Below are 144,179 nucleotides of genomic sequence, written 5' to 3'. Positions count from 1 at the left end.
AGCCATAGTTCTACTCAAAGAAATAGTCAGAGAACAGTTCTGACAAGCAGCCTGCCGAGCTTAAGAGAATAGCTGACATGGCCACATGCACGTCAGTGTAATGGGTTTCACAGGCTGTGTATTAATGCAAAAGATCCAGATATTCTTCCTCTACACAGCTCCTTGTTGTGCATAGTGAGAGAAACCACAGCAAGCCGCAAGCTTTCTTTCAGTGTGTTAAATCTGAAAAGTTTGTTTCAAATTCAGTGACAGTTTGAAAGCTTTTTAAACAAGCCAGAGTGCTTTTTAATTGCTGAGAAGTGCCTATTCTCAATGTGCAGAGCCTGGTAAAGAACTTGGACAAGAGAAGCATTATCATCTTAGCCAGTCAGAACAGAAGCTAGCTGACAAGTTATTTTTTATTATTGCAGATCAGATGATAAACATGCTTCATATATTGATTGTGGAAGCATAACATTTGCTGGAACACTACTAGAAATTGTAATACATCAGCCTTTAAGGCAGACGGGCAAATTTCAAATTGTTCATTAAAGTCAATTGCAAAACAAGTCTGGATTTTTAATGACTTTTTGGGCCAAATTATGTAAAGCCATTGATGTCAATGGGTTCCATCTGGGATGAACTTGGTCCATTTAGTCTTCATTTATGCCAAATTATTTTGTATCTTATATTTGCTAATTATTTAGCACTTCACATTTTACATTCATATTTACTTGGCATTTTATTAATCACTCAGGCCATATATTGTTTTAATAGCTTTTCAAGTGCATGGAAGCATGTAATCCTCCAAACCATTTTTTTTTCTTAAAGATCACAGCAATCTCATGATGCTTTTTATCCATATACACATTTCTTAAATAAAGGTGATTTACTGGCAAATCTCCTCAAGTAGCTACATTCTTGAAAGAACAAAATCCACAGTTTTACGACCTTTGAGGATTCTAATCTGCAAGCAGATTTACCACTTATATTTTTCATTAGTGCCTATCATAGAGCTACCTTCGGCTTTCCGTTAGGACAGGAAATTTAATATTTCTCCTTGTGAAATTTTCAGCATATTTCACCTGTGGGTTACAAATTCTTATATTTTTAAGGCCAGAAGGAAGAATGAAAATAATCTTTAATCTTTACAATAAAGTTTGTACCTTCAACCAACAGACGTTGGTCCAATAAAAGATATGACCTCACCTACCTTGTCTCTCTAATATCCTAGGACCACTTGCCTACAACACTGCAAACAATTATGATAATCTTGTCTGCGTAACACAGGCCACAGAATTCAATTACCATGTGATGGCTTATGTGAAGTGAGATGGAGATCTCAGTCAAGTTCCAGTTGGTCCAGGCCACATATCATCACCCCCACAATTGAAACCTACGTTGGCAGCCTCAGAGCTATCAAGAACTGACTGGGCATGGAGACTACAAAACTCTTGTATTGCTCACACCTCACAAATGTCCATATGAGAAGGAATAGGACTATTTTGAGACTGCAAGCAGTGTCTCCTCCAGAGTAATTTTGCCCAGTAACCCTAAAATAAATGATGAGGATGTAATTATCACAGCATTTAAATATTTATGTCCAACAATACTGGGCTTATTTTAGTTCATTTTATCTACAATAAGGCTAATATAAGATCTGGGGTGCTAAGAAGATTGTTTGTAAAGCACTTTGGAAATATTTAACAATAATGTTTAGCACTTAAACTGTGATTTGATTTACACACATTAAATAATCCTTGTATTACCGTTGGGATGTAGGTTGGTGGATATTGTTATCCCCACTTATACTGCTCAAACTCTGACAAATTATAATCCAAGAGCCAGTTTTCTAGGTAGGTGTTTTAAAACGAAGTATTTGAAAAACATTCCCAGAGTAAATAGAGCATATTGTGGTGTGTGAGAAAAATTTCATCTAGAAACAATTCTCTTTCTACCTAGCACTTGCTACAGTCTTTCCCTCCATCACACACAAATATTCAGTGACTCATTTCTTCAAAATACTAATGTGCAGACCAGTAAACTGAAAGACAGAGTGGCTCCCTGTGGGAATAAAGAAAGGTGAGAATAAACATTAATACAAAGGGAATGAGCCACCTATCATGCAGTGAATGTATCAGCCCACTAGGAAGAATGATTGTAACTAAAACTAAGATTATGGGACACTTATTATTAAGTGAAGGACTTGACCACCTTGAGGAAAGAATATGCCTGTGATGACTAAACAAATAACAGTTCAGAGCAAGTCAGTCCAGGCCACTGTGGGGAACCCTGGACACACCACCTGCCGTGGGCAGCGCACCCTGGCAGGTGGGGACACAGGTTGGAGGCTGCTTTTGGGCCCCTGGGCCCCCGGACCTCCAACCGAGCTTACTCCTGCACTGCTGCTGGCAAAGGCATTGCCTTAAGAGCTGGGCACCTGGCCAGAAGCCACTGCTCTCTCCACTCTGCCTTCAGAGTTGAGCAGCTGGAGAGCGGCAGCTGCTACAAGTTGGCTATGCTGAGGCTAAGGCAAATTTTAGAGTGGCAGTAACCCTCAGAACTACCCCCCTTCCTCCGCAGCGACACCTCTGCTCACTTCTGACCATCAACTACTGTTCCTGGCTCCAACTCTAGCCTGACTCTTGGCATCCGATCCTGCCTCCGATCTTCAGTTTTGATTCCTGGTTCTGACTCTGGCTCTACCCCTGGCTCTGGTATTTGGCAATTGACTCTGTTTTTGACCTGGACACCCACTCCACCCCCTGAACCTGAGTCCTGCTGTGACCACTAGGCCAGACTATCTACATCCCAATTCCTAACAAGCTGTCCAGACTGTTTGGGCCCCCTCCTTGCAGTGCTGGAATGGAGGACATGAGCCTGCCCCTACACAGTGGTCACCCTTAGCACTAGCGCCACAAGAACAAGTTAACCAACTCCAGAGCAAAAATCTAGCATTGCAGATGCATGTGACTCAACTGGTACAAGAGGTGAGGCCCCAGCGCAAACAACGTGCTCTCTCCCAGGGAGAAGTGGCTGTGCTCCTGGCTCACAGAAGACCTTCCTCCTCCAATCTAGTTCCTGCAGTCCCCCTACTCAAGGGCATAGGTGGCAACTACTGGAAGTTTAGGGGATTTTTGAATGAGTGCCATTTGCTCTTATTACAGAGTCCTCGCACATACCCCACAAGACCAGTTGAAGGTGGGACTGGTGGTGAGCCTACTTTCAAGAGAAGCGTTGGACTGGGCTTCACTGCTCTTAGAGCAGGGCAGCCCCATTTTGACCAACTAGGACTTCTTCTTACAAGACTTCTGTGCTCTCGTCGATGGCCTTCATAGAGTCCGTAGCACTTCAGTGGTGCTGCGGAAGCTTTGGCAAGGACAGGGATCTGCCACCTCATATGCCACTCACTTTTGACCCCTGGCAGCATAGACAAAATGGAATGAGGCAGTTCAATGACACCAGTTCTGGTGGGGCCTCGGTGAAGAGATGAAAGACAAGCTGGTCTGAGTCGAGATCCTCTCTTGATTGGCTACTTTCATTGACTTAGCTCTGTGCATTGATGCCTGACTGCAAGAGAGAAAGGAGGAGAAGAAGAGCGCAGATTCACCTGTGACGGGTTGGGTCACAGAAACCTCCTTGGGACTGCCACCTGATGTGCAGAGACTACCTCTGAGCCCATTTTCCATGGCAGCTTGGGACTTCAGTACCCTGTCTTGTTGAGCCAGACACGCTAGCCTGCTACACAAACAGACCCAGATCTGAATCACGTCCCCCAAAAGCTGCAGACTTAAATGAAAACGTATTAGAAAGTGCTCATGTCTCTAGTACCCAGATACCCAGCTTCCAATGGCATCCAAACCCCAAATAAATCCGTTTTACTCTGTATAAAGCTTATACAGGGTAAACTCATAAATTGTTCGCCCTCTATAACACTGATAGAGAGATATGCACAGCTGTTTGCTCCCCCAGGTATTTTTACTTGCTCTGAGTTAATTAATAAGCAAAAAGTAATTTTATTAAATATAAAAAGTAGGATGTAAGTGGTTCCAAGTAATAACAGATAAAGTAAATTACCAAGCAAAACAAAACAAAAACACAGAAGTTTAAGCCTGATACACTAGGAAACTAAATGCAGGTAAATCTCACCCTCGATGTTCCAATAAGCTTCTTTCACGGACTAGACTCCTTCCTAATCTGGGCCCAATCCTTTCCTCTGGTTCAGTCCTTGTTTCAGCTCAGGTGGTAGCTAGGGGATTTCTCATGACTGCACCCCCTTTGTTCTGTTCCACCCCCTTATATAGCTTTGGCACAAGGCTTTTAAATGGAAAAGTCCCAGGTTTAAGATGGATTCCAGTATCAGGTGACATGGTCACATGTCCTATTAGACCTCCAAGCCTTCATTCTTCCCAGCCTGACTCTCAGGAAGGCTTGCAAATAAACAGAGCCATCTACAGTCAATTGTCCTGGTTAATGGGAGCCATCAAGATTCCAAACCACCATTAATAGCCCACACTTTGCATAATTACAATAGGACCTCAGAGTTATGTTTTATATTTCTAGTTTCGGATACAAGAATGATACATTCATACAAATAGGATGACCACCCTCAGTAGATTATAAGCTTTATAATGATATCTTATAAGAGACCTTTTGCATGAAGCATATTCCAGTTACATTATATTCACACTCATTAGCATATTTTCATAACATCATATGGAGTGCAACATCACACCACCCCAACACCAACACATTGACTGGGTCCAGCAAATTCACAGACTCCAGAGGCATCTGCAGGAGGATAAAGAAGCCTACAAACAGTTCACAAACGGTCATGGTGCATGCCATGAGCCAGAAGGTCTGACTCACCATTAGACACCTCAGGACAAGCTGGCCTTCCCAGAAGTTAGACCATCAGTTCCTTGGTCCATTCCAAAGGAGCAAATAGGTCAGCCCACATTTAGGCTGCAACTTCCTCAGTCCCTCCACATCTGCCCAGTATTTTATGCCGCACTTCTCAAGCCCTACACTGAGAATCCCTTTCAAGATCAGTCTCAACAACCCCTCCCTCAGCCAAGTTTCAGGGCATAAGGAATATATAGTGCATGAATATATATGAATATTCACAAAATATTATATATATATATATATATATATATAGTGTGTGTGTCTATATGAAAATATAGTGGATCAGTAACAGGTTAAAAGATGGAAACAAAGGTCAGGAATAAAATGTCAGTTTTCAGAATGGTGATAGGAAAATAATGCCCCTCCCCCCCCCCCCCCCCCATGGTTCTGTACTGGGACCTGTGCTGTTCAACAAACTCATAAGTGACCTGGAAAAAGGGGGTGAACAGTGAGGTGTCTAAATTTGAAGACAATATAAAATTACTCAAGATAGTTAAGTCCAAAGCTGACTGCAAAGAGTTACAAAGGGATCTCACTAAATTGTGTAACTGGGCAGATGAAATTCAATGTAGATTTGTGCAAAGTAATGCACATTCGAAAACAATCCCCAACTATACATACAAAATGTTTGGGTCTAAATTAGCTGTTACTACTCAAGAAAGAGCTTGGAGTCATTATGGATAATTTTCTGAAAACATCTGCTCAGTGTGCACAGCAGTCAAAAAAACCTAAATATTAGGAACCATTAGAAAAGGGATAGACAACAAGACAGAAAATATCATAACGGCAACTTATAAATCTATGATATGCCCAAATCTTGAGTACCGTGTGCAGTTCTGGTCGCCCCATCTCAAAAAAGATATATTAGAATTGGAAGAAGTACAGAGAAGGGCAACAAAAATGATTAGAGAACAGCTTCCCCATGAAAGAGATTAAAAAAAGACTGGAACTGTTGAGCTTAGAAAAGAGACAACTAAAGGGGGATATGATAGAGATCTAGAAAATCATGAATGGCGTGGAGAAAAAGTATTATTTACCCCTTCACATAATACAAGAACCAAATTAAATTAATATGCAGCATGTTTAAAACTAACAAATGGAAGTACTTCTTCACACAATGCATAGTCAACCTGTGGAACTCATTGCCGGGGTATGTTGTGAAAGTCAAAAGTATAACTGAGTTAAAAAAAGAATTAGATAAGTTCATGGAGAATAGGTTCATCAATGGCTATCAGCCAAGATGGTAAGGGAAGCAACCCCATAAATCTGACTGCCAGCAGCTGGGACTGGACAACAGGGGTGGATCATTCAATAATTGCCCTGTTCTGTTCATTCCCTCTGAAGCATATGGCACTGGCCACTGTCAGAAAACTGGATATTAAGCTAGATGGACCATTGGTCTGAGCAAGTATGGCTATTCTTATGCAATCCTCTATTCCTGCCTGCGGTGAGGTTGTCTCCAATACCTCATGGACTGGGAAGGTTATGATCCCAAGGAACAATCCTGGGAGCCCATGACTCATGTCCATGCCCCACAAGCTAGTGAAAATGTGTCACCAGGATGATCCAAAGAAGCCAGGCCCAGCACTGCCCCAGAGGCAAACACACCTGAGGGAACATGGGTGTGGGTCTAGAACCCAGATCTGTGGGCACCCTGGATCTCGGACACACCTGCATTGACCCAAGGGAGATGAGCAAAGTAGCATCTTGCCAATTGTGGAAGATCATCCCCCACAGGAAGTCTTTTCAGAGCACCCAAGGTCTGCAGTCACCTGATTGGCGCAGCCTTGAAACTTAAGCCTGGATGGGCCATCTGAGTAACTGTACAGACTCCCTGCTGCTGCAGCAGACCCTGCTCTTGCCTGCCTTCTGCAACCTGCATCAAATCTGGTTCCTGACCTGCTCCTGGCTCTTGTTTCGCTCTTGCCCTCACTCCCAGCTCCCACCTTGCTCCTGCTCTGTGCCTGATCCTTGCCTCTCCTCTGGTTCCTGCTCATGTGCCTCATTCCTGACCATCGGCTACCCGGCCTGGCTCTGACCCCAGCCCTGACTTTTGATTCTGACTCAGGCTCAGTCCTTGGCTCTGGCATTTGTCATCTAGCCCTGGCTGAGGGTCTGATCCTCAGCTTTGATTTCTGGTTCTGACTCTGGCTCTACCCCTTTCTCTGGTATTTGGCAGCTGAGCCTGGTTCTGACCCCCCCACTTCCATTGCCTAATTCACCCCCTAGAAAAGACTCCTACTCTGACCATTTGGCAAGACTGCCTATATTCAGTTCCTACCATATTAGCATACTCAGCTCATCCGTTCTTTGGGGCAGGGAATGTTTTTCTTGTCTGTGCAGCACTTAGCACAGTTGGGCCCCGATTTCTGGTTAGGGCCTCTAGGGCACCACTATAATGCTGCTAACAAAACAGAATTAAAAAAACCATTGAGATTTTATGGATTATCTTGAATATTCTGTTTATTTCAAATGCCATGTTCATATGTCTGTGTCTGCTTTATCCAAACTCTAAAATAATTACAGTACTTCAGCTGGAGGAAAGACAAATATAGACACATGGTTCCCCAAGGACAGTTAGGATTTCTTTACATTACTGAGCTCTGTAATGAGCTGGCATTGTGAATATCAAGAACTCCACATGTGGTGATCATACACACTGCTTTTATGAATCTCTCTGCAGAGAAAAGCTCCCAGGTGAATGCTCAAGCTGTCAATCTCAAGTGCACATTGAAAGCTTCAGCAATCTGGCCTTCTCTAAGAACATCTGCTTTTCCTGTGCTAATATTTATCAGTCACACACAATGCAATTCACATTTCCAAAATTGAGACTAGTGAATTGGAACTGAGACATATCTATCTGTTCACTATGTTGTCTCTGAAATCCTAATAGTCATACAGAGGCTAAATCAAGCTGCTATTTACAATAGGATCTCTCTCAGCTCTTCACAGCAAAATTAACTCGAGTTATAATTCAAGTGTTGCCTCTAGTCCAACCATCCACAAACAAAAAATCTCTAGCTTGAGTGTGGTGGCACTTTAAACTCAAGCTAGCTGGCCTGTCAGAGGGAGAGCCTGCCTCCTGCAACAAATCTGGTTTCTGGTCTGCTCCTGGCTCTTCTTTTGCTCCTGCCCTCACTCCCAGCTCCCACCTTGCTTCTGCTCTGTGCCTGATCCTTGCCTCTCCTCTGGTTCCTGCTCATGTGCCTCATTCCTGACCATCGGCATTGAATGATGCACAAACTACTGCATGCTGTATGGATGTAGCTAGACTCTACTTGAATGCTGATAGTCTCTCCCCTCCTCCCCCCAGTGCCTTCTCAAAATTTCCTCAGGGCTTTTCTTTTTAATACCTACACACTTCCTGTTCCAGACTGGATGTTCCCTCCAAACAGTGCAAATAAACCCTGTTCAGTGTTCAGACCCCTGTAACACTTGCATAGCTCTCCTGCTGCACTTGTACACACAGGGCCAGCTCTGGCTTTTTTGCCACCCCAGGCAAAAAAGCCTCCCGCTGCCCCCTGCCCCCCGGCGGGGAGCACAGCAGGGGAGGGGGCCAAGCCCAGCCGCGGTCCCGCTCTCCCCGGCCGGCCGAAGCGCCAGGGGAGGGCGGCAAGCCCTCTGCGACTCCGCTCTCCCCGGAGGCCGAAGCGCTGGGAGGAGGGCAGAGAGCCCGGCCGGGGCCCCGCTCTCCCCTGCTGGCTGGAGCGCCGGGGGAGGGTGGCGAGCCCGCCGCGGCTCCACTCTCCCCAGCAGCCGGAGCGCAGGGGGAGGGCGGCCCCGCTCTTCCCAGCCGGCCGGAGCGCCGGGAGGAGGGCAGCGAGCCCGGCCGCAGCCCCGCTCTCCCCGGGTCAGCGCCGGCCCACTCCAGGTGCCGCCCCAAGCGGGCTGGTGCCTGGAGCCGGCCCTGTGTACACATCAGATGGCACCCAGGAGAGCATGCAGCTAGCTGGTCTGAGATGGACACCAAAGTTCTTGTGAAACTTGGGGTGAGGGCAGCAAGAGCTATGATTTCAGGTCCAGGACCAGAAATCAAAAGTCTGGTAAGGCTGATCTCCATGGAGGTAGCTGAGGAAGGGACCAACTGGACTGGACCTCAGTGCCAGGAGAAGATAAGTGGTCATCTGTGAAAAGTTTGGTTTAAGTGACTTGACTAGCATCACATAGGCACTCTGTTGCAGCAGGGATAGAATCTAATTCTCCAGGGCAACATTCAACTGCCTTAACCATGAGACTGACATTTCTCTTCCTGCTGTCTTCTGCTTTATTCAGTACACACCTTCAAACTTCTGCAACAAACCCGGCAGGGGTTCTATGGACAACAGTCCCATTTACTACACAACCCTGTTTCATAAGAACAGCCATACTGGGTCAGACCAAAGGTCCATCTAGCCCAGTAACCTGTCTTCCAACAGTGGCTAATGCCAGGTGCCCCAGAGGGAATGAACAGAACAGGTAATCATCAAGTGATCCATCCCCTGTCGCCCATTCCCAGCTTCTGGCAAACAGAGGCTAAGGACACCATTCCTGCCCATCCTGGCTAACAGCCATTGAAGTTCATCCCCCATGAACTTATCTAGTTCTTTTTTGAACGCTCTTATAGTCTTGGCCTTCACAACATCCCCTGGCAAGGATTTCCATAGGTTGACTGTGCGTTGTGTAAAAAAATACTTCCTTTTGTTTGTTTTAAATCTGCTGCCTATTAATTTCATTTGGTGACCCCTAATTCTTGTGTTATGTGAAGGAGTAAATAACACTTCATTTACTTTCTCCACACCAGTCCTGATTTTATAGACCTATCATATCCCCCCTTAGTAGTCCCTTTTCCAAGCTGAAAAGTGCCAGTCTTATTTATCTCTCCTCATATGGAAGCCGTTCCATACCCCTAATCATTTTTGTTGCCCTTTTCTGAACCTTTTCCAATATATCTTTTTTGAGATGGGGCAACCACATCTGCATGCAGTATTCAAGATGTGAGTGTACCATGGATTTATATAGAGGCAATATGGTATTTTCTGTCTTATTATCTATCCCTTTCTTAATGATTCTCAACATTCTGTTATCTTTTTTGACTGCCGCTGCACACTGAGTGGATGTTTTCAGAAAACTATCCACAATGACTCCAAGATCTCTTTCTTGAGTGGTAACAGCTAATTTAGACCCCATCATTTTATACCTATAGTTAGGATTATGTTTTCCAATGTGCATTACTTTGCATTTTATCTCCAGAACAGGTCCACCCTGTACACTGAATGAAGCAGGGGGTCCTCTAGGAAAAAATAGTATGTGATCATGTAATTAAAGACTGTATCATAATGCAATACACATAAGGGGGGGGGGCGAATTAAGGTTGCACAGCCAACTAAATACATACTCTCCTGGTATGAAATTTCTTTCATCTTCATTTTGTGTTAAACCCTTTAGGTGATTTTTGGTAAATATACAAGGCAATGGGCCAATTTGATAAAGAGGAGTCTATTTGGAGGTGGCTTAGTATTGTATGCTGTTACTAGAGCTGCTTGGGACTTTTCCGCCAGACTTTTCCTACAAAAAATGCACTTAAAAAAAAAAAAAAAAAAACACTTCTCCTAGGGAAAACTGAAATGACTGCTGCCCGGCTGCCTGCCTGGGAGACTCTTGTCAGTTTCTAGCCCCACAGCAAAAGAAGGAGAGGTAGGGATGCTGAACACTCTGGTTCTCTCTCTTTGGCAGCCAGGCTGGAAGAGAGGCAGGGAAGTGAAGAGCCAGGGTGTTCAGTTTCCTGGAAGGCTCTTGTCAGTTTCACTTTCTGCAGAAGATGGGCAGCCAGCAAATTCTATTTCAGTTCTCCCAAAATGGAATTTTTCTGGAAATCCCTATCCATGAAAAAAAAATTGCATTGGACTTTTTGTACTGATTCAGGATGAAATTTTATTGTAAAACCTGAAATTTTTCACAGGAAGGGATTTCAATTTCCCAGCCAGGTCTATTTGATATAAGCACTTTCTCCTTAAGCAGCATCTATCTAGCCAATTCTCATTTTTTACAGGAACACAGTAGTTGCTATTCTGAATCAGACCAGTAGTCCATCTAATCTGACAGAGGCCAGGACAAGATAATACAGAGTACGGTGTAAATAACAGCAAAATGGGCAACTGTGGACTAACCTGCTCTTTCTTCCTAATCTCAGGCAGTTGTGGGTTGATTCACGTGCTGACGTATGAGAGTTTATATGCCTCATACCTTTTAATTCAGTTATGTGTCTGTGGAGATATTTATTATCCATATAAATGTCTCATCTTTTTTTTTTTTCTTTAAATCCCGTTTATGAAGCTCTTAGCCTCAACAATATTTTGTGGAGAGGAGTTCCACAGGCTAATTAAATGATGTGTAAGTATTTCCTTTTATCAATATTGAATTTGTTGCCTTTCAGTTTTATTGACTGTCCTATAATGTACACAGTTCTTGTATTATGAGACACAGTAAACAAGAATGCTTGCTTAACCCTCCCTAAATCATTCATTATCTATCATTCCCTCTTCTCTCTCAAATACACAGTCCTAATCTTTTCAGTCTGTCCTCATATGGAGGTTCTCTCTTTCATTTGATCATTTTTCATCACCTTCCTTTTAACCCCCTTTATATCCTTTTGGAGATAGGGGATTGTGTTCATTTCTGGTCACCCTACACTATGATGTATGTTCGTTACTATGCAGTAGTCCATAATACGTACACTATGAAGTATGTCTCCTACCATCCAGTTCATGAAATAGCATTAACAACAACTACATCCATCCTCCGCCATCCCCGATATGGAAGTCAAGTGCAATGGCAGTAGCAGCTAGTGGAAATTAAAAGCAGCCTTGAATTACCTGGTTTTCAAAGACCCACACTCAAATGCTTTGGGCCCATAGTTGGAGAAAGAAAGCAAAAAGAAATCTATTTTAGGACCTTTTCTCTACATAGCAGCAGTGTACCCTTCACCCCTAACACTTTGGGGATTTGATTTTATATTGTGCCTAATTAGCTAGTAAGACAATAATTAAATCAGCTAGAATTTCACCATAGCACCCTTCCTAATTAACCCAGTGCTAAATAACTGACATTAATTTGTCAAATCTTAACAGTTACTTGAAAACAATCTCTGTGAAACAAATGGCAGGAGCAATGCTAGCATCTATTTTCGAAATTGGAAGAGACCCAACATCACAGTCCAAGCTTCATTTATGGTGTCATAACAGAAGAGTGAGAGCAAATGAAGAGCTCACTAGCATCAATTAAATTGTAATTTATTTGCAGTACAGTTGTTCATTAACATGTTGCAATTGTTGTGAAAGTCGTGTGTGTAAAATTCAGACTGGAGTTTTGATGCCCTCTCCAGCAAGAAAGTGGAAAATGTTTCTTAATTTAAAAAACTAGTGAGGCAGCTATAATGTGATCACATGGCACGCAAGTTTCCCACCCAGCTCTGCTATGGAACCTCAATACTGATCCGTGACACACAAAAAATTCCAGTCCTTGGTTTCTCTTGATCAGAGACTGACAAAATACCAACCTCTATGGTAATTTTCTAATGTGGACAAACATCTGTTCAAGACAAGGGGGCTGACCTCTGCTTTGTGTAGCCATTTAGGGCCTAAATCAGGAAGCACCTAAACACATGCTTTAGCCCATCCCTGTTCAGCTGACCACTCATGTGCATAATTAAATAGGGGTGGACTGTTCACACCTATGTAAACTGAGCACAAAGTGGGTATAAAATACTATTGCTCTGACTTGGGAGCATTTACACACACTTTACCCATTTAAATGACTACCCAAGGAAAAAATGCAGTGTTTTGCTCAATTAAAGACTGCAGGATTTGGCCTTAGCAACCTAAGCCAAGATATGAGTCCATGTCTCTAGGGATGAAAGGGTAATGCATTATCAATTATGTCGTTTAGGCTCAATTATGAGTAATATTAACTTACCCCCCTTGTTATATATTAGTATTCCAGCAGTGCCCCAATTTACTAAGGGCTGACCATACACAGCGAGATACAATCCCTACCCTTACAGTCTTTGAAAACAAGCAACAGACAAAGCATGGGAGAAATAGATACAGTCAAGGTATATTCAAGCTTTTTATATACTCTATGGATTATATGCATTATATACTTTGGGGGGAGGGTGCTTTCTCTTAAGCAAATATTCCTGACTCCTGCCAACCTGTCCATTATTAGTTGGATAAATTTCTTGTACAATATCTGTATGTATTTAATAGGGAAAAAAGAACAATTATTCTAATTCAAGTGACTTCAAACTCTTACCAAAAAAACAACAACTCAGCTCCTCGTCCATCTTCCCTGTATTACACACATGTAAATAGCAACAAGAAAGCAGAAGAAAAGATTGAAATCAAGATCCAAGTTGATTCATCACAAAGCTCCTTCAGAAAAACAGAACAGGTGCTTTTCCACAATATTAAGGCTGTACAAAACCCCTGGGTTTCAATGTAGCCAGCTGAGGAACGATAAATCAACTTGATTCCAGGCCGTTCCCAGTCTTCACCAGGGCTTTTTGTGGAGTGTTGGGTTCATACAGTCAAAACATGTACAAATACCAGATGAACCAGGAGCAAACTCAAGTGAAATTCACCACACTGTTTTCCCCACATGTGGATCTCTTACCTCCCAAAAGGAGTGTCATATGCACAACAGACTCCAAGACTCTTCTCTCCCTTTCTACATGGCATCCTGCCCCCAGCAGTTCCCAAGCCTGCTCCTTTAAGTGAATTCTGTTGGGAGCTAAGGACATGACTCCAACTCCTGAATCTTCACAGAAAGGCCAGCTAACCTGCTCCCTCCACACCAAGACCCATATCCTTGTGAGGAGATGTGTGCTGTTTCTTTACATCTGTAGTGGGAAGCTAGGCACATGGTGCTTGGGAACTTACAGTTCTAGGCAGAAGCTCTCCAGTGAAGCAGACCAAAATCTGATTTATGTTGGTGAGGCACTCAGGTTCTATGATGAAAGGGGTTATGTACAGATCTAGACTGTATACCTGCCAGCCTCTCCTAGCAAAAACACTGTAGATTTAAATTTTGCTAAATTTGCTTGGATTGGTGCAAATTTGCATACATTTAACTAGACTTTGTCTAGACTGGGGATTTGCCTGATTACAGCTATCAGGGTAGCAGTATCAGTGTAATCCTTAGTGTAGGCAGGCAAAGAGGCCATTATCCCAGGTTTTCAGGGAAGGGTAAAAACCAGTGCAAATAGCGGCATTGCCTGTCTACACTGAGGGTTGCACTGGTGCAGCAACACCAGTCTATACTCTATCCGCAGTCTAGACAGAAGCGCACAAAAAATACCCCATGAATTAATCTCCTCCCACACACCCCCAATTCCACACCCCCACATATACCCTTCCTCCAGTGCTAATATGCCCCTAAGGCTTCAGAACTAATTGTAACCCCATCACACAGTTCTCTGCTCACCACTGGGGCACTTCCTCATGGCTGCATCTGGGGAGTAGTTCTGCCTAGTCTGGTCCCGCCTTCTGTCTCTCGCTTGCGCTGCGTCCCCTCTCATGCTCCAGGAGTTACAGTGCTTCTTTGTGACTCAGGATGCTCCTTCTTCATGGCTTGGCCCTCTGGCCAGGTCATTGTAGTTTTCCCTTTCTGAGGTATCAAAGCCCATTGGGCAACCGTTTCAGGGAGTTTTCATCTCCAATGCCCAGACTGTGCCACTTCCCCAGTGACTGGTAGGGGAACCCAGACCCACCCATTATTCCACGTTCCAGCTCAAGGACCCTGAACCAGCGAGCAGCCAATGTCTGCACCATCCCAAACCTTGCTGCCCTTTCCCGAGCCTTTAAGGCTTCCACTCCACCATCCCACTGGGTAAACCCTTCTTTCAGGGCCAGCATCCCAGGGCTTCTCCTTTGTCCATGGGTTTCCTCCTTTCCCTCTCTAAGCACAGTAAAAGTGACAGCTGGCATTCACACTGCAGACTCCTTCTATCCTCACTTCCTGGCTTATATTAGCTTGGCCTGCTCCTGACCAGCCGGGCTCCATCCTCAATCAAGCCTATCAAGCTTAATTCTCCTTCAGGTGTGGCCTATCAGGTTATTTAATCCCTCCTGGGCCACATTAACCCTTTCTGGGATAATGTGGGGTGAACACCCCATCACAGCCCCCCACGCCCACCTCTTCAGATTCTGCTGTTGCCACTTCCTGCCCCTTTGCTTTGCTCAACTTCTTCCCTACCTGTTCTGCTCCTTCCCTCCCCTCTTTGCCCTGGTTGAGGGCAGCTGGGAGTCTGTCACCCCTCCCAGCACAAGGGGTGGAGGCTGGGCCAGGAAAGAGTTTTAGTCCTTCACCCCAGCTCTGGAAGGGGGCAGTTCTGGGAACCAGAGGGGAAGAGCCAGGAGCAGGAGGGCTAACTGCTTTAGGAGAGCTCCCAGCCCTTTGGGGAATGGGGAAAGTGCTGTCCGCTCCTTGTGATCAGCAAGGAAGAAGGCTTCAACATAATGAGCGGCTCTGATTGGCTGCCTTCCCCACGCCCCCACCTCCACAGCCAAACAGAAGAGATTTCTGTGTTGCCTGACAGGTTTCCCCCACTGAAGCAGAATAGTCAGAAAACCCATTGCCTATGGAGAAAACCGATAACATTGGCAAGGCTGAGATAGCTAATCCTGTTTCCCTTAGTCCAGCAGTTCTCAAACTGTGGGTTGGGACCCCAAAGTGGATCGCAACCTGGTTTTAATCAGGTTTAAACTTTAAACTAGCTTTAAACTAGCTGAGGCCCCAGGCTGAAGCCTGAGCCTCATGGCCCAGGGCCAAAGCCCAAGGGCTTTAGCCCTGGGTGGTGGGGCTCAGGTTACAGGACCCCCACCTGAGGCTGAAACCTTTGGGCTTCAGCTTCGCCCCCTCTCCCCCCCTCCCCCACTCGGGGCAGTGGGGCTCAAGCAGGCTCAGGCTTCAATCTCCTCTCCTGGGCTCATGTAATAATTTTCGTTGTCAGAAGGGGGTCGCGGTACAATGAAGTTTGAGAACCCTGGCCTTAGTCTAATAAAGTTCTTTATTCTGTGTGGTTCTCTACCACTGGCACAGGACAGAGTGTCAGAAGTTGTTTCATTTTAATCCAGCATAAATAAGAAGAAAAGAAAATGCCAATGTTCAACCCTCCCTATGACTTTCAATGAGACAAATCCATGGAATACAAGGAGCGCTTTACCAAATCCCAACCCACCACAAGGCTTAGCACAGACGGCAGCGGATTACAGGTGGGCTCTTTAATTTATACAATGAGGAAGGAAGCTGAAAACATTCATAAAATCACTTGCCTTCCTAAAGGATGGAGATCAGAATTTTAGCCACAATATCATAGTTATTCTTAAATTGGTTTAATCTTTAAAAGTAGTGTCATCCACAAACAGTTGTGTTTTGACCAAAGCATGAAGAGGTCCTGAGAAAATATGAAAAGCAATATAATGACCCTATTATGAACAAGCACAGCATTGTGCCTAGTTATTAGTAGACCTCAAAACACTTTATAAAGGAGCTAATTTTACAGCTGGGGAAACTGAGGCTCACAGTGGTGAAGCAGCTTGCTCCACGAAACCCGCCACACCCAGGAATATCACACAAGTCTGCTGAGTGCTAGTCCAGTGGGCTACCCACCAGGCCACAGTACCGCCCCACGTAAGGGATCATCTAAACGTAGAGATTTTAAACAAGGAACTTGCAGAAAAATTACAGTTAACATCTGAGCTAACTCTAGAATCAACAGCACACTTGGCACAGGAGTCTGAGCTAGTGAAAATGCAAGGCAGTTGACAAGAAAATAATGGATACATCTGTAGTGCCAACTCTTCTGATTGGATTGCAAGTCTCACAACATATGGTGTTTTTCCGAGGGCCTCAGCTCCTGGAGTCATGTGAGAATCTCAGCTTTCATGTTTTAAAAAGCAAGTTTTCTGCCCTTATGATCAGGCAGAAAAGCTTGAAAATGTGACTGCTACAGGCAGTATAAGCAGAAGGCAAATAAAAAGAACTCAAAATTAATTACTTTATAAAATCTCGTCATTTTCAAGGAAACCTTATGAATTTCAGGGAACTGACTCATGATCTTTGAGCACCTGGAGTGAAAGAGAAGCACCATAATCATTGCTTTTAAGAGCAATAGGTTCTTGGGGAGAAATGTGACAATTGTGACAAGGGAGAACACAGGATAGATGGGATCTGCCTAATCAGTAGATGAATATGCAGGAACAGCAAGTTAAAAAAAGCACTGTGAAAGCAAAGGAATGAGGGAAGTCACCCTAGGAAGAGTGAGTGATGTTCCTGGGAACTGTGTCCAAAGCATTCATGAACAGGCTTGCACTGGTAATCTCAAGGTGTGCGATGCAGCTGTTATTGTCACAAGCAGGACGTGGGTGGTCTGACCTAGTGCTCACAGCTGGAGTTGGGAGTCAGGCCAGGTCAGATGCCAGGAGGTCAGAGTCTGAGACAGGCCACAGGGCAGACTGAGAGTCAGATGTCAGGAGGCAGGCAAGGTCAGAAACTGGGACTGGACAACACGGGATGGATCACTCAATATATTGCCCTGATCTGTTTACTCTCTCTGAAGCATCTGGCACCTGCCACTGCCAGAAGACAGGATACTGAGCTAGGTGAACAATTGGTCTGACCCATTATGGCCGTTCTTATGAATCTTGATAATGTCAAGTACAAGAGCACAAGCCACTCATATTGTTAATAAGCCATGACTACCTAGACAAGGTTCCCTTTACAGTAGTGTAGTTGAGGGTGAAGTTGGGTAGTTTACCCGCTTCTCATTTGGGGGACATGGAGTTTACTTTAGGTTAGTTTATTCACTTTTTTTTTTTTTTTTACCACTACACCACTGACCCTTTAGGGTACACCTACACAGTAAGCACAGCCCACGGCAGTGAGCCTCCAAGTCTGTCTGGGTCAACAGACTTGTGCTTGCAGGGCTCATGCTATCAGGCTAAAAGTAGCTGTGGAGACATTTCAGCTTGGGCTGGAGCTCGGGCTCTGAGGCCTGGAGAAGGAGGCAGGTTTCAGAGCCCGAGCCACAACGTCTACATAGCTATTTTTGGTGTGGTAGTGCGAGCCCTGCTATCCTGAGCCTGTTGACGTGGGCTCAGAGACACGCTGTCATGGGCTATGTAGACATCCCTTAGATGCCAGACGTGGTTCATGCACCAAGGAAATTACTAGTATTGTTGCTACCATATTTAGGAGCCCTATAGGTCATCTAGAGTCTCAAAAAGCTCGGGATGATATGGAAGCACATGTGGATGGCATTTTGAGAGGCCTTTAGCTCCAGCTGGGTAAATAACAGATTTTTCAGTTCATTGGCAATTTCAAAAACTCAAAGACAAATTTAGTTTCTGGACAAACCAAAAACTAACCTTTTCAAAACATGTGGGGAATGTTAAAGTTGAAAAAATTGTTTCAGGTCAAACTAAACATTTTGCTTGCCCTGAAATGAAACATTTGATTTTCACCATTTTAAAATGTGTTTGAATTTTTAAAAATTAAATTAAAGGAAAATTTTCAATAAAATGTCATTTCAAACCAAACATTCAAAACATTTCATTTTGAAAATGTCAAGACAAAATGTTTTGATTTTTTCAGAATTTTTTTCATTTTTTAAAAATAAACAATTTGGTGAAACTGACACAAAGCCACAAAATGTTTCTGTGTTGCTGCATCTGCAGCTTTCACCCAAAAAAATGTGGTCAAAAAAATGTCTCCCTGCTCTACTGCCAGCCTCACCATAGAAATTAGAAATGACTGAAATGGCCACTAATCCTAACATACAAACACAAATAGTATGAAAGTTTACAAGATATGGTTAGGTCAGTTACTTAAGTGGAGTATCTGTGAAATTATGAAACCCCAAATGGGCTGATCTCACAATGAAACTCCAAACCATACAGACTTTTGCAAGGTTTAAGGTTTCATTATAAATATTTCATATTGCTATAATATTGCCAATTTATATAATACTTAAAACTGTAAAATTTCCATCCATTTTTCCATTTAGTACAATGGTTTTCAACCTATGGTTCACAGACCCCAGTGTGTCCACAGACTATGTCTACGATTTCCAAAGGAGTCTGCGCCTCCACTTGGAATTTTTTAGGGGTCCGCAAACAGTGCCGGATTAAGATATAAACTAACTAAGCTATAGCTTAGGGCCTTGCAATATGAGGGGCCTCTAAAAAAGAAAAAACTGACTCCTTGTCAAATTTTATCAAAATCAGTTGATAAATAAAGGAGATATGGGAAAAGAAGATTCTATATAGAGAGAGAAATTTTTGTTCAAATATAACAAAAATATTCATGTGGCTACAGAAATACCCTTACCCTACCCCTACCCTTCATTAATTGTTCATTATTGACAGGCAGGAGGCCAGGGTTGGGAAAAAAGCAATCATTACACTTGTAAAATTAGTATTTCTACGAGTAAGTCTGCTATCAGTCTCCTAAGGCAGCATTTTGTTGGCCTGCTGCTACTGGTAAAATTCTGACCGTTCCTTCATAACTTATTAAATAAATAGATAATCTCACTGCCAATAAAATTGGGAAAAATGTGAGGTCGGAGATGGCAGTGTCATGAAGCAGTCAGTCGTGCCAAGCTCATACTCCTGTGCTAGGAGTTCTTTCTTCTTTTGATCTGTACATGCGTACAATTGTGTATTTTAGTGTGCATGCCCCTTTCAGCTTCATGTGCTATCCATGCTGCATATGATTGAGTTTGCAAGTGATCGTCTTATGGACTTGGTCGAGTGGACCTTGAAGAAGATAAATTCGTGTTGGTTTCCCTCCGTCAGTTTCAGGAACCTTCACAGTAAATATCGGAAAGTGCTAACGAAAGGATAAATGAGGGTTCTGAGAGAAGTGAAGGAAGATATACATATGTATCAAAATATTCTGAGTACTTGGTGAGCAAGTTATTTCAAACAATGTGCATAAATGATTTCTAGGCTATTAAAACCTCTAATATTCATTTTATTTGCTTGAATATAGGCTAGTTTTTCTCACTTTCACAATGCCTGTCTAGAGATTACCAGTCTTTTTTCTGGTAAATTCTTTCTTTCCCTTTCCCACATATAGCTTGTTGTCACTCTGTGTGTCCGAGGTGTTTACTCGAGTTTAATTAGTGGTCCTGGGGGAGACAGAGGATAGAGAAGCGAATGCAAAGAGAGATGTCTGCCTAGAAAAAAGACTGGGATTTTCTGCTCGGCGGGTTTGGAGCACACAAGATAATATTTTATTACAGGTAGCATGCTATGTAAAAATTCTTATGTGGACTGATAATCACATATCATATGCATAATACATTATATTTTTATAGTATGGCAAAAGAAAAATTCCAACAATTCATTGTTTCATAGCGGAAATTGAATCAGAATAAACATATGTAAATATATTTTATATATAGTCTGGATAAACTTTGTATTTTCTTAACAAAATTAATCAAACGTTTTTTCATTTGTTCATATGTAAAGAAGGATAATTTTCCTTATTCATGGTGTAAAAAAAATTATATATCCTCTCTTGTTTTTCTGTGAGAACATAGACAAAATAGCACTAACTTTTGCAGAAATAACCTGGTAAAATAACACAGGTTTTTGACATATATGTATTTTAATAAAAATATTATTCATTGTTGTATAGATATATAAATATCAATATTTATAATATAAAATTATTATTTTTCTGGATTCAATAAAAACTTTCTGCTACTAATTTTAGTACCAATATTAGGTAATTCAGCATAACCTTTTATAAAAACAAAACAAATCAATTTATTGGAAAAATACAACCCACATATAATTTTCTGATGGTTTGCTTATTACCTGGGTGTAATTCATATCAATATAACTAATAGTTGAGCTTTAAGTTTGTAGGTTATCCACATCCTATATCCTCTATTGCCTCTTGTATCCTCTACTGCCATCTTATATCTCTAAGAATCTCATTGCATATTCAGACAAGTAATTCCACAGTTTAGATGCCCCAACAGAAAATAAAAATTTCCTGAGAACTCTTCTAGTAAATTGTATTATTTACTGTATTTTTTAATTTTGTATTTTTATATTGTATTTACTTCTACCTTACTTACATATGCAATTAGTTTGAAGAATGTGTCTAAAATTTATTTCTGTCATGATATCATCGTTATAGAGAGGGCTGCTGAAAATGAAGATTATTATTCTATTTTTACAACTTTACCTTTGTATACATGCAAATATAAATTCATTTTTACGATATGGGGCCTCTTACACTTGACATAGCTTAGGGCCTCAGAATATCATAATCCAGCCCTGTCTGCAAATGAAAAAATGTTGAAAACCACTGGTATAGTACTGTACATTAATAGACATGAATCTGGAATAAAATGGGTCTGCTTTGCCACTAGGTGGCACTCAAGATCCATAAATACTGAATAGGAGCAAAGGCAGATACACAGAAAATGCACCTTCTATAGAAAAATTAAAACAAAAACAAAAAGCATCCAGCCTCTTTTTGATTTTCAGTAAAACTTCACACATTTTCTGCATCATATTCACATTGTCACACATCCAAGACAACAAACTTAGATGACTGAAGACAATCTTTCTGGAAGAAAGCTTCCTTATCAGACTTAACTGAATGTGCAGTTGGGTAAGACAGATAGCACAAAAGATTTGCAGGAATCAATAATCTGCTATCTCCTGTCACTTGAGGTATGGTTGCCAAGTAGAAGCATTTAGGATAAGGCTGCAGTGGAGGCCTGAAATCCTTACACATACTCAGAGAACAATGTTTCAATTGGAAGAGTTATAATAGAAGACAATTATAACCTATTGTCTCTGGCAATAGCCATATGGGAATGAGGAGAAGACAGCTGATTGATTTCCCCCGGCCTCCACCCCCAACACTGAAATAATGTAGAGAGGAAAGGAGTTATTCAGTAATTTATCTATCTGTCTATGTATATCTGATGTGCAATTGTGGTATCTGCACATCACTTATACCAATTTATCCTTTAAAAATAGTTTTATGTTTGTCTCTGCTTAAGTTCAAAGGAGAAAAGCTTAATTTATGTTGCCTGAAAATATCAGTGAGGACAAGCCCTTAGAGAAAGGATTGGACAATTATATGGATAACAAGAATGTTCACCGAGGAGTCCGGTGGCACCTTAAAGACTAACAGATTTATTTGGGCATAAGCTTTCGTGGGTAAAAAAAACCCACTTCTTCAGATGCATGGAGTGAAAATTACAGATGCAGGCATAAATATACTCACACATGAAGAGAAGGGAGTTACCTTACAAGTGGAGAACCAGTGTTAACAAGGCCAATTCAGTCAGAATATTCAGTTATAGTACTAAGGATTATTTTTTCAAGTTTGGAAAGGATACAGACCCTCCGGCATCAGGGCATAAAACAACCTCCAATTTATGAGGTTAAGAAGAAATTTTCCCTGTAGCCCATGTTATTCCATAGCTGTCTGCTGCAGTTTGTTGCAGCCATTTTTGGCCACTGATAGAAACAATATGGTGAACTGATGGATCAATGGTCTGATCAAGCATGATAATTCCTATGGTGCTAAATGCAAACACCAAGCAAAATAATGCCTGTTATCTATGGCCACCGTGGGGGCTCCAAATTCTTGGCCATTGTAAATGGTGACCTCTTTATAAAGTGGCGGGGAGGGGAAGCATTCGGACAACTTTCACCTATCTGAAAAGTTAAAATAATAAAATTCTTTTTTCTTCACCTTAAAAGACAAACTCCTAATCTTGAAGCAATTTACTTCTCCAGCTCCCTTTGCAGGGTGATAGCAATACATTTCACATGCTTGACAAATATGTGGATGCTTAGTATGGCTACTGTGTGTTTCTATTCCGGAGTCTTAGGGTGACATTCTGCACTGCACAGCACAGAGCTTCCTCGCAGCCTAGAGGAAGGAAGGGTTAAAGTAGCTTAAAGCACCTTTGCATCCTCTTGATCCTGGAAAGGCCCCCAGCATAACCTAGACCTAGAGGCTTCTTTAAATTACAGAAACCTTCCTGAGCTGTCCTATGGGCTGTGGCACTGCCTAGAATTCCCTCAGCCTACATGCAGAGGCCTCAGCCGTGACACAGCCTGCCTGGCCCCAGCCCCAGGGCTTGAGAAGAGGTCCTCAGGAGCAAGCCTTAAGGCTGTCTTCCACAGTACTTGCACATGCAGAATTCTCTTCCAGCCAGATACAGGGCGTTAGGGCCCCTTTAGGCTGCTTAAGCCATTTTACATGGCTGTGGTGCACTTTACACACCTCATACTAAACCAGAGCAAGGCATGGAGCAGTACTGGGTCAGGAAGGCCTCGCCTCTAAGCATAAGCAGGGTATGCTCTAGATGGAGGGACAGTTTAAAAGGGCATTGGTAGTAGGGTGACCACCTTTTCAAAAGGCAAAAGTGGAACACGTGCAGGAACCCCGCTCCCCTTTGTGGCCCTGCCCCTGCTCCTCCTCTTCCCCCAAGGTCCCACCCCCTGCTCCTCCTCTTCCCCTGAGGCTCCACCCCCTGGCCAAGCCAGAAGCCGGAATCAGCCCATGGTAAAGACCTGCCCAGGGAGCCCAGGCCACTGTGGGGAACCTTGGACCCTCTACGTTCCCTGAGCGTGGGGACAGGGTGCCTGAGAACAGCCCCCAGCTGTGTCCCTGCCCCTGTACAAGAAACCAACAAGCTGATTATGGCAAAGTTAGAGGGAAATTGATATATTTTGCAAAAAATAATTGTTTTAATAAAGCATTATACTACCTCACAAGGCCAATTTGCTACCTTGACCACTTTACTAATTTGTTGTACCTCTTTTCCCCTTGGTTTGTCTGCTTTTTAGCTGGCAAGTTCTTCAGAGCAGACGCCAGGTCTTCCTTTATGTTTGGGAAGTAAAATTAAGTAATAACAGAAAAATAGGAACTGTCATACTGGTTCTGGCCCTAGAGCCATCTAGTCCAGTGTCTACTGACAGCAGTGGCTAATATCTGATGTTTCAAGGAAATGGGAAAAACTATCATGCACAGCCATTTGTGCTGAGCAGCACATGATGGAAAAATTCCTTTCTAATGCCCCCAAGGCCAGCTTACTCCCTGACGCATGATATTTGTTTACTCTTATCATTATCTTAGCCTGCATAGCTACAAATGTTATTAATGGTCATGCTATTATCCAATGCTTTTAAATGTTAAATTCCAGCAGATACAGTCTGCTCGATCCAGCCTTTTTACTCTAAGCCCCTGTCATCTGGAACTCCTTCCCTCAGACTCCCAGGAAGCTGTTCTCTCTTTATGTATTTTCAAGACAAAAGTTCAATATTTGGGGCTTTAAAGTATTTGGTGGCTTTCAAGAATTGCTTTGTTACTGTAGTTTTTCCTGGAAACCTCCCATGGGGGAATATTTGCAGGATAAGGAAGCGATAAATGGCTTAGCATAAAGATATGAAATAAGCAAAGTGACAAATGTAGAACTACAATTATTCTAACTCAAGTGAATAGAAAAATAAAAGGGGAAAAAAGTGAATAACTCTCCCTCCGTTGTCTTTCCTGTCCTTATCTGAAGCTGCTCATGAAGCCCAAGATTGTGACTTAGAGCAGAAACTTGGTCTGCCGGCCTACTCACTATCTAGCTTAGCTCAGACAGCCTGAATGGCCTATACTGTTGTAAATTACTAACCATCTCCACACTTCTCAGGAGGGAGGAAAAAGCAGGGAAGGAATTGTGACTCAGAGAGGCGTCTCTGAGTCCCAGTGCCTCCCAGATCTACTACAGGGGCTTGTACAGCTTATGAATCACTCTTTCTTCAGGGCTATGCTTAATATCACAACCATCCCATACTACATGGGGGTGGAGGTGTGGGAAGAGAGACTGCAGGCAGGAAGCTTCAGCTCTGCTTTATCTTTGAACTTATACATAAATGTATCTGGGGAAAATATCTTCATGGAATTCCATCAGAGGAATATTTGATCTGGTCTCAACCTGACCTGACTACAAAGCCAATTACATCTCAGAAAGCAGTTTACAGCAATTTCTAGCAGCCATTGGGTGGATGCTTTGTCTATCCCAAGTAGCAAACTGAGCCAGCTAGACACTAGAAAGTAAGGAGCGGAGTAGTAAAGGATGCTTAGAATGTTTAAAACACAATAGAATTGGCACACATGGCAAAAAACAGATGCTGGAACAAGTGTAGTGTACAGCTAACGAGATGCATGCGCTTTTCAAAACTAAATAAATGGAGGGGAAACTATTTAATTTGAGGGGAGACACTGGTCAATGTTCTGATTTCTTTGGATCGAACCAAATTTCCACATATTTATATTTACCTGAGGCTCACTTCTGGAGTGAGTTCACCTTCTCTTTTGTTGTTGTTTCTCTCAGTAATTTACCCTCTGACCAAAACACCTGCCCTAGAAGCACTTGCTGAAGCAATTCTGTTGGACTTAGTATGTAAGACACAATATGATGTGTACACAGAGACATTTCCTTCTCTCAGTCCCACCTGTCAACTGCGTTTTTTATAGAAAATGTGCCAGGAACTTGGGAAACTGCAGATCAGAATAATGATCAGGGACAACCCTAGTGAGCATCTCCAAAAAGAGGAAATCCCACAAATTATAAATGAAATGGTTTAACCGACACTTTTGCTTCATAATGCAGTGTGCTTACTCATTGCCTGAAGTTATATCTAAACCATGTATGGGGCAATATTTCCACAAGGAAGCTTCCAGTGACACAATCAAAGGTCCTTTCTCATTGAGTGAGGCTGCTGCATATGGTTACCTAGTTTCTCAAACCAATGCAGGACGGCCTTCTTAAAGTCACAGCTGTAGAGTGACCATGTACAAGCCCTGACTGGTCATAATGAATAATTCCTGGAATTATTCCTCCTCACCACTATTTTAAAGTCATCATTTAGATGGGAAATTGGATGACGGAGTAAGGAAAGGAGGTTTAATACTCAGTATGGCCAACCACAAATGTTCAAAAATTGTGAGTCAGATGCACCAAAAATCATGAGATTGGCTTTAAAATCATGATATTTTGTAAAAATAATAGATTTGGTGTTCTTTTTATTTGCCTTCAGTTTTTTGTGTCTTTTGGATGCACATTTTGAAGCTTTCCCCACAGCCACATGGGCTTGAAACTTAGAGATTTTATTTAAGAATGAAGTTTGAAATCATCACATATCCACTTGACTCCAGGAGTTGGGATTTAAGGAGAATAATAATTATCATGAGATTCATGACAAAATCATGAACGTTGGCAACACCGAATACTGATTCATGGCCTCCCTTAGTGTCGAGGGAAATTTACTTTTGTCAAAGGCATCACAGTACATCTATTAGTAAAAGGTTTTGTCTGAAATGGAATTTATTGAAAATAGCTGTCAGATGTTCATTTTAGCCAAGGGCTTTTTCCCTTCTATTGAGAATATGGCACACCTGTTTTTACCCACTGTGGATTGGTATTGAAGTATACTTTGATTGATTTTAGGACTGTGATCTTTTGGATTTATATCGGTCACTATAATAATCTAAAATTATGTTATTTATCTCTGCAGGATGTGAACATGTTTGGTCTTCAGCATTTTTAATTGTGAGTATTGGCCTGGCTGCTTTATCTCTAGTTATAAGCTGTGCTCACAATGACCCAGTTTTATCCCCATGTTCATATACCCTCATCCACAGATAGAGAAGATCTTCCTTGGCTATTTGGGTAAACAAGAGATTAGTCTCTGTCTTGATTTGATGAAGTTCTCGCTCAGTGTCCTCCGGATAATATATATCTGATTTAGTCTCCAGCTGAGCCATCTTATACTGTAAGGAAGGTATGGCTTCTGGAAATGAGGTTCAGGACCAGCCTTCCAACGGGATTAGTGAGGGCAACCAACCTAACTAGTTTTAAGAACACTGGTGCAAGTAGAAATCACTTCTTGCGGGTATGCTGCACTCATGGGAAGGACACAAAGGGGGGGGGCATGTGACCACCCCACGTGACCCCCCCAACACAACTTCTCCCCGCCCTGCCCGCCAGCCTCATCTCCTCCCCATGATCCACATCCATCCCACATTACCTGGAGAGGGGCTCTGTCCTCCGGCTGTGCCAGAGACTTCTGCTGTACAGACCCCAGGCAGGAGGATTCAGGAGCCGCAAGCTGCGTGGAAGGGCTGGGGGCCAGGCTGGAGGCGGTACAGCTGTGCCGGAGGAGCTGCTGGTGGGGACCACCCAGTGGCCCAATGTTCTGCTCCTTTTGCCACTGGGGTTCCCGGAAGATCAGGGCTCTCAGAAACCGCAGCGGTGAAAGGAGAAGAACGCCGGCAGCTTCTTTGGCACAGCTGCTGTACTGCCCCCAGCCCCGCCCCCTGCCCTTCCACAGAGCTGCATCTCCCTGTCTGTACAGCAGTCCTGCCGGAGGGCAGGGCTGGGGGTAGTACAGCCACACTGGAGGAGCTGCCGGCGTTCTGCTCCTTTCCCCGCTGGGAATCGCAGCAGGAAAAGGAACAGAAACTGACAGGTCCTCTGGCGGCTGTACCACTCCCGGTCCCGTGCCCCCAGCTCTGACCTCCAGTGGGGCTGTGTACAGACAGAGGAGACACAGCTCCGTGGAAGGGCTGAGGGTGGGGCTGGGAGTAGGCTCCTCCTCTGTCTTTCCAGGATGCCATACCAGCTATAAATATCTTCCTGGTACGGCGTACTGGACCATACCACAGTACTTGCACCATTGTTTAAGAAGGAGCTTGATCAATTTATGAATGGGATTATAGGATTGGATTGCCTGCAAGAGCAGGGGCCTGGACTCAATGGCCCAGAGGTCCTTTCCAGTATTATGTTCCTATGTTTCCCTCTTTTATTTTCTATTTCTGCTAAAAATCCAACAGAGATTCTCCTTATATATAAATCTTGAATGCCTCCCAGTGTATGAACTTATTCATATCCCAAATGGTTTGGAAACTACTTATCCTCAAATAAGGTCAAATCCATTAACTTTCCAGTGACAGATAGCAATTGTTTCTAGCCCTGATGGTTCATGAGATATCAGACTTAAATTCAAAATTATTCTGATTATGATTTTGTTTTACATTCACTTCGGTTCTGACCTGATTTTAGTAGCCACTACCTCAGGAACTGTGATAGCTAGGACCATTGTTGTACATCATCTACAGCCTTGTATGAATGAAGTTGGAATTAATATTTAAATCTAGGGCTTTGTGAGAACACTGGCTTCTAAAATCCTGAAAGAATGGAGGTTTGGGTGGCAAGTGAGAAATTAAATGATAATTGCAGAGCTACGGAATGGGCCATGTCATTCCAGAGAGGCCAGGTTAAAAGCATGGGTTCCATTCTCATGTATTGTTGTTTCTCAATATTTTGTGGTTATTAAATGATAATTAAGAAAACTTCTCACTATTTCAGAAAAGGTAAAGAAAAGTTACTGTTTGTCTCTTAGCCAATTCCTTCTTGTGGACAGCACAGGACTCGGTAGTCACAAGCAAGGAAAAGAGGCTGGCAGAACAACAGTGCAATGTGATAAAGGCCCACTCCATGGGAAAGTTTAGGAGAGTGAGCAAGCAAAGCCCCTCCAGCAGTGAACTTCAGAGAGTAATTCCTTACATGGTCCCCGTTTCAAAACCCTGAAATCCGCAACCTTAAATTAGTGTAATTTTAAACAAATTTTAACCGTAGTCCCCTGGGTTCTAAAAAGCTGCTAATGCCAATCTTTTATATCATGTTTTAGTTGCATTTTCCCTCTTGCCCTACATGTTGCCAATATGCCAACTTTTAAGTTTATTCCTAGAATTTTGTGAGGCCTTAGAATCCTCATTTATCCTTTCCAATAGATGATCCTACCAGGGAAAACATAATCCCAACTATACATATAAAATGATGAGGTCTAAATTAGCTGTTACCACTCAAGAAAGAGATCATTCAGCCACGAAGGAACTTATAAAGTCCATGCTCCCAGATGGAGCAGGGAGCACAGATAGAGCCCATTTGGCCTTAAGAACCTTCCTTCTACGATAACTTGGGTGTGAGGGAGAGAAAGTGTATACCATACCCCACACCCTCCCCCACCCCAACAACTTGCCGCTGGCAAGACCTTTTCTATTAAATGAGGATCCAGCTCCAACATCCCTTCAAACCCCCCATGGCAGTTCTGCAGGGTTTATATGGGCCAGGCACAAATACAGAGACTGGGGTGGTGGGAGGGGATCTCATTAACATAAGGTACGCATCCACCGAGCAGTTCTCTGGATCCTGACTAGGAAGTGGCAATGGAACCCATCCACCCCCTTCTCCACCTTGACCCAACCATCCTCAGGATCCTTCAGGGCAGGGCAGGTTGGGCTTATCTGGGGCTAACACAGCTTTTATTTCCACATGGGCCAGGATTTGGCCATGTATCCACACAGCACTACTGAAACGTGGCCTCCTCTGGTGTGAAGGATAGCGTTAAAAGCTACATGCAAGACAACAGAGATCACTCTTATACAGAACTATCCTGTAAAGACAGATGGCCCATCAAATCTGGCGCACCAAACACCAATGGCAGCTGGAGGGGAAATCTGGGTACTCCAGAACAAAAGTAGCCATGGGAACATTAACAACAAGGAGTCTGGTGGCACCTTAAAGACTAACAGATTTATTTGGGCATAAGCTTTCGTGAGTAAAAACCTCACTTCTTCGGATGCATAGAGTGAAAGTTACAGATGCAGGCATTATATACTGACACATGGAGAGCAGGGAGTTACTTCACAAGTGGAGAACCAGTGTTGACAGGGCCAATTCAATCAGGGTGGATGTAGTCCACTCCCAATAATAGATGAGGAGGTGTCAATTCCAGGAGACAAGTATCAGGGGGTAGCCGTGTTAGTCTGTATCTACAAAAACAACAAGGAGTCTGGTGGCACCTTAAAGACTAACAGATTTATTTGGGCATAAGCTTTCGTGAGTAAAAACCTCACTTCTTCGGATGCATAGAGTGAAAGTTACAGATGCCAATCTGTTTCCTCACTTCCTCACTTGTCTACAGCCAAGCCCTAAGATACAACCAAATTTGCTCCAACCCCTCAGACAGAGACAAACACCTACAAGATCTTTATCAAGCATTCGTAAAACTACAATACCCACCTGGGGAAGTGAGGAAACAGATTGACAGAGCAAGACGGGTACCCAGAAATCACCTACTGCAGGACAGGCCCAACAAGGACAATAACAGAACACCACTGGCCATCACATACAGCCCCCAGCTAAAACCTCTCCAGCGCATTATCCACGATCTACAACCTTTCCTGGAAAATGATCCCTCACTCTCACAGACCTTGGGAGGTAGGCCAGTCCTCGCTTACAGACAACCCCCCAACCTGAAGCAAATACTCACCAGCAACTACACACCACACCACAGAAACACCAACCCAGGAACCTATCCCTGTAGCAAACCTCGTTGCCTACTCTGTCCCCATATCTACTCTGGCAACAGCATCAGAGGACCCAACCACATCAGCCACACCATCAGGGGCTCATTCACCTGCACATCCACTAATGTCATATATGCCATCATGTGCCAGCAATGCCCCTCTGCCATGTATATTTGCCAAACCGGACAGTCCCTCCGCAAAAGAATAAATGGACACAAATCGGACATCAGGAATGGTAACATACATAAGCCAGTAAGTGAACACTTCAATCTCCCTGGTCATTCTATTACAGATTTAAAAGTCACTATCATTGAACAAAAAAACTTCAGAAACAGACTTCAAAGAGAAACAGCAGAACTAAAATTCAACACCATTAATCTGGGCTTGAATAGGGACTGGGAGTGGCTGGCTCACTACAGAAGCAGCTTTTCCTCTCCTGGAATTGACACCTCCTCATCTATTATTGGGAGTGGACTACATTCACCCTGATTGAATTGGCCCTGTCAACACTGGTTCTCCACTTGTGAAGTAACTCCCTGCTCTCCATGTGTCAGTATATAATGCCTGCATCTGTAACTTTCACTCTATGCATCCGAAGAAGTGAGGTTTTTACTCACGAAAGCTTATGCCCAAATAAATCTGTTAGTCTTTAAGGTGCCACCAGACTCCTTGTTGTTTTTGTAGATACAGACTAACACGGCTACCCCCTGATACATGGGAACATTAGTGTCTATAAAAAAACAGACAGGACCTCTATTTTTAAAGGTCTCGTCCAAAAGACCCACATACAATCAACTGCCTGGACCTCCACTTATTCACCCTGCTAGAATGTGAGCCTGTGTTTTCAAGGAGCCTGAACGTTTCAAACCAGAGAATTAGATTGCTAAACTTAATTATTTAATGTCTGAACATGTAATGTAAATCAATATGTAAGTGCTATTATTTATCTATTATAAAAAACCTCTCCAGATCTAAAAGATTGATATAAAATATGTCATAAGACATGGACATTTCTTGGGTAAATGACTTCATTATTTATTTTTAAATATGCAAGTATCCAATATTTTATTGTATTTTTAGATATTGTTAGTATTCAATATTATGTTTAAATAAGAAAGTTTATTCACATTGTTTGTTGAAAGTTCTACAATGCCTCTGAGCTACCGTTTTCCTGAGTCACAAATAAATATATTTCCTAGGTATTTCTTCCTTCCGCAACTCCTCATCCTTTCTCAAATGTAAACTAAATTATAATAGGACAACTAGTCAAGTGTCTTGAAATGTAGCTGCAGTGGATCAGTGGCATGTGGGAGAGACACCAAGTTCCTACTACATGTTCCAAGGAAAACTGGAGCCACTGCACAGAATTCACAGCCCAGTGATATGCCAAACCCGTGAAAAAGACACAGAAAATTGGGCTTGTGTTTGGCTTAATTGGCTTGTGAGTTGCTTATTGGCTAGTTTTTGGCTTGTAGCTTATTGGTTGTTTGGCTGGTAGCTTGTTGCTTCTTTCTTTTGATCGGCTCCTGGCAAGCAGGGGCAAGGGTGGGGGGGCAAGCAGAGGCAAGGGGCAAGCAGGGGCAAGCAGGGGAGAGAGTTCGGCTGCACAGCAGACACACCACAGTCCCAGACTGCACACCGGGGGGATCTAGTCACCTAGAGTGTTGAGGTTCTTAAGCATTGGCTTGTTTTGAAATGGGATTAGCTTGATTTTTGGCTTATTGTGAAAGTCAGGGTGCTTATTTACCACGTGAAAGTTGGCAACTGTGCCCAGTGGGAGAGGGAGCTATTGTGTATTTAGGTCACTTGCAGGCCCTCCAAATCAAGAAAGCTCAAGTTGACAAAGTTGTAATGCATGAGTTTTTCTAAATACTAATGCGCTATCACAAAAATGCAAGGGGTCTCAGCCTCAGAAATTTTCTTTTTAAGATTGAGCTGGGTCACTGAGGGGCACTGTCTTTTAATGAAGCTGCTGTGGCCTCCTATTGCTCCACTCGGCTCCACTTCGCCATCAACAGAGGCTCCATCACCACCCCACAATACCTAGCTCCAGTTACTGCCTCCCTACTGGTTGATTGCTTGGGAGCTGAGAGCCAATCAGGTTCTGACCAGGCCCACCCCACCCCCACCCCCAGCAGTGGCAGGGGCAGGGCACATGCCGGACAATGGGGAGGAAGTAACCAGAGCTGTCATGACAGAAAGGCAGCCAGGCCAAATTTGAGTGGCATTGCAACCTAGCACTTGGGCTCCTGCTCCCAGTTCCAGGGTCCACTCTGAGATTTCAGGAGTATGTGAGACGGGGTTCATATACGTGAGTCTCACAGCTCATGTGTGAGACTTGAGGTGTCTGCCAAATCCTGGGCTGTTCCAGAGCCCTGGCATAATTTAGATGGTGCTGGGGAGCTGTCTATATGACAGCAGTCTCTTGGGGCTGCACGGCGCAGTGCAGCACTGGTCAGCATCTCCACTGAGGTTATGCCCCCAAGATGGCCCTCTCACCCTCACAGTCCCACCTTGGTGCACCCCCTATGCCAGAGCTTGCCAAGGGGTTCTCAGAAGGCTGCCTTACAGGTGTCTTCCACAGTGTCTGCACCAGGGAGATCCTCTCACGGACAAACGAGACACCTTTGCCCACTCCAGCGTTTATACATGGCATAAAGGGCCCAGAGCCAACGTGAGGTGCTTACCAATGTGTTTGGGCTTTGTGTGGGCAATAAGCAAGGGCTGGGAGAGATGGAATTCATTTATCCCACTACCTGCAGGCAGGCCACAGAGCTGTAGAGCAATTCCTCCATACTCGTTACTCCAGCCCGTATGCTGGAGGAGTGACCCCTCTGCAAATCCTGCATAGGATTTTAGGATCAATGGATTTGCACGGGCAAATGTCCCATGCTGCACACTGGCCAACCATCCCTCCTCTCATATGCGCTTGCCCATTTGGGGCTGATGCATTGCTTTTGGAGCTTATATAGAGCCCCCTTCTGTGGTGCAGAGAGTTCTGAGGCCCCCTTTATGTGGATGGTCTGTCTGTACCACTCCCTCTTCCCTGCACACCCTACACAGGAATGCATACCCTCAGACATGGGTGAATTGTATTTTAGGAGCATCTGATCTTACATCTAATAAAACATGTTAGAGAAGGACCAGTTCAAACAAGGGGGGAAAGGTGACACAGAAAGAGACCACTACATAAAGGTTTTGTGTGGCTTCCTATATGGTTCAACTTCCTTTCCCACAATGGAAGTTGTGAAAGGAAAAGGAGAGAAAACAGAAGAACAGAAACTTTGCAAGTTTTAAAAAAAAAATCATAAAATATATATCTAAGCAAAATCAATAGACTTGCATTCCTTTTTCACTTGCACCCCCACCCCACAAAGTCCTAGAACTTAACCCCTGCAAAAATGTTTTTAGTTTTAAACTATTACATTGTCTTTTTCCAGATGAAAACATTGATATTTTAATTCAGACTTTATTTAAAAATGGATCACACTTTTTTTGTCATGCAAAGTGCTATATTTCACTCCTAATGGAAATAATTAAACTTGGTTAAATACGTGATGAAGTAAAGAGGAGATAAATAGCTGTACATCTCATCAGATCATACACTAAAATGCCCTGATCAGAAAACCTAATATTTTAAATAGAGATGCTATAAAAGCTGCAAAATAAACAATTCCATTCATTGTCATCCGTGGTCACTACCGATGGGACAGGCTTTAAGATTTATGATAGTAGCAGGTACTGCAATGACAGTCTGTGTGGTTCTCTATCTTCACGTTGTCCTTAAGGGTAATCTTTTAAAAAGAAACACACACAAAATTACAATTAATTACACTGCTAAAACAAAATTCTTCATGCAAAGTTTTTCTGAAGCCTTTCTTTTCTCAACTAGATACTGTACAAATGTCTTTTGAGATATAGGTATTGGAATGGCACCTGAATCATGCATAGTATTACACTGGTTTTCTATAGCTCAGAGCCACAAAGCCTGAAGGCAAGGTTTTCAAAAGCACTTAGTGATTTTGAGTGCCTAACTTGGCACATCTTAGAGGGGCCTGTGTTTCAGAAACTGTCAAGCATCCACGCTCTGAAATGTCAAGCCTCTTTACGATATCTGAAGGTGGCCCCCCAAGCATGGAGACATTCAGAACAACTAGTAATTTAAAAAAAAATCTTGGCCAAAGTATATTGGCTGAATGGGAGCAAGGATAATCTGGGTGAGCTAGAGCAGTGGTTTTCAATCAGGGGTACCACACCTCCATTCCTCCCTCGATGACCTTCAAACCACCTCCATGCTTGTCTATGTGGAGCTGGCACAGAAGTTGGCTATGCTGTGCTCAATGGGTGTGCAGTTCTGCTACATGCCCACTATCCAGCCATTGTGGACTCACTAGATTGGTGGCTTTACACAGACCCACACCTCTGGGTGAATTTAAGGCTGTTATATGGACATGGGTTACAAACAGGGGTAGGTGAAAAACAGCTTCATTGGAGGTATACTGGTACTATTTTTTACCCTACCTTAATAATCATTTCTTGTCCTGACTAGTCTCCCTGCTGCTCAGAAGGGTTCTTGCCAATTCAGGGAATAGACAAGGGAAAGCACATCAAACAGAGTCAAACACCAATTGAGTAGTATTTAGGGTAATACTGCATGTCAAGGGGAATTGCCAAAAAAAAATAACCTGGGGGAAGGGCAAAAATTCAGGGCCAGACCTTCAAAAGGTATAAATCATTGCAGTACTATAGAAATCAGTGGAGCGCAAACAATTTATTCACCGCAACTGAGGATCCGGCCCTCAGTGTTTATCTAATGTTTAACATGCTAATTTCTTTAAAAGAATAGAAATCAGATGCTCAGAACGTAAGCATCTAGGATTTTTTCCTCAAATGGTGGTTAAATGCCCAACGGCAGGAACATACTCTGCTCTATTCATTGACTTATGTTGTATCATAAAACAAGCTTAAATGGGTTTCGGTCTTGTCCTCACCTTTGTAAAGGCTTTTGCTACACAGCATGTTGCCTCTGATGTAATGTTCTTTGGAACCAGCATTGTCTTCTTTGATCTCATGGGAGTGGGATAAGCCCTGGAGAAACAACATCCTGTGCACTGGTAAATGGGAGCTCCTGGCTTTGAGAAGAACCTGTTCTCCCCTAGCTTGCATTCTGGACAACCTATCACAGATACATAAGTAACAGAAACTATAAACGAGCCACTGAAATGTTTCCCTATATACCATAGCCGATTTGAAGTTAGATTTTTATTTTCACTAACAGACAAAAAAAAAAAGCACAACATGGGTTACGCCGCTGGTCATCCCCGGTTATCATCTAACAACAGAAAGAAGGATTTTCTCTGTCGAGGGTTTGGAGCTCTGGAATACTCACAACTTGCAAGGCTACGTTCATGGCATCTTCCAAAATAAAACTCAAACATTTATTGCTCCCTTTCCATGTTTCTCATTAATTTTCTTTATGGGTGGGTTGTAAGTGAGCAGTGTACCCTGTCAGCCCTGGCCTCAGCATGGCCTTTACAGCAGGGTTTGTGAGCAAGCCTTGGAGGACAGCCTTACTGCTGTCTTCCACAGTGCCTATGCCAGTGACTCTTCTACGAGGCTCCTGAGTCAGGGCCTTTTTACATGGTGTCTGTCATTTGACACCGCATAAGGGCCAGAGCAGGGGTAAGGATCTCACCCTGGGTGCGTTAGTTAGCATGAGATCAACTGCACAGGACTCAGGGGGAGAGAAAAAATGACGATAAATTTAAAATACTCTAAAACTGACCTAAAATAGCTTTTCTATAAAATATAATGACTTTAAAATCCACTATCCCAGGATCTACGAGGGGTAGATGCATATGCTGTGTGTTAACATGAGAAGCCGTGGCTCTTTCCTTTCCTATGTTATAAAGCTGCCATTTGTAACCCTGAAGGGTCACAAGTAGACTTTCAACTTGCTCTGGTTCAGGAATTAATATTACCCACCAGCACCTGAGGGCAGTGTCATTTGGGGGAAATCCAACGTTTGGGAAAAATCCTGCATTTGGGGGAAGAAAAGAAAATATTTTTATGGCAGACTAGCTTAGGGAGTGTTTTTTTAATAATGATAGCAGCTTGAAGTTTCTTATAAGTTTGGAATGATAGAAATTGTCCTAGTAGAGAAGGATTAGTAGGTAGAGGGCAGGTGAAGTGGGCAAATGTGTGGGATGGATAGACTGGGTTGGTTTCACAAAATGAAAAACATGCTGGAGGGTACGTCCACGAAGATTATGTGTACCAGCATAGCCCCGTAGGGTTGACGTATCCTATATGGACAGAAGGGATGTAGGAACACACCTCATTAGCTATGGTGACCGGAAGCCCTCTTCCGTCAACATAGCTGTGTCTACACTGAGTATCATGCTGGCACAGCTACCTGTCAGGTGTGTAGTTTTTTCACACCCTTGACCCATGTGGCTATACTGATGTAACTTTTCAGTGTAGATCAGGCCCAAGTTGCAGCTGAACAAAGAGGATTTTCTGTTTGTAAAACTCTGAACTGAACAATGTGGTAAGAGATGTCTCAGTGTTAGATGCAATGTACATAGTGGCATTTAAATGAACATGTAATATATCACTACAGCATTATATTTTCATTTCATGTTCATATTACAGTCTAGCATACCAAGAAATGTATCTGACAGACAAGATTTATGACCACAGTATACAGTGAGTGGAAATTTAATTAATGTTTTTATTGATACACATGTGATGTTTGTATTGTTATTTCTGAATGTTAAAGGTAGCTTACCCTGCATGAGGAACTCTCCATCAGGAAAAGAATGAAGAATATGCAGAAATACGGACAACATGACTAGAGTGACCGCTGCGTACTTCCCATAGTAATCCATGATTCTTCTGCAAAGAACAGACAGAAACGAAGTCTTCAGCTAACATTCTTGCATTATTGTCATTGGAAACACCATCAGCTATAGAGATTATTTAGGATGATGATTAGAAACTGCAAATGTATTGTACTACTGTTCATTTTACAGCCTTACAACATCATCATCATCTTAACAATAATAGTTTCTCTCTTTGTATTTTTAATACATTTTTCTGGATGTCAACACAAATATAAAATATAAACGATATAACTGGCTAATATTTATGGTAGGTTCAGGGAAAACAGAGAAGCAAATATCTGTAGTCTGACCAGGATAAGGAACCTTGACAGGATTTTCAGTTAAAATAATTGCATAATTACCACATGAAATTTCAGGCTGAGAGTCCAATTCTCACCCCTACTCTGACCCCTTAGGGGCCAGAGCAGCATAAAGGGACCCTCAAAGCCTCATATCCATCTGGGATAGGTTTCCCTTGGTGCAGGCACCACAAAAGGCTGCCTCCTGAGCACCACAAACCCAGGCAGAGGTGAAACTCAGAGAGTGAGGCTGGGAGCAGAAGGGTGGCATGCCGGGGAAGTTGGAACAGTGTAGTAGGCAGAGATTCCAGGCAGCACAGCAGAGGGATGCTGCCATCAATCAGACAGTCCCCGGGGCTCTCAAAGTTATACCAGCAGCTTCTCTAGCCCCAAGACCAGCTCAGCATCAGAAGGGGGTAAAGGTAGTTTAAAGCTATTGTCACAGAGTGGGTGGCCCCTGCAGATGAAGCAGGTCTCGCTCCCTTATGCCAGAGCAGATGCTGTCAGTTTGGCCAATTAAGAGGATGGAGCAGCACCTAGGGCTAAAAAAGATCCGGGGGAGCCCTGTGGAAAGTCAGTCAGGAGACTGGAGGAGAAGATCTCTGGGGAAAGCTGCTGAGAGCAGAAAGCTCTCTGCAGGCCCTCCCTGGAAAGAGAGGGAAGTTATCAGCAAGCCAGTGGAGGAGCTAGCCTGAGTCAAAGCCAGTGCCAGAAGGCCAAAGAGGGCTAGGAAGCCAGAGGAGGGGCTATCCTGCTGACTCTCCTGACCCAGAGAGCCATGGAGAAGGCAGGAGAGGGCTGAAGGCAGACAGCGGCAGGGGCAGCTGCCTCCTGGCTCTCAGAGCTGGACAGCTGAAGCTGGAGGGCCAAAGGGGGCTGAAGATGTGGTGTGTTGAGTTGAAGTGTGGTGAGTTTTCCTGGGGCTCTATCTCTACTTGATGGATTGTCTGGACTATGGTTATGGGGCTTGGGTTATGGTTTATGTGCACAGGGCTTTCTTTTGTAATAAATGAACCCTACGAGGGCTACTTGTACTTGGAAAAACTGTTGGGACTATTTCTAGGGACTCTAAAGGAGAGAAACTGATGCAGGTGCGCCAGGTATGCTGCAGCCTGCCACAAGAGAGTGCTCCAAATGGGGCTGCCTTGAGACGGCCACCATAACTCCCCTCCGTCTGGGCTGTGAGCGCTTTCAGACACATGGCACAGAATCTCACCCCAAGTGCTTTTCTTATCTAGCCTGTGGTTTGTTTGGGTTTTTTAAAACTTTCACTGAGGAGGAAAATGAAGCCTCAATATTCTCTCTATCCTAACTTCAGGTGTGCCATGCTAATAAAGGTTACTCATTTTGGAACAAACAGAATCAGCAGGAAACTTTTTGACAAGTACTTTGGGGTTTCTTGCATCTTCCTCTGAAGCATCTGCTACTGGCCACTGTTGGAGACAATATTAGACTAGCTGGACCATGATTCTGATCCAGCATGGCAATTCCTATGACAAAATTCAGGCTGACTTTCTCTTGCAGAGTCCAATCTCAGAGTTGGGGTCATTTGACATGGAAGGGTCCTGCACACTTCTTCAAACATTAGGTGGCTAAAGATAAGTGTTAAAGTCTTGTGTTAATCTGCACTATACATATAGAATCTACAGTGTTGAACATTTCAGCTATTGTAAATCAGTTGGCCATTTTTCAACATACATAGCATCTTTAGCATGAGGTCTGCAAACTTTCTTCTCAAGCACTAAACTTCTTTACTGCTTGTCAACCAAAATGTGGCCATTCAGCCCAGCTAAATTTACTTTTGTTCCAGTCTATCTCAGAAAACAAGCTATAGCGGCAATTACCCATTTTAAAATAACTCTCCTAGAATGGATAGACCTAGACCTTTCCTTTTGAAGTGAATTGAAGTTATTTATATCCTGTGCTGAGATAATGGAGTCCATGGAGAAAAGCATTATATAAAGGAGAGCTAAGTACTACATTCTACAACTAATGCAATCTGGTCAGATAGTAAATAAAGGTAGTGCTCTTTTGGTCTACCAGGGCTCAACCAGGATTCAGTTTAAGGATTTTATTTCAGGTCTCTTTACAACTGTCAGAGGGGTAGCCGTGTTAGTCTGGATCTGTAAAAAGCAACAGAAAGTCCTGTGGCACCTTTAAGACTAACAGATGTATTGGAGCATAAGCTTTCGTGGGTGAATGCCCACTTCGTCGGCTGCAACGACGAAGTGGGCATTCACCCACGAAAGCTTATGCTCCAATACATCTGTTAGTCTTGAAGGTGCCACAGGACTCTCAGTTGCTCTTTATAACTGACACACCCAGTAGCTTATACCAATGAATCCTTCATTCCCATTGTAGACTCCCCTGTCAGGGGGTTCTGAATGACTCTTATATCCAAATTATTCCACTGTCATGTATTCACACTACAGCCCCAATCCTGCAGCTGGGTCCTCTAGAACAGATGCCTGCAGTTGCACACAGCTCCACTGACTTTTCTGGGCTGAGCTCAGGCACTGGAGTCTGTGCTAGCAGATCCAGTTGCAGAATCAGAGTCTAAGCCTGTGAGCTAAATACATACATAATTTTTAAAGAGAAAACCTCACTGTGCATAGGCAGTAAAAAAAAAATTCTAAATCAATTAACTTTTTGTACTTAAACTTTTTCTTTATCAACATTGCTACTAAATGATAATGATCCCCGACGCAGGGATCATACCAAAAACTATCTTTGGAACACTAAATTTTAGCTAAAGGGATCTTCTAAAAATACAGAGGCAATCAAAATAACACTAAAGCCAAAAATGAAGAAATTAAAGCCCTTAGACTTCTCATGCAGGTTACGTAAGCATCCCGTAACAGTCACAGAAGGCATGCATAGCCCTGATAGCAGAAAGGAAGTGGGGAAAGAGTAGAGGTAAATGACAAGTATCCTCCAGATAATGGCAATCCGAATCTAATGAAGGCACCAGAAAGGAACAAAAATTAAACAGACAATGTGCAAGGTGGAAATTAGCAGAGTGAAGTGAACTTTGAAGAGCAAATAGTCAAAGACATAAAAACAAATAACAAGAAATTAAAGTATAGCTGAAGCAGTGCTCAAAACCATGAAGTAAAAGATGTAAAAGCCAGTTTTATGAAATCAGCATTATAAAAAGAGGTAGGGTGAGATCTTCATCCCATTCTCACTCCTTTACACTGTTTAAAAGGGCCAGAGTATCCTAAAAGGGCTCGAAGTTCAGTATCTGGCTGGGTGAGGATTCCTCCTAGCACAAGCATAGCAGAAGAAACTGTAAGGCTGCTTCTTGCAAGCTCTGGCATAAGTGGTGTACCAGGGGTGAGAGGTGTAACAACCTGCCTGAAATTGGGAAGAAGCAGCACAGGCTGCAAGAAGGAAGAGTTTGGAGGAGGCGGCACCAGGAAGCCAATTTGTGCACATGGTTAGAATGCTAGACACAGCTGCAGCATTTCTGTAAATATTATTCGTAATACAGAGCCAGTTTAGTTTTAGAAACATGGAGTCCTCTCATGTTATTACCCAGCATGTGGCACATGAAACATGGTGGCAATGGCCAGTCTACTATAAAAGCATTCTGAGGCCAGAGGCAAATGTGAGCTGTCAATAAAAAAAACCCATGAAACAAGAGACATTATCATTTGCAGCTTATAGTAGTTGACGTACAGGAGTACCACCTGTACACTGTGGCTGGGCAGCAGGGCAGTGCAAACTGTGGATTTGATCACAGTACAACACCAGAATATCCTCACCATGAAAGAAGAAGGAGAACAGTCCCCCTGTCCAGCATTCTAACAGAGTATAAGGACATATTTCAAGGAGATGGACACCGAGGGCAAGCTGAAGTTAGAAATAGACTTGCCAATGCAGCCCGTGAGACTACCAAAATGTAGAATTGCATTAGCCTTGGTGGAGCCATTGAAGAAGAAACTGGCAAGTCTACAAAGAGCCACTGTTGTACCTGTTGAAACTAGTGCAGCATGGGTCAGCAGCCTAGTAATGGTGAGAGAACCTTTGGGTAAATGGAGGGTCTGCATTGATCCAAAAGCACTTAACAGAGCATTGAAAGGAAGTCAGTGCCCATCACCAGCCATGGAAGATGTACTCCCCAATTTAACTAGTGCGAAAGTGTTCCCTGTTTGATGTCAAGAATAGGCTCTGGCATATTGAGCCACATGAGCCTCCTGAAAACCTTTGCCACAGCTTTTGGCACGTATCACTGGCTACAAATGCCTACGGGCATCAGCCCAGCCCCAGAGTTGTTCCAGTGTAAATCGAACCAGACACAGAGGGACTCCCAGGTGTTAAGGCAGTAGCTGATGACATTTGGAGAGGTCAAGGAAGAGCCAATCCAGGACCATTATACCAAGCTGCAACAACTCCTATTCAGGTGCCAGGAGCAGGAAATTAGGCGGTATGTAGACAAGCTGAAGCTGAGGAGAACTGGGGTCTGCTACATCAGACATATGTTGATTTCCGTGGCATCCGGCCAGCCCCTGGAGAAGTGAGAGACATTAAGAAAATACCCAGACTGTTGGGATGATGCCAAATTGATGTGGCCATACTGAATGAATGGTGAGAGCATAACTTGATATGACTTAAATATGGCTGAACGGCTGCAGAGGATCCTGGGAGCAGGTTCCCTTTAAGCAGAAGCAGATTTGATGAAGAACTGGCAATGTGTGCATGTACAATCAATATTGAACCTATTGATTGGCAAATATGGGCCCATGCAAAAGTAAATATCACATGTATAAAGTTCCAGCATGGATCACAGTCGACCTGGTTGTAGTGACCTTACAGCAAGGACACCATGCAGAGAGCCAGAGTGAATGATTAATGAGTAAGTAAATGTGGGGTGATCTTCGTTCAGTACCACCTCAGAAGCCCCTTCTAAAATACTAATCAGGTTAAAAAAAGGAACCACATGCTCACTGGGCATGCTTTTAAAACATGTAACTCCTTTGAGGAAAGAGTGTAAGAATCAAAGTAAATTACTATGGTTGGGATTCCTTAATTAATGATTGAAAAAGCAACGCTGCTAGACAGAGTAGCCAAAACTCTACTCTGTGAGCTTGAGTAGGACTGTGAATCAGAGGGGTCTCAAGGCAACCAAGGCCTTGCCTCAAGGAAATCCGAGACAGACCAGAAGGCTGAGAAGAACAGACCAGGAGGAAAGAAGCCATCTATAAAATTGGTAACCACCTTCTCTGTTTGCCAAGCAGAAACTGTGTGAGACTAGCGCAGGGCCTGTTTGTGTATGTTTGTAAAAGAGAGACTCCTTAAGAGAAATGTATAGCTCTTAATGTCTATCATAGAAGTTATGTGCTTAACATAACCCTTTACCGCTTGTATAATTCCTTCTTAATGAACTGCTATGTATTGAAGATAATTACTGTGGACCTTTTTCACTGTGTCACGGAGTCCCCGGGCGTTGCTCTGGAACTGCTCCCCACAAAGCCAGTCAGGACTTTGGGGAGCCTCCTCTCCCCTGGAGCAGACTGTCTTCAGGGCAAGAAGCTCACACGGCTTCACCTTCCTGGGTCTCTCCTTGGAGCATTCAGCATATGCCTCTCCATGCGCTTCCCACAGAGAGTCCACCCAGGCAGGGTCCTGGGGAAGCCAGAGGGTCCAGCATGCACCCCCACTTCGCAGTCAGACGTGACTCTTAGCCAGCCAGTAAAACAGAGGTTTATTAGATGACAGGAACACAATCTAAACCAGAGTTTGTAGGTACAGAGAACAGGACCCCTCAGCTGGGTCCATTCTGGGGCCCAGTGAGGCAGACAACCCCATCTGCCCTCAGTTCCCATCCCCAGCCAGCTCCAAACTGAAACCCCCACTCCAGCCTCTCCTTTCTGGCCTTTGTCTCTTTCCTGGGCCAATAAAAGGGTCACCTGATCTCTTTGTTCACCTTTAACTATTCCCTTGCAGGGGGAAGGGCCCCAGCCATTTGTTGCCAGGATACAGAGTGTCAGCCATTTATGCACACTGGAGACTTAAGAAATGCATAGAGGAAACTGAGGCACCCACACAGTATTCAGAGGAAACATTAAGAACAGTCCCACTTTGTCACACACTGGTATGACAGTAATCTGCTCAACCAGGAGCCAGTAAAAATCCATTTCAGGGGTAGTAGCGCCCCCTGTTGTCAAAGAATGTAGTGGGAATCCACTAATTTACAGGGACAGCCAACTATCTTTCCAGATTCTGTGCACACATATCAGAAGCCTGTGAACCCTTGACCCAGTTCACACACAATGACAGAGCATGGGACAGGTCAGAGACCCAAGAACAGGCATTTGGAAGAGTACCGAAATCCTAAGCAAGGCACTAGCCCTAAGTACTATAGTTCTGTGGAGCAGCTAGAGCTACCATTTGAGGCCTCAGAGGGAAGCCTAGGAGCAGCACTGATGGTCTGCTGGCTTTGCATAGCATTTGCTAGTGGAGCCCTAACAGACACAAAAATGAGATATGCTCAGATAGCAAAGAAGCTAATGGCTTCTCTGGAATGGGATGATTCTATCAGTTCCCTTTTGGGCACAAGGTGGACATGCAGTCTAATCATAAGCCATTAGAAAGCAGCATAAAGAAGCCACTGCTGAGTGCACCCAAGTGACTACAACACATGTTATTGAGACTCCAGCGTTATGAGGTGAGGATAAGATACTGTCCAGAAAAGTCCCAATGGGAGAAAGATACATTGAGCAGAGCATACTGTGACAGACCCAGACCAGTGGGGTAAAGGAGTCTGGTAGAGGGCAAATATACTGGTCACTGGATGAGTAGTTTTCTGTTCCCTGAGTGACCAGAGCAGGGGCTGCACTAGAGAAATCAGGAACCTGCTAGAACCAGTTAAGGCAGGCAGACTAATTAGGACACCTGGAGCCAATTAAGAAGAAGCTGCTAGAATCAATTAAGGCAGGCTAATCAGGGCACCTGGGTTTTAAAAAGGAGCTCACTTCAATTTGTGGTGTGAGTGTGAGAAGCTGGGAGCAAGAGGTGCAAGGAGCTGAGAATGAGAGGGTGTGCTGCTGGAGGACTGAGGAGCACAAGCCTTATCAGACATCAGGAGGATGGTCCTCTGGTGAGAATAAGGAAGGTGTTTGGAGGAGGCAATGGGGAAGTAGCCCAGGGAGTTGTAGCTGTCATGCAGCTGTTACAGGTGGCCCTATAGACAGCTGCAGTCCACAGGGCCCTGGGCTGGAACCCGGAGTAGAGGGCAGGCCCAGATTCCCCCCAAACCTCCTAATTGACCTGGACTGTGGGTTATTCCAGAGGGGAAGGTCTCTGGGCTGTTCCCCAACCCACATGGTGAATCTGTGAGGCAAGAAAATCTGCCAATAAGCGCAGAACCCACCAAGATAGAGGAGGAACTTTGTCACAATACTTTCAAGAGTGCAATACAGATGGCTTTGTGGAATAGGAGATAGACTATCAACATGCTACCATACTGTCACACCTCTGGTGGCAGACTCCAGGCAATCCAACAAAGCACGAGACAGGATGGGATGCTACCAAAAGTAAAACAACTTATTCTCCAGGATTGGCCAGATTGCAAGAAACAAGGTGAGGGACAAGCTGTGTACACAAGATGGGGTTTTGCTTACAGGGGACCAAGCAGTAATCCCAGCAGATTTAAGAGCTGATATTATGAGATGGTTACACATGTCACACCTGGGTATAGAAACATGCCTGAGATGAGCCACTAAGTATATCTGCTGGTCAGGCATAAGTGCCTAGTTGAGATCTTTGCAGTGCACAGTGTGCAAAGGTGTGCTCAGAGTACAGTGATTGACAACAAGGAGATACTACAGCAGTGACAGCAACAGCCCTATATACCTTCGCACAGTGTGTATCATTGGCTCTGAGCAGAGACCCAGCAGCCTCTGCCTCCCCTCCCATCCATGCCCAAGACAGCAGTGGGCAGCCCTGTGGCAGGGGAGCCGCCGCCTGCATAGGGGGTAACAGGCTGCAGCACCTGCATTCCAGCCCAATCGGGCAGCCCCTGCTGGAGTCCTGGCCCTGCAGGCTGGGAAGGGAGGCCCAGATGAGGCAGCAATGGAGAGTGGGGGTTGCACCCAGATGCTGGGGCTTTCCATTGGGAGCGGGGGTGCTGGGAGCCCAAAGGGCTGCATGGTACCTCCCTCTGTACTCTCTGGGCTGCTCCCTGCCCTGGCACCGGGCATGGTGTGTCGCACCGGGCATGGTGTGTCCCACCGCTTCCTTTTCTAGGGCTGACTGCCTAGTGTGTGCTCTCTGGAATGGAATGATTCTATCATTCATTGGTCCAAAACCCCTTAACACAGGGATACGCAAACTATATCCTGTGGGCCATGTTTTAATTCGGCCCTTGAGCTCCGGCCAGGGAGCGGAGTCTGGGGCTTGCCCTGCTCCACACGTGCCATGGCTCCACGCAGCTCCCAGAAGCAGTGGCATGTCCTCTTTCCCCCCCCAGCTCCTACGTGTAGGGGAAGCCAGGGGACTTTGCACGCTGCCCCCGCCCCAAGGAATCGCGATCAATGGGAGCTGCAGGGGCGGCGCCCGCGGATGGGGCAGCGTGCAGAGCCGCCTGGCTATGCCTCCATGTAGGAGTTGGAGGAGGGCCATGCCACTGCTTCTGGGAGCTGCTTGAGGTAAGTGCCACCCGGAGCCTGCACCCCTGACCTCCTCCCATGCCCCAACTCCCTGCTCAAGCCCTGATCCCCCTCCTGTCCTCTGAACCCCTCAGTCCCAGCCCAGAGCACCCTCCTGCACCCCAATCCCCTCATCCCCCACCCCAGAACTTGCACCCCCAGCCGGAGCCCTCACCCCTCCCGCACCTCAACCCCAATTTTGTGAGTATTCATGGCCCATCATACAATTTCTGGAGGATGCTCTGGAAGGAACTGTAATCAAGAAGCTGAAGGCTCATGTTGCAAAGTATTGCATACCTGAGACAGGGTGATCAGACAATGGGCAACAGTACTGAATGCAGCAGGATTCAAACAATTCAGTGTCAAATGGGAGTGTGAGCACAAGACACCTTCCCTTGGGTCCCACAAAGAAACAGGAAGGCAGAGTAATCAGTAAAGACAGCCAAGAGATTGATGGCAAAGGCAAAACTGACAGGAAGGAATCCCTACTTGGCAATGTTGAAGCATTTCAATACACCCTCCCAGGGACTATATAGCATAGGGACTGATGGACTATAGAACTAAGACTCTGCTTTTCTTGAGGAGTTCTCTTGTTGCAGCCTAGTGAAGGAACGACAGACAGTACACAGAAGCAGTTAAAAGAATGCCAAACTAGGCAATCAGCTGGCTACACTGAAGGAGCCAAGGACCTGAGACCACTATGCACAAGTGAATGGGTCTGGGTTCAACCATCAAGTAGCGACACAAAGCAATTGCAAAAGGCAACAGTCCAAGCTGCAGTGGGACAAAGGTCATGTGTGGTATCATTTTGGCAGCCGGTTTCAAGCGGAGTGCCCCAAGGGTCGGTCCTGGGGCCGGTTTTGTTTAATAGCTTTATTAACGATCTGGAGGATGGTGTGGACTGCACTCTCAGCAAGTTTGCAAATGACACTAAACTAGGAGGCGTGGTAGATACACTAGAGGGTAGGGATCAAATACAGAGGGACCTAGACAAATTAGAGGATTGGGCCAAAAGAAACCTCATGAGGTTCAACAAGGACAAGTGCAGAGTCCTGCACTTAGGAGGGAAGAATCCCATGCACTGCTACAGTCTAGGGACCGAATGGCTAGGTAGCAGTTCTGCAGAAAAAGACCTAGGGGTCACAGTGGACGAGAAGCTGGATATGAGTCAACAGTGTGCTCTTGTTGCCAAGAAGGCTAATGGCATTTTAGGCTGTATAAGTAGGGGTATTGCCAGCAGATCGAGGAATGTGATCATTCCCCTTTGTTCGACATTGGTGAGGCCTCATCTGGAATACTGTGTCCAGTTTTGGGCCCCACACTACAAGAAGGATGTGGCAATATTGGAAAGAGTCCAGCAGAGGGCAACAAAAATGATTAGGAGGGGTCTGGAGCACATGACTTATGAGGAGAGGCTGAGGGAACTGGGATTGTTTAGTCTCCAGAAGAGAAGAATGAGGGGGGATTTGATAGCAGCCTTCCCCTACCTGAAGGGGAGTTCCAAGGAGGATGGAGCTCGGCTGGTCTCAGTGGTGGCAGATGACAGAACAAGGAGCAATGGTCTCAAGTTGCAGTGGGGGGGGGGGGGGTCCAGGTTGGATATTAGGAAACACTATTTCACTAGAAGGGTGGTGAAGCACTGGAATGCGTTACCTAGGGAGGTGGTGGAATCTCCTTCCTTGGAGGTTTTTAAGGCCCGGCTTGACAAAGCCCTGGCTGGGATTATTTAGTTGGGAATTGGTCCTGCTTTGAGCAGGGGGTTGGACTAGATAACCTCTTGAGGTCCCTTCCAACTCTGATATTCTATGATCTACAGGCTCAGGATAGCAGTGGAGATGAAACTGAAGACAACTGCAGATAGCCTTCACACCCAGACAGACAGGGCTAAGGCAGGAGCAGGAGGACATAGAACAACCCCCAACCTTTAGCTGACCTCACGTAGGATAGTCATCAGAAAAGTGGTTTATGAGTAAGGATAAGATTTTGTCATGGTTATTTTTAGTAAAAGTCACAGACAGGTCACAGGCAATGAACAAAAATTCATGGAAGCCATGACCTGTCTGTGACTTTTGCTGCTGCAGCTCCATGGTTTCCCCTGCCACCGTGCTGGCTGGGAGCTGCAGGGTTCTCTCACAAACACACACACTCCCTGAGAGGCTGTCCCGGGTTGCTGGAACCCTGAGGAGGGCTCCCTGAGGAGGCTGTCGCTTGTCGCTGAAAACCTGCAGGGGGACCCTGAGGAGGCTGTTGCCTGTCCCCTGTCGCTGGAACCCTGCCAGGGCCCCACTAGCTGCCAGCTCCAGTCCTGCAGCCCCAGGGGCTGAAGCAGCTTCTGTGACTTCCGTGACCTCCATGACATAAACGTAGCCTCTTATTTATGAGCAATATAGGAGACAAACTGGACACCATCCAACAGAATGAAGGCAGCAACAGGATGGAAGCAAGTCCCGTACCAACAGCAATAACACAATCAAGAAATGGGAGACTGGTTGGCGATCAGCACATTTGAAGGCGTATGAAGGCTAATAGGCCACAACAAGCAAGTGGTAAAGGCCAGGTGCCTATGGTGGGCTATGTACTAGTAATCTTTGGCAAATCAGCAAACACTGGTACAAAAGACACACAATAACAACAATTGTTAAAAAGAAAGATTTCACAACCAGCATGGGTTGCAGAAGGAAAGAGTTGGGAGAAGACACTAGGGAGCCAGTCTGCATGTACATGACTTGAATCATAGAATATCAGGGTTGGAAGGGACCTCATCTAGTCCAAGCCCCTTGTTCAAAGTAGGACAAATCCTCAGACAGTTTTTTTTTTTTTTTTTAAACCCAGTTCCCTAAATGGCCCCCTCAAGGATTGAGCTCACAACTGTGGGTTTAGCAGGCCCATGCTCAAACCACTGGGCTATCCCTCCCCTCACCATGATAACTGCAGTTGCAGCATCCCTTTGACTATTAAGGGAATTATTTTGTTTTAGAAACATGGTGGACTCCTCTCAGGTTATTACCCAGCATGCAGTACATGAAACAGGAGGGTGTGTTGGGAGTGGGGACTGTGCTCCGCTCCTTAATCTGAAGTGGTCTCTCTATGTATGCTTCTGCTTAGTGTCCTCAGTCTCACACTATTTGTCTAATTGCAGTTTCTTCAGCTTCATCCACCTCCACCATTGGATACCACAGAAGAATGCCCTGTAATAAGCTTGTATCAGCATACAGCCACCTGGCCAGAGGCTCATACCAGTATCTTGGTGCAGCTTTCAGTCAAGGAGAGTAAAACCCAGGACTTGAACTCCTCACAGAAGAACACTGAACTGTATGATGGTTGTCTCAGCAATTTCTGGATGATCATGGGATCAAGCAGACCAGACTGCAGCACAGGGAGAAGATAAAGGGGCTCAAGGTGAAGTATTGGAAAACCAAGGATAAGAATAAGAAATTCAATACTGCCCTGACAACCTGTCTGTTTAGTGATTAAATGGACCATTTTCTGAACAGTGGTGTAAGCATGGAGCCCTGTTTCTGCATGGACTCATTTATGGAGCTCAAACGGATGTATGCTCAGAACTTGGATGTCTGTGAAGACACACAAACACACCCTCAGAGAGGCGGGTGGACCGCAGCTTCAGAAAGATGTGCAGCCTCAAATCACAGGCTTTCCTTCCTGATCTGGACCATGAAGAGCAGAGGGGAGTGGAAGGTCTCCTCGCAGAAGAACAAGGGGATGACACAGCCCCCCAGTCAGGTAATGTGGGTGCAGCCATCTTTATTATGAAGGATATTACAAAATATTTGGGTGGGGTTTACTCTATAATCCTAGCTGCTGCTTCAGTTTGGGGCAATTGCTGTGCCATTATGCTCCTCCAACCCACACTGGCACCCCTTTCCTTCCCTTTGCCCTCTCCCCATCTATGCTGCTTAAAATGGCAGAGAAGGAAAAAATCTGCAAACTGTCAATTTACAATGACTGAATTCAGTAGCACTGTAGGCTGCCAGTTATTATGCCAGCCCCTTTCCCAAAACTAAATTTTTACGTTCCAATTCTCCCAAAAATTAGCTCACCATTTCTTTTCCTGATAACATATCAGAGTTCACTTGCAAGAGCTGAATAAAGTTCTGGGGCCAAGTTCTCTTCTCATTTGTATCAGTACAACCCTAAAAGGCAGAAGCCTCAGAACTGACCCAACATTTTAGGTTAATCGTCACCTATGAGAACGTTGAGTAAAAAGCGAATTTCTAGAAAAATATATCAACTTTTCCTCGTTCATAGCTAGCAATGGGGAAAAAATTACCTTATTTCAATGTGTTCAGTGCGGTCAGAGTAGTCGATGTAGAATCTGAAGGATGGTTTTAGTTTCTGTGTGGTGTCCCTGAAGCTTATATGTACCTTTCTGTCACTGTGGTAAGAAAAATTTTACCTTTCTTTTATACCATTAAAGTTAGATTGCACTCTTCCGCCTACATATAAGCCATAGGATCAACTGTGCATTCTGCCTAATGACTGAACATTACTTGATGTAATTACCATTACATCATTTTGATCTTATCTCAAACCCACTCTCACAGATCACTTTTTTTCATTATACAATGCAAGAAAGGTCAGCTTGTGGGCCCAACACTCAGTTCTGTTCACCATGTGATTTTTCTCGGGGACTCTTATATCTAGCCTCTTGCAGCTTGCTGCAGTTTTTAGTAAATACAATTCTTTCTAGAAAACAGAAGATTAGCTGAGATTTCCTACAGCTTTTTAAACTGTGCAGGGAATTACTTTTTAAAGGGCATAAATTATTTCCACATTTGTGATCTTATTTTACTAGAGAATAGTAAAAGAAAAAACAAGAAGGCCTGTACAAATGTTAAAAAGAATAATCTGTGTCTGAATTAAATGCCAGGGCATATGGAATTGTTGCCTGATTTTTTTAGGAGATTTCGGAGGAGTGATTAGTACTTTTCCAAAAGGGACAGTAGTTGGAGAACAGAAAGTTAGAACGGAGTCAGTATCATGCACAGGAGACAGGAAAGAAAACTCACTGTTGGCAGGAGCAAGCAGCTGCCAGTTTAAGATCGCTGGACGACTATAACTCAGACCGTGGTCGACTGTTGGATCGAATCAGGGAGTTGGAAAGTATTTGTGATAGGCTAAAGGTTACAGAATGAATGCATGGATGAACATATACAGGATTACCTATTCTGAGGATAATTTTTTTTTCTGATAAGATTGTTTCAATCTATATGTAATAATCTGTCAAAACATGTATTTTCAGTCCATTGAAACATGTCATGTCCTGCTATAATTTAAGAGACAACCCTGCAAACTCATTCAAAATTCCCATTGAAATTCATGGCAAATTTGAATAAGTAAATCTGCAGGATTAGGGGTAAAATTTTCAAAAGCATCTAAGTGACTTAAAAGTGTAAGTACTGTTTTCAGAAATGACTTAGGGCTAGATTTTTGAAGATATTTAGGCACCTAAAGATGCAGATAGGCACCTAATGGGATTTTAAAAGCACTTAGTTGCCTAACCTCCCACTGATGGGAGTTAAGCACCTATGCACTTTTGAAATCTCACTAGGGCTCAAATTGTTAACAGTATGTAGGTATTGTGAGGCCTTGAGTGCAGGGGACTGGACTAGATGACCTCCTGAGATCCCTTCCAGTCCTACACTCCTATGATTCTAAATAACTTAGACTGTGAAGTCCCATTTTCAAAAGTGACTTGGACACTTAAGAGTCTACTTTGCATTGAAAGTCATTGGGATTTAGGAGACTCATCAGTTAGGCAACTCAATGCTTTTTAAAATCCCACTAGGCACCTAAGTCACTTTCAAAAATAGGACTTCACCTTCTAAGTCACTTAGGCCTTGCAATGCTGAGTGGAGCAATGCCTACATACCGTTAAAAGTCTGAACCTAAGTGCCTATCTGCATTTTTACAGACTAAATACCTTAAAATCTGGGCCTCAGTGCCTGAGACACATTTGAAAATGGGACTTAGGTCCCTAAGTCACTTAGGCACTTTTGAAATTTTTATCCTACCTCTATAGTTTGATTCTTAAAATTCTAAATCTGTTGAGTAGCATGTGTCTGTTTTCATTATATTCATTTCCGGCCCCTCTCTCTCTCTCTCTCCTTTTTAATAACAAAAAACACTAATTTGAAACATACTGGTAAAAAAAATAGTTTTACAATTCCCATAAAAGATAGAAGTATAATAGTGTGTAATTTAAAGCAAAAGTAATGAAAACTGCTAAGGTTGTAGTATATGTGTGACGGAGCCCACGCTCCGTGATGACTTGTTACCATGATTGCACAATAGTCCCTCAGATGACTCAACCAGAAGCTCTATTGCAGTGGTTCTCAACCAGGGGTCTGCAGCTGGAACCCAGAGCCTGAGCCTTGGCACACACACCCACATCCCACCTCCCCACAGGGCTGAAGCCGGGAGCCATGGGGCTGAACCCCAGAGCATTGGTTGCCCCCTGCCCCCAGTGATAGAGCAGAGCAGTCCGGAGGCCAGCCCCACACCACCTCACTTCCTCCTCTCCCCGCCCCTTGGCCAGGTCGGAGGCAGGAAGCCGGAGGCGGGCAGTGCGGGCAGCTGCTGCTCTGGCTGGTGCCATGGAGCGGGCAGCCATGGTGTTCCGTCTCCTGCTGCTTGTGCCCAGGGTTGCAGCTGCTCCTCAGCTCATGCAGCCAGTAAGAGCCGTCCAGGCAAGGGGACATGGCTCTGTGGATGGCAGAGCCCTTGGGGAGCAGTGACCACAGGGGAACCCTCCTGGTGCACAGTCCCTAGCTATCTCCTCCCTGTACCCTGAGGGTTTTCAAATTTTTTGAGCTGAACCCCCACCACATACAACCCAGACAGGCTCGGTGGCCTGCTGAGGTGAGTCAGGTGATTAAGATTAAGTTAGATAAATTTATGGAGGGAATGGTTTAATGGTAAAACATAGTAGTCAAGGAAAACCAAACAATGGTAGGTAAATCGTATAATGGCTGACAGGGGTCAGGCTGGTGACTCTTGCCTATATGCTCGGGGTCTGACTGATCGCCATTTTTGGGGTCGGGAAGGAATTTTCCTCCAGGGCAGATTGGCCGAGCCTCTGGAGGTTTTTCGCCTTCCTCCGCAGCATGGGGCAGGGATCTCTAGCAGGAGGGTCTCTGCCGATTGAAGTCACCTAAAACAGGATTGGGGACTTCAACAGCAGAGTCCAGGGAAGGGGTAGGGACGGTTTTATGGCCTGCAGCATGCAGGGGGTCAGACTAGATGATCATAATGGTCCCTTCTGACCTTAAAGTCTATGAGTCTGAGGTGGTGGAGGTGGTGCTGCCTCCCTGGACCCCACCATGCGGAGCTGGCGCAAGCCCCCGCCAGCCCCTGCCCCCCCAAAATAGAAGTTCAAATTATGCCTATGCCTGAGGCCCCACCCCCGGCCCGGAGCCCCGAATCTCCCTCTTCCCCTGCTAGGCCCTGGAGTTTTTATAGCATGTTTGGGGGGAGCTCAGAAAGAAAAAGGTTGAGAACCCCTGCTCTATTGGACACCTAGCTTGAGTCTGAGTAAAGCTTTTCAAAAGACAGACAACTATCTCCACAGTCAGGGGAACACATATTGTCCGATGTATTCATTTTTTGACCTTTTTATACATTGTGTACTGTGGTGTCTAATCAAAGATAGATTGGATTAAAAGTTTTTTTTATTGAAGAATTCAAGGTAGACTGCTATAAATGCTACTTCCACTCCACAGAGAAACAGAGAGATGCCTAGGACCTGATTCTCCTTTCACTAGAATGAATCAGGAGTATTCTTTTGAAATCAACAGAATTACACTGGTATAAAAGATAGCAAAGAAAAAAAAACTACTTTTAATAACTATTTTTTGCTTTAGCAAATCCATATCTCCAACAGAAACATACTTGGCCAAATCCGGTCTGTTACATCAGTGAAAGTGAAAGCAGAATTTGACCCACTCTTTTGAAAATGTGACTTTTTTGTTTAATTTATTACACAGTGCAAATTTGAATCATTGAATGAGATTCTCATAACAAATTGCAAACTTCGGTCCTCTAATGAGCTTTTGTTGCACTCAGATAGTACCATGATAGGGGTTATATAAGTATCTAGATAGAAAGATATGTGAGCATTTGTACCATATTTTACCATCAAATATGCTTTGTAGAGCTAATGTTTTTTGCCATTTATGAGCAGAAAGAAGCCATATTCGGAGGTGGAGAAAGGGGAAGAATTGCTGGATCTTTAAATTCCTATTATTCGACAATCTTCCTCAATTAGATTTAGACTCTCATTAAGTTACAATTAACATTGTAGGTATTGCACCTCCAGCCTTGGCCCATACATTTCTTCCTTGTTCTGTGCGTGTTTGAATTCTCACTAGAGTCCACTCAAATTGTTCAGTTTTACTGATATATGTTCCATACACAATTCCCAGGAGTGGGAAGTATTTAAACCTCTCCCTTGCAGGAATAAGCTCTGTTTCCTTAAGACAACAGCTGAAATAGAGCCTATGTCTCCCCCATGACTGTAAAAACAGGAGGCATCCAGCTGAGCTTCTAGAGGACAGGGAGGAAGGGGAGAAGGACCACAGGCCCCTCCTCAGCCAGCCAGAAAGTGGGCAGGAGCAGAGGGATCAGCCAGACACAGTTCTTCCCTGCTATGTGTAGCCACCTACAAAGCAGAGAAATGAAGAGAACAGCTGAGTCCAATTTTATAAGGGCTATTGTTGGGTCTAATTGAGATAGCCTAATAGGGAAGGCTTTGTTCACCTGTGGGCTGTTTGGACTCTGCTTGCAGTTATAAAAGCCTTTCTTTAGGTGCTTAGGGAGAGCTAAAAGCCTGTGAGTGTATGGCTAAGGAAACAATAGTCCTTTGAAGTATTTCCTCCAGGAGCACTTTACTTCTGTTTTTTGTCTACAAAGGCATTCCCCAGAAGCATTTCCCTTGCAGGGATCTTATCTAGAGAGAGATTCACCAGAGGCTTTCTCCCTCCCAGCCACTTTGTAGAGGAATTTAATAACAATACAATATTTTGATGGGTTTGAAGGTGTAGTGTATATTTTCTGTGCTCTGTGATATATTTTTTTACACAGCACTGACTGGTCATAGCCTGGGGATTTACCCTCTACCATGCTGTAGAATCAGGCTATTAAAGGGGCTGTTTCTGCAGGGAAGTAGGGAAGATCAGCACTTGAGCAGTCATTTTCTAATGTGGTGAAGCTGGCTGTTTTCCCTCCTATGACATATCATGGCTTTTTGCTCCTTTGGAGGGGCTTCTCCCTCGTATCGCCTTCTGTCTGGCTTTCTTTAGGAAGGAGGGTACTGTTATTTTGCCCTACCCCTGCCAGCTGCTATCTCAGACCCCCAGTTTGTAGATCAGGCTGGGCTTAGGTATAAGATAATGTCCAGACACCTACAGTGAGGCAGCAGTGTGCATACCAGATGCAGAAACATAGGCACCTAGGGAACTTTTACAGTAGAAATTTAGGCACCGAGTGATCTTACATGCTTACAATGTTAGGCAACAGCCTAATGGGGGTTTTCTGGATCACAGGGGGGGCCTAAAACTGGGACTTAGGCACCTAAGTTCTCTTATGGATGTGGACCAGAGTGCATATCTTGTCTCCCCCTCCCCATAAGCAGTTATAGGGGTAGGCTGCTGCCTGATCCTGCCCCTTCCCACATCTCTCAGCTGGATGAAGGCCTCTTTCTCCTTTGCTGCTCAACAGAAATCTAGGACACCTCTCAGATATTGTCAGCAGGGGATGGGACTTAGAAGGGTCCCTAGCAGGGCCGGTGGAAGGATGTTTCGAGCCCTAGGCGAAATTTCCACCTAGTGCCCCCCCACCCTGTGGCAGCTCCCCCGCTCTACCCTGAGGCACCCCCCCTGCGGCACCTCCCCACCCCGAGGCACCCCCCCCGCCCCAGCTCACCCATGCCCCGCCTCCTCCCCGAGCACGCTGTGGCTGCTTCACTTCTCCCGCCTCCCAGGCTTGCGGCGCCAATCAGCTTAGGCACCGCAAGCCTGGGAGGCGGGAGAAGTGAAGCAGCCACGGCATGCTCGGGGAGGAGGCGGGGCTGGGGCGGGGAGTTCCCCTGCGTGCCACCTCCCCTTCCCCCGCTGCAGGTGGCCCTCCCCGCACTCCACTGCCCCAGCCCTCTCTGCCTAAATGCCAGCGGTGACTGGGGCGACCGAAGATCTGGCCACTGCGGTCGCTGCCAAAGAAAATGGCGCCCCCCAAATCCTAGCACCCTAGGTGACCGCCTAGGTTGCCTAAATGGTTGCACCAGCCCTGGTCCCCAAGGCGCTGAATCTACCTGCTACAGAAAATTAAACTCTTCTATTTAATAAAAAAAAAAGAGCAACCTGTTAAGCACATATTGGAATGTAACTATCTGACCATCATCACCCTTCTACAGCGCAAAGGCCAAGGAAATAAGGACAAGCATCCTTCAGTGATGTAGCTCTTGGAAGATTTGACTTTAGGGTAGATTTAAGTGATTCTTGTAGAATAAAAATCAACTCAAATTTCAGAATTTTCTCCAACTGCAGTCAAAATTAAGCCTTTAGTGTATGCATAGATTCAGAAAAGGACACACCCCTCTCCTAGTTACTCTATTCTTTCATAACCCTAAAACCAGACTCTCTTTCTTTCCTTGTGATCTCATAATATACCTTTGGTTTCCTTTCACATGTTCTTGTTTCCCTTTTCTCTAATAACCTCACATAGGTCCCACCACTCTGAAGATCCTGATGTAGGATCCAACAACTCTGGTAGTGTCTCTACCGGATTTTGATTCCCACTCCATTCATTTCTTGTGTGGTCTGGTGCACAATGCACTTCGGAGTGCCTCTATGACCACGGAACCTCCCAAATGTTAGAAGTTGCAATGGATGGACGTAGCCAGATTATCAGAATTGCTGAAGCCCGGTAGCAGTAAAAGGGCCTGTAGACTGGTTGAGCTTAGCCCATAGTATATTGGAGGGTCCCTGGGAGAAAGATGGGGATCCATGGAGAGGAAAGGAGCTGAGAATTCTTTTATGTTGCAGGTACAAAAACAGATGGGGCTTGTTTTGGGGAGCTCTGAGCAGAGATGAAAGAAATCCCCTTCAATAAGTTCACAAGGAGGAAGAGGACTCTGATGGAGAAAACAAAGATGTATTCTAAAATGGTTCCAAAATATCCAGATATTTGGATTATTTTCTGAGCCTCTCCACATTTTTCAGGTTTGATCTTCACCATTGCAGTTGTTATCCAGGTGGTAAACAAAGGAAGACAAACATGAAGTTGTATAACTGTTTATTTGCTTCACAGGGAGATCAATAGTGATTCAATGGGCACAGAGAAAACAATCGTACATGAAAAAATAGAAGACATAGATATGGAGTATTATAAAATGGATTAATAATCCATATTTGAATGAAATAGGTTGCAAAAATACTATATGATATTTCCCAGGTTTATTCAACTTATTGTCTAATATTCTCAGTGAAGCAACCACCTTGGGCCCATCCTACTCCCACTGAAATCAACACGAGTTTTGCCATTGATTTCAAAGGAAACTGGGTCAGGCCTTTTAAGATTAGCTATTAGGCCTCTCAAGCTTCAGCCAAACATTGATTTTTCAGAGAAAAGATGACTTTTAATACTTAGTGTGGGTAGAGAACTGACTGCTAAGCCATTTCTGTTTTAAAACCAAAGTGTAAAGGGAAAGAAAAACACCAGTTTGGATCTTAAGAAAAGGCACCTAAATACTACAGTTGTTGTCATATTAGAAATATGTACAATAATAATGATTATAGCAAAGGCACCATGCCAGCTAAATAATATAGCCCCTGAACTGCAATAAGGTTACCAGGTAACACCTACAAAAAAAATAATCAGAATTCAGCTCTTCAACTAGCAACTTTCCAAGGTCAAAGTGTGCAATCATGAGACAATTTATGGCACTTATTTGGATGTGTGTGTGTGTGTGAGAGAGAGAGAGAGTGAGCTTGCAGCACCATACCGCAAGTCCCTCTCCTGGCCAGGGGGGAAGGGGTGAAAGCTGTGCAGACCCCAGCACTGGTCCTGCTCTGCTGGCTCCAGCTGCCTTGGGCAGGCAGCCCCAGCCTCTTGCTGTAAGTGGTTGCCATGGGAGTGGGGTGGAGATAAGCAGTACAGTACTTGCTTTTATTTATGTATTTTTGTCTCTGCTGCTTCCTGATCAGTTACTTCCAATTTCACATAGTGTCTGGTTGACCAGTCAATCCGTAACTCTGGTGTTCGTATCTTTGAGGTTCTACTGTAGATAATGATTGCTAAAGTGTCACAAAACAAAACATCTCACATTAACATGTTTCAGTTTGACCTCCATAGTTTTAATTATCAGGTTTCAATTTGACTTCAATATTTTTAATCAATAAAGGTAATCAAACTTCATACTACATGTCTGATTCACCTCCAGAGGTCAGGAAGAACTGTTTCCCCTGTGTACTGCATTGCTCAGTTAATTGGCTGTGTATAGTATAGGACATTTTAGAATTCTTCTGAAACATCAAGTACTCATCATTAGACAAAGGCAGGATACCAGACTAGATGGACTATTGATCTAATTAGGTATGTCAATGTCTATATTTCTGTGCTCTCTTCCTTTCTAATCCTTCAGGAAACAGATAGGGGTTTGTTTTTAACCATGTTGTAATATTTGTAACATAAAAATGTCTAACAGAAAATACATGCATCTAGTGTGAACATATCCCGGTGAGTTTTAACTTTACATCTGATAAATAATTATGTACACTGTACAACATAAGATATTTAATTTCATATATTCATTTCTACTGCCAATTCAGTTAAAACAGAGGCCTGAATAATGCAAAGATGTTCTGTTTCTGTAGGAAACAATATCTGCAACTCTAACAGATATGCAAATAAAGAAACAATTGTTGATACAATTAGGCATAAACTGTCTCCAGTCTAAATGTCAATAACTTTAAAATGCAGTTATTGTATATATTTACCCTCTTGTTTTAGCAGAGCTTTCTGCTGCGAGTTGTTTTCAGATTTCAGATAACTGAATTTCTAGTTTTAACAGATGAAAATGGAGAATGTACTAAAGTACCTTAAATAATAAATAAATTGTGACATAAGCAACCTCTGTTAATGATAGTAGAGGAACACAGAAGACAATCACTAGGAATCACAAAATGTATACTGAAGAAAATAGCTTATTTGTTACTTTAATAAAACAGTGTTTTTATTAAGACTGCACTTAGCTGCCCCACCATCACCTAGAAAAGCATCTGTGTCAGGTCTCCCTCTGCACATTCAGCTGAAATGTTAATTGTATTGCAGTCGCACTTAAGAGCCCCAACATGGGCCAGGTGCTGTACAAACACAGAACAAAAAGAGGGTTCCTGCCCCCAAAATCTTACAAGCTAACAAAATGTTCTCTTTCCCATTATTCCTTCAACTGGCAGAGCATTGTTCTGCACTCTTAAGCAGTTGCCCTGTTCTATCCTACATATGGGTAAGGTCTGGATCTCTTTCTAAAAGATATGCTGTAGCTCAAACAGAAATTACAGGCTGATGTTTTATGGCCTGTGTTATGCAGGAGGTCAGTCACTATGATCATAATGATCCTTTCTGACAGATGAATCTAAGTGATCATTCTATATACCTTACGACTCCACAGTGGTATTGTGAGGCTTAATTTAATTATTGTTGTTAATACTTGCAAAGTAAGTTGAGATCCATGGAGGAGAAGTACTATAGATGTTCAAAGTATTACATTTCTGATTAGTGATGAATCACTAGAAAAGTGGACTAGTTCGTGATGATTAATTCCTGATTGGAAAGTACGGTGTGCCAATGTTATCTATCTCCAAAAAGTACTTTTCTAAAATAAAAATGTTATATATTTACATAATCACATTTCATCATGAACGATCACAAAGTGCTACCGAAGCTGGATATGCAGGATTCATTTCACATCTCACTAAAATGCAGTCACCTCAAGGATGCAAAACAGCTGCTTTTCTCTGCCACCAACATTGTGCAGCTGTTCTTAAGAATATATACAACTTAAACTATATGAAATAAGTAGACTGTAAATGCCCAAGTTGGATTTATTGTATTTTATTTTATTGGGAGAATATTTTATTGGTACTAAGACCCCTGACAGTAAAAAAAAAAAGCTATGGCACTCAATTTCCCATCCAGACCATCTGTTTATAGATATGGCTGTGCAATAGGGTGTAACAACCATGAAAGGGCTGCCAGCCTGTCACATGACTCCGAGGGAACAGATTGAAGGAAGGGGTATGTGTTCTTTCTAGGACTGTAAGAGGCAAAGGGAAATGTCTCTGGGGATGTCAGCCTGCTTTGCTCTGGGAATCACTTTGTTTTCCGTTACTGCATGAGTTTGTGTGTGTTTGAATAATAAATTGTGCCCTGAATCAAAGGCCTGAAATAGATTCAGGCTTGGCATTTGTTCTTTCCTGGGCTGGTTTATAGGCTGCCTGACCATTTAAGCCTTTCAGCACAATGGTAAGAAAGATGAAATCCCATTCTTTGCTAAATTAATCTTTCTGCAAGACAATTGTAATTTGATTCCGTTGTATGTGTTATTGTTTTGGTAACTAATAAAGGTCCAGATTCTTCCTGATCCTCCCACAGGTGCATGGAGGAGGAAGACACAAAGCATCTTCTACAGACAGCAAAGCAGCTGAGGCATACTGGAGAATTGGGTCCTTAATTTTCAATTAACTTCTTGATTTAGCATGCTATTGAGATGAACACTGTGTGAATGGGACTAGGGAGATGGAGAGAGCTCAGTCCCTGTATCCCACTGTCTATGTTTTAAATCTAACTGTAGCCAATATCATTGTAACACCGCTCACTTGCCTCTTTAACGCCAGTCTCCTTATGGAAGGGCCTGGTTCAATGGCTCCAGAATGGCCTGACCCATCTACTTTTCACCAGGGTGGACTCCACCCCCATCCCCTCCTCTTCCCCCTGAGGTCCCAGCCAGGCCAGCGTGAAGCCCAGCCGGCGAGCCAAAGCAGCTGTGGGAAGCCGCGGCAGACCCTCCACCTGCCCGAGGGGCTGAGAGCAGCCCCCGGCTTGTGTCCCTGCCCTCTGGGCTCCCCGCCTGGCTGAGGGCAGATGGAGGTGGAGGGTCCGTAACCTGGGCGGAGAAGTCCTGGGGGTGGGGACACAGGCCAGAGGCAGCTCTCCTCAGGCCGCCGCACTGCGGGCAGGTGGAGGGTCTGCCGCTGCTCCCCACAGCTACCAGCCCAGCTCTTATTATAGCTGGGCTACAACTGTGAAGCCTCCACCCCCCTCACCAGAACTGGGTAGGGGAGAGCTGCAGGGGCATCTGTGGGGAGCCTGGGTTCCTCCACCTGCCCTAGATGGGGGGTCTAGGACTTGGGTAGGGGGCTGCTTTTGCCCCCCACCCCACCCTGAGTGGGGGGGTGGGCTCCCTGGCCCTGTTCCAGCTTGGCTGTGGCCAGGGCCTTGGGGGGCCCCTGGTACCCCACTTTTGGGAGGACTCCAGTGCCCTGGGTTCATCTGGATCCCACCTCCAGCTCAAAAGGATATAAACTTCTTTATTCTCTTCCCAGATCAATTTACTTGGCTGTGCTGCCACCCCCCTTGCTCCTCTGTAGCAGCTTGGAAGGAAAATTCTAACCACAGTTGACTCTGAATTACTTGCCAGATAGTTGGAGACTCCCAGGCAATAAACACAAACACACAATATATTCAACAGAATAACTGTATTAAACAGGAAGTAAATATGATGGAATAGAGTAAACCAATACTCTCAGGGGCATCACTGCCCTCCCCACACTGATAATACTGATTAATTTCCCCAAAACTCCCAGGAATAAAATGTAATGTCCCACTGGTATCCATTCTCCATGGGATCGCTTGATGACCTGCAACAACAGTATCTTCTGTAGCAGCAATAAGCAATTTGGCTGACTTGGTTCAGCCCAAAAGACTGTCCCGTGGGATAAGATGCTAAGCAGATTTAATAGACTGTAGGTAATAAAATCCCAAATCCTTACCCCACGGCTTGAAGGCACAGTTCAGGGAACAGGGAGTCTCCCAAACAATTGCCCTGATTAACTAAAAGATGGTGAAAAGAACAGGAGTACTTGTGGCACCTTAGAGACTAACAAATTTAGGTGCCACAAGTACTCCTGTTCTTTTTGCGGATACAGACTAACACGGCTACTACTCTAAAAGATGGTGTGCTCACAACTCTGTGAATGATCCTCAGGTTCAGAGCTGAATCCAGACTCTCAGTAACTGCAGAGGGGCTGACAATCGCAGTTAGTAGGCATCCTCTTCAAACAAGAATCAGACTGCTTCTGGCCCCAAGATTGCCCCTCACCATAAAAGGAATCAGGAATCAGGTGCAGACTATAATAACTATCCTAAAAACCCCAACTCCCAATCTCCTGTCCTACAGCTCAGATACAATTACAGCAGGTGGGCAACCTTGAATTAGCAGCAAGAGCAGTACTTGCCATGTGGTAACTAATTTGTCTAGGTATCTGAAGGACTAACTTAGCCTGACAAAGTAGGGAGTTCTCCTAACACAACCCTATAAACTGAGAGTTACCTTGAAGAGGGAACAGAACAAGCTTAGGGCTATTGCGTCCAGGTACCCAGAGGCCAGTTCTCAGGAATTACCTGTGTGACCAGGGTCCCAGGGCAGGGGTAGGAGGAAGGCCCACACTGAGGTTGCTCAATTAGGGCCAAATGCAACAAATGGGGCAGACTATCCCCAAAGCTGGTGGTTATTCTAATACTTAGATTCACCAAACTAGCAACAGAACTGCTTCTACAATACCTCGCTGGTTACACAGAAACCAAAACACAGTTCCCTTATACTCTTATAGCAACCCAGCCTTGGGCTTCCACCCAGATACCCAAGTCAAATATGATGAGGATTACTGAAAATCTTAATCATATAAGAAAGTTCTACCAATCCCAAATGATCGGACACATTACCTCCCAGGTTAATGAATACTTCAGATTTTACCCAAATACATGCTTACAGCCAATTAAACTAAAATTTATTAAAAAAGAAAAGAGTATTGGTTAAAAGATCATTATACATAAAGACATGAGTACAGATCTGAGATCAGTTTCATAGCAGAAATGGTGAGCTTAGGAGTTGCACAGAGTTCATAGAATTAGTCCATAGGTTACAGGTTGAACACCAGGGTGATCCAAATGAATTTGGAGACCTCAATCTTGCAACTCAATGTTTCCCCTGATAAAGCATAAGCAGATATGAAATGAAATGTCAGGTCCCAAGAGTCCTTTATACAGTTCCTGGGCAGCACAGAGTCCTTCGATGAACAATAGGCTTGTGAAGTAACTCTCTCTTTCCTAAACATCACCGGTAATTAACTACATGGATTAACATAAGTAGTTTATAGACAGTTTACCACAAACTTTAAAGAGACAAACAATAACATTATTTCACGCAAGGTTCATCTAAATGTTAATGTTTCCTTTCAATCTTTGAATTAACAGAATACAGTCCTAGACAGGAACCAACTTTGAGCTCTGGTCAAGAGAAAAATTCTCTAAGTTAACTTCTAACAAGATATAGGTAAACATAGACTACTACAATCACTATCTTCTTCCAATTCTTTAACAATATAAGTTTACATTTCAAAGTTCTAGCCTATCTAACAAGGAATGGCCCTAATTACCATTAACATACTTTTCTAACATGTCTTCTAAAGGTTGAATCTGGTTCAATTAGCCTGCAAGCTGCTTAACCTTTTCTGGCCCTGTGTCACACCCTGCATGCAGGTCTGGGACTCAAGATCACCAACAGAAAATGCTACCCTTTCAATGGTTGGCTCTAGACACCTTCCCAAATGGCTTCTTTCCTCCCACAGTGCTCCTGGGGGGCAGGTACTTCACTGAAGGTTGTCTTTATTGGTCAGGCTAGCTCTACTTTCCCAGGCTTTTTCCTGTCAATCACTTGAACTCTAACCGTCTCTCAGACGTTGCTCCTCCTCTGAGCAGGTACCTTGGTAGCCATCCAGGCGCACCTGCTATAACTCCTCCAAGCCAACTGGGGCCCCTATCACTGAAAATAGCATCTCTCCCAATCTGTGCTTGCCCTCCCCTGCTTCTCCCAAGGACATCTTGCCTTTCCCTGAGTTTCCAGCACAGAGGCACCCAAGAACGTAAGCTCCACAGCAGTTACATAACCATAATTATATAGAACAATCAATAGCTTAGCTTAATTGCAATTATTTTTAACTATCTGGAAAAGTATTTTAACTATCTGGAAAAGTATTAAGTGTCTGCATGATTCTGTTGTTAAGATCATTTGAGACAAAGAAGAGATTGACACAGATGCTATTTTTTTTTAAAAAGGGCAGATTTTTTATTAATTTTAGCTCAAACTAAGTTTTAATTAAACTTGTAAATTCTCAGAAAATTCATTCTGTAATCGAAGAGTAAGTGCTGTAAGTTTTGGGAGGATACACCATATTTTGCATACCAAACAAAGAGGTCAAATCCTTGCTTTTAAGTGCAAAATAGAACTCAACCTTACTTACTTTTAAGCAGACCTCCCTGAGTAGGGTATTATATTGTAATTTGAAATACACAGGATCACTGTGTCCCAAAACCACCGACCAAGATTTAATAATGATCCATCACAGTGGTATAATTTACCCAGCAGGTAAGAGCTGGGAAGTGTGTTACACCTTGATAAAAGGTTATTTAATGTTAGCAAAGATAGTAAAACTGTTTGTCAAAAATATATATAACATAATGGGGATTTTATTTAAACTGGAACAATTACAACTGGATTCTACCTACCTATTATAACATTACATTGATGAAGGATATACATAATAAAAAAATTCTAATGGTTCAAATATATATGTATTATACACACACACTCTATAACTAACTACTAAGTGTATATAACAAAATATAACCCTCTAACTAAAGAAATATATCTATGTCTATCTCTGTACTCACAGGCTTTTATCTTATATGGTGTTATTTTTTCCTAGTTCAAGGTTGCACTTTCCTCAAATATCTCACTGGGTTCTGTCTAATGCCCAAGTCTTTGAGACTCAAGTGCCTCTCGTGACTTCCTGAAGAGATGGACTAGACTCCAGTGATTTTTGCTTGCAAGGGTTCATATTAGACCAGACCCAGTGGTACTCCTGTTCCACATCTCCGGCACCACACAAATCAATAATAGGAGACAACCAGAACTGATGGTCAGGAACAAACAGGAACAGATGCTCAGGAACACACCATCAAACATGGACTGACTTGACCAGCCACCTTTAAACGAAAGGGATCCTCTTTGGCATGTCTGTCCTGCTCAGTCTCAGTGTTTCCACTTACTCTCAGTTGCCCCTCCATCCCTCTTTCTGCTCTCTCTCCTCACCCTGTTTCTCTCTGTTGACTCACAGACTCTGTTTCTCTCCATCAGGCACTGCCTGTCTCTGTCCCTCAGTTGTCCCACTCTTCTCCAACTGTCACTTCCCCTCCCTCTGAGGGGAAGGGCCATCTCCTCTCACTTTCTCAGAGGCTGGGGCTTCTTCCTCTCCATAGAACAATGACAGTGCTTTCACCCTGAACACATCCTAAATCATATATCATCATACAGGGTCAAATTCCTTTACCATATTTACATACCTTCCCCCCTTTAAATACACCATCCCTGGCATATTACAAATTTTATAATATTCTTATACTTAAGCTTAATACAGTATAACTATCTGAATACAGAACAATCTTTTTGTAGATAGGTGGGATATTTGTCCTTTGTTTCACGGGAAGACCTATGGGGTACAAAAAGAACTTTCTCCTGCTCTACATTATCATCCTCTATAGTATACTTTTCTTCCCCTTCTTCTAAGTATCATCTACTACTGCATCTGTCTCTTGAACCTCAGGTTCCTCCCCTAGCAGGACCCACACAGTTTCTCATTCCAGATCTTCCTCTGAATCAGAGTCCCTTATCTTATGCTCTTCTTCAGAAACAGACTGTATCTCTGTGGGGAAAGTAGCCCCCTTTTCTCCAACTGTCATTTTCCCTCCCTCTGAGGGGAAGGGTCATCTCTTCTCACTTTCTCAGAGGGTGGGGCTTCTTCCTCTCCATAGAACAGTGACAGTGCATTCACCCTGAACACACCCTAAATTATATATCACCATACAGTCCCTTTAACATATTTATATACAGAATCACAACCAGTGCCTCCATAATATTGCAGTAGTACACACAATATACTGGGCATTGTACAAACAAGGAAAGACGCTACCTCTCACCCCAAGAGCTTACGGTCTAAAAAGCAACACACAGATGAAGGGCTAGGGAAGGAGAAACAAGCAAAGTAGCCAGGGTAATGACTTGATACTTCCATTTTTTTGTCCTGTTTTGTTCAGTCCTTTCAGTTTGATAAATCCCTTACCTATCACCAGTCCCTTAGCATTCCCATCCATCATCCAGTACTTGACTCCCACCATACCTGCCTACAGTGTGAAAATGGAAAGCCTGAGATTTTCATTTTGGCTACTTTCTGCGCCCCTGTACCTCTCTCTTGGCCATCTGACAATAAGTGGTTTTTATATTAAATTAGGGGGGAAAGTACTCCTCTACTTTGAGTGACCTTAGACAACAGTGGGTCTCAAGAGCTGAGGAACTCACTTCTTGACAGCCAGCCTAAATAGGCCCTATCTCTCGAATCCTCCTCTGTGCCATTTGTATCACTCTTCCAGCTACAGCATTAGAAGTCCTGAGATTTTTTGATGGCAGTCTTGGAGGACTGAGAAAGTTAACAAAAAACGGAGGTTAAGCATGTATGATCCCCATGTACCACTTCCACATGGAGTCACTGTCCAGCCCACAGTACCCACACCCAGCCCTCACCACAACTTTACTCCTTCCTTCCAGCTGAGGGGATGAAGCCAAGATCTGGCCCAGGTGCCACTACTTCCTATGTCTGATTATTTACAGCTGTTTGGAAAACCATTCAAATACCCATGATTCATTGGCATTACATTTTTTTTTTTTTTTACAGATACCTTTCTCCAACAGTATATATCATAGTTATATAATTCTGTCATTACACATTGTAGTTACATCAATATAAGACCTATATATACCTCCTTGTAATTATGTATTTTCATTCATTAATGACAATTGGCTCTTTTACCGTTTACAATAATTACACCAAAATGTAATACTGTATTTTAAGAAGAAATTTGCATAATAAAATATAATATTTAGGGTCTAGGACCACTCTACAAGAGTGCTGGAATCTACAGAAAAGCACAAAGGCTCTAATCCTGTCATGACCCACGGGCCTCAAACCTGGGTCACACTCCAACCCTCCATCTGGCAGCCACATTCAAACTCACCATCTAGCTGTTTGCTCATCTGGGACTCATGAAGTCCAACCCCAGTTTGAGGCTCTTGCCCTGCAGTCCTATGGGCAAAGTCCTGGAGCCACTCATCGGCCTGCTGGCCCTATTTACACCTGCAGCAGGAACAGAACGCTATCAGAACATCTGGGCTCCACCCTGTTCTGGACTGTGTGTCCTCTGATTTCCTGGCATCCTGACGCAGCATGACTCCTGGTACTGATTTGTGGATCTGACCTTCAGTCTGTCTCTGGGCTCTGACCTCCTGGTATGCTGACCCATCCTGACTCTGGTTCCTGACTCATGTTTCTGATCTCCAGTTATCCTGATCCAGTCAACTCCTGATTCCTGTCTTGTGACTGAAGACTCTAGCTTTGTCTACTTGGTCAGGCCGTGACAGTGACTCCTGTAAGGCACTCAAAGTCCTTGACTCCCGTTGATTGGACCCTTGATTCTGCAGTCCTTGTCTGTTTACAAAGCACTTAATCATATGCTTAAGTCCAGTGACACCTAAGCAAGCACGTATGTCTTTGCTGAACAGCAATGGATTTAAGTACATGTTTATATGCTCTGCTGGACATAGTTCAGTGGGAGTTGAGAAAACTCAGAACTTTAAAGTAGGCATTCAGCAAGCTGCAGAATCAGGCCCATTCTCTTTAATACCTAAGTATTGTAGAGTACAAATTAGGACCCAGTCCTACCCCTCTTAATGTCAATGTTTGTTTGGCCATTTACCTCAATCGGAGCAGGATTAGTCATATATTTTTCCTTAGTCATTTGTGCCTAAGTAAGGCAAAGTTTGTCTCAGATCTTTTACTATTATGTAATTTAATGTGGTTTTTATACAGGAATAGTATGCATAAGAATTGCTATCTCAGGATAAAAAGAGAGCTACTAAACTGCATGTCCTGAACAAAGGAAATATTTTTCAAATGTTTGCTTCAAAGGGGATTTAACGGAGGAAGTTAATGCTTTCCAGCATGAATCTCCATTACTATAATACCAGTGGATTAATTGTACGTAAAGCTGAAGCGCTGTCTGAGGAAAAATTGTAGCATACGGAAGGTTGATGTAAAGTGTGGGATGGCTGGCAGAGATATATGTATAATTTATAATGAATTTTATTAAGCAACAGTTATATTCTCTCAACATTTTTGTTATTCCCAGGACTAACTCTCAACTCTGTTATAGGAAGCATTTTTATTTTATTCCAATAAATCATTTTTAAATCAAGAATTTTATTACATTTCCATCTTCTCATTTTCACTTGCAGTGTTTTTTTTTTCCCTGTGCAATGATTTTATCATCTGATTCCAATCAATATTCCTGTAACAGGCAGTACACGCAGCTCATCATCAGTCAAAGAATGGCAAGGGACTACAGAGCACTCACATTTGCCGAATTTGAAATCCATTCCTCCTCCTCCTGTGGTTGGAAAACGGCACTTTTTTTTTTTTTTTTTTTTGCTGTACTTGGCACTTGTATTTGTATTACACCAAGGACTTCCAGTTTGCAGTATTAATTTGCTAAAAAATTAAGGCACATATATATATTTCTTTAAATAAACATGCAGCTATAAAATCCAATCTTGGGGAATGTTTTTTTATGCTCAGTGCCAACCAAGAGCTGTGTCACTCAGTGTGACAAACTGATTAGGGAAGAGCTAAATATCAGAGAGCTGGCAACACAGAAAGCAGGTTGTAATGCAAAAAATAAGGGGCTTTTTCTACTGAGCACGTATCTACCAACAAGCGCTTACCTTAATTTTAACAGGATTTTGGCAGCCATCAGTTAAAAGCCAAAACATGTTTAATCACTGGAATGCCCTATCTCTAAGCCCAAACAAGAGACCCTCTTTCTTGCATACCTAAAGAAGAACACAGTTTTTACCCTACAAAATGTAAAAGGAATTGAAGCAAGGATTTCCTGCTTCATTGACTACATCTCTTACAAGATATGGAGGAAATGTGGCAAAGAATGTAATGAATGTAGCACATCTTAGTCAATATGCACCTCATAAAATACCCAGTGATTGAACCCTGTTTTATTCACCTTCAGTACATTTTTCAATAAACAGCTAAGACCCTGATCCTCCAATTGGATCAGCACGGGCAGACCCTTGCACACAAGTGCAGCTACATTAAATTTCATGGGTTTCTGTGCAGGTAGAGGAGTCTCTCCCTGAATTTAATTTAAGGACAGGGGTCTACACTAGCCAAGAGTGCATGGGAAAGTGATGAGACAAAGGCAATGCAGAGAGTAGGAAGAGGTGCAAGAATAACAGGAATTGACAAAGAGGGATAATATGTAGGCAGATGAATGTATGCAGCAGGTGTGGGGCAGAAGACTTTAGAGGAAGCCTGGAGGAAGAATATGAGCAGGGCTTTGAATTAGGTAGGACACAGAGGAAGACAGACTAGGGATAAGGAAAGAAAAGGAAGACACTAAGTAGATAAAAGGGAAGCCCTTGTTTTTGTGTGCGCTGGAAATCCGGTCTGACGGGGATAGGATTTCCTTTTCCCCTGCAGGGGCCGCCCCTGGGCCTGGGCCTGGGACAGACCCACCTCCAGGAACTTCCCACAGCTCCAGGAAGCAATATGGCTGCTGGCTGGGAGTCCAGCTCCAAAGGCAGTGCTGCTGCCATCAGCAGTGCAGAAGTAAGAGTGGCATAGTATGGTATGGCCACACTTACTTATGCACCCTCGCCAGTAGCAATGCAGAAGTGAGGGTGGCAATATCATATCATATCTAAATCCTTTAGAGTTGGGCGCCCATCCAACAGCCGCTGATCCCTGGCTGCCCAGCTCTGAAGGCAGCACCACCACCAGCAGCAGTGATCCCCCATGATCCTCCTTTGGGTCAGGACCCCCACAATTACACCAGCTTCAGATCTGACCAAAGGCTACTGGCAGATCCCTCTGATAAGGAGTGTGACACTGCTTCCCATATTTTTCATAATAATATTATATGATTGTGTCATAATCATAATGTATTTTATGCAAGATAGGTCATGTGAGGTATCATTGGAAAGGTTGTGATTTACTGAATATGATTATCCTATTTGTATGCATGTGTTATTTTTGTATCTAAAGTTAAGAATATTGGCTACACATCTGTACTACAAAAGTGTTTGCACCTGAGGAACGCCCACCAGATAAAATGCAATCAGTCTGGCTGGCTAGCTGGGAACAAGTCAATGGACCATTAGGGAGAACAATAGGTCTTTAAAGATGCTAATCTACCACCTTCCTGAGAAGCTTTCCTGGGATGCTACAAACAACCTCTGACTCATGGCTGCTTTGACACTGCAGGGTCATCTGATCAAGTCATCTGGTACTGGACTCCATGATAGAATACCAGTATTTTTCCACTGGGGTGGGGTGGGAATCACACTGGAAAACAAAGGGCTCCCGCCATATGTAAAACCTATTTAAAGCAGGGGAGTAACATAATCAGGGTGGTTCTTCACTGAATCCCCACCCAGACTGACTGATGTGAACATCTAAGAAACAAAGACAAAGGGGAGGAGAAGAATTGATCCTAGGCTGGGAAGGTATCTGGTCTGTGAAAGAAATGCCTGGACTTTTAAGCTGCAAGCAAGAGCAGCTTGTCTTCAAGAACCTCTGCAATCTATCTAAAACAACAGGGTGAGAAATTACTACTTGCAACTATGACAGGTTTCAGAGTAGCAGCCGTGTTAGTCTGTATCCGCAAAAAGAACAGGAGTACTAGTGGCACCTTAGAGACTAACAAATGTATTAGAGCATAAGCTTTTGTGGACTACAGCCCACTTCTTCGGAAGCATATAGAGTGGAATCCACGAAAGCTTATGCTCTAATAAATTTGTTAGTCTCTAAGGTGCCACAAGTACTCCTGTTCTTTTTACTTGCAACTAGTTTCTTTAGTATTTTAAGATTATATTGTTTTTGTTTATTTTCTGGATAATGTGTTTTGATCTGGTTGCTATTTCTTATAATCACTTAAAATCTATCTTTTTGTAGTTAATAAACTTGTTTTTGTTTTCTCTAAAACCAGTTTGTGGAATTCATAAATGGGGGGGGGGGGGGGAGGAAGGTGACAAAAAGCTGTGCATATCTTCCTCCACATTGAGGGAGGGGGCGAATTTCAATGAGTTTACACTGTACAGTTCTCTGTGCAGCACAAGACAAAACAATTTTGGGTTTGCACCCCAGAGGAGGTGTGCACTTGAGTGCTGAGTAATTCCATAGCTGAAGCCTTCCAATGCTGTGCTGATTTCAATCTGTGTCTTTCTGCAGCTGGATGTGTCCCTATATGTGTGTATGCTGGAGGAGGCTTGAGGGCCTGGCTCAGCAGGACAGTGTAAGGGAGACAGGCTGGTGGAACAGGCGGGCTCATTGGTACCCCAGTACATCAGGTGGCACCCCGGGGGGGGGGAGGCAACCCATCACAAGGGGGTCTTCAGCGAAAACAGCCTTTACAACACCTTTCAGCCTGTACCATTTCAAGATTATGCCCTTCAGCCTTCAAGAGGCTACAGCGACCTTCCAAAGATTGATTGACACAGTCCTGCAACCACATGGTCAGTATGCAATTGCCTACATAGATGATATAGTCATTTACAATGGTAATTGGGAGAAACACCTTGAGCATATAGTGATGGTCCTAAAGGCTCTTGAGGATGCTGGCCTCACAGTGAACACAGCCAAGTGCCAGTTGAAGTTTCATGAGGTGTCATATCTGAGATACACCATTGAAAGGGGCAAACTTAGGCTTTTAATCAGGAAGGTCCAGAACTTGATGGACTACCTTATCCCATTGACAAAGAGGCAAGTTAGTTGATTTCTGGGTCTAGCCGACTACAATAGATGGTTCATACCCAGCTTCACCATGATAACCATACTTCTCACAGACCTAGTAAAGAACTCTAGCCTCAAGAAGTTTGCCTAGTCCAAAGCCCGCAATCAAGACTTCAGGACCCTGAAAGACCTCCTGAGCAGTGACTCAGTCCTCTTCCACCTGGACATCACATAATGGTGCATACTCCACACCAATGCTTCAGACATAGGGCTTGGGGCAGTACTGTTCCAGGACTTTGAAGAGGAAGAACATCTGATTCATCTAAACATCAGCCAAAATCTATTTCTCCAGGAGAAGGCATACTTTACTAAAGAAAAAGAGGCCTTGATGGTGAAATGAGCCATAGAAGCTTTACGGTAATACCTACAGGGAAACATGGTTCTCTTTATAAAGGATCACACACCCTCTGCTGGCTCAATTCTAGGAAGGACACTAACGCCTGGATTATGAGGTGGTATTTGGCCTTAACGCCTTATGCTTCTAGGTAGACCACAGGCCAGGGAACAAACACCAGAACACAGACTTATTTTCCTGGGATGGAGGACTGCCAGGCTTGGACATGGACACAGCAGCCCCAGACTTAAAGGATGGGGGAGAGATGGGATGGATAAACCCCACACTGGAGAGTTAAGAGTACAAGAACAACTCTCTGCCTGGGCAGCCCCACCCTGACAGGCCTGCTGGGCATGCCCCAGTTGGATTTAAAAGGGAGTCTCTTCAGCACAGCAGGGTGGCAGGCAAAGAGAGACAGACCTGCGCTTGCTGCTGCAAAGATACTATGCCATAAGGGCATTCCCAGGGCAAGGTCTGCTATACAGAGCCAAGTCTCCCTACCCTGCTGAGACCCAGGGACCAGGTCACCAGGGACAACTGCCAAGCACAACATGCCCCAAGGGGAGGGGCAGACTGGCAGGAAGAGGCCCAGGGAGAGCATTAACCAGACCACAAGTAGCATTCTCCTGCATTATAGTGAGGACCCCGGGTCAGAACCCAGTGGAGTGGGAGGGCCCAGGTTCCCCTACCTTATAACTGCTAGACAGGGCTGCTGCCACAGACTGCAACCTCTGGGCAGGTAGGCTCACCCCTGCTCACAGTGTGCTAGTCACCTTCCATTCCAGATGAATTGGGAAACAGTTAAATGCCCCTTTACTTAATGATAGCTGAAACAATGGAAGCCACACAAAGCCGCCACACAAAGACTGATGCCTGTGCTCTCACAACTCAGACACAGTTTCCCTGGGGGGAAGGACTCCGGCAGTCCCAATGGGCTCAGATGTTGCAGGTAGTCCAATCTTTCCCTTCTGTGTTCTCACATGACCTGGATGAACGTGGCTAATTTGTCACCATATCACCCAGCCCAGACAGAAGGTCCAGAAAAACCTCTGTTTCCTGCCCAGGAAGATGTGAGACACTATACATCAGGAGCTACAGGCAATGTTGGACCTTGGGGTGGTAGAGGAATCTCAAGGCAGGTGGAGAAGCCCCATTGTCCAGCTGCCCAAGATAGATGGAATGATGCAGTTTTGTATCAACTATACATATAAAACGATGGGGTCTAAATTAGCTGTTATCACTCAAGAAAGAGATCTTGGAGTCATTGTGGATAGTTCTCTGAAAACATCCACTCAATGTGCAGCAGCAGTCAAAAAAGCTAACAGAATACTGGGAATAATTAAGAAAGGGATAGATAATAGGACAGAAAATATCATGTTGCCTCTATATAAATTCATGGTATGCCCACATCTTGAATACTGTGTGCAGATGTGGTGGCCCCATCTCAAAAAAGATATATTGGAATTGGAAAAGGTTCAGAAAACAGCAACAAAAATTATTAGGCATAAGGAACTGCTTCTGTATGCGAAGAGATTGATAAGACTGGGACTTTTCAGCTTGGAAAAGAGACGACTAAGGGGAGATATTATTGAGGTCTATAAAATCATGACTGGTGTAGAGAAAGTAGATAAGGAAGTGTTGTTCCCTAGTTCTTGAATTATGAGAAGTAGTAGTCACCAAATGAAATTAATAGGCAGCAGGTTTAAAACAAATAAAAGGAAGTATTTATTCACACAACGCATAGTCAACCTGTGGAACTCCTTGCTAGAGGATGCTGTGAAGGCCAAGACCATAACAGGGTTCAAAAAAGAACTAGATAAATTCATGGAGGATAGGTCCATCAATGGCTATTAGTCAGGGTGGGCAGGAATGGTGACCCTAGCCTCTGTTTGACAGAAACTGGGATTGAGCGACAGAGGATGGATCACTTGATGATTACCTGTTCTGTTCATTCTCTCTGGGACACCTGGCACTGGCCGCTATCGGAAGACAGGATACTGGGCTAGATGGACCTTTGGTCTGACACAGTAGGGCCATTCTTATGTTCTTAACTTTAGGAAGGTAAATGTGATAGCCACATTTAAAACATATCCCAGACCCCAAGTTGATGAGTTATTAGAACTTTATTACCTTTCCACTGTACTCCCATCTCCCCATTCCTTGGAGAGGGAATAACATGTAACCACCCCAGCCTAAATCCTGCCCCAACATTCCTCTTTTCGCAGGCCCAGCACCCTCCTCCTGCACAGATCCCTGGACCAGATAAAAATTCTTCATGTCCAAAATGTGTAGAGAGGGAACAGATCCCCTCTTCTGCACAGTAGAGGTGATTTGCACATGGAGGAGACAACATGAGGATCTGAGGGCATGATCTCACTACGTACACCTCTTTTTCTTTTTTTTAAGGGATAGTTTCATAGACTTAAATATAGAAAAAGATTTTGGATAGGGACAAAAATGTTGGGACCTTGATCTGAATTAGGATAACGAGATGATACCATAATACAAATAAATAATAAATTAATAAAAAGCTCTAAATAAATAGGATATTTTAATATATATACACTACTTATACAACATATTCCTGTACTGCATTCACATTTTTTCACTTTGAGCTCATATCTCATTACTGTCAACTGTCCTCACCGGATCCTCTGTATTACTGCTTTCTAGCAATAATCTCCCATCTATTTTGTCTGATAATAATCCTCACATTTATTATGGCATATTGCAATATTGTTGGGAGTCACATGACAGTGCTATTAAAGAAATCCTACAAATTGTAGGGTCAGTATAAGCAATTAAATCTTGGAAAATGTTTATTGTTGGTTGTGAAGCAATTCTTTTTAGAAAATGTGCATATCACAAGGAAAGTTGGTTCTTGAATATCTACTCATTTTCAGAGCTGCTGTTGCCTACAAGATATACCCATGCAATCAGAGAAAGATATTACATTGTGACAAAATATTATGAGCCAGATTCTCAGTTGGCATAAACTGGCATAGCTTAATTGAAGTTAACAAACCTACACTGATTTAAACCAATTTAGGATCTAACCCTATAGCGTAATGTTGCATTCATTCAAATGAACCCTATAGCGTAATGCTGCATTCATTCAAATGTTGCATTCAGAGGGTCAGGATCATTCTTTTTTCATTTTTTTTTTTTAAGATGAGTACTTTCTTTTTTTTTTTTTAAACCTAGTACACTGATACCTCAATTTTCCATGAACAGTTATCAATGGTTTGGCAAGTTTATTCTCTAGAATTCATGCTGTCAGAGCTGCAGATTTGTATATATTACAATCTGCAATCTACTTCTTTGGTCTTCTTTTCTTTTTAGTTGTCCCAATTATGACACAGGCCAACCTCAAAAATCCCAAAACTGCTGAGAAAATAATACTGCAACTTTTAATGATCCAGATAAATGGAAGGTAGGATGAGACAAAAACCAAAAACAAAAAAAAAAAACAACTAGAGTTAATTTTAGTTTTATTACATTGCTCATGCCTAACAGGGTTGCCACAACTCACAATTCAATAGCGAGTCCTGTGCTTCTGAGCAATATGTTGCTCATGCTTGACAAGAAAATTTATTTCTTCCCCCCACAAGTTTTCTTCCTTGTTGCTTTCTTCCACTCGGTGATGTAGCAACAATATGAAATTTATCAGAATCATGCTTGTTGACTGATATGTAACATCCAGCTTTTCAGGAATTTGATATGTTGAATGTTACCATATGCACATGAGGCAGAATGGAGCACCGAGGAAAAGCTACATATGGGTGCAGACAATATAGAAACTAAGGCCAATCCTTCAGACACTTAAACTCAAACTTAACTTTACCCATGTTAATAGTTCCATTGAACTCAGCTACTCATGTGTGCAAAGTTAACCATGTGCATAAATGAAGGATTAGGGTCTAAAAGCCAGTGAGACTGAAATAACAGAACAGGAGATGGGGAATTGCTCCTCTTTCTAAGTTCACTGTGGATGTAAAAAAAAAAAAAAAAAAAATCTGGCTGGGAATATCACCTTTTTCTTTCAAAACAGATTAAATGGATTTGTGTGTACAAGGTGGGAGAAACAGAAATATTAACTGAAAGCCACAGTCTGAACAGAACATTTAAAATACAAAGAAAATTAGTTCTACTTTGTCTGCAATTTTTTTCTTCTGTATCTTTTACTATTCAGTACTTAGACAATTATATGTTGTTTTCTGTTTCTGGCATGTAATATATAATGCTCTAATATAAAGGTAGAGCATTCTGTAAAATAAAGTGCCCTTCGATTCAAATTACACTTGACAAAATCAATAGTTTTCACATAAGAACAGAACATATCTGACAGAAATATGATCATCACTCAGTTCCAGTCCATAGAAAATTTAAAAATTGGTGGATGTAGCATGTATGTGTGTTTGCATGAGACAGACAGAGAAATGAATTAGGCGAGCAGGACAAAGAATTCTGTAACTGGTGGGAAACAGTGACTAGTGAGTATGTAGTTTACGATAGTGTAACAGGACCACTGCCTAACCCTAAGGGTTGGGATCACTGTCTTTTGGAACCAGGCTTAAAGGAGCGATGTTCCAGCTTTCTGCAGCCTTGCACAAATAGAAATAAAACAATCTCAGGACAGGCTTCCCTCAGCCTGATCTAAATGAGAACAAAACAAACTCAACTCTAAAGTCTCTGAGAACTAACATGTTGTTTTGTAAAAGCAAGACAATAGATTTTCCAGTTTCTCCTTGCTCCCTGGCCTGGGCTCAACTCAGAAAACCCCTGGGAAAGGAGGAAACAAGACAGCAACACAGAACAAGGATGGGCTAAGAATCTGAAATTGACTAACGTGGTTCCACCCCTAAGTGAAAATAATTATAAATAGCAAAATAAATAATTGCAGAGTATTATCCAGTGAAGCACTCCAGGGGAAAATATTTGGACTAATACTGATGCATGAATAACTTAGTAGAAATACCAAATGTCACACTGTGTAGGCAGATGTTTCTAGTGTTTGCTTCTTTCTGTTAATATTGAAGTTGTGGGTGGTGGGTAGTCACTTTCGGTTGCAAAGATGTATCAGTGTGCCTATTCTCAGGGAGTTGCACAATTGTTTGATTTTTCTGGTACTGCGTTGAGGCTGAGATGTGCAAAGATGGAACTGGAGAGGTGTGCCCCTGAATATGGTAGAAGATAGTGAGAAGTGGGTTTTTCATTTAGAAATAAAATAAATAGAGAAATGGAAGACTTAAAAGGAATTGGGCCCTAGAGTGGTGGACAGGATGTTTGCCTGTTCTGTGAAGCTGGAGACATACCCATCTAACATGAAAAGTTTGGCCAGGGACTGAGGCTTTCATGGAATTTTCTAGGCTCTCAGGTCTACCTCTACAATCTTGCCTTTTCAGTGCTGCCACTGTGAAAGTCTCCACCTCCAAACCCATCATTTGTGCAGTCCCACAAGGATCAATTTTCTTTCTGATCCTAATCAATATGTACCTGTAGCCACTAAGGAGAATTGGTAAGACAACACAGACTCAAATGCCAACAATGGGCAAAGGACACATACTGTAGCTCTATTTTTCCTTCATTGCACATGATAACAGAACTGTCGCCAAACTGGCACAGTGCTTGGCCAAGATCAGCCCATGAGTGAACAACAGCTTGGTGAGCATAGGGAAACACTTTGCAGGGCTTGTAGATACAGAGCAGTCTCCTTGGGTTGAAAATACATACCCATAATTGGTTAAATCAATCCACAGTTTAGGTGTGTTCCTGAATTCCTTGCTGACAAATAGCAGCACCTGTGAGTAACACCATCCCTACCACTCTGGTTGGATAGTAGATTTCATCACTTCCTGACAGATGGTGACCAGACTTCAGAATACACACCTTCATCACCTCCTGGATGAACTACACCAATGCAACATCCACAGACACAAAGCATCAGCTCTTAGGAAACTCCAACACAGCAGCACATCTCCTACGCAGCTTGGATTACTAGGAGAAAATTAACCCTGCCCTTGCCTCTTTATACTGGCTTCCCATAGGATATCAAGTCAAATTCAAGGTCTCAGTCCTTATCTTCAAGGTACTTAATGGGCTGGAGCCAGGATACCTAAAAGATCTCTTGAGATGAGAACTGTGGTCAACAACTCCACTTCTAAGGCACACTGGAGCTGATCACCATAATGGTAATGCTCATTGATGCAGGAGATGGTACTTTTTTGGGAGCTGACTCAAGGCTGTGGAATGAACTTCCACAGGATACAACAACCAACTCACAGGGCTGTTCTAAGTAAGACGTGTGTTTTTCGCCTTCAATAATAAAACACATATAGCACAGCAGTGATAAACTAGATAAATACAAAATATTTAAAATAAACCCACAAAATTCTCCCCTGTGGACAGAATAGAGAGTCACACATAACAAAAGTTAGTCATGTCACCCAGCGCAGTTCGGAGGGTGCCCAGTTACCACACTCAGGGCCGGCTCCAGGGTTTTGGCCGCCCCAAGCAGCCCCCCCCCCCCCCCCAAAAAACAGCCGCGATCACGATCTGCGGCGGCAATTCAGCGGGAGGTCCTTCACTCCGAGCGGGAGTGAGGGACCATCTGCCGAATTGCTGCTGAATAGCTGGACGTGCCGCCACTCTCCAGAGCGGCCGCCCCAAGCACCTGCTTGCCAGGCTGGTGCCTGGAGCCAGCCCTGACCACATTGGTGAAGATGGCATAAGTAGCAGAATAGAATAAAGACCATGATGAAGCCTGTTCAGGAAGACTGCAAAGAAATCGGTTATTGAGCACCCTAGAACAATGGAAGAATAGACAGAGGGGGGCTGTCTTGACAGGCTGCAAAGAAATCTTATCGGCCTCCCTTTCCTGCCCTTCGCTGTGGAGACTGGGGGGAGGCAGCTGTTCAGAGCCAGGGAGCCCAGCTTCATTAGTTTTATTCCTCTCACATGGCAGTAGTGCCAGGAAAGGCACTGAGGTTTCCTGGCCCCTCTGACCCCCGGCCTCTAGGCCAAGCTGCTCTGAAACGGGAGGGAGGCTCCACAGCAGCCTAAATCAGCGCCAGGCTCCTACCCCGCCTACCTACCAGCACGTCACGTGACCCAGGGCACGGCAAAGGCAACCAGACAGAACTGAGCTTCGTCTTCTCTATTTGCCGCCAAAAGGCCATCGGAGAAGGATCACGTGGTGGCGACGCAGCTCCTGTCCCATGGGCGCGCGCCATCGCGTCATGTGACACAATGGCCACGCCTCCCAACCAAAGCCTTCGGCAGTGGGCGAGGGAGCGCGCGCTCCCGCCTCTCCTCCGCACGTGACCCCTCCCCGGAACGTGGCATTGTGTAATCACGTGACCTGAGCGGCGAAGGACGGGGGCGAGGGAGGGGGGTTGCGTACGCGACGGAGCGGGGTGCGAAGATGGCGGATGAGGAGGCCGAGCAGGAGAGCGGTAACCTCGGCGGCGGCCTTCTGGAGCTGCAGCGCCTGCGGGAGCGGCTGCTGGAGCTGGAGAGCGGGCTCCGGGAGAGCGCGGAGCCGGCCGTGGAGGCGGCCACCGAGTACTGTCAGCAGCTGTGCCAGGTCAGGCCGCCTCCCGCCCTCTCCCCCCCTCTCCCCCCCTTCGTGTGTGTGTGTGTGTGTGAGAGAGAGTGAGCGGGGGGCGGGAGCAGCGCCGCCCCCGCCGCGCGCGGGAGGAAGCAGCAGCTCGGCGGCGGTTAGTCCCGCTCGGAGTTGGTTGGCCCCGGCTGGCGCGGGCCGGGGCCATGGTGCAGCGGGGAGGCTGCCGCTCATTGTAGGCTCGGATTAGGCGGCCCGCCCCCCGCGCGGGGAGCTGCTCCCGGCCCGTAATCCCTCCCCTCGCCCGCGTCTCGCGGTCTCTGGGCCCCTTTGTTGTGCTTTGCGGGCTGGTGTCGCCTCGGCTCTGAAGGGCCTTTGTTCCTGGCGGCGGCGCTAGCGGCCCTGGGAGTAGGGCGGTGAGGGGCCCCCTCCCGCGGGCAGGGCTCGCGAGCCTGGGGGAGGAGCTGAGATTCCGTTCAGGGCCCTGTTTACACTCCGCGCGCGCTCTGGAGTGCGGGGCGGCCGTGCGGAGAGTCCGGCACCGCCCAGGGGCTTCCGTTATTGTCCGCCGCCGCTGGGTCTGCCCCGCCCGGGGGAGAAGGGTGCGCTCGGCCGCCTGTGAGGCTGCGCTGCTCCCCTCCTTCCTCACGCCCAACGGAATCAGTTTGCAGTGATGGGCTGGGGGACTGTCGGAGCCCCGTTGTCAGTATCACCGTCGCTATCTAATTGGTGCAGGAAAAGCATTTCCCGTGGCATAATTCTACAGTTATAATAGTCCTCTATCTCCTGTAAGATAACGTAAATCATACTGAATAGTTCACTTTTCTTCTGTCCCTTCTCAACTAAGGAGTAAAAAAAACGTTTGTTCAGCCAAACAATAAAATGTTTCTAGACTGTTAGACACCAGAAACTTACAAAAAATACTTGTCTGCAGAATTCTTCCAGGATAAACAACTTCCAGTTCCAGGAAGAGCTTTTTACATACACAGCCCCATCCACCATAGTGTGTGTAAAGTCCTAAACTAGGTCTCCTCTGCCCTGCAAAACTTCCACACGTTTTCTTTGCTTTTTTTCCCTACTCTTTTTAACATCTTAATATCAGGTATCACTGGAAGATATAAAGAGATATATTTTAAAGTTAACTGCTCCTACTACTAAAAGTTGCATCAGTTGTGATGGCCCTACAGAGGGCATGGATCAGATTCATAATGCCAGTGGGTGAAAAGCACTATGATTCAATGTTACTTTAAACAACTAAATTCGAAGATACTGAAGTCTTTGCAAGTGCCAAAGAAACAAATAGATTTTTTTTTTAAAATCTGTAACATAACTTTTCAGCAGCTAAGCAATACATTTCCCATCTCTTTATCTACTGTGGAACCCTAAACATGTAGTGCCCACAATCTTGCTGATGCCTAAATGTGTAGTGCTCTCTATTATGGAGTTACTTCATAGTAATGGTTATGGTTCAAATCGTAAGTTTGGCTATATGCATTGGGTGGCAGTGGTTGTTAATGCTGTTGTAGAAAGTCTACATCACTGGAAGTCTTCCCATGGAATCCATATTTTTAGTGATACTTCAAAGACAACTTCTACCTTGATTTTTAAAGATAGTTGGCTATTTGTATATGCAAAAAATTAGAAAATTTGACTGCATATTCAAAACTTGCAACCTTAATTCTATGCAAAGTCTGAAAAGCAATGCTGAAGAAATGTATTGGTTATCACAGTACAATTTAGTACACATGGAAAATGCAAGAGAATGTCAAGATTAAAAACTATAACATGAAAACTTTTGTTCTGTTTTGTTAGATAGCAACAGTTGAATTTGAACAACCAGGCAGAGTTGAACAGATGCATAGATAATGTCAGTCTTTATGAGGCGGGTAGCACTAATTGTGATGGACTATAACAAGCTTAAGAAATTGTAGGTGTTAGAACACCACTTAAGAAATAAATGTACCTTTACGCTTCTTAGAGTAAAATGTAGTTATAAAATGTGCATTAGTTAATCAGTAGATTCTGAGGTTCCAAGCCGAATAAGGGATTTAGCCACTCAAGTTGTGTTAACTTCAGTAGAAGTTGATTAGCTAATCCCTTAGCTAATTTCAAAATTCCATTCTGGTATACACGGTTCAGGTATCATAAGACTTAAGAATACGTTTGCTTGTTCCCGGTAAAAATAGGATAGCTTTATTCCAGTGTTGTTTAATTATCCTGTAAGAGTGAAACAAAGTGTAAATTCAGTTTTGTTGTAGTTTCATACAGTTTTCATTATACATGTAAAGTAAACATTTTTGTGTATTCAATTTTCATTGTTGCATAGACTTTACATGTTTTAATCATTCTTAGAAAAACATACGTGGGATATTAAGCTGTACCTTATTATTCTGCATAGTTCCCAGAAAAGTGCATTTACTTTATACTATCGCTGTACAGCTGGTGTAATGGGATTCAGTTTTACTCTCATTGATTCCGTATCAACATTTGTTCAAATTGCATGTAAAGTGATTTTCTTAATTGCAACTCAGTGTCTAAAAGACATGCTGTATTTCTTTGGCTTCTGAATAATCACCTGTAACAAAGATACTGAAATCAATATTTAGTAATGGACTTGAAAAACAGATTAGGTGTTTGCTTTCTAAGAACTAAATCTAATAGCCAGAGGCCTAGTCTCAACAGGCTGTTACATGTGGAAGTCCAACTGTAACCACAGTTTCTGAAAAGAGGTGGGTGTACTGGGGTACCTACCAAGTTGCTGCCTCTGCCTATGGCTCATGGGCTCCATCTTTCTTGTCTGTCTCTGGCTAATAGTTACTTGAGGGGCTTCAAATTTAAACCTCTCTCTGAGCCTGTGGGTTGTTGGATAGGAAAGCCGTTTCTACTTCTCCAGCTTCTCCTTTTAGGAACATAGGAATTGCCATACCACATCAGGCCAGTGGTCCTTCTAGTCCAATATCGTGTGTCTGGCAGTAGCCAGTGCCAGGTTATTTAGAAGAAGGTGTAAGAAAACTTATGGAACAACCAGGCTACAGGGAAGATTTTTCTAATCTTTGACTATTAGAGGCTGACTTATGCTCTTTTTAGGAAATGAAACTGTAGATGTTTTCATCCATATAAATATGCTTATTTTATCCTCTAGTTGGATCTACTTCCAGCTACAGTGTATGCATCTGTTGCTGGTCATATACTTCACAAGACCAGGAAAGTTATACCGACAAGATTTTGTCCTCTCACTGCTGCCTGCACGGTCTGAATATTAGTAGTGAAAGTGACTAGTCCCTTGTCACTTACACTAAGCAAACTTCTCAAGCAGTTTGGTAAAGCTATGACCAGCAGCAGAGGCCCTAGAGCAGTGGTTCCCAAACTTTAACAACCGGTGAACCCCTTTCACTAAAATGTCAAGTGTCGCAAACCCCCTCCTAAAAATTAATATTTCCAGGGATTTTCTCCTTTACCTGAATATAAATTATAAAAGCAGTGATCTTGGACATTTGTTTTTATGACATGCTTATTTACACACTATTTATTATTATAGTTATTTATCATTACAGTATTTTTATTACATTATGAAAACAGCAATACTCTTCCAAGATCTCACTTTCGTAGCTTGTATCACTTTGAATAAGCCTGTTATAAGACAAGGCTCCTATGTTTCATCAAGGAGCATCAGATGTGAAACAGCTTGAAGGTATTTAAGAAGCCAACTCAGAGTTCCTCCTACACAAGCATTCAGGTCTTGAGCAGTCTAGGCAAACAATGCACATTACAACAAAGCTTAAACTTGTTCTTCATAATAATTTTAAAACAATACTGTCTATTTAATTTTAAAAAATCCACCTCCCTTTCCATTTCTTATAAGAAGTCTTGAAGTTTAAATCTCCTCAATGTGATAGATAGGCTTGCTTTGATCTGCTTAGCTCTCAGAAGTCCAGGGGCTCCGGGCTGCTGTCCTCATGCTGCCCGCGGTCCCTAGGGACAGCTCTGTCTGCCATTAGGGAATTTTTTTCCGAGAACCCCCTGTAACATTTTGTGAACCCCCAGGGGTTCACGAACCCCAGTTTGGAAACCACTGCCCTAGAGTGATCTGTATGCAGACTCAGGAAGACAGATCTGTATTGGTTCACTTTTTTGAAGGTTGTCTTCAATGACAAGAAATTTATTTATTTTTTAATGAAAAAGATTCTGCAGTAACTGAAGGTTTAAAATGGACAACTCTCCAAAGAAACTGTCCTCCTTGCCACTGATTAATATTTTAAAACTTTGATTTGATAATTTTGATAATATTTAGTTAAAAAAAAAATTCAACTCGCTCTCCTGTAACGGTGTACAATACAGTCCAATACAGCACTGACCAGACTGCCAGAGCTCTAAGCCAAACCCTTACATATTGCATAATAACTACTATAATCTCCTCTTCTTAGGCATTGACTACTGTAACCTTGCATCCATTAAGTCAGTTGAATATAGGGCTGCCATATCCTCTCTTCCAACTGTTTGCTTTGTGACACCTTCCTCCTCTCATCCATCTGCTGATTCCTTCCTACTGCATCAGATATAAATTTCTTGTCCTTACTTTTAATGTCCTTTGCTGTTTAGCTCCACTCTACCTATCAGGCTTTTTATTGCTTTCACTCTACGAATAGCCAGCTTTAATCTCACTCTTCTCCTACGCCTTATTTCTCCTATGTTGCCCCTTTTGTGTGGTATAAAACTACTTCAGATCTCTTGTGAGAGTCTCTTCTGCTGCTCTGCCTACAGAACATTGCCAGCTGTTAACAACTCAGCAAATAGGGAGCTAAATTGTGTATAGTCAGTCTCTGAAAACTTGCTGCATACCCACATCTTTTTATCCCATCTACCTGTTGTGTCTTGTGTCAGTGGCTTTGTTTATATTGGGAAAATGCATTTTTAGAAAACATTAACCAAAAGCATATAACTAGTAAAATGCAAATAATTTTCTCTTTAGTGTGGACAAGAACAATCATTTTTTGTAAAGTTAGCTAGTTGTGATTACCCTGAGAGGCTCCATGGCATTGACAGTGGCATAGCTGGGTTGCTGTAAGGTCTGAAAAAGATTCTGCAGTAACTGAAGGTTTAAAATGGACATAGCCTAAAACAGTGGTCAAATTCCATCTGCAAACTGAAGTCCCAGTTAGCAGTTAGAACTTGACTTTAGTGGAACCAACCTTTGAACCAATGTCTACCATTTCCCTGTTACGTTTTTGGCCATTGTATGTTAAGAATAGTTGAAGTTAATACACTATCCATCAAAGAACCATTATGTGGCTTTTTGTTTCCTCACAGTGGTCAGACTCTAACCGAACTCCTCTTCAAGTAACACCTTTATTTCTGAAATGCTCTGACCCTAAGTGTTCAAAATACATTGCCTGGATGTGAGAGGAATTATCAGTAGGGCTGTCAAGCAATTTAAAAAATTAATTGCGATTGCACGATTAAAAAAATTAATCGCGTTTAATTGCACTGTTAAACAATAATAGAATACCAATATTATTTAAATATTTTTGGATGTTTTCTACCTTTTCAAATATATTCATTTCAATTACAACACAGAATACAAAGTGTACAGTGCTCACTTTATATTTTAATTACAAGCATTTGCACTGTAAAAAAACCAAAAGAATAGTATTTTTCAATTCACCTAATACAAGTACTGTAGTGCAATCTCTTTATCATGAAAGTTGAACTTACAAATGTAGAATTATGCTTTAAAAAAACTGCCTTCAAAAATAAAACTGTAAAATTTTAGTCTGCAAGTCCACTCAGTCCTACTTCTTGTTCAGCCAATCGCTCAGAAAAACAAGTTTTCTTTTACATTTAGGGGAGATATTGCTGCCCACTTATTTACAATGTCACCTGAAAGTGAGAACAGGCATTTGCATGGCACTTTTGTATCCCGCATTGCAAGATATTTACGTGCCAGATGCGCTAAAGATTCAGATGTCCCTTCATGCTTCAACCACTATTCCAGGGGACAAGCATCCATGCTGATGATGGGTTCTGCTCGATAACAATCCAAAGCAGTGCAGACTGACGCATGAAATACATGGTAAAATGCAGGTAAAACAGCAAGGAGACATGCAGTTCTCCCCCAGTGACTAATGTAATTTTAATGCTTTCTTTTTTTTTTTAATGCACATCATCAGCATGGAAGCATGTCCTCTGGAATGGTGGCCGAAGCATGAAGGGGCATACGAATGTTTAGCATCTCTGGCACGTAAATACCTTGCAATGCCAGCTACAAAACTTAGGGGAGCAGGGAGCTGCTGGGGGGTGCAGGGTGCCAGTCCACCCTGGTTCCAAGCCTCCACGAGCTAGCTCCAACGGGCTACTCTTCCTGCAAGCAGTGGACAAAGCAGGCGGCTGCCAAACAACGTTATAAGGGAGCATTGCACAATTTTAAACAAGCCTGTTCCCTAATTGATCAGCAATGAAACAATGTTAACTGGGACGACTTTAAGTGAGGAATTACTGTACACTTTGATTTCAATTACAACACAGAATACAATATATATGAAAATGTAGAAAAATATCCGAAAATATTTAATTTCAATTGGTATTCCTTTGTTTAACAGTGTGATTAAAACTGCAATTAATTGTGATTAATTTTTTGAGTTAATCGTGTGGGTTAACTGTGATTAATTGACCACCCTAATTATCAGACATTACTTGGCAGAACAAAAGCATTTAGAAACATATATTTGCAGCATATGCAGAAAAGTAAAAAGACAACAAGACACAAAATGCTATCCTGTTAAGATTGGTCTGAGCCATTGTTATTGGAGCATACAGGAAATCAGGTAAAATTTACTACTGCAGTCTTACTCAAGATCCATTTCAGCTTCATGGGCAAAGAAAATAGAGCACTGTGTGGTAAATGGGCAGAGAATTTGGGTAATGACCTTTTTGTTTGTTTTCACCAAAAAGGTTTATAGCAATTAGATGTCTAACATAGTGAATGCTAGTGAAAATGAGGTATAGGATCAGAGGCTAAAATAGAGCAAGAAGAAGTTTAAAAATTACTTAGACAAGTTAGATGTCTTTCAAGTAAATAGGACCTGATGAAATACATCCTAGGATGCTCAAGGAGTTGACTGAGGAGATAGCTGAGCCATTAGCAATTATCTTTGAAAAGTCATGGAAGTTGGGAGAGATTCCAGAGGACTGGAAAAGGACAAATATAGTACCAAACTATTAAAGGATATAAGAACAACCTGGGGAAATACTAACCAGTCAGCTTAACTTCGGTACCTGGAAAGATAATGGAGCAAATAATTAAGCAATCAGTTTGCAAACCCTTAGAAGATAATAAGATAAGTACCAATCAGCATGGATTTGTCAAGAACAAATCATGTCAAACCAACCTAATGGCTTTATTTGACAGGGTAACAAGCCTGATGGATGGGGGGGTAAGTGGTAGGTGTGGTATATCTTGACTTTAGTAAGGCTTTTGATACTGTCTCACATGACCGTCTCATAAACAAATTAGGGAAATGCAATCTAGATGGAGCTACCTATAAGGTAGGTGCATAACTGGTTGGGAAAATGTTTCCAGAAAGTACTTACCAGTGGTTCTCAGTCAAGCTGGAAGGGCATATTGAGTGGGGTCCTGCAGAGATCAGTTCTGGGTCTGGTTCTTTTCAGTATCTTTATGCCATTATCTAAATCATTGATGGAGAGTACACTTATAAAGTTGGTGGGAGATATCAAGCTGGGAGGGGTTGCAAGTGCTTTGGAAGATAGAATTAAAATTCTGAATGATCTGGACAAACTGGAGAAATGGTCTAAAGTATATAGGATGAAATTCAATAAGGACAAATGCAAAGTACTCCATTTAGGAAGGAAGAATCACTTGCACACATACAAAATGGGAAATGACTGCCTAGGAAGGAGTACTGCAGAAAGGTATCTGAAGGTCATAGTGGATCACAAGCTAAATATGAATCAAGAATAACACTGTTGCAAAAAAAAAAAAAAAAAAAAGGGGGGGGGGGGGAGGGAGGGAAAAACCACAAATATCATTCTGGAATGTATTAGCAGGAGTGTTGTAAGCAAGACATGAGACAGGGGTTGGCAACCTTTCAGAAGTGGTGTGCGGAGTCTTCATTTATTCACTCTAATTTAAGGTTTCGCGTGCCAGTAATACATTTTAACGTTTTTAGAAGGTCTCTTTTTATAAGTCTATAATATATAACTAAACTATTGTTGTATGTAAAGTAAATAAGGTTTTTAAAATGTTTAAGAAGCTTAATTTAAAATTAAATTAAAATGCAGAGCCCCCCGGACCAGTGGCCAGGACCTGGCCAGTGTGAGTGCCACTGAAAATCAGCTCGCGTGCTGCCTTCAGCACGCATGCCATAGTTTACCTATCCCTGACATGAGGAGTAGTTTTTCACTCTACTCCGCCCTGATTAGGCTTCAACTGGAGAATAGTGTCCATTTAAGGGCACCACATTTCAGGAAAGATGTGAACAATTGGAAAAAGTCTAAAGAAGAGCAGCCAAAGATGATTAAAGGTCTAGAAAACATGACTTATGAAGGAAGATTGAAAATAATGGTTTAGTCTGGAGAAAAGAAGATTGGGATGGGGGGCATGATAAGTTTTCAAGTACATAGATTGTTGCTACAAGGAGAAGGGAGGAAAAATTGTTCTTTTTAACTTCTGAGGATCGGACAAGAAGCAATGGGTTTAAATTGCAGCAAGGGCAGTTTACGTGGGACATTAGGAAGAACTTCCCAACTATCAGAGTGGTTAAACATGGCAATAAATTGACTAAGGAGGTTGTGGAATCTCCATCATTGAAGATCTTTAAGAGCAGGTTAGACATCCAGTGATCAGGGATGATCTAGCTAATACTTACCCCTGCCTTGAGTGCAGGGGACTGAACTAGATGACTTCTCGAGGTCACTTCCAGTCCTACAATTCTATGATTCCTCCATTTCTTTCCCAAGGCATTTTTAACTCGGTGTCTTGTTTGTGGATGTAGGTTTTCGTCACTAGGTTCTGCAGTCTCTTCATTTCTTCTCATTCTCTTCTCTCTGTCCCCACAACTCTGTGTCCTAGAAGTTATATTTCTGGTTTGATGGATTCCCTATGTGTGAGAGTGACAATTCCTTGTCAGTCGGGAGAACCATTTCTTTAGTAGCATTAATGGTTAGTCTTGCTTGATTATTTAAATCGGTCAATCTGGGCTTGGCACAGTCTCTTGCCCTCATAGGAAGATTCATTTAATGCCAAAAGCTTCTGGCAGAGCTCCTTCCATGACTGCTAATAGGTGTGGCTGCATGAAGTCGTCTTTGATTATTGGTCTAATGGATTTACTATTATGGAAACTTTAATTTACTGGAACAAAATTATCCTATGTGAGATGTTTCAGCGACAGGCAGGACTCCACATTCATTCAACCTTTCGGCAACCCACCCCTGCACTTAACACTGTTCTGTCCTCTGTGTTGCAGGCAGCAGTTGTATTCTTGTAAAAATCACTTTGTAGTACTTATAGTACCAAAAGAATGATATGGGCTTGAGGGGAAAGTGTCATCTAAGAACGGAATCAAATAGGACTTTTTTGACTCATTATGCTTCAAAGTGATGGAGAGAATCAAGAGAGCATGATGAATAGACAAATCTTAAAACAAGTATACTACTTCTCAAAAGTGTTTGGCAAATTCAAAAATATATTTAGAGTTCCTAATGAATAAAGTAAATTAAAATAGATTAGGGCTTCTCAGTTCTTGTGTTCACTATCTGATCTCAGTGCTGTGTGTAGACAAGCTTTGTGTTATCTGGTGATGACAGGATGCAGCATCCGGAAGGGGAGAGAAGAAATGTATCACCATGCAAACTCATAGGCCAGCCAAGTAGAAGTGTGTGTGCGCGCATGTGCAGGGTTGAGCTGATGAGACGCAAAATAATCTTGTAGGGGGGAAAAGGGGGAATGTTCCATGGAAAATTTTGAAATGCCCTATGTAACGTCCCATATGCCAGAGATTTTAAAGTATGGTGTTATCCTGAAAAGTGACTTCTTTTTACAAATATAAAAAAACAAAACCAAAGTGGTTCCATGTTCATTCTTATTGATTAAAAACTTGCAAGTGAAATTGTCATCTTCTCGCTGTCAACGCTGTAGCCTCAAGCTGGGCTCTTTCCATCTTGTACATCACCAACCATAATAAAGGTTTGCAGGCTCAATTATGTCCTTTAGTGACACCTTACCTTACAACCTCACTGTCTTCAGATTATGCTTTTTTTATGATGCTTTCCGTGCAACCATCATATTGTAACTACTGATGGAATGTTGCAAAATAACAATATCCCTGTGTCACATATATTTGGTTTTTAAAGGAAGGAACTGAGACACAGAGAAAGTGATTTGCCTAAGCTACATAGTGAGTGAGTCAGTGACAGAGGGCTCCTGGATCCCAAGAGATCAAGATGCTATTACCTATTGTATGTGTTAATAAATGGACCATGTTTATTACTAACAATTGGGTGAATCTTTTGCTGATGGAAGAGGTTATAAACTAGATTCAGCTAACTGACAAGGTTACTTGCATCTGAAGAAGTGAGGTTCTTACCCACGAAAGCTTATGCTCCCAATACTTCTGTTAGTCTTAAAGGTGCCACAGGACCCTTTGTTGCTTTTTAAAGGTTAGGGGAGATTATTTAAATTTAAGTGTTGGGAAAGCTGATAAGTTATAGTTCATAGTTAGACAAGGACCACTTCTTGATGTCTAATACAAAGAGTCTCTTCCTCTAGTAAAGGATAGAGGAGAAATTACAACTGAACTAGATGGAAAAGTTCAGATCATGGGAAAACTCCAGAAAAAAACTTGGTTTTAGAGTAGAGTTAAACAAAAATAGGAACACCTCCAAGAAAACTGACAATTCAACTAAACCAATTCAAGATGCTCAAGCAAAAAATAGGCGAAATAGATTGGCAGTGGATGAATTTAACATAATAGGTATTTCTGAAACATGGTAGAATTTCAAAAATCAATGAGATACTCTAACAGCTGGCTACAAACTACACAGAAGAGAAGATTAAGAAATAAGACTAGTGAGATGAAAACTTGAGACGAGAGATCCCTACAGTCGGAGTGGTATGGATTCCAATTCCAAAGCATAAAGATACCAATATGTTTACGCTACTGAACTGATCAGGAAAAAAGATACTGAAAGTTAAGGAGATCAGAAGCACCTAAGTCTAACAATGCGCGACTTCAACTACTCATTTTTAAACAGAGAGTATGTCGCAACACTATGAGGTTTAGGGAAGCAGGTTCTCGATGCTTTAAAAAATTGCTGCTTAGAATAGTTAATTCTTGAGGATGCAGAAGAACTTTTGTCCTACTTCGTGCAAGATTACATTCAAGAAGTAACTCTAATTGGATCACCTAAGTAGTAATAGAGTGCGATATGACTCTGTTCAACAACGTCAGAGATGAATGGTACAAAAAACAAGTGCTATGATACTCAAGTTCAGAAAGGGGGATTTAAGCAAAACTCCTGCCTTGTATTCCTGACCAACCTCAACCTACACACTAGAAATTCTCTTAAACCTATCAATCTTCTGTATCATGCATTTCTAGTAAGTGCTGTAAACTCACAAACCACCCACAATGTTTGGCTCAAAGGCCAGTTCCACATTTCACTTTCCCGTAAATGGGAATATTTAACATCTTGCCTCTTCCCTTCTATGTACAAACCAAGAGACTCAATCCTCCCTCTCCTCATCTTTGTCTTTTACCATGATTTCCCCCCCAGTCCATATGCTTGCTCTGGGAATGACAGCAGCCCTGATACCAAAATTGTTTTCTTTCACTTCTGCTTCCATACTATTTGAAATTCCCTTTCAAAACCCCAGTTCCTTGCTCTTCCACAGATTCCATGTGACTATGAGCAAGTTTTTAGGGTATGTTTCCACTGCAAACTAAATTGTAACTGTAATGCAGATAGGCATACCTATGTTCGTTTTAATCTAGCTGGAGTGGATAACAGTAATAGTGAAACTGGCAGCATGGGCATCAGTGTGGGCTAGCAACCAGAGTCGTATCCTGGTAGGCTAGTGCTGCAGCGTCAGCTCATGCTGCCAGGTCTTTATTGCTATTTTTACTTGCACTAGCGATGTTAAAACTAGTGCAGTGAGCCTACCTGTGTTACTGTTACACTTTAATTTGAGGTGTAGACATACCTTTAGTCTCCCTGTACCTTAGTTCCCCATTTGAAAAATGGGGATAATAGTACCACCATAAAGGGATGTTGTGAGGATAAACATGTTAATGGTTGTGGGATGCTCTCTTACAGAAAAAGATGATATAACTACGTAAGACACATGAACATGAATGGGACTCCTCCCGTTGCTTCAAGTTGAGCTGTGTATAAGCATTTGCAGGAACAGAGCCTTAGTGTTTCCAGTGTAGTTTTTTGTGTGGAATTTAAAACTTTAGCTGTGAATTAATTGTTTAATAACTGTCATGAGCATTAATCTTTTTCTTGAGCCAGGTGGTTGGTTGCACAGCATCTGCACAAACATCCTTATGCTGCTGTCTGTTACTGCAATCATGACCTGGAACATATCTGCCATAGCAGTCCTGGGTCTCTTCGGCAGATAATTTATTTTGTGACTGATTTAAGTAGTTGCCAGGCATTAAAGTGAGATCACTAAATCCTTAGGATTGTAATGCGCGCCCCCCCCCCCTTTTTTTTTTTTTTTTTTTTTTTTTTTTAAGATGTTTGAAGCTAGACCATTAGTCTGCGGTTATATCTTCTGGAACTATTGAAATGAAAATCGAGCTAGTGAATATGCACAGTAACTAGGGCAGGTGGACAGATTTATGAGGATTACCATCAAACAAAGCTAGAGAACTGCTATTCTTTATTTTCTGGAAAGAGCCAGGAGAGAGGAGTTAATGATTACTCTCATTGACTTTGCTTCCCTGTCTTTACCTGTAGTTTCTTCCACAAATCTTAAGTGTTCTGTGAGTTTTATGAAAGCCGCTATGAAAAATAAAACTCTTGTCATGGCTCCAGCCATTAAATTGACAAGATCCAACAGCCATTGTAAGTAAACGGTGTCTACACAGACAGTGCGTGGCCCTAACTACATCAATATAATCTTTATGCCGCTCATGGAGGTGGAGTTGGTATAATAGGGCACTAGCATTGGCAGGAGGAAGGCTGTAGTGTAAACAGTGACATTATTAGGTCAAGTAAGCTGCCTGTGGTGTGGACCAGCCCTGAGAAAACAAATTGTATTGGTTGCAAAATGTTGAAGCCCTTTTTTTATTGGAGTTAAAATGTATCTTTATTCAAGAGTAGGTAAATAAGCTGTACTGTTTCTTTTTAGTTCCAGTCAATCAAATTACAAGGTGTTCTTCTTTCTTCCCAATATCAGGCTTCTTGTGCTGCTTCCACAAAACCCCTTTCTGCTGGACAGTGCACAGTGAGAGTATAAGCATAGAATCTGGTTTCTTTTTGCCCAGTCCTTTGCATTTTTGCCACCGGAAATTGTAACGGATTTTAGTTAAAGCGGTGCAGTTCTTGTGTCTACCAGGCCTAATTAGCCGTATCCCTAGCAAGGATTGCAGGAGCAGTGGATTTATGAGTGCTGTCTTACTCTGTTTAATGGAGGCTGTTGTGGCAGGAGGGAGAGAGGATGAGGGGGGAGGGATAGCTCAGTGGTTTGAGCATTGGCCTGCTAAACCCAGGGTTGTGAGTTCAATTGTTGAGGGGGCCACTTAGGGGATCTGGAGCAAAATCAGTACTTGGTCCTCTGTTGAAGGCAGGGGGCTGGGCTCGATGACCTTTCAGGGTCCTTTCTAGTTCTATGAGATAGGTATATCTCCATATATTAAATTTTAAATATCTTTGCGTCTCCTTTCTTCCTTCTACTTTTCATCTATTCCAGGCATCAAATGATTAGCACCGCACATAGTGTGGCCGCATAGCAGTAACAGAATGGAACGGGTCCCGTTTCACATTTGGGCTAGAGTACAGTACTGTGGGAGATGTGGGTAAAAAGGGAAATAAAATTAAAGGGGATTCAGTTGAAGTGGTAGAGAGAAGCATATTGTTCAAGTATAAGGTTGAGATGTGTACCCCAGAAAGAGAAGTAGAAATACATCTCCTTTGCATGCTCTTTAAAGTGTACTGGATGCACTGATAGTGGAGAGGTAGCAACATTATAGTTAAGGTTGAGATTAAATTACTGTTTCACAGCCAATTTTTCTAAGTGCTCTAAAGTCTACATGCTAACGTGGATTGCTTTGAAAATTAATGTACCTCGTGGTTCGCGGTCCAAATTTGAGGTCATCTGAGCAAGAGGTTCTTAAGATACAACCCCATTTAAAAAAAAAAAAAAAAAAGCTGATGTCAAAATTTTATAGTTCTACAATTTGGGGATTTTGGGCAAAGGTCTGAGGTTTGATCGATTGCTCTTCTCCTCCTCCTCAAACTATCTGCCCCCAGAGGATTGGTCTCTGCTAATGTCTGTCATCCACTGCCTTCGGGGAAGCAATATTTCAAAAGTTGTCCAGGGTCTACAGTGTGGATCCAGCCAAAATGACAAGCCAGAGTGTCATTTATTTGTGTACATACAGCATGACTGGGGCCTTGTTGTGTGCCAGAATGTTTGCAGGCAGCCTTACATCAAAGTGAGTGGTTCAAGATAACATGCTGTGGTTATTGAAACCAAGCAGCACCCAGGTACTGCGAGCTTGAGTCCTTTCCTTGGCAGCTTTCTGAGAATGTGTATTGTGTACATTAGTTGTTGTTTGCTGCATTCTGTGGGAGCTTCTTCTGGTAGTTTAACCCTGAGAGAATTTCTGGTTTTAACAGCTGATATTTCAGAGCGCTCTAAAATCCACATATGTATTCAGATTTTTACCTTAAAACTATTATCAAGGACAATAACGTTAATTAATAGAGGGAAGACAGCAATTGGGTATTGTAATCATGCTCTTATTGAATAATGATACTGAGTGTGATCAAAGAAAAGCAAGTTGTCGTGATTCTCAGCAAGTTGAAAAGATTGCTGAGCATCAGGAAACATACCAATAGAAAGGCCCATTCTAAGGACTGGCATAAGGTTGACAGTGGCAAGTGTGGTTCCAGGGTAATGTCATCAGTCAAAACAACAACTTATGTTTATCGAGGAAAAATAAGCACAGAAAACAAATTACAACTTCCTACGGTAATTCTTCCAGTCTACACAAACCAAGGGTTCACACCTGTCAATTTCACCTTTTGAAGTGCTATAATTTCTTGGGGGAGGGAGGAGAAAATGTCAGATTTAGAACAATTTTAGTTACATGGCTGACAATACTTCTGAAGTAAATATCTCACTGCTATTTTGGAGGTAGCTTACACTTGCTCCAAAGATGTTGTCTCTTCCTCTGTGGTGTAAGCACATTATCAGTACTAATTTTTCTCCTGGTCAGCCTCCTTTACAGATAGCATTGACAGTGCAGTTATGCTGATTAGTCGCAGTGCTCAGCCGTGATGATTGACTAATTTGAACACTTTCTACAGTGACAGGAACAATAACTACTTTCATGCAGTCATGGGTTTTGTGTTTATTTCAGGTCTGGTTCACATTATAGCGTATTAGTACATGTGTTTGCAATATAAAGAATTGCACAGTGATCCCCATTGTAGCCGCAGACACAAAGCTAAAAGTGGGTGTGTGCTGAACCCAAAACTCCAGAGGAGGAGAATCAAACTCATTGGCCTTGTGTTCAAGGGGTAATGCTTAGTCCTCTAAGCCAGAGTCTGAGTGCATTACTCACCAAGAAGTTCCTGAGGAAATAACTCTTAACCATTGCAAATTGTCTATAAGTTGACGTCCTAAAGCTTTTAGAGTGCAATAACTTTTGAAATACTTCTAAACTGATCCTTGGCGCTATTCAGTAACTGATCATGGGGACAGTCCATACTTTACATTTCATGAAGGTCAGAGTCTTAGATTTTCCATAGCTTCGCACTGAAAAAGTTATATTAGTCTGATAGTTATAAGCCGCTCACTTTAAATGGCTGTATATCTGGGAACCTCTTGACCAAATGATCCCAAATTTTCATTACAAACTAGCTCCCCTTGTGGCATACCATTTTCAAGACTATTTCTCTATACAGGTGGATATTAGAGCACTTTGATCATTAAAATCAGCTCCTCATTAGGGAGGCTGTGTCAGAGGGACCCTTTGACCAAATAACCCCAATTTACACCCCATCTCTACCCTTGGCCCTGATGTGATACAGTGGGACAAAAGCACCACCACAGTTAAGGTTACATCAGGGTTTCTATTTAACGGGTGAAAAGGTCTACAAAACCATCGTGAGTTAGCGTTTTTAAATGTTGTAGCTTGTACACTGCTTAGATTTTTTTTTTCTCTATAGCAGTTGGGGACGGGGGAATATAACTTGAGGTTTGCTGTGACTTTTGAAAAGTTTCTGTAGTGTTTCTGCTGTAGAAAACTCATACTTCTATAGGATTTTGACAAATAATGGTTCTTTAAACAGTTTTTGTTAGAGTAGAAAAGCATGGAGTGATTTTAGTTGTCTCTTTGCATTAATTTATAACATTTTAAAACTGACCCTTCCAAAACAAAAGTCTTCTCCAAAAGCCTGAGGCATATAAGAGTGACTCCTTGTTCTTTAAGAGTTAGTCCCCAGAAACCTATGAGGAAATCTTCAATATGCTAGCTGTAAGCGTTTAAATTTAGCAAAGGGTAATAGATATACCACATTTTTCTATTGACCATTTTTATCTCCATTCCCTAGGTCCTGCACTTTTGAAAATAATCAATTATGGACCAATTCCACCTGTCACTTCCCCTGCCCACAGAGCTTCCCTAGAACAGTGGTTCTCAGCCTTTCCAGACTACTGTACCTCTTTCAGGAGTCTGATTTGTCTTGCATACCCCCAGTTTCATCTCCCTTAAACACTACTTTCTTAAAAAATCAGACATAAAAGTACGAAAGTGTCACAGCACACTTACTGAAAAATCGCTTTCTCATTTTTGCCATATAATTGTAAAATCAATTGGAATATATTGTGCTTACATTTCAGTGTGATATTTGAGCCTGTTTTTCACTTGCGAGCCTTGTCTGAAGCCCGAGCCTTACCACCTAGGACTGAAGCATGTAACTTAGCGTCGCGGCGGACTCCTGTGGCATAGGGCCCAGGCAGTTGCCATGCTTCCTACGTCCTAATGCCAGCCCTGTGATTGTCACCACCTAAACCCATCCCGCAACCTCCGTGGGAGACGCAACCCCCAGGTTGAGAAACACTGATCTAAATGAGTTGAGTATCCCCGGAAGACCTCTGTGTACTCCCAGGGGTACACATACCCCTGACTGAGAGCCACTGCCCCAGAAGAAGTAGGATGAAAGTTACATTTTTGATATATTTCAGTTCGCTGGGGCAGCAGTAGCAATACAAGATTGTACAGAGAGTGGAGAAATACTGAGGGAGCAGATATACAGAAAAGAGAGTAGAACTGGAAAGAGTGTGTTTTTTTGGTCTGGTGATGCAATGGTAACACTGCAGAGTTCAGCGCCAAGTGCCAGCAGTGCCTGGAGGAGGAGTTGAGGCAGTTCGCACATGGTCCCTGGGAGGAGAAGCAGCAACCTGTTTTCCTTAGCTAGAAAAGGGGAATCAGAAACCAAGACATTAGAGCAGTGGTCCCCAAACTTCTTCTGACGCTTTCCCCCCTTACCATCATGGAACCTGTCTGGGCCAGAGCCATGATCTGGGGGCTGGTGTCCGGGACCCAGGAGTGGCGCAAGGTTGGGTGGCGCTCCCTTCCTGTCCCCTCGGGCAGAGCCTGGCCCAAGTCCCACAACATATCCCTAGAGTGGCATACACCCCACAGTTCGGGGACCACTGCCTTAGAGGAGGGTGGGAGTGAAGAGAAAGTGACATCTTAGCAGACCCTTGGAACAGGAAACGAAGGAAAAGAGAGAGAGAATTAATTTTAGGATGCATGAAACTGTTTCTGGTTTTCATCAGCCAATCAAGTTTTGATTCATAAATAGCTATAAATGTAATGTGTATGGACAATAATTCATTTTTGTTACTGTTTTGGAACAAACACCAAGTGCTCATCTCCAGAGATGCATTAAATACAGATGGCTTTGGAGATACACACAGTGCATGTTGGAGAAGATAAATTGTTTTTTCTGCATAGCCAGTATGTAGATTTCAATAATTTGTAACAGTACGAATTAAAATTGTTTCAAGCTTTTTGAAGGCATTATTCCTCAATGAGTATTCACTTATGTTTGTTTGTTGAGAGATGGTAAAGAACAAAAATAAAAAAGCTGACAAGGAAAATATAAATAAAGCTAATAGCCACCTCTCTGAATTCCAACTAATAAGTGTAAAAAGCTAACCAGTCCGATAAACTTGAAACAAAGTGGGGGTGGAGGAGGGGAGATAATTTTGAATTTCAAATCAGAGCTTTTATTCAGACTCATCCATCACCAAGGAGGAGGAATCATTCTCCAAAGCTGTCACCACTCAACAGGATGGTATAAATCAAAAGAGAAGCCTCTATCAGAATCTTCTTCAGCTTCCTAACTAGAAACATACCAGAAAAATCACATACTAAAAAATTCAAAAACAAAGAGTTATTTCATTACCAGAAGAAGAGGAACTGTATCACCTGGACAAAGGAGAGGAGAAGAGGAGACTGGATAGACTGTTCCTTCTCCATTTATTTGAACTGCAATAAACTATTTCTGTATTAGAAATACATGTGGGACAGATGGAAGAATATTGTGAAGGATAAGAATTGGAACATAAGTACTTCCATTTCAAAATCCAGAAAAGTTCTGTGCATGTTCCTCCATCTAACATTTAAGGACCTTTATAAAGACAAAATAGGAAGAAAACACAAGTAGAACAAGAAGTCCAAATTGAGAGCTTAAAAATTTGTATTCAAACCCAAGGAGAAAAAGGGCCCTTTACCTTGCAAAATGTGGATGCAGCTAGTCCTTTCATTACTAACATCAGAAGCAACTGTTCTTTCATAATGATCTGGTGGTGCAAAGTGTCTTTGTACCAAAATTGGTAATTATTGGTAATTATATACCTTTTCTACACCACCATATGTGTAGGATGTTTTTTTGATCAGTGCATCCAGGCTTTTGTTTTACATTACTATAGTACTTGAATTATCTCCTGTTACTCTGCTACAGAAAACTCCTTCAAGGTCATGGACCAAGCTGTGGAAGTGGAAGAAGACTTGAAAATCTCTTTAACAAGAGATCACATTTAGGACAGTCATTTTGGATAATTTTCCAAAGTATATGGGGTTTAAATTGTAAAAGTGCTCTGATGGTATGAAGCTGGATTAAGGTGTATTATTATTTGTGCCACTGTAATGCCTAGGAGCCCTAGACATGGGCTAGGACACTGTTGTGCTTAGGTGCTACACATTACAAAAAAAACTGTCTCTAATCCAGAAAGTTTACAATCTAAGAAAAGACACAACAGATAAATAGAGATGGAGGAGTACAGTGAAACAATGAGACAGTGTTGCTCAGCATGATGGGCAGTGATCTCAACAGTCTAACCATTATCAAGCCCCATACACATTATGACATCAGGCCCTCTGTGCCTCCACCTCTGCCCCTGTATCATGGCCTTGTCCCTAGTGTAGAGGTGGCAAAGAGTCAGGGGCAGTAGCATAGGGCTGCTTTCTCCACTCATGAATGGTGGCATGGTGGCAGTCATGTCTTCCCCTCCACCCCCAAATGGGAGCAAGCAGGAGCGTTCTCCCACCTAGAGAGGTAGGGCTGGCGGTCGGGGCAGAGGAGGAACAGGCACAGTATTTACCCCAGAAGTTGGGATGTTATCTGTTTGGGACGATGGGCTGTCCCCGCTGCATTCCTTCCCTATCTGCTACATCCAAAGCCTCCTTCTTGGGGTAGGGTAGGTGGTGCCTCCCAGAGCAGTGGGGCTTGGAATTTAATACTTCGCTGCATGAGGTAGTTCAAACTGTTGTTTCTAGGCTGTCCGCTATAGCAGACACCACTGCATCATTTAGATGTGGATCATGGTTTTGAGTTTTGCTTTGAAACCATGAGGGATAGACACTTTTTAAATGAAAGCTGAGTTTCCAAAGTCATGTGACTTAAGACCTGGTGATCTAGGCACAGTCATATAATGTATCAGAGGGGTAGCCGTGTTAGTCTGAATCTGTAAAAAGCAACAGAGGGTCCTGTGGCACCTTTAAGACTAACAGAAGTATTGGAGCGCAAGTGCGTCTGATGAAGTGGGCATTCACCCACGAAAGCTTATGTTCCAATACTTCTGTTAGCCTTAAAGGTGCCACAGGACCCTCTGTTGCTTTTTACAGTCATATAATGCCTTATCTTAATGTGGCCCTGCATACGATTAGTAGCTATATGTGTATGACCCTCTTAAGGACTGGATCAAAAATAGTAGGTTTTACACAACAAAGGGTGGTGAAGAATCACGTGCATGTGAAAAATTATAACCAAATGCCTGTTGCCTATAATTACTTGACTCCATAGGCAGTAAAGACAAATAAAGTGAATTTAGCCAGAGGCTGCCAACTTCTTGAAGTCCTTATAAAAACATATCTATCTTAAACACAGATAAGAGGCAGGTAGATGTGGAGAGTTTGGGAATGCATCAGAACATAGTTATGGTTTGCGGGGTGACCTTAATTGTTCATTTCTATACGTTCTAATTTTCTTAAGTGTATAATAGATACAGAAATATTAAATAAAGAAAATACAACCTTAACCTTAAATTTCCAAGTACGGTGTTGGGTGGGTGGGTGAAGTATTGTTGTTTTTCTTAAGAACTACTGTCCTAACAAGGAGTTTTTAAAGCCTTAGAGTCATAGTTTGAAATCTAGACAATGTTTAAGCATGAGCTAAATATTCTTTCAGGTACTACATGTCCTCTGCCAATTTGTGACTTTTATAACTGCATTCTTGTCTTGAAATTGTTTTCTTTCCTCTTTTGCTTTGTGAAAGACCCATGGAAGAGGAGGAAACTAACTGACCTCTACAGCAGAAACAATTTACACAAAGTAGATGAAATAAAAATAAGAGGAGAGAGCTCAAATTTAGAACTAACTTTCTTTTCTGTGTTGTTGAATAACAGACTTGTGCTTTAAGTTTGGGATTTTAAATAGACATTAGTTATCTCCTTTAGCATCACTGGTCTTGTCTGTTGTAATTGGCTCTCCCTTCAGTATTATTATCCAAAAGATTTGCAATATAAAGATTAGGAATTACATTTGTACTCTAACTTATTTGGGGGTTGCCTGTAAGTTGCCTTACAAAATCTTTCAATAAACTGATCTGTCATAGGATTTGCAGAGGAGAACAAACCAATCACCTGTGTTATGTGGTATGGAAAGTCATGGATTTGGCTTCTACTCTAGGTTAACATATCAGCAAGAAACTGTCAGGTCCCATATCAAAGAGTGTACTTTTGTAACACTGAATTTAACTACCCTGTTCTTGGGGTGTTGAATTGCCAGCCAAGTACTTCTACACAGCTACCAAAAATCCTCTCAACTATTTCTTTTTTTCTCTTCCCAGTTTTAGGTCTGCACTGAAGTGCAGAGCCATACTGATATCCACATAGTGTTGTATATTCCTAGCATGACACACAATTATGTCCACCAGCAGAAAGGAGTCCCAGCATCTCCCTAAAATATTGCTGTTGAAGGAAGCCTAGAGTGTCAGCTATAATCCACTACAAGGTGTATGCAGAAGACTGTTATAAATTAGCATTTCAGTGAAGGACACGGAGCTCTACATATAGAAAATCCTGTGAAGCACGACTTACATGGCAGATCCTCAGCTGGTATAAGTTGTCTGACTTCAGTGGCTTTATGAAGTGAGACATCTTATATCCACTGAGGATCTGCTCCCATATCAAAGTTCTTCCTCTCATTAGAAGGCAAATAGAAGAATATCTGACCTGCAGAAAACTAAATTATGGCTGAATAACTGCACAGAAATCAGATCAGAAACTGAAATTTCCTGAACTGATTCAGCCATGTTGTACACACACCTAATATTATTAACTGTTAGATATGCTCAATTCAGATTTCACCAAAGTTTTGTCATTGCAGGAGACCAGGGCAGCCCTTTCTCCCTTCATTGGTCAGTCTTTGGTATCAACCTGAACATAGCTGTTTTCGTCCTGTCTTGAAAATTGTTTATTTGCATGGTCAAATACACCTAGCAAGCCTCTGAAGATGGTAGGGCTCAAAAGGATTTCTTCTCATGGGAAGAATTAGGCTGAAGATTTTGAGAGAGGGAGACACTGTAGTTGCCCTTCTGAGGCCAGCAGTACAAGTGGACTCAGGAGAGTTTGTCCACAGTGGCATGGATGTTTAAATATGTGATCATTGCTTCCATGTTCAAATAAAACTTTAGTATGCAATAGAGGTCTTGCCACATTATGCAGTACACTATTCAGAGCACACCAAGTTTGAAAATGTCCAAAGAGACCTCCCACACTTTATCCAATGCCACTTTAAATAGGATGATGGTGGGGAGAACAATAATGCTAATCACTAGCCCAACCTTCTCCTCTTTAGATGATACATGAGTCTCCCCAGCTGGTTTGGCTGCCATTCTGCTTTACTCCAGTACCCGCAAGTTCAAATTTCTTGAACTCTGTAGTGTGCTTTATTTTATGAATGTGTACCGTCTCAAAGCGTGTGAAACTGTACTCAGCTGGGATCAGCCAAAAAAATCTGGTGTTCGTTTTTTTGGATGACTGACTTCATAGAATCATAGACACGTAGGGCTGGAAGAGGCCTTGAAGTCAAGTTGTGCCCATGTGGAGAGGTAAGAGTAAGTAAACCGAGACCGCCCCGTCAAGTTTGCACTGTTTGTCCAGGCTGTTCTTTACCTCAAATGATGGGGATTCCACAACCTCCCTTGGAAGCCTATTCCAGTACTTCTAAATTTAACTATAAGATTAGTTAACGTAAGAATGTATTACAAGACTTAGAACATAAGAGCAATCATACTGGGTCAGACTAAAGGTCCATCTAGCCCAGTATCCTGTCTTCTGACAGTTTTCAGAGTAACAGCCGTGTTAGTCTGTATCCACAAAAAGAACAGGAGTACTTGTGGCACCTTAGAGACTAACAAATTTATTTGAGTATAAGCTTTCGTGAGCTTGTCTTCTGACAGTGGCTAATGCCAGGTGCCCCATAGGGAATGAACAGAACAGGTAATCATCGAGTGATCCATCCCTGTCGCTCATTCCCAGCTTCTGGCAAACAGAGGCTAGAGACACCATCCCTCCCATCCTGGCTAATAGCCATTGATGGACCTCTATCCTCCATGAACGTATCTAGTTCTTTTTTGAAACTTGTTACAGTCTTTGCCTTCACAACATTCTCTGGCAAACAGTTCCTCAGACTGACTGTGTGGTTGTGTGAAAAAATACTTCATTTTGTTTTAAACCTGCTGCCTATTAATTTGATTTGGTGACCCTAATTCTTGTTATGCATTCCTTCTCATAACACTTTCTTATTTACTTTCTCCACACCAGTCATGATTTTATAGACCTCAATCATATCCATCCATAGTCGTGTCTCTTCCAAACTGAATAGTCCGTCTTATTAATCTCTCCTTATGTTGAAGCCATTCCATACCCCTAGTACCATGGATTTATATAGAGGCAATATGATATTTTCTGTCTTATTATCTATCCCTTTCTTAATGATTCCCAACATTCTGTTTGCTTTTTGACTGCCGCTGCACATTGAGTGGATGTTTTCAGAGAACTATCCACAATGACTCCAAGATCGTTTCGAGTGGTAACAGCTAATTTAGTCCCCATCATTTTATATGTATAGTTGGGATTATGTTTTCAAATTTGTTACTTTGCATTTATCAACATTAGCTCAATTTGTGATCCACTATAACCCCCAGGTCCTTTTTCAGCGGCACTACTTTCTAGCCAGTTACTCCCCATTTTGTAGGTGTACATTTGATTTTTTTTTCCCCTTCCTAACTAAGTGAAGTACTTATCTTTATTGAATTTCATCTTGTTGAATTCAGCCCAATTCTCCAATTTGCCAAGGTTGTTTTGGATCTAATCCTGTCCTCCAGAGTGCTAGCAACCCTCCCAGCTTGGTGTCATCTGCAAATTTTATATGCATATCCGCCACTCTATTATCCAAGTCATTAATGAAACTATTGAATGGTACTGGACCCAGGACTGACCCTGCAGGAGCCATTAGATACGCCTTCCCGGTTTGCCACTTGGTAATCTGATTTCAGTGTACAAAACGGGGAGGGGGGGAAGGCTGATGGGTATGGAGGATCTCTGCTTGAATTGTTGCAGAAAATTAGACACTGCATATTCAGTCCACTTTCCGATTTTCACGTCTGAAAAGTATAGCGATTATATTTCTTAACTATAACATATATACCACGTATATGTTTGTCTGGATTCACAAAAGGCATTAACTATTAAAGTATAGTACATGTTTGTGGTTTCTTTATAGTTTATTAACTCAAGTGGCCAAATTAATCTGTTTTGTTTTTGCAGCCAACAAAAATCTTCACATCTTCTGGACTGAGGCAAAGCATAAGAAATTTCAGCCCCAAAGGAGGGGGGCGGGGGAAATAACTGAAAAGAGGGTTTTAGTATGGAATGGTGCTTTTGACCTTAACTACAACTGCAACACTGTAATTTTGAGCATATAATGTTGATCTGTATTCTGTGCCTTCTAATAAACCATTTTGAAAGTGGAATAGCACTACAGATCTCATGAGCCTAATCATCTTCCAGCTATGCATCCTACAATGGATCTTGTGTATCCCTTCAAGCCTTCATGTAAACATTCAGATTTACTCAAAGCCTGCAGTAGATAGATAAATGCAGAGAATATTCAGGAATATCTGTTTAAAGATTCATTTTCTGTAGTGAAGTTCATACATGCAACACTTGTCAGTTTACACAATGTAAATCTACTTGCTGTATCCTAGTATTTTTCCTTTCACAAGTTGTATAGCTGAAATAAAATGCTGTTTTAATCTCACATTCAGCAAAATTGATTGTACCTGTACTCGGACCAGGATACCTTGGTGGTAAAAAGCCTATCCTTCTTAGGGAGGGAAGGGTATCTGCATGAGACTTGATGGGTGGAAACAAAAGCCCATCTCTTCATGGTCATACATGCAAGGTGCACGTCAGTGATTTAGATGGGTTTTACCAAGCATATCTAGATTTCAAAAGTGTGGCTGTAAGGTCAAAGAAATATTGCTAATATATTTGGCATGCGGTATTTGATAGCTTGAGACTGATACATGGAAAGCATTGCAGTGTGTTAACTTGAGCAGTACTAGATGTAAATAATGCTGCAAAAAGAACAGGAGTACTTGTGGCACCTTAGAGACTAACAAATTTATTAGAGCATAAGCTTTCGTGGACTACAGCCCACTTTATCGGATGCGTGGGCTGTAGTCCACGAAAGCTTATGCTCTAATAAATTTGTTAGTCTCTAAGGTGCCACAAGTACTCCTGTTCTTCTTTTTGCGGATACAGACTAACACGGCTGTTACTCTGAAACCTAAATAATGCTGGATACTTTTAGCAGGTTGGGAAATGTGATGATAGTTTCACAGTGGGTGAGGGAGTAGAGAGAAATGTGATTCACTGAGCAAACCACAGTGAATTTACCAGATCTCACATTTTTCTCTCATACTTATTTTGAGAATTAGGGAACTTAGGGCTTGTCTTCATGTACAGTGCTACAGCAGCAAAGCTGTACCATTGTAGCACTTTAATGAAGACGCTACTAAGGGCTTGTCTACGCTACGCAACCTCAGCTACGTGAATAGCGTAGCTGAAGTCGACGTACTTAGATCTACTTACCGCGGTGTCTTCGCTGAGGTAAGTCAACAGCTGATGCTCTCCCGTCGACTCACTTACGCTTTTCGTTCTGGTGGAGTACCGGAGTCGATGGGAGAGCACTCAGCGATATATTGACCCCTGCTGGATCGATCGCTGCCCGCTGATCTGGCAGGTAGTGTAGGCAAGCCCTAATCAATGGGATAGTTTCTCCCATCAACATAGCTAGCACCTCTCAGGGAGATGGATTATGTCAATGGGAGAAGCTCTCCTGTCAACAAATTGCAGTCTACATGGAGGGTTAGGTTGATATAACTGTGGCTTGGGTGTGGATTTTTCACACCGCTGAGTGACATAGTTATACCGATTATAGATCTATAGTTTATATCTGGCCTCCGTTTACAGATGAATACATTTTTGTTCTTGTTTCCATTTTGTACCAAGAAAAGGGAGCTGGGTTGATCAACTTCTCCTAAACCTCTGTATAGCATCTGAAATTTAATTCCACAATCCCAGTTTCTGCTTGTTTTATTGATCAGTGATAATACATCATTGTCAATACTGTTGTTTTTTTTACAAAAGATATGCAGGCATTTTCAGTAATGCCCCCCCCTCATTTTCTAACATTTATAATATTGTAAAACCTCACACTCAGTTGAAACTTTGGTTTTTTTTCATTTGAATAAAAATAAACATTAGCCTTGACATTTCTCAGTTTTTGAATCTGTATAATTTTTTCATTTGTGTGTTTTCACTTGTGTAGCCCAAATGAATTAGATCTTAAAGGGGGAGCGGCGGGGAATGAATTAGGTCTATAAAATAGTCTGTTTTGAAAAACTAATTCAAATTAAAGGTCCAGGATAAATGTCAGGTCTAGATTTAAATGTCACCTACGCTATATGAGTAACTTTATCCATGAAGTTTCGTAAGTGTCTTTAATGAATATGGTATGCTTCCTAAATATGTAATTACATGCCTGAGAAAAGCAGTTGAGGAAATTATTTAATTTATAAATACATCAGAGCTTTCCCAACATATGAACCAAAACATGTCTAAATGTCACCTTGCCTAGCCAGTAGCCATTCTGCTGTGTGTGTAACTTGTTAAATACTGCATAAGTAAATTCAGAATTCACTTTTTGACCCCATTACCATAGATAGTACGTGCCCTATTAGCTTCCATATAAACATTTCCTTTCGTATAAAAGGAGAATTCTATGAATTGTTATGAACTAATAAAAGAGGAAATTCAAAGTCCATTTTCACAATCCCATCTTTAAATATCCATCACTAATTTGACCTGGTATAGTATATCATGTACCATTATATCTAAGGAAAAGTCTTGTGTAGCATGTGATTCTTAAAAATAAATCAATTTAAGAAAATGTGCAAAATTAACTATGTTGAACTTAAACACCATTTTGTCCCCTTTTACCTCATAAGGTCATCAGTCCTTTGCTCCACCATTCATAACTTTAAAAATAGTCTTGACTGTCTGAAGATTGTTTTATTTAGGAGATAATAAAACAAGCAAAACGGTGATGTTAAGTTGGGACTGAAAGGTATAGTGTTGCTCAGCATATGTTTGTTAGTTCCAATGCAGAAGAATAAAAGAGAAGGCACATTAGAGTAAACGTTTTTCCTTCAGTGACATTCTCAAGAATAAAATGCATTGTCATTACAGTTTGTCATAAAACTATCCAAGGACTAAATTCAGACCCCAAAATAGATGTTCATTACAATTGTATCGTCTTGCCCGGCTCCTCCCTCCTGCTTAGTTAGCCTTTCTCTCTTCCCTTCTGCTTTATTTACTCTACAACTCTCTCATTGTGCCTATCATACTGTGTCCAGTAGTGCTTCCACAACAGTACAACTCTCCAAAGTAGTAGCAGTAGAGTGAAACAGATACAATCCAACTCCATTTCACTCTTCTAGTGGGGAAATGCCATGTTCTGGAGCAATGAATCTCTACTACTGCAGGCAGAGTAGAAATTACATTTTTCATTCCCTTTTAAATAAATGGTGGAAGAACACTAAGATCTAGTCTTTACGGGTCTTTATTGCCAGTGTTAGGGAACCTGTTATGCTCGTACAAAGCACACGGGATCTTTATAGAGGAAGGTAAATACACAGCCTTTATTGAGAATACCACAGTTAACATACGCTTTTTAGACAAACACATAGTCCTGCCAGTGATGATCATAGTTACCAGTCTGTTGTAGCTCAAGTCAATCTAATGCCTAGTTAGATTGAGCACGAGTGTGGAGCTGGGTTCTGTCGGTCGCGATCTGATGCTCCGAGGCTTTGCAGGACTGAACCCAGAGTTCCATGGCAAAACACCCCAGCTTTATAGTTATAAATTCCCATTTGAGTTCATGCATTTTGCAATGTCATTCTGTAATCATTAGTCCTTAAGTGGTGTTATCATTTGATGATTATTGTCGGGCTTCCCATAGTTATCTCTTATTTGTTGTCTCGCCTTCGGGGGTGCCTGCCTCACCTCTGAGGTCGTCAATGCTGCTAACATATTTTAACATCGGATACAATGGATGTTTTCTGATTGTCTCCTGGTCTTTCCAAGTCTCTCACTTCTTCTTGACCATCTGGACATTTGTGATGGCTTTCACACCTTATCTTTTTTTCTGATGCATGCATTCCTCATTCACACAAACAATCTCTTACAGAAACCTTCAAAGGTATACAGAGAGCAGTATTGTATATTCAGCAGAATACATTGTAAATCAAGCCTTGCTAAATCTTGTAACTAAAACAATTCACATTGGGGCTTCAGACCCTCAACATTCCTCTAATCTTCTTAACATAGATACTATAGAGAATCCTGTCTCTTACTTCCTAATTTGTAATTCATATAGGAAACCATAGTAGCTTTATAACTTATTCTAAAACAAAAGGGTGACCATAATCACTCATAAGGATTGTTCTGGTCTGTCATTCCTTTCTGCTATTCAAAAGGGGTGGCTGACAGGATGAAATTAAATCATACATTAATTCTCATACTACATTATAAAATCCAGCTCCTACAAACCTACATTTAAAATTCTGTTTGAGCTAAAACAGTTCTTAAGTTTTGGTCCCCCAGCATGATAGGGCTCTAGGTTAAGCAGCATAGTTTAGCCCTGTTCTGCTTCAAACTGTTAAATTGTTCTAGGGCCATTTTATGCTACTTGAAATAGCCAAGGTAACAAATTTCAATACTATTACTCCCATCACCTTTTAAAAAAAAAGAAAAGGGGGGGGGGGGACACTGCAGTTTATAGTATACAAATTGCAAACCTATTTTCACTAGATGGAGAGCTGTGTTGAAAACAGTTTCCTGGTTCTGTTTGTAGTATGGATGAGCCCTTAGTTGAAAAACAGTTTTAAATAAGCTTTTCACATTAGTAGAGACAGAGCTTAATAGGCTGTCCAAACTAGAATGTAACAGTATATTGCTAGAACACATTAGCTAGCTAACACCTTCTAAAAATCTAATGTATACAGGGTAGTGTAGATTTTAACTAACTAGTTGAATTAAAGCTTGGGAGGAGCTTAGGTTTTCACTTGTCTGCTTTGTGTACACTAGATTTTTAAAAGTTAACATGTTCTAGCACACCTTTTAAATCCTAGTCTAGACAAAGCCAGAGAGGATTAAGTCTTTAGGTTGTAGGTCACAGTATGTCCCAAGCATAAAACTTCATTAAGATAGTCATTACTTATGAAAAATGATTAGTATGTTAGATTTATTTTAAAACACACAATACACCCAGTCTCTCTTAAATATAAATAAAACTAAAAAACTTAAACGATAAACCTATTTCTCCTCCAGGGTGGCAAGGAAGTCTCGTATTTCTATTTTTAAATACGCAGGAGATGCTCTGGTATAATGGGGGTATGATCCAGTTAGCCTGCATAGAGCTTGCAGTTCTCAGATAATAAACTCCTAGATAAGATCCTGATCCTGCAGATGCTTACACGTGTGCCTAACTTTACTATTGTGAATAGTCCCACTGTAATCAATAGAACTACTCATGGTGTGAGTGAATAACTTGCAAACCCAACCTTCCAAAAACTGTTCATATGACAAACCAAATTAGGAGTTTCTAGGCCAACTCATTTTTTGTGGTGATATTTTTATTGGAAAAAAGTCTGAAATATTTCACTTTTTTTAAACTGCCAAATCTTAGTGTTTAGTCCAATTATTTTTTTAAAAATTCTGGTTGAGTATATAAGAAATTTCAGAAGAATGGTGTCAGTTCTGGCAAAGCTGAAGTGGGGAGATGTCAAAATCAGACAATAGGAAGTCAATGGTAACTATATACAGTTTTTTCAAGATATTGAGTATCTGTCCTACTACACAATAGCACTAACTAGTATCTCTATTTAATTCCATCTATTGGTGTAATTATATTTCTCTAAAGGCTATAATCATTTTTAAACTAGTGACAAATTGACAAGCAATGAAAATTAAGTTAAAACTAACCTATGGCTGTGGCAGTTACTACTCACAAACTCCAACTAGCTTTAAAATGGGTAAAGGCATTTTGTTTCTCATACACTGGTCACAGAAAACTATTCTGCACCGCTAGTATAGTTTCACAGACGAGGTTAAATATCAAGGAATCTTTAAAATGGGACTTGTTACATTGGGGAATAGTGTTCTGGGGTAGTGGTAGACATTTTTTTTAACATTTAAATCTTGACATAAGGTACATTTACACTGCACATTACTGGCAGCAGCATGAAAAGCAAGCTGCATCCATACTACAATGTGTAGTTACATGTGTCTGTGAAAGCCTCTGGTAGGGGAGGCAGCTTGGAAAGGATCTGGCAGCTCCCCACCACAGCAGCCTTTCCTTGCTGCCTCACCACTGCTAGTCTTCCAGTTTGGTGGAGAAAGGCAAGAGGAATAAAGAGGCACTCACTTAGCACAAAATCAAGATGTCAGGAGTAAAATTAATCAAGGCACTTGAAAAGAAGAAATTCTATATTTGCCTATACACCAATGCCAAGAGTCTGGGTACTAAACAAGGAAATGGAATTGCTCATTTATGAGCATAAATTCAATATAGTTGGTATTACTGAAACCTGATGGGAAGAGGCACGTGACTGGAATGTTAAAAATCACTGGTTATAACTTATTTAGGAAAGATCGAATAGGCAAAAGGGGAGGTGGAGTGACATTCTATCAAAAATGGCATTGCCTGTTTCTGAGTCACTGATAACTCAGAAGAAAATGATCTTGTATTCTTATGGATTAATGTTCTGCACATAACATGGGGTAGTAGCTGATGTCTGCTTTGGACCACTAAATCACACTATACATCAGGATGGACAGCTCCCTGAACATCTAGCTTTATGTGTAGGAAGACAGTCTGTTATAATGGAGAACTTCAGTCTGAATGATGTATATACTGGAGGTTTCATGCTGCAAGTACTCAGACATCCTTGGAATTTCTAGAAATTGCAGATGACTTTTTCGTATCTCCATCATCCAGCACGAGGAAGTCTATATCAGACCAAACATTGACAAATACAGACTAATTGATCTCTGAACTAAAAAGCAGGTTAGAATAAATTTATTTGCAAATGAAATAAAGTCAAAACAGTAATATACATACTTGGTTCTTTAAAAGCGCTAATTGCACAAAGTTTGAACATAGTTATGAGCTGAATCAGCTGGGAGAAAGAATTTAAACAGTAAACTGCGAATGATAATTAGGAGCACTTTAAGAACATTTTTACTAGATGCCCGAAAAGGCTACATTGGTTTAAAATAACAGCATGGTGTAAAGGGGAGATAAGTAAGTGTGTGTGTGTGTGTGTGTGTGTGTGTGTGTAAATAATATAAAACAAACGGGAAGAGAGGGAATTGATAGTAGAGCTTAGATGCTAGAAAGCATAGAAAATTGGTAAAGGACTAAAAGGGAAATCTGTGGCCAGCAGAGTTGAAGACAATAAAAAGGAGTTTTTAAAAGAGTATTCCTTTCATTTTTTATACAAACAATGGAATTGGCCCATTACTACATGGACATTGTAGAATTGTTAACAATAATGCTGAAAAAGCAGAAGTGTTCATTAACTATTTCTGTTCTGTGTGGAGGTGGAGGAAGCAGATGATGTTTTCCTTTCATATGATAACATATTCCCCACACCAACAGAACAAAGGGTGATGATAGACATTTTTTAAATATCCGGTCCACGTCACTTCCATCTAGGAGTTTTAAAAGAGCTGACCTCAGAGATCTTGCAGCTAGTAATGTTGATTTTCAATAAGTCCTGAAACATAGGAGAAGTTCCAGAGCACTGGAACAGAGCTAATGTTGTGCCAATATTTTTAAAAGAGTAAATGGGATGACCTGGATAATTATAAGCTTGTCAGCCTATAATGGAATGGCTGATACGAGACCTGTTAAAGAATTAGAGGGTAATAGAATTAATGCCAGTTAACGTGAGTTTATAGAAATAAGTCTTGTCAAACTAATTTGATCTATTTTAGTGAGACTACATAGATGATTGATAACACTGGTCTACAATTTTTGAGAAGTCATCTGCTTCAGAGATAAAATGTGCTATTTATGTATTTTGATGTGCTGAATTCAAATATGACAATTAAAACAACTGATTGGCTACTGTTTCTAAGATATTTAAGTTTTTACATTTTATGTCTATGTATATTGTGTAGATAGTTTTAATCACAAATTGTAAACCTAGGTCTTTCATGTGTTTATGGTTGCTTTACATGATATTTCACCTGTCCTGTTTATGTAACACTTTAAAAATCAGCAAAAGGGTTATATAAATTAAAATTTATTATGAAACAAAAGGCAAAAAACTATTATGTACATAGTTTAGTCCTATTCACAGTCCACTTTTTCTTCTTTGACACACCTTTCCCCACTGGAGGCACCATGCAGAAGTAACAATTGCTGGCATGATCTGTTGGCTCTCTCCAAATCATTGGCAAAAGGCATAGATTTCCTTTTCCTGTTCAATCACTGGCAAAGATTTGTTGCACAAGTGTTGCAGCATATGTGTGGAGCCCACCTCTTGTCCTGATCTCCAATTTTGCAGCCAAAATAAAGGTGATAGGCTTTCTTAACCATAGTGGTTATACTGCGCTTTTGTGATGCAAAAGTCACTTCACCACAAACATAGCAGAAGTTATCTGCACTGTTCACACAAGTACGAGGCATCTCTGCTCACTTTGGCTAAACAGAAATGTGTCCCTTTGCAAAATCAAACACTGCCAAATAAGAGAGCACGACACTATGATTTCTAGAGCTGATATAGGGCAATTTGTTTAGCAGAGTGATGTAAGCTTCGTGATGATTGCATCATCCATGACTTCTAGGAATAACATGATGCAATTCATATCCTGTATGACACAATACCAGCTTCAGATTGCATCATTCATTGTTTTCCCTAAAAAGCAAGTACTGTCCAAACCCAGTCATAGATTTATTCATAGATCCAGTCAAAGATGTATTTTAGTCATTTCTGGTTTAAATTGAGATCCCTTCCCTTTATAACTCACTTATCCTTTGCCATTCCCAAGTCAAGGGTCATATATACTGACCTAATAGCATATCTTGAAAACTAGAGCCAATCAACAATATTAAGCATCATTTTCGTTCTCGGTGACCCAGAATTAGTAAAGTTTGACTACATTTATTTCAGAAGCATTTTGGCTGTAGAGCAGTGTAATGTAATATATTTAGATTTCTATAAGGCGTTTGACTTGTTCTTGCATGACACTTTAATCCGTAAACTAGAACAATACAAAATCAACATGGCACACATTAAATAGATTCAAAATTAGTTAAATTATAGTTTCTCGGAATGTAATTATAAATACAGAATCATTGAGTGGCTGAGTTTCTAATGGGGTCCCCCAAGGACAGGGTTTTGGCCTTGTGCTAGTCAATATTTTTATCATTTGACTTGGAAACAGGGCCGGCTCCAGGCACGAGCCTGGCAAGCAGGTGCTTGGGGCAGCCACTCCGGAGAGGGGCAGCACGTCCAGCTATTTGGTGGCAATTCGGTGGACGGTCCCTCATTCCCACTCGGAGCGAAGGACCTCCCGCCGAATTGCCGCCGCAGATTGCGATCGCGGCTTTTTTTTTTTTTTTTTTTTTTTTTGGCTGCTTGGGGCGGCCAAAACCCTGGAGCTGGCCCTGCTTGGAAAAACACAAAATCATTAAAGATAAAGTTCTTAGATGACACAAAGATAGGTAGAATAGTAAGTAGTGTGGAAAAGTCACAGATTCAGAGCAATGTGGACTGATTGATTGGCGCTGGCAAACTCTGCTTCAGTAAAGCTAAATGTGTAAGGACAGGAAGGGGGATTCTATCCTGAGAAGAAGTGATGCTGAAGAAGACTTGTGGGTCTTGGTGAATAATCCGCTGACAAGGAGCTTCCAGTGCAACACTGTAACCAAACTGGCCAATGCGATTCTTGGATATATATAAACAGGGAAATATTGAGTAGGAGCAGAGAGGTTATATTACCTCTTTTTTTGGCACTGGTGTGACAACTACTGGAATATTGTTTCCAGTTCTGGTGTCTACAGTTCAAGAAGGATGTTGAAAAATTGGAGAGAGTTCAAAGAGCTACAAGAATGACTAATAGGTTGGAAAATGCACCTTATAGTGAGAGACTGATTTCCCAGAGTCTATTTAGCATATCCAAGAGACGGTTAAGAGAAGACTTGATCATAGTTGAGAAGTATCTCCTTGGGGAACAGAAATCTAATATAGGGGGCTCTTCAGTCTAGTACACCCATAACAAGAACCAGTTGCTGGCAGTAGAAACTAGACACCTTGACTAGAAATAAGGTGCAATATTTTAACAGAGAGAGTAAGTCATCATTAGAAGAATTTACTAGTGGTTGTGGAGGAGAAACTTTGAATCAAGATACAAGCACAGTTAGTGGACTTGAAGCAGGCATTAATTCGGGGAAGTCTCCCATGGCCTGTGTTATACAGGTCAGACTAGACCAGTGGTTCTCAAATTTTTGTACTGGTGACCCCTTTCACATAGCAAGCCTCTGAGTACGATCCCCCTCCCCCATATAAATTAAAAACACTTTTTTAATATATTTAACACCATTATAAATGTGGGAGGCAAAGTGGGGTGGAGGCTGACAGCTTGCAACCCCCCCATGTAATAACTTTGTGGAGAACCCCTGGACTAGACAATCACAACAGTCTCTTCTAGCATTAAAGTCTGTGAATCTAATGTTAATGAAATTCTGGTGGTTTCATTAAAAATGTTTGGGTGAATAGACAGATTTTTAAATGTTCAAATGGTAATTACTGTTAAGCTTTTGCCATCTCAGAAACACTCAGCGGATATAGTGAGCCACTAAATCACATGTAAATAAGCTTTAAAATAAAAATCTGTGTGCTAAAACTTTTCAAGCTTTCTTCTGAATCCTTTAATTATAGAGGGAGATGGTAGCAGCCCCTATGTTTTAGTTGCCTACATTTTCCATTATAAGGATTTTTGTGTATTTTTGTTTGAGAAGCTCTATCAATTGTGTACAGCAGACCTTTGATATTCTGCAGGACGAATCCTCTGATGCTATAGCAGTGCCTTTTCTTTGTCCCATGAAATTCCATTGAGGTTTGGTTTAGTTGGAGAGTGTTAAAAAAATAAATAAATCACCATTTCCCCTCTCTGTGTGTCAGGAAACTTCTAGCAGCTTGCCCAAATCACAGGGTGCACTTAGGCTAGGCTAATGCTGCACAGCTCCCAAGCAGCAGCTTCAACACAGAGAAAACCTAGAAAGCTGCCAGAGCATTTGTAATAGTATTGGGGTAAGACAGAGCCAAGCTTAGTTCCCCCTGAACTTAGAGCCCAGTTTCCTACCACCACCTCCAGCCTCCGGTGGACACCAGATGGGGCAGGAGCGCCTCCAAATCCGGGGGTTGGGAAGAGATACACGAATCTAGTTCCACCCATAAACCCCCCAGATTTAGCACAGACCCCCCCAGCAGCCTATTTTTGCACCTGTAGGGGGCCATGTGGGACAGGAGCCCCCATGTCCCAGGGTGGCAAAGGAGCGATAGGTTGAGCTCCCTTCCGCAACCACCCTGTGGAACCAGCACATGGTGCTAGCAACCCATCTCCTCTCTGGAATAACAGCCTTCTCTTGCTGCCAGCTAATGTGGTTAGTCCTGTAGTTCAAGTGATAGCAGTCTGTGTGCTGCAGTGCTAAAGGCTCAGGTTTCAAACCCTGTTGATGGTCCATGATGGGGAAGTCATTACAATTGTATATAATAAAAATATTTTTACCTTTGTCCTTTAAAAATAAAACCATGTTAAAAATGTTGTTTAGGTTATAAAGTCAGGCACATGGAAGTTAGGAAAGCCAGATTTACAGTTGCCCATGCAATCATAATTTGGTCCCCTTGTGCAAATGCATTTTGATGCAATCTTTAATTACAGGGTCATATATTATTTTTCCAGAGCCATTGTACAGATTGGATGCCCGGGGTAACAGTGCATTGTAATCCAATGACTTTCTCCCTTCTATGGAAAGCCAGAGAGCCACAGGCAGCTGTAGGCAGGTCTTGGCAGGATACAGAATTATAAAACAAAAGTTTGCGTGCCTGACTGCAGTAAAATGGCAAATTCCGCTACAAAAATTCTGAATTCCGTAGCATCTTGGGGAAAATGCCAAATGCTGCAGCTGTAGAATCGCAGAGGCCACAAACCCTAATTGATATGAAAGGGGAAGTTATGCCTCTTCTGTTGTTTCACCCTCTCTTCAGACTTCAGTGGGCATCACTGCAATAGATCCTGTTTGGAGAGTATTGTAAGTATTTCTGTGTCAAATAGGAAGTGAATTTGAATCCTGGTTGGCTAATGTCATGGGATTCATGCATTATATTTTTAGAATCCATGTTGTCAAGTCAACTTTCCGTCTAGGACAGACAGTGTTTCTGTTAAATGGCACAGGTAAATGGGCAGAAGAGAGGATGCAGACTCCTGAGAAACAGCTCCTTCAGGGTAGGGAAAGTAAGGAAACAGCTAAAATTTCCAGATTTAGTTGCCTTAGATACCCACCCCATCATCTATGGGAGGGTAGCCGTGTTAGTCTGCATCTACAAAAACAACAAGGAGTCTGGTGGCACCTTAAAGACTAACAGATTTATTTGGGCATAACCTTTCGTGGGTAAAAACCTCACTTCTTCAGATGCATAGAGTGAAAGTTACAGATGCAGGCATTAACCCCATCATCTAGGCTTCTGAATAAGTGAACTTTCAGACCCACAGTTCTGCACACACACCCCGAAAATCTGGCTGCCCGTATACATTCCCAAATACGGATTTGCTGTTTAGCTTTAGACATCTACATTTTAAAATGTTGGCCTTGAATATTCAAGTTTTAAAATGTTGCCAAACTGTAGTATATGGATTGAGGAGGATGAGGAGAGGGAGAAGGTCAAAGTCGAGTCAATTTTTATTTCTTTGGATAAGTATAATTTTGAGTTCCAGATAAGTTTTCATAAAAACCTCTTGCTGAAGGCCTAAAGAAAGCATTATTTAATTGGAAAGTTTGGGGAACTCATACCTTATCATACCAAGAACATATAGATGGATTAGCTAAGGAGGAAGAAGGTATAAATCTGGGAATCACTATTTTTAAATATATTTTATGTTCACTTTGTTCTGCCTTCTAAACAGACACTCCTAGAATATGCAGAAAAGTGGAAGACATCAGAAGATCCTTTGCCATTGTTGCAGGTATACACAGTGGCAATCCGAAGCTACGTGAAAGCACGACCTTACCTTACCTCTGAGTGTGAAAAAGTAGCCTTTGTGCTTGAGCGCTTAGCACTGTAAGTATATTTTCAATTATTTGGATACTGTGTGTAGATAACTTATTTTTAAGCCATTTGTACTGGCTACCTGATCATTTCTGGCCTGAATTTAAGAGTTGGGTTTGATTCATAGGACTTGAGACCTTGCTAGCTGGGAGACTGCTTCTCTCCCAATGCTACTCTCTCTCAGTTGTGATTGACAGAAGCACCCATTCTTAGTTTGAAATAGGCAGAGTCTGTTGACCTCCAGGGCACACTGCAAGGCACATCTATTTACCTGGACTGGTGCAGGGGTGGACTTTTGAGGGAAATCTGATTTGTGTATAGATGGGGAGTTTGATGTTCTGCGGATAGTTATTTGTTATAATTTCTGGCAAAGCACCTACACCGTTGAATAGGTGCCCCTTTTTATTTTTTATATAGATTTAATAAATAAGCTATATATTTGTAGGATTTTTTGTGGATTTTAAGCAGAATAATAGATAATGGCTCTTTGTTAGACACTTGAAAGACAAGTTGGGTGTAGTGGTTTTTTTAATGCATTCTCAAAGCCATGTGAATTAATGCTCTTATTTGACTTTCAGAAGCTGTGTTGAACTTTTACTTTGTCTGCCTCTTGAATTACCAGAAAATCAATGGGAAGAGTTTCAAGCCTTTGTACAGGTGAGAGTTTTTCTTGTATAAAGAAAAATACTAAGAAAAGATGGGATCACCAGCTTTTAAAAAACAGTTTAGTAACCTGGGAACATTGAGTCACACGAATTAAGATTAACTCTATGCTAGTTTCCTGTGGGAGAAAGTCATTCAGCTGGAAGTTCTTTGTGCTGTTAGGTAATTAAGTTGTCAATCACATCTTTCTGTATGAAATAGTTGATATGGCAGCTTTGTAGTCAAAGTTTGCTAGGGTGAAAACAAAATGAACCTCTGGTCCCATCTGTTGAGAAATACTTCAAGGGATGCTCAAAGGAGGATGCAAAACCTCCTTTGAGCAAACCTGTCAAAGGAGGATGTGTGTTCCTCTTAATAAGCCCAGTGTTCTGTGACCTGCTGAAATAGCTAGCCTTTTCTAATTGAATTTTTGTAAATTACAAAAACAACAAGGAGTCTGGTGGCACCTTAAAGACTAACAGATTAATTTGGGCATAAGCTTTTGTGGGTAAAAACCTCACTTGGTTTTTACCCACAAAAGCTTATGCCCAAATAAATCTGTTAGTCTTTAAGGTGCCACCAGACTCCTTGTTGTTTTTGTAGATACAGACTAACAGGGCTACCCCCTGATGCTTGTAAATTACAAACCATATTACAAAAGACTGCCACCTGTCAACATGTATTTTTACCAATGAATTTAAAAGTATTTTGTTATTCAAAAGGGTTATTCATGGTGGTATGATGATGACCTTGATTATTTTAAAGACCACATCCCAGTTGTTCAATAGGTATAGTAGTGCTAGAATCCCAATACAAAAAAAATTCTATTTTGAAGCCTATCAAAATTATACTAATGTACAAGGTGGACATTATAACACTTATTGTACTTAAACTGAAACTTTAAATAGCCTACATATAGGGATTAGAAATTACTTACTGTATTAAGGCTTTTAGAATTGACGTTTTACAAAAAGGGACAAGTTTTACTTTTGAAGTTTTCCTCTTAAGTTTAAAAAAAAATCTGAATGTATATGATTTTATGTCATTTGTCATTGCCATAGTCATGAAATATCTAACACTTTTCTTTAGGTGGCTCATGAAAAGTTGATGGAGAACGGTAGCTGTGAATTGCATTTTTTAGCTACGCTTACTCAAGAGAAGGGCGTGTGGAAGAATCCAGTGCTGTGCAGTATTCTTTCCCAGGAACCACTGGATGAGGATAAAGGTAAATTTACAATGGCTTAAGAAAAAATAAGTCTCTCCAATTATTTAATGAATTCACTTTCTTAACAAATATACAAATAGTGCTACAACGTTACTGCTTTGTATATAGTGTTGCTGTAGTTGAAGATCTTTTGCCATTTCCTTTATAAACTCTGTTGTGTGGGATTTGTAACCAGGCTTTTTTCTGATAGGGTAAAAGTAGGTATTCAGGTGGCCAGTCCGGATGTACTTAAATAATTGTCCATATGTAAGTAAACCAAAGACACAACTATAATTTTTGACTGCCATATGTTTAATAGAAAACTGAAACCTTTGCCTCCATCTATGCTTAAAAAACCACATTTAAGAAACCACTACTAACACACTACAGATTTAAGTGATTGCAGTGATTTGAATCTTTCCTGAGAACTGGGACTGTATTTGAAATACAAATATATTTTTCAAAAAACCAAAACCTGTAAGCATTAGTATGGCATTTGAGAACCCTGAACAGGTTTAAGGTGAATGGATTTTTCTGGCTTCTTCTTCAATACCTATTTTAGCTATGGTTATGCAGTAAAGTCTTCCTTTTTTGCAGTTCAGACACTGGGATAGAAAAACTCGACTTCTCTTACCTGTAAATATGTGCTGTAGCTCCATTAGATGGGCTTTTGGATTTCACATTTATTGGTACAGTAATAGGTTACAGCTATGCTATAGGTAGCACTGTGAATTAGATTTGTTGAAAAGTGAATTTTATGCTAATTTTCATCTTTTAAATGTTAAATGACCTGTATAACATTGGAAACATCCACTGATTGATTCACTTGGTCTCTTTAAAATTAGACACACTTTGTGGCAGGGATTCGTATTTTGTTCACATGATACACCTGCTAATAACACATAGTGTTTGTATTGTTTGCATGTTCTCTCTGACTCTATCTCCCATTATAAAGTCAAAGCCAATCTATTATGTTCACTTGTAGCCTTTCTGTAGTTAAGACTGTGGCTCACTTTCTATTTAAGCAATTTTGTCTCCCACTCTAAAATCCTCAAAGGTTCTTTACATTTCAGATTTGCATGTGTGCTCCATGGCATTAGGAGAATCGTTGCTAAATTTGAGAATATTCATGGAAGTTCTTGAGAGATTTGAACTTTTGAAAAAAAAAAATATGGGATTATTGTATTTTGAAAATTCTTCTAATACTTTTTTGCCATGTCTCACAAATCGTTTGTCTTAGAAACTTCATATGAGGTTTAATTGAAAGATCTTGATTAAATATGATGCTGATACCAATTTTGAGATTGCAAGACACATTTGCCGAATGACTTAGATATGACAGAATGGTGAGCCTGGCTCCAGTTAATTTTTAAAAGGCTGGAGTCCTGAGCTTACTTTAAAGAAAGCCTCTTGCCTTGTTTCTTCAAATGTGTAAACTAAGTTGTAATGAGGCTTACCATATTGATTTGTTTTTCACAAAATAAAATAACATTGAACTGTTCTTACCATGAGGTGTGGTGGCTAAGCGGTTATGGTGCTCAACTACAAATCTGAAGGCTGTGGGTTCAAGTCTCATTTGATCTCCTACTGAAATGCCACATCCAGTTCACCCAGTTGCAAAATGTAGGTATCTGATTCATCAGATTAGGACATCAAAGATGGCCACATCATTCTCTTATGTACAGTTGGCTATGAAACTGATGTGCCTTAACCATGCAGTGTAATTGTTTCCCAGACCTGAAGAAGAGCTCTGTGTGGCTTGAAAGCTTATCTCTCTCACCAAAAGAAGTTGGTCCAATAAAAGATATGACCTCACCAACCTTGTCTCTTGTGTCTTAACCATGTCAGCCTGATGAGCCCTTGGCTCAAGGGAACTTTGTCTACTCTCAGTAGCTGTGCTCTGGCCTAATAATGCAAGAAACTAATGCAAATAAATCAGACTTCAACATTTTCTTTGGCTTTGTTTGCAACCTTTTCTTCACATGTTTACATGATCAAATCTCCAGAAAGCAAATTTCAAAGTCACATATGCAGATATATAAGGAAATAGACGTTTGTGTTTTATCTGGATGTATTTCCTATGTTCATCTAGTCAGGAAACAGAAATGCCCACATACAACTTACCTGACTAATCAAAACAGCTCAAATACTGGATATGAACTAAATGAAGAAACTGCTTATGATCAGTCCACAGAGTTGACTGCAAAAATATTGATTCAGTAGTTTAATAATAGACCTTCTATTAGCTTGCGTGTACTCAGCAAGCAGTAAAAAGCTAAATTAGCAAAATAAATTACTTATGATTATGAATTAGTCACTTCGCTCCGTCACTCCCTCAGCTACCAGTAGCAAGATCTGCATACTTGCTTCTAGGTTGCTCTTTTTTCACCCAAAAGGGATCTGTGTCAGTGCAGTGTTCACTCCCCTCATATATCTGCTCTTGGCTTCAGGAGAAGCTATCACTAGAGGAACTTTCTCTTATACGTGGCACAGGGGGGTTATATGTGGCAACGTTTTTCTCCATAGCAGTGGCACAACTTTGAGGTCAGGAAGAAGTTATGGGGAATCAAGGAAAAATGAGAATTGAATCCATTTCTTCTGTAAGCAACACTACAGAATTACCTTATTTAAAGGACACTACAGTGCTTTGGTATTTACAATCTTCTACCATATTTTACAAATGAACAGTGGGGAGGTGACAGCCCAGTGCTTCATCAGAACACAGCATAGTTAGCTGGGCTACAATAGAAGCTCCGATAGCCCACCGGAAATCTGCTTCCTCACCCTGGCATGAGTGCCTACAAAATTCTCAAGCCCACAGCCTTCATCCTGGCCATTGTTAAATTCTGCAGCCTTTTTGACTTCCCAGATGGCTTCTCCAAGTAACCTGACTCATACTCTCCAGCTTCATTTGCTCTCATAGGTTTCATACCTTGATTTCTGTTACTAATCCAAGATTTGCCTTGTGGCATTTTTTTAAATCCACAGGTGCTGCTGTGGACCCTAGTAAAAGTTCACTTTGGCTCTTGCTGACTTACTACCGTCTGCATTAGGTCCAGTGATCTGATCAGCAGGAGGGAACAATGGGAAGCTGAATCTTGAAGCCTGCTGAATAAGGGACTATGGAAAACTCCTAAATTCTGTAAGGTTCCATAGGTTCCCTGGCTCCCAGTACCCCACAGAATTCGCTGGTCCCTCAGTCCCAGTGACCTTGGTATAGTCCAGGTTAGGCCCGTGGCTTCTGCTCACTTCCCCTTACCCTCCCAGGTAAATGTTATAATACATGATCTGGACTTTGTATGCTAGATTTTGTGTGCAGTGGTGTTGTAGCCATGTTGGTCCCAGGATATTAGAGAGACAAGGTTGGTGAGGTTAATATCTTTTATTGGAGCAACTTCTGTTGGTAAGAGAGACAAGCTTTCAAGCTTACTCAGAGCTCTTCTTCAGGTCTGGGTCAGATCTTCTTCAGGCTTTGGTAGTTCGTAAACCTTAATGAACAGTGGAGAGTAATTATACTTAGTATTTTTCAATAAATCAAGATATTGGTAAGCTATTTCTCATTCTGCTATGGCATGCTAGTTTTTGTGGACCAAGAGATGAACCTGTTTGCGTTGAAATTGTTCATTCAAGATTTTTCTAGCTTTTCTTGAGGCATTGGTCCGGGGGCAGAGTTAAGGTTGTTATGGTACCTTAGCTAATAACTTCCGTGCATTCATATATTTTTTTATTTTAACCTCTGAATTTAATAGGTCTGTGATGTTTGGTTTTTTTGATTACTACTGTACTCTTTTAAGATTTCCCCTTCCCCCCATAAATTACTGACTTGTATTCTCACCTTTAACTCAGTCTTTACTGAGTTTTGTCTTGGAATATACTAATTTAATACAGGTTCAGATCCTGATCACAGAATAAGCAAAAGTGAAATGAAATTACTGTATTTGAAAGTGCAAAATAAAGCTTAACATTAAAATTTTAACTGTAGTAATATCAATATCACTTGAGGAAGGTGTAGGTATCACATGAGTTAGAACTGTAGTCTTAAGTCTGAGACTTTCTTATATCTTATTTCAGAGATAACAGAAAATATTCCAATATTTATGCCTGGCAGACTAGCTGAAACAGTAAACACGGCAGTTTAAAGGATTATTGGGACCTGTAAGTGGAAGAGCAAGGCCAAAAACTTGGCATTAAAATATTAAATATAGTAATTTTAATATCGTATGGATTAGAGGGAAGACTCATGAGTTAGAAGTGTAGTTTTAAGTCCGAGGTCATCTTATATCATATTTCAGAGATAACAGAACATGTTCCAATGTTTATGCAAGGCAGACTAGCTGAAACAGTAAACATGGCAGTTTAAAGAATTATTGGGACCTGTGGGTGAAAAAGCAAGGATAAAAACGAACAAATGTAATTAGTCACTGGGTCATTTGTGGGTTGGGAAGAACATGAATGTCTTTGATAAGATACTTGAAAAATGGACATTGAAGGAGCATTTCTTCTGTTTTAAAAAGGAAATGTCCCATTATAAGATTTAACAAATCTTTGAATGTATAATATATATTCAATTCTAGGTTATCATCTACAAGACATAATTCAATGCACTTTGTTTTGATTCTGCATAAAATAAGATTGGCTTCAGCCTTAAATGAGAAAATTGTATCTATTTAAATTGGTTTAGAAACTAATTTAGTGAAATTGATAAACCCCCTTATGTGGGCGCACTTTGTATTGTAGACTGTGAATTGAAGGGTAGGCAATATTGTACCTATATTTAATGAAGGCTCTTGGAGGAGATCCAGGGAATTATAGACCAGTAAGACTTTATTTATTTATTTATTTATTTGTATAACTGTAGTGCCTAGGAGCCGTGGCCATGGATCAATACCTGGCAAACTGGTTGAAATTGTAACTAAAAAGAGAATAACAAAACATATGGAAGATCATGATTTGGGAGGGTCTAACCAGCAAGGTTTCTGCAAAGGAAAATAGTGAGTAAAGGAAAACTGGTTGACATAATTTAGACTTCCAAAAGGCCTTGCCAAGGTCCCACACAAGAGACTACTAAAGAAGTCAAGTGACCATAGAGTGGGAGGCAAATTATTGCAATGGACCAGAAACTGGCTAGGGGAGACAAAGCAAAGAGTAGGATTAAATGATCAGTATTCATTGTGACAAAAGGTTAACAGTGCGATGCCCCAAGGTTCCATACTAGGTCATGTGTTGTTTATTATATTTATTAATGATCTAGAAACTAGGGTGAGTAAGTAGGTCGTAAAATTTGCAGATGAAAAAGTACATCCCCCACTTTTACATCTCCTATAACCCATTCACACTCCATCTCTTCTCTGTTCCTTTTCTCTTCTACTCGCACCTTCCACCCACCTTCCCATTTCCCTCTCTTTCTCTGTAATACCAGAAGACTTTGATAATGTTCCAGAATTTTAGAACAATAGGTAGCTGTCAAGACCATTCCTGTGAAACTGGCTTGTCAAGCTTGAACCCTTCCTATTCTTAAATAACTTGCTGGAGTTTGCCTGTAAACTAAAACTGAATGCTTAAAGAACTGCATCTCTGAAATGTGGTTTTGTGAAAACATACTATTGCCAAGGACATTTGCGCCAAAAAATTACAAGACTGGGGGAAATATAATTTTGTTTATTTAAGGAGCCTATGCATATGATTAATGCTACACTTTCCTAATTGTCAACTTCATACTTTAAAATACACCCCATTTTGGAAATAAAGTGGAATGATTAAAAATTAGAGATGGGTAGAAAATAGGAAATCTAGATTCATCCTAAACTATGAACGTTCAACCAACATTTTCATTTCCTTGAACAAGTCATTAGAGGTCATTTTAGCAAGATGACTAAGCATGTTGTTGGTGGCAGAAATGCTAATAGAAAATACAAGCTTTTAGTTAAACATTTCAGTTTATTAATTTTGAGAAATTCTTTAACCTCTGAGAACATTTTAGATTTCCTGCCTGAAATGTAGTGTGACCAGTGACAGGTTAAATGAACAGTACAAAAAGCAAGGTATTAGAAAAAACATTTTTTCTAGTGCTCCCTATCTTTTGTGCCCTTTTACTCTGTATAAATGTTACATATGAATATGATTAAATTCCATCTGTTAACTGCATAACACTTCATGAAATATTTATATGTAACGTTTTGTCTTGTTTTTCTTTTAAGTGAATGAATTTTTAGTGTTTGAAGGCCCCATTTTGCTGGATATGCGAATTAAGCATTTAATGAAAGCAAAGCAGTTGACTCAAGCAACTTCCCTGGCAAAGTTGTGCTCTGACCATCCAGAAATCAGCACCAAAGGCAGTTTTAAGCAAACCTACCTGGTCTGTCTTTGTTCAGGATCACCAAATGAAAAGCTAATGGAAGAGGTGAGTAAACATTACTTTTAGTTTGTGGTTTTTTTCTATAGGAACTGCAGTATTTATGACAGGTTTCAGAGTAGCAGCCGTGTTAGTCTGTATCCGTAAAAAGAACAGGAGTACTTGTGGCACCTTAGAGACTAATAATAAATTTGTTAATCTCTAAGGTGCCACAAGTACTCTTGTTCTTTTTGCAGTATTTATGATGATGTTGGCTTTCCTATAGAAAAGAAATCCCTTGCTTAAAAACAGTATATAAAATGTCGTATGCAACTCTCCCCCTCCCCCCAAATTGCTCATTTTAAGGCTCTCTGTAAAACTGTAATTGGAAATCATTTATTTAAAAAAAAAAAAAAGAGAGAGAAAGAAATATGGTCTTACGGCTAGCATACAGATTCAGTTCTGGGCTCTGCCACAGCTTTCCTGTGTGAATGCACAAGATACTTGAACTCTCTGTGCTTCAGTTCCCATCTGTAAAATGGGGAAAATAGTACTCGCTTTCTTCTATCCTTTTTCTTCTTGTTTGTTTTAATTGTAAGCTCTTCAGAGATGAGACTGTTTCTTATGATGTTTCTGTATACTGCTTCCTTCTCCGTTAGGCCCCTCTGTTTATCATTTATAAATTATGATGATAAAGAGGCCATGTTCATTTTTGTAATGTGTGACAGGAATATGTATTTATTTATTAATTAGAATACGTGCAGTTACTTAACTTTTAAACTTGTATTTTCCATCCTGCTGGCCAATTTAGGTAATGGTTCTTTGGATGAATGGTACTATAGACACACGAACATTAAGTCTTACAATATCTCTCAGTTACATGCTTCTATCCATTTTACCGGTGTACAACTTTCCTTTTACCTTAGGCAGATCCAGTATTTTGACATGCTTGTTCTGTCCAGAAGCTCTTGAATTGCTTTAAGTAATTAATTGAAAAATAAGATGTTTGAAAATGTTCATTAAATTCCTTATTCCTGCTTTTCCACAGAGCACCATATTACCACATGATTGAAAACAAAACCATCTAGTTAGACTTCAGTGATCTTGTATTTTTCCTCTCCAGATCGCAGCAGTAGATTGCAAAGATGCCCTAGAAATGATCTGTAACCTAGAGTCTGATGGAGATGAAAAAAGTGCTCTAATTTTATGTGCAGCGTTTTTATCTCGTCAACTACAGCAAGGAGAGATGTACTGTGCCTGGTGAGTTAGAATCTCTTTTTGTTTGTTTCTAAGAGTACAACTGGATCATTTAACACTTTAAAATCTATTGGAAGGAGTAGAGCCTGTCAACTTTTTTTGAAAAAATAAAAGAAAAAGCTTAATATAAAATTAATGCTTTTGTAATAACCCATAATAATTAACATCATTACCTTACAATTCTTCGCTTGTTTCAAAGGCCATATTGTGGATCAGGCATCAGCAGATGACGTGAGTGCTGAGTCACTTCACTTGACAATAAATTAACTGTGTTACATTGTGGAAACAAATAATTTTACATCTGTTAGGCAGGTGATCAGCACTGTAATGAAAACTCTCTCAATTTTAGACAACAATTCTGTTGTCTGGAAGAGCACTTTTCACATAAGTCACCTACTTCTTTTTGCCTGTATTAAAAAATGTGCAGGTTTTCATGTGAAATCTTCTAGCAAGATCTCTCCACAGTCACATTGAAGCCACATGCTAGTTTAGCAGCATTTGGTAGTTAAAACAAGCTTTCACTGGGCATCCAGGGAAACTGGCAGATCTTGTTGGGAGGCAGCTGACCCGCTGGAACTTAAACTTCAGTCTGGTAAAATTGGTAATTTGCTGGTTTGGTCCCAGTCCTGCTCTGGGATTTGCTAATGCTGACTCCTGTATCTATGTGAAGTATAATTTGAAAATAATGGAACATGGAAGAGCGCAGGGCTTTGCAGTAATGGATCCTGCTATAGGCTTGGGACCAATCTTTGTGCGTCATTCCACTGGTTATCTAAAACACTCTTGTCATTTACACCTTCAGATTTGTTGTTTTCTAATTTATTTTGTTATGAAGCAGCAGTCTGGCCTCCATATTTGTACTTGAATAAAAGCATAAGCGTAACAATCTAACTTTATAATGCTAGCTTTCAGAGTAATTAAATATAATAAAGAAATAATGTGTACATAAAGTCTATGCATTAACATAGAATCATAAATATGTAGGGCTGGAAGGGACCGCAAGAGGTCACGTAGTCCATCCACCCATGCTGAGGCAGAATTAGGTATACCTAAATCGGATTAGGTATACCTAAACCATCCCTGACAGGTATTCATCTAACTTGTTCTTAAAAACCTCCTTTGACAACCTGTTCCACTACTTAACTACCGTTATAGTTAGAAAGTTTTTCCTAATATCTAACCAAAACTTCCCTTGCTGCAGATTAGGCCCATTATTTCTTGTCTGACGTTCAGTGGACATGGAGAACAATTGATCACCCATTTCTTTATAACAGCCTTTAACATATTTGAAGACTGAACCAGGTTCCCTCTTAATCATCTTTTCTCAAGACTAAACATAAGTTTAAAAAAAACAGGGTTTCTTCATAGTTCAGGTTTTCTAAACTTTTTATCACATTGGTGGATCTCCTCTGGACTCTCTCCATTTTGTCAACATTTTTCTTAAAATGTGGCACCCAAAACTGGACACAGTATTCCTGCTGAGGCCTCACCGGTGTCAAGTAGAACAGAACAATTACTTCCTGTGTCTTACATCTGATACTCCTATTAATAAACCCCAGAACAGATGAACTATGATCTTCTTCTATAAAAGAAAGTATGAATTGTTAGGTTTTTTTAGAGAGGCAGCATAAATCCTGTTTTCATCCTTCATATTTTTTTTTAAAAGAACTGCAAATTGATCAAATATAGTGATTGTGTTTGTGCTGCCATTTATTCTGTCTTTTAAAACTCTGTTTCCAGGGAATTGACTCTCTTCTGGAGCAAACTGCAGCAAAGGGTAGAGCCTTCTGTACAAGTGTATCTAGAGAGGTGTCGTCAACTTTCGGTGTTAACTAAGACGGTTTATCATATATTCTTCCTGATTAAAGTAATTAATTCAGAGGTAAGGATACTCTAGAAGGTATATTTTCATGGCATTTTGAATGGAACATCAGATCAGGATTTGAAAATTTTCTGGATATCAGCTAGCAAGTACATTAAACCTTCGAGCCCTAAGCCTTACCTACTTATGCAAATTGTACCGATTTAAGTAAATCTGTTTATAAACTGATGTAATTACATCACTGCATCCCCCTTTTTGTAGACTGTTAAATCAGTTTGAGTCTTTCATAGCCATTTGGCTTAAGTTGGTAAGGAATTCACTTAAGATGAATCAGTGTAAGACACCCTTAAATTGACTTAAGAATGTCCACACAAAGGGTTGCAGTAACTAAACTGATTTAATTTATTACAACTTTTCATTGTAGACATGAGGGGGAATAGATGTTGCAGCTCAGCAGCTGGGAGACTGGAGAGCTATAGCTGAGGATACAGTCTCCTGTAACATGAGTCCTACGCTCCAAATAGCTTGACAAGTTACTTTAGTGAAGAGAGGAATGTAAGGACCTGACACTCTTTATACTTCAAATATTAATGAAAATAAAATGGGAAAGAAAAAGATTGAGGGGAAAAATTTGAGACTGTCTCTTAATGTTTTAAACAAATTGTAAAAGGCAAAAAACAACTTGGTTGTTGCTTTATGATTCACCATTGAGGGGTTAAGTTACAACTTAACTCTGAAGTATTTTGCTTTTTATGGATTTAGAACTGATTCTGTATCCTAAACTCAATCAGTGTATCTCAGTTAATCTTGTATGTAGGGTCACCCATTGTTCCAAGTCTCTGTTACGTCTTGCTTGTATTATTTAATGTTAATCACTTTAAGTCTTGTCCTCCCTTGAGTTGTTTATTCTATAGGTTTTGGATCCATAGATAATTGTTTTAAGAGGAAAAACAAGTTGTTTTCAGTTAGTATATCCTGTGGGATTATACTCACTTGTCCTCCTACTCCTTCCTTCATTCAAGGTTACTTTACTTTTTAAATTTGGATTGGATAGAAACAACTGGTTGCCTGAAGAGTTGTGGTCCAGACCTTGAGCCATGTGCATTATATGCCTAATATTTTTCCTAAAAACAGAAGTCTTCACTGAATGAGCTGTGAATCATTCTCCCTGATAGTAGAAATTTAAGACATAGGAATAGGACTGTTTATTCATAAATACGATCACCTTACTTCTCATTTAAAGTCCCGCTACACTGCTGAAGAGTGTAAAGTGAATATAAATGTAACAGAATTATACAAATGTAGGGCTGGAAGAGACCTCGAGAAATCATCAAGTCCAGCCCCTGTGCTGAGGAAGGAGTAAGTAAACCTAAACCATCCCTGAAAAGTGTTTGTCCAGCCTGTTCTTAAAAACCTCAAATGATGGGGATTCCACAGTGTCTCTTGGAAGCCTATTCCAGAGCTTAACTAGCCTGATGGTTAGAAAGTTTTTCTAATAGCTAACCTAAATCTCCCTTGCTGCAAATTAAGGGCTGGTCCACACTAAGCCCCCCAGTTCGAACTAAGATACGCAACTTCAGCTACGTGAATAACGTAGCTGAAGTCGAAATATCTTAGTTCGAACTTAAAGGTACTTACCACAGGTCCACACGCGGCAGGCAGGCTCGCCCGTCGACTCCGCCTACTCCTCTCGTGGAGCAGGATTACTGGTGTGGACAGCGAGCACTTCCAGGATCGATTTATCGCGTCTAGACAAAACGCGATAAATCGATTTCAGAAGATCGATTGCTTCCCACCGAACCAGCGGGTAAGTATAGATGTACCTTAAGCCTATTACTACTTGTCCTACCTTCAGTGGGTATGGAGAACAATTGATCATTGTCCTCTTTATAACAGCCCTTAACATGTTTGAAGACTGTTATCGGGTGTCTTCTTTTCTCATGACTAAACATGTCCTTATTTTTTTTTATTTTTATTTTTTTAATGTTTCCTCATAAGTCAGATTTTCTAGACCTTTTGTCATTTTTGTTGCTCTCCTTTGGACTCTCTCCAGTTAGTCCACATCTTTACTAAAGTTTGGTGTCCAGAACTGGACACATTACTCCAGCTAAGGCCTCACCAGTGCCAAGTTGAGCGGGACAGTTACCTCTTGTGTCTTACATATAACACTCCTGTTGATACACCCTAGAACGATATTAGCCTTTTTTTGCAACTACATCATATTGTTGACTCATATTCAATTTGTGATCCACTATAACCTCCAGATCCTTTTCAGCAGTATAACTACCTAGTCAGTTATTCCCCATTTTGTAGTTGTGCATGGGATTTTTCCTTCAAGTGAAGTACTTTGTCCCAGGCTATTGAATTTCTTCTTGTCTTTAATTTGTCAGTTTTGTTTTTAATTCTAATCCTTTCCTCCAAAGTGCTAGCACGCCTTCCCAGGTTGATGTCATCTACAAATTTCCATTCTAATATCCAAGTCATTAATGTAAATATTGAATAGGATCGGACCCAAAACTGACACCTGCAGGGCCCCACTACGTATGCCCTTCCATGTTGCATAAATTCTCAAAGATTGCTTCAGCTAATTCCTTAAATTCTCTAGGATGAATTTCATGACTTGAATATCTCTCTAATTTACCTAAATATTCTGTAACTCGTTCTTTCCCACTTCTGGCTTGCATTCCTTTTCCTTTGTTGTTAGTATTAATTGTGTTGAGAATCTGGTCAACATTACCCTTTTTAGTGATGATTGAAGAAAATAGGCATTAAACACCTAAGCCTTCTTGATGTTATCAGTTATTAGCTCTCCTTCCTTGCTAAGTAGAAGACCTACACTTTCTTTTGTCTTTCTTTTCCTCCTAATATATTTAAAGAACCTCTTCTTATTACCTTTTATGTCCCTTGCTAGGTGTAACTCATTTTGGTCCTTCATTTTTTTTTGTTTTTGTCCCTATGTGCTTGTTCTTTTCTTTGGCACTCCTCCTTAGCAATTTGTCCATGTTCTGTAGGATTCCTTTTTGATTTAGCAGTCACTAAAGAGATCCTGATGGAGCCATATTGCCCTCATACTGTTTTTCCTTTGCATCAAGATAGTTTGCAGTTATGTCTTTAATATCATCTCCTTGAGAAACACCCAGCTCTCCTGAACTCCTTTATCCCTTAGATTTTCTTCCCATGAGACCTATGTACCAGTTCTCTTAGTTTAAGTCTGCTATTTTATTTTTGCCATTGTGCTCTCACTCCTTCCTTTCCTTAGAATGATGGTCACTTTCACCCAAATTGCCTTTCACCTTCACAACCAATTTTTCTCTGATTCTTTATCTCCCAACAATTGTATACATTCTTGATTATATAATGCAGCACCTCTTCCCTTTTTACCCTGCCTGTCCTTGAATAAGCTATACCTCTCTATACCAATATTCTAGTCATGAGACTTATCATAGAATCCTAGAATATCAGGGTTGGAAGGGACCTCAGGAGATTATCTAGTCCAACCCCTTGCTCAAAGCAGCACAAATCCCCAGACAGGTTTTTGTTTGTTTGTTTGTTTGTTTTACCCCAGTTCCCTAAATGGCCCCCTCAAGGATTGAACTCACAACCCTGGGTTTAGCAGGCCAATGCTCAAACCACTGAGCTATCCCTCCAAGTCTCTGCCTGGGGGTGTAAAGTGGCCTTACTGTAAATGAGAATCAGGGTGCTGTGTGTATTGCTATAATTAGTGTAACTAGGAAGGTTAGAAGACTTATTGATTACCACACTTCCGCTTCTGTGACCAGAATTCAAGTCCTAAGTTGAAGGTCCTAAGTTAAATGAATCTGATATCAACAGAGTCCCTCTCAAAACTGTAACATACAATTTGGCATAATTGGTCGGTTTTGTTTGGGAAAGGCCCAGTACTTCATTAGTACAAAGACTGAACTACTGAACACACTCCTAAAATAAGTAATCCTAATAGGGCAACATGCGGGAGCCTTCTGCATTTTTCATTTGTGTGTGAATTTTAAAAAGGCTGGTGTTTCAGATTCCTTTACCAGCCTGGAAACCAAGTAACCCAAGCAAATCATAATGCTCAGGGCTTTATTTCATTGTGGTGCACAGTTCTACAGTGTGAGCTACTAAACTATCATTTTTTAAAACATAAAATGTGAATAATAAACACCTTATTATGATTTGCCTTTACAATTTCTTGAAATTCAGGATTTAACAATGAAAATTATCTTGTATTAACACATGCAGAAACAGTTGAAATAAATTGACTTTTTAAAATTTGTGTCTTTGTACATTGCAGATTGAAGCTGCTGGACTTGCAACCTGCATTGAACTGTGTGTGAAAGCACTGCGTTTGGAATCCAGTGAAAACACAGATGTCAAGATATCCATTTGCAAGACTATCTCCTGTTTGTTGCCTGATGATTTGGAGGTTAAACGTGCTTGTCAATTAAGTGAATTTCTTCTTGAGCCCACTGTGGATGCATACTATGCTGTTGAAATGCTGTATAATCAGCCTGACCAGAAATATGATGAAGAGAATCTTCCAATACCAAATTCATTACGCTGCGAGCTCTTGCTTGTATTGAAAACTCAGTGGCCTTTTGATCCAGAATTCTGGGACTGGAAAACTCTAAAACGTCAGTGTCTTGCATTGATGGGAGAGGAGGCATCCATTGTATCTTCAATAGATGAGTTGAATGACAGTGAAGTATATGAGAAGGTTGAAGACTGCCAAGAGGAGAATAAAGAAACTTCTCTGAATGGTCTTGCTGGCAATTTTGATGAAGCTACAAGTCTGCTTAAAGGCATAAGAGATGAAAAGCAGAAAAAGAGAGAAATTAAAAAACTGAGAGAGAGGGGATTCATATCAGCTAGGTTTAGGAACTGGCAAGCCTACATGCAGTATTGCGTGTTATGTGACAAAGAATTCCTTGGTCATAGAATAGTTAGGCATGCACAGAAACACTATAAAGATGGAATTTACAGTTGCCCTATATGTGCACACAATTTTAATTCTAAAGAAACCTTTGTTCCTCATGTAACTCTACATGTTAAGAAGTCCAGCAAAGAGAGACTGGCTGCTATGAAACCACTGAGAAGATTGGGAAGACCTCCTAAAATTGCAACCACCAGTGAGAATCAGAAGGCTGATGCCATATCCAAACAGGAACAACGACCCATTAAAAAGAATAGTCTTTATTCAGCAGACTTCATAGTGTTCAACGATAATGATGGTTCAGATGATGAAAATGATGACAAAGATAAACCTTACGTACCAGAGATAATACCAGTTCAAAAACCATTGCCTGTTAATGAATTCACTTGTCCAGTAACATTTTGTAAAAAAGGTTTTAAATACTTTAAAAATTTGATTGCACATGCAAAGGGGCATAAAGATAATGAAGAAGCAAAACGTTTTCTTGAAATGCAAAGCAAAAAAGTGATTTGCCAGTACTGTAGACGACATTTTGTAAGTGTTACTCACCTCAACGATCACTTACAAATGCACTGTGGCAGCAAGCCCTACATCTGCATACAGATGAAATGTAAGGCAGGTTTTAACAGTTATGCTGAGCTGTTAACTCATAGAAAAGAACATCAAGTCTTTAGAGCAAAGTGTATGTTTCCTAAATGTGGCAGAGTGTTTTCAGAAGCATATTTGCTCTATGATCATGAAGCACAACACTATAATACCTATACCTGCAAATTCACAGGCTGTGGAAAAGTTTACCGTTCTCAGAATGAACTAGAAAAACACGGTGAAGATCATAATAAACAGCCTGAAAAAGTGTTAGAGATTGAAAGCCAAACTAATCGAACTGATCTCATTCAGTGTTCAAAAGCTAATGAAAACCCTGAAAGGGTCACTGTAAAAAAGGAATTGATCTCTCCTCTAGACAATAACACAAGTAACTTTACTGAAGCAGAAAGTAATGTGTGGGATCAAATCAAAGTAGAATCAATTGGGACAGAGAGAGCAAATAAATCAGCCAGCACACTGAGGCAAGCTGATTCCCTGTCTGTTGATGGTTTGGAGCAATCTGTCACTGGTCTGGTAAAGAAAGAAGCAACCATTAGAATCAGCAACATCAGGATGCCTATTCTTAGCCAGAAGGTCCGGGATAACTTTGTAAGAAGAGGAAAGTTAGCTTCTGCAGGCAGTAAAATAGATACCAGTAAATCTGTAGTCCGGCAGTTGTGTTCAGCAGCAGAAGATTCTTGCAGTGATTCTTGTCTTCCAGTTTTCCAGGAAAGAAAGGAGGAGGATTGTTTCAGTCAATCCCAGAATATTCAAAACATTTCTGTAAATTCAGACACACCAAAAACAGAAGCTCTTGCATCAAAAAGCCTAGAAAGACAAGTAAGTAATATGATGCCCTTCAGCATGCAGAATCAGACAGGTTATCGAAACAACTTACCCATTTCCAAACTTGACCTTCAAGACAGTATTAAGAGTGCAACTAATCCGTTTAATTTGCCCCTGAAGACATTAGAGAGTATTATATTTCTTCCATCACAGTCCAGCCTAAGCAGTTCTTTAGTTCCAGCTGTACCACCAGCAGCACCAGTTCAGAAATTTAACTGTCAAGTTGAGGGGTGTACTCGAACTTACAACTCCTCACAAAGTATTGGCAAACATATGAAGGCAGCACATCCTGATCAATACGCTGCTTTTAAAATGCAACGTAAGAATAAGAAAACCAGAAAACCCAGCAATTTGCAAAATATGCCTAGTGATGGAAAGATTGTGTATTTTTTGCCATCGCAAGTAGACAACCCCAATAATGCTGCTTTTACATCCCAAAACAAAACTAGTGTAAATGCTGCTTGCTCAAGTCAGTTGCAACATGTTTCAAATACACTTTTCCCAACCCACTTAGAAACTTTATCTAATCCAATGATACCAACAGTGGAAAGTGTCATAAATCCAGTCTGTATTAAAAGTGAACCTGAGAGTGTTTTATGTTCCCAAATGGAAAATCTATCCAATGCAACTTTACCTTCACAATTAGAAGATCTGGCAAAAACAGTTATGCCTTTGACTATTGACAGTGGTTCAGATCCCTTTCTTCCTTTACCTGCCGAAAGCAATTCCATTTCTCTCTTTCCTTCACCAGCAGACCATGTCCCAAATTCAGTCTTCTCGCAGCTGGAAAACAATACAAATCATTTTTCATCACAGCTAGAAGGAAACACTAGTTCTGTTTTTCCAAAGGAGGAAAGTGTTGATGAACCAATTTTTTCTTCTCGAGCAAATAGTGAAAATAACTTCAGTGAAACCACCTCCCAAGTTCCAGCTTCAGAAAAGGTGAAAAAGGATCGTGGACGGGGTCCAAATGGAAAAGAAAGGAAGCCAAAACATAACAAGCGAGCAAAATGGCCAGCAATAATTAGAGATGGCAAATTTATCTGCAGTAGGTGTTTCAGAGTTTTTACTAATCCCAGATCACTTGGTGGTCACTTGTCTAAACGGTCTGTTTGTAAACCCATTGAGGGATCAGAAATTTCTCCAGAAGCCCTGCAGGCTAATGGACAATCTTCTCTACTTGCCAGTATGATTCTTTCCTCAAATGTAGGAAACTTGCAGCAACCCCAGGAGTCTACATTCAATCCAGAAGCATGTTTTAAAGATCCATCATTCCTACAGTTGCTTGCAGCTGAAAATCGTTCAGCTGCTTTTTTGCAGACCATGTTTCCACGGGCTAGTGTGGCTAACTTTAATCCAAGTGGGAATGAGGAAGGAAATGAAATTATTAAACAAGCCTTGGAAACTGCAGGCATTCCAAGTACATTTGATAACACTGAAATGCTTCCACATATAGTTACAACTGGCTGTGTCACTGGTACAACTCAAATGAATGCAGCAGTTCTCTCCAATACAACTGTATCCCCTCTCTTGCAGACAGTCTGCAACACAAGTACCCTACTAACAAACCAAAACCGGGCCCTAAACAACAAAATTCCTTCATCGGATGACTGCAACAATTTGCCTGTTTTTGCAACAGATGATTTAATGCTAAAGACTATTGAAAATGGCTTGTGCTCTGGCTCATTTTCTAATTCTGTTGCAGCAGCACAGAATTTTGCAAGTAATAGTTCGCGAGTTTCGGTTATAAATTGTCCCAAGAATTCAGGATCAAGTACCTTGAATAAGAAGGGGAGCAGTGCTTCAAAGAGAAAGAAAAAAGCAGCTACTCCATTGCTTGCACCTAACTCTTCACAAAAATTAGTAGTAAATGATTTAACAACAATGGGACTTCTAGCCAAAAGCATTGAAGGAAGTGTGCAAGTACCAACAGATAATTTTCAATCAAACTTACTGGCAAACTGTGAGTCTCAGGTGTTGGTGGAAAATCTTACACAAAAACTAAATAATGTTGACAATCAGTTGTTCGTGCCCAATGTCAAAGAAAACTTCAAAACTAATCTTGAGTCTCATGCAGCATTAGCTCCTTTAACAATAAAAACTGAAAATGGTGACTCCCAAATGATGACTCTGAATGCCTGTGCTCAAGGAAATTCTGATTTACAGATTTCAGAGGACAATGTTATTCAAAACTTTGAGAAAACCCTTGAAATAATTAAGACTGCTATGAATTCCCAAATACTTGAGGTAAAAAATGAAATCCAGGATGCGGTCATTGGGTCAACCAAGAATACACAAGTAAATACTACAGAACTCCCTCCAGCAAACTGTTCACAGAATGTTAAGTTACCCAACCATACCCAATTTGCAGTACACACTAGGGATGTCATCACTGCAAAGAGTAACTCTTCTCAACCTGAAACTTCTCAAAAGGATGATGTTCAAGTGTTGGAAATTTTAGAGGGTTTGCAGAAACTGAGATTAGAAAATGATACGTCCAGTCAGGTGTCTGATAGTGTATCTCCATGTCCTCCAGCGGATACACTAGCACCGCTTACTGCTGTTGTATCAACTGAGAATACATCCGTGGCCCAGCCATCTTCAGAGACAAGTAATATTCAATTTAGTGACAAAGTCCACAAGCCTTTTGTGTGCCAGGACCAAGGCTGTGATTATAGTGCTATGACAAAGGATGCATTATTTAAACACTATGGCAAGGTACATCAATACACTGCAGAAATGATACTGGAAATCAAGAAGCATCAATTGAAGTATGCCCCATTTAAATGTGTTGTAACTACCTGTCCAAAAACATTCACAAGAAATTCGAATCTCCGAGCACACTGTCAGCTGGTGCATCACTTCACAACGGAGGAAATGGTAAAATTAAAAATAAAAAGACCTTATGGAAGACGATCTCATAATGAAGCTATAAACATAACCCAACGGCCTGTTGAAATAAAAAATCTACAGACTCTAATAATGAAAAGTAAAAACGAACCTCGGTTGGTTAAAGGACTTGAAGTAAAGAAGGAGGCTGTCATACAACCTGTAAAAATCCCAGAAAAGCTAATCCCAGAAAAAAAAAATCCTGAAAAACTGGAAAAAGCTCCACAGGTGCTTAGCGTTCCTCCAGAGCAATCTAATGCAGCGTCTTTCAGTAATATACAGATACAACCAAAAGTACGCAAAATTAGGAGGCATCGGAAGGAGAAAGAAGAAAGAAAACGCAGGAAACCAGTAACCAAATCTCTTGAGTTTCCTACTAGATATAGTCCTTACAGACCATACCGATGTGTCCATCAAGGCTGTTTTGCAGCTTTTACAATACAGCAAAACTTGATTCTTCATTACCAGGCTGTTCACAAATCAGATTTGCCTGCCTTCTCTGTGGAGGTTGAAGAAGAAAGTGAGCCAAGTAAAGAAGAATGTGATGAAGTTGAAACCAAACAGACAGTGAAAGAATTCAGGTGTGAAGTGAGTGACTGCTCGAGAATATTTCAGGAGATTACTAGTCTGATACAGCATTATATGAAGCTTCATGAGATGACTCCTGAGGAAATCGGAAGCATGAAATCAGCCCTAGATGATGGACGATTTCCATGTGATCAATCTCAGTGTAAATCTTCATTTACAGCCTATTTTAACTATATTCTACATCTTGAAACAGATCATGGAATTAAGATAAGGCCAAACAAAGTAGAAGAAGATGGCATATACAAGTGTGATTGTGAGGGCTGTGATCGTATGTATGCAACTAGATCAAACCTTCTAAGACACATTTTTAATAAACATAATGATAGGCATAAAGATCACTTAATAAGGCCCAGGCGATTAACACCAGGTCAGGAAAATATTTCCAGCAAGGCAAACCAAGAGAAGCCAATAAAGTCTAAACATAGAGGACTGAAACACAATAGGTCAGGAAAGGAAGGAAACAGATTGTCGATAAAGACCAAACGAAAGAAAAATGTTAATTTGGAAAGCAAGAATACAAAAGGTGGGCAGATTCAAGAAAACAAGGCTTATTCCCTGAAACGTGGAAAACATGTGTATTCGATAAAGGCTATAAATGATGCCTTATCTGAATGTACAAGCAGATTTGTAACACAGTATCCTTGTATGATAAAAGGATGTTCCTCAGTTGTTACAAGTGAGAGTAATATAATTAGACATTATAAATGTCATAAGTTATCTAAGGCATTTACTTCACAACACAGAAATCTTCTTATTGTCTCAAAAAAACACTCTGTCTCACAAGTAAAGGAAGCATCCTCTGAACAAGAGGAAGCCAATAAAAAAAGTGATGTGAAAGAGTCTGATCCATGTTTGCCAGAGAGCAATGATGACTTGAGTACCTCTGCATTACCACAGAGTGAAATTGAGAAAGGCGAGAAAGATGAAGTGGATGAACTGACAGAACTCTTCATTACTAAATTGATTAATGAGGATTGCATGTGTGCTGAAAATCCAGCTAAAACCTCTTCCAGTGTAAATAGTAACTTTCAGGAAACTGTCTCCTGCCACTCAGAAAAACAAAAATCGAATAATTTAAAGAGAGCAAATAAAGAAAAAAACCTCTCTCAGAATAAAAAGAGAAGACTTGAGAAACCTGAAGAAGTACTGGCAGTTGAATTAAGTAGCATGCGTAGGGAGGAAGAGACTGCTGTTGCTATTCAGACCGCTGAAGAGCAGCCCACAACTTTTGATTGGAGTTCATTTAAGCCTATGGGATTTGAAGTATCATTCCTCAAGTTCCTTGAAGAGTCTGCTGTGAAGCAAAAGAAAAATGCTGAGAGAGACTACCATAGCAGTGGAACCAAAAAAGGGTCTCATTCAAACTCAAAAAAATCCAATGAAAAGACCTCCTTGGCAAGTAGTAATGTTACATGGTCCTGTTCTGAAAGTGAAACCCTTGTACAGTTTGCCAACCCATCACAACTTCAGTGCAGTGATAAAGTAAAAATTGTTTTAGACAAGACTCTTAAAGACTGCACTGAGCTTGTGTTGAAGCAACTTCAGGAAATGAAACCTACTGTCAGTCTGAAAAAACTTGAAGGACATTGGGAGGATGATCCAGCAGCTACAGTTGCAAAAGAAATTCTTGTGGGTAATGAGGAAGGGGAATCACATTACTGATAACTGTGTTTTAAACATGATCTGTAATACATTTTTATTTTGAATAGGAAGCCATCAAGCATGCTAGTAATTGTGAAGCTTTTTTATTTTGTTGAAGTGATTTAACCTAGCAGAAACATGACATTAGTCATGTAAATTTCTTATTTGTTTTTATCCCTATGGGACTCGAGGAACAGAATCATTGCTTCAGTTTTGTAAATAGTTGGTCAGAACTTCAACTTTCTATCAAATTGTCCTTTCCATTAACTAAATCTTTGTGAATTGTCTGTGATTGGTATCTTTCACCAGGTCACTTCTCATGTATAACAGTACTTTTATTTGTAGATACATTTTTTGTATATATTTATTATTGTAAATCATTTGCTGCCACCAGCAGTCTGTAAGTCTAAACTATTAAATGACACATTTATATTCGGAATTTTAATTTGTAACGAAGCGATCAAGTTTTTAAAATTGTCCTTTAATCATTTTAAATTAAGAACTTTTTGAACTAAATCTAGATAAGTCTGCCATATCCAGTTTATTTTGCTTAAAGCATTTATTTACAGGAAAGAAGCTGGATAAGATCACATTTCATATGTTCAGCACATACTGACAGTTCTCATTTTTTGTAAATTTTAACATCCAGTATCTTTGGATGGTATTCATATGTAGTTAAGTCATAAATTTAAATAGTTTTCCTATAACTACATTTTTCATTGCTTTTAATTGGGTACAAAGCTATTATGATTCCATAATACAATGGAAATGTGAATAAAAATAGTTTGCTACATTGGAGATTTTAAACAGCATTTGGTATTGAAGAACCTGTTGTGAATGTGATAGAAAATTAGTAGTGTGGAGCAGTGTATATATTTGAGGTGGTGATTTGTGAAGTAGCCCAGTATTGCCTTAAATAAAATCACATTTCATTTCTTGTTTTATACATGTGATCTTATGAAGGTTATTTTTGTTTCTGTACCTTAAATTGATGTATAGTTTAATTTTTTTGTTTTTTTTTAAAAAATGCTACTTTGGAAACAGTGGGATCTGGGGGAGAGTTTTTTGGTTTTTGTTTTTATTTGTTTGTTTTTAAATAATGGCTTTTAAAATGTGTTTATTTTGACCATACCAGAGTGGTATCTATCTATAAATATGAGTCCTCATGCCATGTCATTTAAAACTGAATAAGTGGAGCACTTTCTAAAAAGAAAGGTAGAGATTGTGAACTCATAGACAAAATATCTGTACTCTACAGGTGGCATAGGTTCCCTCTGCACTCATCTTTCCTCTTGCTGACTGTTTTTGGCAACGATTTTGCCTACTCTGTATTTCCACACTGGAATGAGCATTGGAAGCAGTGCCGCCTGTCATAACTGGGATTTGTGAGATCTCTCTTTATGCTGCTAACTGCAGTGACAAGTATCTAATTTGTTTAGTAACCTAAACAGTAAATTAGTGGGAGCTCTCATTATCCAAGAAAATTTAAAATGTTTTAAAACAATGTATAAGATTATCCTTAATTTACACTGAACCAGCCAGCTATAGTGTTTGGTACCAAAAATCATTTTCCTTAGATTCTTCACTTTTTTTTATAAAATTCAATACCCATGTTAGCACCTTTCCTTATTACATAAGAACTAAACATGTTGATGTTAACAGTCTATACACACACACACACACACACACACACACACACACACACTGTTTATGATTGCATTTCAGACTTAGCAGTGAATCTATACTGTTCACAATCACTTGTTTCTAATTAGTTTGTTTCTCATATGTTAGTACCTAGGGACCAGATCCACAAATGGACTTAGGTGCTGCAGTGCTCAGCAACACAGTGCCTACAAAATCACAGGAATAACACTGCAATCCACAAAGCCTGAGTTAGGTGTCTAGGTTCCCTATACAATTAATGGGGAGAATTAGCTGCTTTACAATGAGATCCACAAAAGCCAGCATGTTAGATGTTGTGGGAGATGCTGACCCAAAGGGGGTGTGCTAAGCCTAGTCTCATTCTCAGAGAGCTGCTTCCTTGCAGGCCAGATTTTGGTGATTATCTTCTGCTTAGCGATCCATGAATGGGAACCTGTTTCCTGGTGTTGTGCAGCTTAGATATCTCTGGTGTTTCTTGTGAGAATGAGTTAGGTGCCTGCCTTTCTCCACTTTCCACACAAAATGGCTAGAGGAGGTGCTACCTGCATTATACCTTTTGTCCCAGTGGATAGAGCACTCACCTGAGATACGGGAGACTCAAGTTCAGTTCCCCTCTCCACCAGAGGGTGAGGGAGAAAGGATCTGAACAAGGGTCTCCTACATCTCAGGAGCATGCTCTAGCCACTGAGCTATAGGGTATTCTGATGAGAGGGTTCCCTTAGTCTCTCCTACTGAAACTGTGAATAGATAATGAAAGAGTGATTTGAGCAAGTGGACTGGACCTTGGGTCTCCCAGCTCCTGAAAGAGGGAGGGAGTGCCCTAACTTCTGAACTGCAGGGTCATTCTCTCCCTCCCTCTGACCCAATGACTAAGTATTTATCCATGATCATTGGGTCAGATAGAGAGAGTGGGAAGGATGCTGTAGTCCAGTGGTTAGGGCAGCTCCTTGCAAGGAGAGAGACCTGGGTCCAGTCCAGTCCCCCCTGTTCCAATCACTTCATTATTTTATATACAGTGGAACAGCAGAAGAGCCTGGGAGCCCCACATCAGAATATCCCATAGCTCAGTGGTTAAAGCACTCTCCTGAGAGAGAGGAGTTGAACAGGAGTCTCCCATCTCCATCTCTGGCAGAGTGGGGGAAACAGATGGCTGGATGTGGGAGACAAGTGCTCTGACCACTGTTCTGAGACTTATAAGATGGGCACCAACACCACTACTTCTCTGGCTGGATGTTGAATGGGACTCAATTAGATAGGTGTCTTCCGAGCACCAGCTTGGGCCAGGCACATGACTTAGGCTGTCAAAAACCGATCTTCCTCAGGTTTGTGAATCACTCTGCAGCTTTGGCAGGAGATAGGCATCCAAGTGCTTAGAGGGAGGCAGCAGTGTATGTGCCCAGAGGCTGAAACTTAGGCATCAAGGGAACTTTTACCCTGAAAACTTAGGTACTGAATGAGTTTAGGTAATTACAGAATTTGATAGTTTTGTGGTTTGTAATGGAGCCAAAACTGGGACTTAGGTACCTACATAACTTTGTAAATCTGGGCCTAGGTCTTCATGCCTTCCTATGGAATGGAAATTCCATGAGAATATTGTGGGGCAGCATTCAGTCTTATGTTTGCATTCACAGGTACTACATTGGCATGTTCTAAAATCTCAAAAATTTACCATTGATATCAATATTCAGGAAATCATTTCTATTCATAGTCTGTTTAATAATATGGATCCTAACA

At 41.6% G+C, this 144,179-nt stretch overlaps 2 protein-coding genes across 4 annotated transcripts; one reads left to right on the top strand and one right to left on the bottom strand.

Moving 5' to 3' along the window:
* Positions 1 to 33,779: 33,779 nt before the first annotated feature.
* On the bottom strand, positions 33,780 to 79,925 carry CGA (glycoprotein hormones, alpha polypeptide). 2 transcript variants are annotated; one of them, XM_054021479.1, is made up of 4 exons: positions 79,854 to 79,925; positions 37,121 to 37,227; positions 35,322 to 35,506; positions 33,780 to 34,124 (listed from the first exon to the last, which is right to left on the bottom strand). In XM_054021479.1, exons 2-4 carry the CDS (start codon positions 37,218 to 37,220, stop codon positions 34,047 to 34,049), a joined length of 363 nt encoding a protein of 120 aa, XP_053877454.1. In that variant the 5' UTR covers positions 37,221 to 37,227; positions 79,854 to 79,925; the 3' UTR covers positions 33,780 to 34,046. The 2 variants fall into 2 exon arrangements, with proteins under 2 accessions (XP_053877454.1, XP_053877453.1); XM_054021478.1 differs by lacking the exon at positions 79,854 to 79,925 and adding an exon at positions 50,453 to 50,496.
* Positions 79,926 to 80,182: 257 nt separating this feature from the next.
* Positions 80,183 to 141,729, top strand: ZNF292 (zinc finger protein 292). 2 transcript variants are annotated; one of them, XM_054021401.1, is made up of 8 exons: positions 80,183 to 80,344; positions 117,906 to 118,060; positions 118,627 to 118,705; positions 119,780 to 119,915; positions 126,092 to 126,294; positions 127,349 to 127,485; positions 129,223 to 129,364; positions 133,596 to 141,729. In XM_054021401.1, the coding sequence occupies exons 1-8, from the start codon at positions 80,183 to 80,185 to the stop codon at positions 140,802 to 140,804; spliced, it is 8,223 nt and encodes a 2,740-aa protein (XP_053877376.1). In that variant the 3' UTR covers positions 140,805 to 141,729. The 2 variants fall into 2 exon arrangements, with proteins under 2 accessions (XP_053877376.1, XP_053877377.1); XM_054021402.1 differs by lacking the exons at positions 80,183 to 80,344; positions 117,906 to 118,060; positions 118,627 to 118,705; ... (1 more) ...; positions 126,092 to 126,294; positions 129,223 to 129,364 and having other exon boundaries at positions 127,353 to 127,485.
* Positions 141,730 to 144,179: the final 2,450 nt, after the last annotated feature.

The sequence above is a fragment of the Malaclemys terrapin genome, chromosome 3 (assembly GCF_027887155.1).
Source record: "Malaclemys terrapin pileata isolate rMalTer1 chromosome 3, rMalTer1.hap1, whole genome shotgun sequence".
Classification (NCBI taxonomy): domain Eukaryota; kingdom Metazoa; phylum Chordata; order Testudines; family Emydidae; genus Malaclemys; species Malaclemys terrapin.
The sequence above is the reverse complement of the archived record's forward strand: the minus strand, read 5'-3'. Positions and strand labels throughout refer to the sequence as shown.

Excerpts from the sequence above, each read along its gene's own strand:
- CGA (XM_054021479.1), bottom strand. The coding sequence starts at position 37,220 with ATGGATTACTATGGGAAGTACGCAGCGGTCACTCTAGTCATGTTGTCC. Across the intron at positions 35,507-37,120 it reads TGGAGAGTTCCTCATGCAGG|GTTGTCCAGAATGCAAGCTA; the intron begins GTAAGCTACCTT and ends TATCTGTGATAG. Across the intron at positions 34,125-35,321 it reads TAGCAAAAGCCTTTACAAAG|ATTACCCTTAAGGACAACGT; the intron begins GTGAGGACAAGA and ends TCTTTTTAAAAG.
- ZNF292 (XM_054021401.1), top strand. The coding sequence starts at position 80,183 with ATGGCGGATGAGGAGGCCGAGCAGGAGAGCGGTAACCTCGGCGGCGGC. Across the intron at positions 126,295-127,348 it reads ATGAAAAGCTAATGGAAGAG|ATCGCAGCAGTAGATTGCAA; the intron begins GTGAGTAAACAT and ends TTTCCTCTCCAG. Across the intron at positions 127,486-129,222 it reads GGAGAGATGTACTGTGCCTG|GGAATTGACTCTCTTCTGGA; the intron begins GTGAGTTAGAAT and ends CTCTGTTTCCAG.